Below are 144,179 nucleotides of genomic sequence, written 5' to 3' on the forward strand. Positions count from 1 at the left end.
GAAGAAGAAAGAAAGAAGGAAGGAAAGAAAGAAAGAAAGAAAGAAAGAAAGAAAGAAAGAAAGAAAGAAAGAAAGAAAGAAAGAAAGAAAGAAAGAGGGAGGGAGGGAGGGAGGGAGGGAGGGAGGAAGGAAGGAAGGAAGGAAGGAAGGAAGGAAGGAAGGAAGGAAGGAAGAAAGGGAGAAAGAAAGAGAAAAAGAAAGAGAGAAAGGAAAGGAAGGAAGGAAGGGAGGGAGGAAGGAAGGAGGGAAGGAAGGAAGGAAGGAAGGGAGGGAGGGAGGGAGGGAAGAAAGAAAATCTACATTCTCAGGGTTTAAAACTACTTGTAGTTGGCGTTTGTGTACTCAGAGTTGTAAACATTACTAACAGATATAAACTTTTCTACTCTTTGATCTTTAACCAAGTGCATTTAATATTTTCTTAAAAGTTTAAGTATTAAAGTGAAAAAGTACAAATTCAATAATCTGGAGAATCCCTGCCTGTGGAAAGTTTACAACCTAAAGATGAAGCTCAAAAACCCCTTTTCAGCCCTAAGAGACCATGGAGTATCAGTAGAAAAGCTCCTTGTAAGAATTATAAATGGTTAGTATAAAATATAAAGGTTTTTATTTTTGTATGTCCAGTGATACCAGCTTGAGGAAAGTAATTCCATTTAGTTGTATTCATTGCTAAAGAAAGGACTTATGCTATTTTTTATGAACAACAATGTGAGGGTTTTGCATTTTTCATCAATTTTTTATTTGCTATATTAGAACACTAGCTATAAAAGAACACATAATATCAATAATACACTAATTTGAAAAAAATCTATAATTATATTAGGAGAAACAGAGATAAAAAAGGCAGGGCAGCATTACTGTTATTAAGATCAGTATGTTAGAGGTGAAGAGGTGATTTCTGGGGGGAAAATGAGTTCTGGATAATTTAGTTTTTTTGTCTCTGAATTTCTCATTAAAGAGTAGTTGATAAATTAGCACATAGATATTATTGAATGTCCATGGTTAATATATTCCTCTCCTTGTAAGTATTTCTATGGGACATGTAGAAAATACTTTTAACTGTACTCACTAAAAGTGAAACTTATGACAGTAAAAACTCTAAATCTAATAGATGTTACAATTTCATGTATTTTCCAATTCTTTCAAAAAAATACTAAAGAGATGGGCAAATGCCCCAACCACACATGATAACTGAGTTTCAGGGACAGTAGCAGTAGAAGAAGCTGAAGGAAACTTCAATTCAGGAATTTAAAGACTACTGTAAAGATGGAATATCATTTGAAAAACCCAACCAGTAAAGAACTATTAGCTTCACATTAAATCTGAAATGCTTTTGGACTGGGCAGCCTACTATCATGCATCTTTACTTGAATGCTTTCTCTCAAATTGAATTTTAGACCCTTTTAAAGTGCTGATATCAAGATTCTGGGGGAAAAAAAACAAACCAACAACAATCTGATATATATCAATCCAATAGTGTCCTTCTGACCTTGAAGAAAGTAGTATATTCAGCTCCTTTCTTCTGCTTTTATATTTTTTCCTAAAATAACTTTTATTTTTCCTGTGAATCACTTACTTTTCTACTTGACAAGGTCTAAATGCCTGTTTTCCACTAGGGTTGATATTTGAATTCCCTATTGCACTTCAAACCTGTGAATCATTTCAGAGATTCTTCCTGTGCCCTCTTTTTATCTTCTTTCAGAGGGAATGAGTCATACACAATAGCTGATAACAGTTAATTGCATAATATTTAAAACACTCCTCATCTTGAAGGAGGGCAGAGTGCTTGGCAAAGAGTATTATGCAAATAATTGCCTCATCTCTAAAAAATGTCACCTTCTGCACTCTGGGAAATCACCACACAGCATACCATGACAAAAAGCATAGCCTCTTTTACTTATTGCTGACATAGTTGAAGCACGGAGTTTAACGCAGAAATTTCTGAAAGTAGAAATTTTAAATTTAGATAATTAGCGCCTACCCACACTTCCTTTATTTGCTCATTTTGTGGCTCAAAAATTTAGAATCCTATTTTTGGGTACCTACTGATAATCATCAGCATGTGTGTAAGTACTGATTACATAAAGGGTAAATCAATTACACATTCCAGATTTGTGTAAGGAAGATGGCTGGGTTGTGGGCTTTAACTCAGGAGGATGGCCCCTGCATACCACCTACTGTAGAAGAGAACTGGTCTCAAGCAGGGATCTGGTTTTGTCAGGTCTGCTGTGTGTCATCTCAGACTTTACCCTGCACATCCAAAGCAACCACCATAGTTGTGCAATGTAGAGGCACCACATCTGGTCCCAGGAATGCTACACATTAACTCTCACCTTCAAAGTCACTTCAGCTCTTGGGGCTTCACTATGTTCTTCCCTAAAAGTACAGTTTTGCCTTTGGTGATCTTTAAAGAAACTTCTAACTATATAAATCCACAGTTAAAAAAAAATTCTCAGGTGATTAGTCCCTGAATCAAAATTTACCTATTATAAATCATGTGAATATTTATTTAAAAGCCAGAATGTATAATCAAGAACTTCCAAAAGAAAAAAAAATAATAAGGTGTAGGAAAAGATATTTATTTTTATGAAGAAAAACTCAAAAAGCAAGACATAATGTGGATATAATACCCTAAAATAGAGGATTTAACCAACAATTGCTGCTTGCTCCAAATATTAGGTAAACAAAATTAAAAGTTTCACAACTTTTTAAATTAAAAAATTTGTTCATATTTAATTAGAGTCTGTCCATGAAAGGAAAGTAATTTTTTAAGCCATGAGACCCTGATTGCTTATTCTCCTGTGGATTACCCTTCATTTCTCTCTTGGAAAAAGCAAAATGGGCTCTGACTTTCTGAATATAAGGTGGATTTTTCACCAAATGGGATGAAAACTTGAAAGTTTACTTTTCTCTTCTCATTCATCTGGTTAGAATAGGCTGACATTTTGTCCCTGTGCAGTCAAACTGTCAAATTAGCTACTGGCCTTTTGTCCTTAGCCACTACAAGTCCAGACAAACAAAATGTACCACCCAGATCTATCTAGGTGATTTCAGGCAAATGCCTTTTAATTATGAATTACTTTAGATGGTCTCAATATAGGTTTAATCTCCTCTCCATCTCTTCTGGCATCTCTAGGTCTAATCTATCATTTCTGAGTTATTCTTGGGTGATTTTTTTTTTTTTTTTAAATAAAAACTGATCATGCCGTTGCCACCATCTGCCCCTTTCAATGGCACCCTAGCATTTAGAGTTAGGATCTGTATGGTTTTGCATAATCCAGACCTTGCTTGATGATTATGACTCAATGCTGAGCTCAGTCATACTGGGTTATTTCAGGTCCTCGAGAAAACATGCTCTCTCACCAAAGGGCTGATTCCATAAGTCTGGGATGATATGGCCACTCTTGTTCAATCTTATTGAAAACTACTCCACTTTTTTGCCCCTATTTTATTTATTTATTTATACATTTATTTATAATTAAAGTATAGTTGATGTCCAATATTATATTAGTTTCAGGTGTACATCATAGTGATTCAATATTTTTGTAGATTATATGCCACTTAAAGGTATTATAAAATATTGGCTATATTCCCTGTACAACATAGTCTTGTAGCTTTTTAATTTTGTACATAGTAGTTTGTACCTTTTAATCCTCTACCGCTACCTTGTCCCTCCTCCCTCCCCTCTCCCCACTTGTAACCACTAGTTTGTTCCCTATATCTGTGAATTCGTTCCTGTCTTGTTATATTCATTCATATTGTTTCATTTTTTGTATATTCCACATGTAAGTGATAACATACAGTATTTGTTTTTCTCTGTCTGATTTACTTCACTTAGCATAATACCCTCCAGGTTGATTCATGTTGTTGCAAATGGCAAAATTTCATTCTTTTCAGGGCTGAGTAATTTCCATTTTGTATATGTGTGTGTGTATATCTATATATCTCACATCTTTTTTATCCATTCAGGTGTTAATGGACACTTAGAATGCCACCATATCTTGGCTATTGTAATTAACGTTGCTATGAACATTAGGGCACATGTACCTTTTCAAATTAGAAAAGTACTCTACTTTTAAACATTACCTTTTTTTTTTAATTGGAGTATAATTGCTTTATAATGTTGTGTTAGTTTCTGCTGTAGAACAAAGTGAGTCAGGTATATGTACACATATATCCCCTCCCTCTTGGACCTCCCTCCCATCCCCCCATCCCACCCATCTAGGACATCACAGAGTACAAAGCTGAGCTCCCTGTGCTATACCACAGATGAATTGGGAGATTAGGTTTGACATAAATACACTACCATGTGTAAAATAGCTAGCTAGTGGGAACCTGTGGTATAAACATTACCTTTAACACTACACCATAGCCTCAGGAATGTCGTCCATGACCGTCCACTGTATCTGCCATCTCCAAAAACAATAAAAACATACACTTACCTAATACCAACTGCCTCTCCTGCATAACGCTTACCTTAACTGTAATTTTATATGTAAATTTGATTCTTGCTATCTGTGGTAGTTATGTTCTATAAAGCTGCCATGAACACTAAATTAGCAAATACTGAACCATTGCTCCTAAGGAAAATACAGGGTTAGGTTTTTCATGAGCCTCTAGTGACAACGTTTTCATCATCCGATCAAAATATAACCTTCCTTGTTTTATATGTACTTCTGTTTAAATATACCTTATTTAGTATGGATTGTTGATTCAACAACATTGAACTCACGTCCAACAGTACTATAACTTTTGCCTGAACAAAGTTTATTTAACACATGTATATTCTACTTGAGGCACGTGGGACACTGGACAGCACTTCAACACAACACTTGGGGGCTGTTTTAAACAGCAAGATTACCAAAAAAAAGCATAAAAATGCAAAAAACATGGCACTGCATAGACCACAGAAGGACACCTGTTCACAGTAGAGAACTGAAACGGGAACCAGGGCATTGCCAAGTTCCATCTGAGCCTGGAATGCACGCACCAGGAAACCAACAGTTTTCACTGTTCAACACATGCACGTGTCCACAAGTAACCCCAAAAGTACAGTGAGTATTGATTTGGGGTTACAAAGAAATTTAGCTACTAGGTGAATTTGTAAGTACAGAATCTGCAAGGATTAATTTTATTTATATACGCATGTGGTTAATGTGTATTTCTCCCACTGCACTGTAAACTCCATGAAAACAAGAATCATTTCTCACCACCGTGTCCCCAGCCCCCAAACCACACACACAAACACACGCACCCCACGATACATATTTATAATAATGAATCAGCCCTAGATATTGTGAGCAAGACAGTGTTTCCCATATTGAAAACTTTTCACTTGGTTTTCAAACCCTATCATTGAAAATTCAACCAGTTCATATTTTGTTTCAAATCCTTCAAACAATTTTTGTTCTATGAAAGAATGATACAGCAAAACCTAAAAAGAAAATAGTCACAGGAAAGGTAGTGAGGCCAATACTTAAAAAAGAAAAAGAAATTCAGAAAACTTTATGTTCCACCTAGAGAAATCCTCAGAACACAAGGTTGCTTTTTACCTCAAATTAATGTAAACAACCTTGAATACAACATCTTTCCTCCCAAACCATCCCAGCTGTCCAAATCAGAACGTGCAAGTAAACACTTTTTTTCCTACTTTAATTTTGATCATCAGTTGATCTTAAATGACAGTCTAGATTATTTTAACTTTCTATTGCTAGCATTAATATTTAACCCTGGTTTATCTCTTCCATCTTATCCCCTGGCAAAATCCTCTCACTGTATTCCCAAGGTACACTGTGTTTTCTTGTGTGTCCCTGCTCTTATAAAGCAAGCTGCTTTCCCAAGAGAGATCCTCTGACTTTCTTCACTAGACTAATTTCTTACTTGTCTGTCAAACTGCCCAAGCGTCATCTTTTACCTCCAATCCTACTATCCCTGGGGTTAATTTTGCCTATATATGTTCCTGTGGCACCATGACAATGCTTAAAACCTTTGTTGTTTTAATGATCAATTCTCTGCCTGTCTCTTCTCTAGGGATGGGATTTTGTTTGACTTTTCCTCATATCTCTTATTTCTATCATGAGCTCTGACTTACAGTGAGAGATTTGTTAGTGTTTGTAGAATAAATGCCTCTTCAATGAACTCGTTCAGTGAATGAATGGATGAATGAATGAATGCACACTGGGCTAGAAATGGAGAGGATACTAGGTAAATTTCTACCATAAAGGATATAGGGATGAAGCTAATAAAACCACTAACCTCGGGACTTCCCTGGTGGCTCAGGGGTTAAGACTCCGCGCTCCCAATGCAGGGGGCCTTGGTTCGATCCCTGGTCAGAGAACTAGATCCCCCATGCTGCAACTAAGAGTTTGCATGCCGCAACTAAAAATATCCCACATGTCACTACAAAGATCCCACATTCCACAACTAAGGAGCCCGCCTGCCGCAACTAAGACCCGGCACCAATAAATAAATAAAATAAATATTTTTAAAAAAGAAAAGCTGAACTTTTTACTCTTTATTTGGTGGATCTGTAATGTGTGGACTCTGTAACATCATAATTCTGCTATTCCAGTTTGTAGAGATTTAGATCCTAATTAGGTTTTTTTTTTAATATTTGTTTATTTATTTATTTATTTATTTGGCTGCATGGGGTCTTAGTTGCGACATGTGGGATCTAGTTCCCTGACCAGGGATCGAACCCGGACCTCCTGCATTGGGGGTGTGGAGTCTTAACCACTGGACCACCAGGGAAGAGGCCCTAATTAGGTTATTTAAAAAAATCTTAATTATCACATATTCTACCTATTGTTCGTCTGAGAAAAAAATCGTGAGAAAGACAGTCTTCACAAATATAAGAACATGTATAAGGCAGTTGGCACATTCTGGAAAGGTGTGTTGTACTCTTGCTCCTAAGTCAGAATAATTCTTTGAAAACACACTTTTTTTCTGATAATTATATCAATGCAAGGCAGGTGATGGCAAAAGAAAAGCTTTACTAGAAACAAGGGGTGAATTAAGTGAAGTGACTAAACAAATAAAGATGTCTTTTTGCTTACTAAGACCATAATCCTGGTTTCTGGTATTCAATCTAGCGTAGCATTTGTCCAGATGTTTTAAGTTTTTTTAGAAAAGTATTATTATTAATAGTTGTACTTGAATAAGCCAGGAATAGAGATGGAAGAGATAACCATGAAGGACATAATCAGATGACTGGTGAAATCTGAATATGGACTGTATATTTTACAATTGTAAAATTATTATATATTATAAAAATATTGTATCTATATAAACTTTCCCAATTAGCTATGTATATTACAGCTGTGTAAAACAATTCCTTGTTCTGAGGAGATATGTGTTGAAGTATTTAAAGGTCAAGAGTCATAATGTCAGCAACTTATCCTCAAACATTTCCATAGAAGTAGTATTAATAATATGTTATTTATAGAAAGAGAGATAAATTTTTTTTAATTGTTAACAATCATTGAATATAGATAAAATGTATATGGGTCTTTATTGTGATATTCTTGCAACTTTTTTTTTTTTAAACAAGAAGCTATAAAAATGCATTGTGTGCCCTTCCACAAAATAACCTGAATGAGTTTGACAGCTCTCCACTTTGAACTTACCCAGCTTCAAGTGTGGTTTTGTCTACTTGTGTGTAAGATCCATGTGCAGTGGACAGAATTCTCATTTTAATAAATAACTAATTTGAAAGATGACTTACAAAAGCTAGCCTCTCTCCTTCTTATCCTTTCCCAAATCCTGTATGTAAACTCAGACAAATTCTCTTGATGACTCCTAAATCATGATGCATGAGGCAGACTGCAAGAAAACTGGATTGAAATTAGAGCTGCCATGTACCAAAGTCAAAAATTTCTCAGTTTGAGTCTAGATTAATTGCCTACTAAAAGTCATCAGCATTTTTGTAGCAACATTGGAGAGCACAGAATCTCTAAAACATAGCATTCATAATATTCAGGATTATAATCCATGTTATTCGACATAACAAGAAGAAAGAATATGTAATTCAATCTGAAGGAAAAGACAATCAACAAATGTCAAGCCTAAGATGATGCAGGTATTGAATTTATCAGTCACTGATGTAAAAAGCAGCAATTCTAATTGTATTCAAAGACACAAGAAACATATTCTATAATGATTAAAAAGATAAGAAGTATCACAGGCAATAGTGATACTCAAATCAATCACAAGGCAGCAATAGTCCAGTGCTGAAGGAATTTGTAGTTCGTGGTGCACTAAATTAGGCAATTACAGCAAAAACAAAACCTAAACCCAGATCAACTACTGACTAGTCTGACCCAAAACTGCACATTGAAGACCTTTCAGTAGAAAAGACATGTCCATTTCTAAGCATGAATATTAATATTGTCAATGTTTACTCTTATTGTAGACACAATCGCCAACATCAAATCAAAATGTACGAGACATACAAAACAGTTAACAACAAAGTAGGGAAGCAATCCATTGTCAAGATAAAAATCCAGACCCAGAAATAACACAGATGTTGGAATTTTAAGGCAGGTAGTTTTAAATAATTATGACACTTTTGGTGGACATCCAGTTTTCTAGAGTAATAATTGATAACACTACATTTCACTTTCAATAGTGTTAGAGTTTAGAGAGTAATTTATATGATTGTCCTACTTGAAAAGTCTTCACACATTTTCTTTCTTTGAAACTTGTGAACCAGAAATTATTATCTTTATTTAACAAATGATAAAACTTACCTCAGTAAGCATTAAAACTTGCCCAAATCACATATCTAGAAAAAGACTATGTTGCTATTCCAATATAGTCTTTGACTTAATGTCTCAAGTTTATCCATTTTAAGTATCCCTGAGTCATATAATTCTTAGGTTTGCATACATTTCTCCTATTTTACCATACAGTTTAAATAAATGATTGTTTTAGCTAATCTATGAAATTTACTAAAAATCTCATTTTCAAGGTCTAGCGTGGTTTCCTCTGCAAATTTAGATTCCCTTGGGCAGAGATTAAGTTCTCCTGATCTATTTCCTGTATATTTTCAGACCTAATCATTGATCTTTCTTATCCTTTCTGAGTTTACTATCATATGCAAAGATTTCCTTTTGCGTGTACTGGATGGTAGTCACCATTAAAGTAGAAATACTCTCACCTTCTGAATCAAAGCCAATTCCCGATTAAAGCTTCAGAATTAATTAAATTAAACTCAAAAGCAACAGAAAATTAAATATTCTGTTATAGTGACAACAACATAAAAAGAATATTAAAAATATATCAGTGGAAGCAACTAGGAATAAATAAAATATATCCCTCTTAAGTTTTTAAAATTCACAGTCACAGGAATGAATATTTTTTCACTCTTATTGATATTACACAAGTTACATGTCCAGTTTTTATTCAAAGTTCTAAGGACTTGATATATTGTAAACAGAAATTAGATGGAGATAAAAATATTGTTTAAAAAACACCAGCATATGTCTCTTTGAGGAAGAATTCAATTTATTGTGATGATGGCAATGAATTCTCTGAGCAATAAAATGAAATTCATCAGATGGCTTCTGCTTTTGGACTAAATTAAACTCATATAGGGGACACTAGACTGAGTAGATTGAACAGTAAATCAGCTCTAAGTAGCTTTCTAAAAGTACTGTAATTTCTACTGTCAGTATAATTTTGTGATCTGTATAAAACCGGGGAATGAGAAACTCACATATAATGTGAATTGTCTCTATGGCTAAAGATTAATTATCAGTGATGATTTTTGGCAGGCTAACATCTTTTCTTGCTTGTTTGCATCCCTATTATAACCACATTTTATTGAAAATCATACTGAATTTAGCTATGCCTTTTTGGACCGTGGAACAAAATCCTTTGTTTTCTGCTACCTGTTGAAGTGGAATTGCATTGCTGTTATTATCAGTTATTCTTTCCCTCCCTGTTTCTTCAGTACCACACTGTGAATTGCCAGGCTTTGTCATTGACTGTGTTAATTCCTCGTGCAAAAGATTCCTTAATCTTGATTTAAAAAATAATCCTATTAGTTACTCATCCCCTAATCTCTTATGGTAAGCTGCTTATTTCTTTTTTTTTTTTAATTTATTTATTTATTTATTTATTTATTTATTTATGGCTGCGTTGGGTCTTCGTTTCTGTGCGAGGGCTTTCTCTAGTTGCGGCAAGCGGGGGCCACTCTTCATCGCAGTGCGCGGGGCCTCTCACTGTCGCGGCCTCTCTTGTTGCGGAGCACAGGCTCCAGACGCGCAGGCTCAGTAATTGTGGCTCACGGGCCCAGCTGCTCCGCGGCACGCGGGATCTCCCCAGACCGGGGCTCGAACCCGTGTCCCCTGCACCGGCAGGCAGATCCTCAACCACTGCGCCACCAGGGAAGCCCAAGCTGCTTATTTCTAATCTAAAAATAATCATGCATTTGGTCTTGTATGTGAAAATGAAATACCAAACCCAAGGCCACAAATATTTTCTCATATATTTTCTTTTAGACATTTCATAATTTTACACTTACTTCTAGATCTATAATCCATTTTGAATTAATTTTTGTAAATAACATGAGGTATGTGTCAAGGTTTTGTTTTTGTTTTGCATATGGTTGTCTGTTACAGCACTACTTGAAAAACTATCTTGTTTCCATTGAATTATCTTTGCATATTTGCCAAAAAATCGGTTGACAATATTTTTCTGTCTATTTCTGACCTTTCTCTTCTATTCTACTGATATATATATATATATATATATGTATATATATATATATATATATATACATATATATATATATATATATAAAAACTCCAATTTCTTCAATTCCACACTGTCCCTATTTGTGCAGCTTTATAATAAATTACAATATTACCTGATCTATAATACTTAAATCAGTTAATATCAGTTCTGCTTGAGTGCTAAAATCAGTTCATATGAGTTAACAATTATTTTGGCTATTCATTTCTTATGCCTTTCGAATGTACTTTAGAATTACCTTGTCAATATCTACAACAAGTATTTCTTGGGTTTTGATTGAGATTGATTTGATCTTATAGACCAAATTTGGGATGGGGGCGAGGCAGGAAATGATACCTTAGTAATATATAGCCTTCCAGGCTATAACCCAATATATCTCTCTATTTATTTATACCTTCTTTGATTTCTTTAATCAGTATACTGTATTTTTATGCATACAGGTCCTGCACATAATTTGTTTATAGTTAACTCCTTCATTTTTCATGTTATTGTAGATGTGATTGATTTAAACATTTTAGATTTCAATTGTTCATTGCTAATATATAGGAATATGAATAACTGGTGTTTTAATATTGACTTTGTATTCTGGGATCCTGCTAAACTCACCTGTTAATTCTAGGTTTTTGGTTTTTTTTTTTTTGATAGGTTCCTTTGGATTTTCTACCAATATGTTATCTCTGAATAAAATAGTTTTATTTCTTGCTTTCTAATTTGTGTGCTTTTTATTTGATTTTCTTGCCATATTGCACCAGCGAGGATTTCCAAAGCAATTTTGACTGGGAGGGATGAGAAGTAACACCTTTGCTTTGTTCCACATCTTAGTAGGAAAGCATTCAATATATTATCATTAAGTATGATGTTAGCTATAGATTCTTCATAGATGTCCTCCGTTAGGTTAGGAAAATTCTTAAGGAAGAATGATTATTATCTAGATCAGAAACTTATTTATCTTGGATAAGGATGTTTCAAAGTCTTTGTCCAAAATTGATTTATCTATTCCAACTTCCCTTTGGTAAATGTTTGTATGGTATATCTTTCTCCATTACTTCAAATGTTTCTAAATCTTTATTTTCAAGTGGGCTCTTTCAGACAGCATGCAGTTGGATCTTGTTTTTATAACTGATCTGATAATCTCTGTCTTTTAACTGGTGTGTTTGGACCATTTGCATTTAAAATGATTATAGATAGAGTTGGATTACAATCTACCATCTGGCTGTCACCTTCTTTTTTGTTATTGGTGTTTTGGCTTTCCAGATTTGTAAGGTACATTATAACTCTGTGGTGTTACAGATGTTGAGCTTGTAAATATTTGGTTGTTTGTAAATTTTTGTTTGTTTAACTGCCTTGTTTTTAAATAGAGAATATTTAGGGTGATTACAAACTATGCTGTTGGCTCTGCCATCTTGCTGCCAGCTGAGCCACTATATTTCAATACAAAAAGTGTTCTATTTATGAATCACACTAATAAAAAAATATACATTATGCATCATTATTTAGTTCTTCTAATCTGTTGATATGATTTTATTACCACCTTATCTTTTACAAAATCTAAGGTACTTTTCCTTATATTTCCTATTCAGAATGTAATTTAAGCAGCAAAAGAATATTGTTTCCAATTTTGAAGATTGTACACACATTATAGAGCACAAAGTCAGAGTCTATGGAAAAGTATAGTAATATAAAGCACAGACTCTGGAAACAGATTGCTGCATTCACATTTGGGTTCTGTCAAATTATTAGAAGCACACTATCTTTATGTTTTACCTTTCTCATCTGTTAAATAGGATGATAATATTAGTACCATAGAGTTTTGTGAGTATCAAATTAGTTTTTCTTTATACAACTCTTATAAAAGACCCAATATCTGTTAGTTAAAAAAACAAAAAAGGGACTTCCCTGGTGGTGCAGTGGTTAAAAATCCATCTGCCAATGCAGGGAACACAGGTTTGATCCCTGGTCCAGGAAGATCCCACATGTCATGGAGCAACTAAGCCCGTGTGCCACAACTACTGAACCCATGTGCCACAACTACTGAAGCCCATGCACCCTAGAGCCCATGTGCTGCAACTACTGAGTCCACATGCCACAATGACTGAAGCCTGTGCCTTCTAGGGCCGTCGTGCCACAACTACTGAAGCCCGTGTGCCTAGAGCCTGTGCTCCACAACAAGAGAAGCCACTGCAATGAGAAGCCAGCACACCACAATGAAGAGTAACCCCAGCTCGCCGCAACTAGAGAAAGCCCACATGCAGCAACAAAGGCCCAACGCAACCAAAAAAACAAACAAACAAATATTACTTCTGTCATCATCGTATCAATCTTATGAGACAACTTTGCAATTAATTATATTTTATAAACGAGAATACATAGAGTCAGAGTATACTTAGTATTCCTGAGGTTGAACATCTTTTAATGCCAGAGACATTACGTTAATTCAACCTGCAAAGAAGAAAACTTTAAATGTTTAAATGGAGGGTTTTGGTATTTAAAAAAAAAATGCTGTCACATCATTCGTTATCATTAATACTTTCACTGGAAAATATTTTTTATTTCATAGATAAAAAAATTGAGTGAGCCACTGGAAGATAAGAAGAAAGCTCTGAGTTTCTGGTTTAATTTTAACTTTTATACTTATGTAACACAGAGTCTACCTTTTTTGCCTATAACGGGTTGCTTATGATGAAAGAGAATATCATTAAAATGCATTTAAACCAAATATCCTAATTCTTGTGAATTACAGGCAGGGCTGGAAGATTTATGATCGCTTCATGAATAATAACTATAACAATTACTTTGAATCTCCATTATTCATGTTTTGCAAGAAGAGTCTCATGGAATTTCATTATATAACAGTTTCTTTAAAAAAGGGTAGGGACGATTTGAACTGTACTTACATTAAAACCTAGCAGAGCATTATTTTATTAGAATATTAATTCTAAAGTTTCTATTACAGTTATATCCTTTAATTTTGGAAATTATAATAGAAGCAGAAATCCTTGAAGAGAAATAATTTTTATTTTTCTGTTAAAGTATTATTATTTACACTTAAGGCAATTTAAACTATATGAGAAAATCACAGAAGTGTAATTTGGATTCTTGTTCTCCAACCTCTCACTACAGTTCTAAAAGCTTTGTATATTCATCGGCAGCTTTATTCTTCTGCTGTTCAGAATCTCCTCCTCTGCTCTTCTCAAATTTCTGACCCACCACTGTCCAATGGACTCACAAATATTCATTTCAGAAAAACATTTGGTTTCTACTATATGCCAGATATACTTTCTAGCACTAGAGATGCTATGGGGAAAAGCAAAGATAAAATCCCACGCTCATGAATCTTTATCCTGGCGGGGGGGAAGCGCAGAGAGTAAGTAATTTAAACACTAAACATAATATTGCAGAAGACTTACTCTGCTTCACTGGTTACAGAGAAGGCGACAAAAAGGAACAGCCCCATTTCTGTTTACTTCATCCATCTGTTCCTCTTTCCAGTTCTAAGGAACCTGCTGACCTTCCTCTTGTTTAAGGCTTATCTCATTTTCTGTTTTCTCATGCAACTCCCTCTCTTCATTGTTTGCCCAATCTATGTCCTATCACTTTTAAGCCCTTCTCTCTACTGGCTATTTTCTAGCAGAACACCAATTAACTTAAGACCTCTCCCATCTCATGCCCCTCCCTCTTTTACATAAAAATATATGTGTTTGTGTATAAGAGACATACACACACATACACTCACTCTCTCTACTTCCTCACCTTTTACTAACACCTCAAACTATCATAAATCTGGTTTTTAGTCTTTAAAATGTTCTCACCAAATCAGCAATTACATATAAATTGGAAAATCCAAAGGACACTTAAATTTTTTTATTATTTGTTCCCTTGAGAGCATATGAAATCATTGATTACTCCTTCTTTCTCAAGCCACAATCATCCCTTGGTTTCCCTAACACCACATACTCCTAAATTTATCCTATATCTCCGGTTATTTTTGTGCAGTATCTGTGCTGGCTGTTTCTCTCCACTTGAATATCTTTCAGGCATCTTAACAACAACTACAACAAACTGTATAAAAGTGATTTCTTCTTGTTCCCACCCTCTAGTATTTTCTCTGTCACTTAATGGCATATCTAGCAAATTGCCCAAATCAAAAATTAAGAAATCACCTTTAAACTCTTTTCTCTTGAAAAACATCTACATCCAATCAATTGCAAAGTCCTATCAATTTTTACACTTACTTGTCTATCAATTCCATTCTCTTCAGCCCATTTTCACTACTAGAATCATAGTAAAAGCCAATATGATCTTTGATCTATAGTAGTTTACGTTCACTCAGAAATCTTAGCATCTTCTATTATTCAGACATTGTTCTAGGTGCTGGAGACAAAAAGGGTCACACCAGACCAAATCTCTGCCCTGAGCATGCCTAACTTCAGTGGGAAAGGGACTACTGTAACTTATCTAGTTTCTGTTTCTCTGTTTGCATTATGTCACATAATGGCCAAAACATATTTTGTAAAAACAGGAATATTTTCAAATGACTAATGCACTAATGTCTTTTTAAAGAATTTGCAATTTCCTTAACAAATATTCTAAACTGATTGTCAATCATTTCACTGTTTATCGATGCAACTTCCTCAGGTACCATGGTACTTATACTCTGCATTCTGACTGTACTGAGTATCTTTACATAAGTAAAGGAAAAAAGAAAGTGTTATAAAGATGAGGAAAGAGCAGGCAGAAAACTAAGGTTGAATAGACAAGAACAAGCCTTTAATCTGCCTCCTATACGCAGAAACTAATGAAACAAACAACCATGCAAAAAATTGTAATACAAACCAAAGATTAATTCCATAAAGTAACTCAAAACTACTGTATAAAATTTCAGAGGAGAAAAATATTGCTTCTCCTTAAACTATTCAAGACAATCATGGAAATTAAGAGAAATGGCATATGAGTAAATCTGAGGGAGAATTTCAATATAAGAGCATGCTCAGCAAAGGAAATAGCATGAACTGAAAAATAGGGGAAAAGAGCCTGAGAGTTATTGAGGGATAAGGAATGATGTAGTTTAGGTAAAATAACCATAGGTTGGAATAATGGGAGATCAGGTTTGAAAGAGAAGTCATAATATTAAGTACTTCCAGGACCAGAAAAGGGAATTTAGATTAATTCTATATGAAAGGTGAGCAACTAAAATATTCAAAGTAAGAAAGTAACATACTAAGCTGTATTTAGTAAGATCATTCTATGTTGACCCTGTATTGGACTTCTAGCTCAAGATGCATGATTAAATACAGGTTGAAACCTACATTTCTTTCCCAAATATCCACACGTGCATACACACACACACAACTTTATACATCTTTGCTCAAAACAAGAAAAAGAAAATATCCATGGGGAAGAAACACAAACAAAATCACTAATCACTATAGTAAAGAGGAAGTAAATTGACATGGCAAAAAGAATGTCACACCTGGATATAGATAATCCCTAAAAGAACAGAAAAAAATGTTCAAAATTAGTAGAGAGAAAATAAAAGAAAAAAATCCAACGGAAGAAATAAGAGAAAGTGAAAAGAAGCGAAGAAAAACCACAGAAAGTGGAAAACATAACATGGGACGCCGAAAGAAATCCAGGTTATTAGTGTCCAGAGTAAATTTCAAGTTCCATTAGAATGCAGTCTCCACAAGAGCATTTTTTGTGTTTTCTTCACTGATGTATCACCAGCATGTAGAAGAGTACCTTGTACATACAAGTACTGTGTACTCAATAAATAGTATTTCAATGAAGGACGTTTAACACATATATACAGTTGTTTTATTACTCATCCTTTAAAAAGTCTTCACAGTAATTAAGTGACGCAAGAACTGCTTTATAACCATTCATTATTAATGTAGCACAAGTATTTTATCCCAGTTTAGTTCACAAAATGGTAGGAAACTGGAACCGTCTGTCTCCTGACTCCTCACTTACATCTCTTTCTCCCACATAATAGATGTGGGAACTCAGAACAGAGAAGCCATTCACCCACTCCTGAATATTTAATGTGAGGTTGTGATTTTTATTGCAGTTGATAACCACCTGCACTCTGGTTCACATCTCCAATGAGCATTTTTCAACCTTACGGTTTTGTCAAAAGTTTTCTTGTCAAATACCTAATGCAGATTAGACTAAATTTAACAAGTACAAATTCTAACAACTAAGATAAAATTATGACAAATTAGACATTTTCAAATTATTGTTAACTGACAAAGCAGAGAAAATTGTAAAATATAGGTCGTTAAAAATAAATTCATTTCCATAACTCAAAATGAGATAGTGGATAATAGTCTGAAATACGTAAGGAAAGGTAATGGAATTTAGCACCTTGGAGATTATGCTTTCATTGTCGTGGAGGAAAAATTAAAATATAACACTGCTTGTTTGAATTGAAGACTAGTAACAGAGAAATAACTCTTTCTGAATTTTTTCAGCTATTTGTTTAGTGTCCAACATTGAAATATTTTGTCAATATTGTAGTGTCTTTATTGGCATAAGCTACCTATGATAGAGATGAATTGGGATACTGAATACATTAAATTAAAATTTTTCCTTCTTTAGATTTTCTCATTATACACCAAGGAAAGAAAGAATACAGCATGATCTTTAACTGGATCCCTGAGGTACCTGAAGAAAACCTATCTGAAGAATTTGAAGTACTGAATTACCTGAAGAAAAGATAAATATATTTAAGAGCTAGTTTTTAAAAAGAACCATTGAACTTACTAAACCATTAGCTATACTAGGGTAAAAAGAGGAAAAGCACGTATTTCCAAATTTAGGACTAACAGGGGGAAAACCAGTTATAAACATAAAAAGTAGAAGTGTGAGAGAATACTTTGCACACCCATGTTATACAGTTGAATGCCTGAAAAAACTGAAAAATTATTTAGTAAAAAAATGACTAAAATGGACTTGTAAAGACACATGTAGTATGAATAAGACAGAGACATGGAATCATTGTTCAGCTGCCCTTTAAGGAATTCCCATACTCAGTCTCAAAATGAACTCTAACTTTAAAGAACACGTCATTTGACATTTCTTTTTTTTTAGCATCTTTATTGGAGTATAATTGCTTTCCAATGGTGTGTTAGTTTCTGCTGTATAACAAAGTGAATCAGCTACACTTATACATATATCCCCATATCTCCTCCCTCTTTCATCTCCCTCCCACCCTCCTATCCAACCCCTCTAGGTGGTCAAAAAGCACAGAGCTGATCTCCCTGTGCTATGCAGCTGCTTCCCGCTAGCTATCTATTTTACATTTGGTAATGTATATATGTCCATGTCACTCTCTCACTTCGTGCCAGCTTACCCTTCCCCCTCCCCGTGTCCTCAAGTCCATTCTCTATGTCTGCATCTTTATTCCTGTCCTGCCCCTAGGTTTGTCAGATCTTTTTTTTTTTTTTTTAAGGTTCCATATTTCTGTGTTAGCATATGGTATTTGTTTTTGTCTTTCTGACTTACTTCACTCTGTATGACAGACTCTAGGTCCATCCACCTCACTACAAATAACTCAATTTCGTTTCTTTTTACAGCTGAGTAAGATTCCATTGTATATATGTGCCACACCTTCTTTATCCATTCATCTGTCGATAGACACTTAGGTTGCTTCCATGTCCTGGCAATTGTAAATAGTGCTGCAATGAACATTGTGGTACATGACTCTTTTTGAATTATGGTTTTCTCAGGGTATATGCCCAGTAGTGGGATTGCTGGGTCATCACTAATCATTAGAGAAATGCAAATCAAAACTACAAGGAGGTATCACCTCACACCAGTCAGAATGGCCATCATCAAAAAATCTACAAACAATAAATGCTGGAGAGGGTGTGGAGAAAAGGGAACCCTCTTGCACTGTTGGTGGGAATCTAAATTGATACAGCCACTATGGAAAACAGTATGGAGGTTTCTTAAAAAACTAAAAATAGAACTACCAGACGATCATTTGACATTTCTTAAACTACAAACCCTATACTGCTTCTCTAAACATTGTCTATGAACCACTTGCATTACATTTGTTAGGTTGCTGATCAAAGATGCAGATTGCCATGGCTAACATAAGACCTACTAATATAAACTCTTTGGATGTTGAGCCAGGAAATCCACATTCTTGCCGAGCGTCCCAGGTGAATATGATACACATTAAAATTTGACCAAGAGAACAAATTAAAAATGGGCAATTGTTTTTATATAGCCATCATATTAGTGATACTGAAATCTGAAAAATATAGAGAAAATGAAGAAAATTCCATCACACTCTTATTTATTAATATTGATGCAAAATTTAAAATCATATAATAGTAACTGGAGACAGCAGGATGTTCAATAATTTAATTTATTCCAAATTGAGTTTATCTAGGACTTCATAGATTGATTGACATATGGTATTTATAACTAATACAAATTCAAAGGAGAACAAATATATTATCATATTTGATCAACTTAACACATGCCAAAAGGGTATTTATTAATGTTTAATATTCACCCCAACTAAAAAATTAAATATAAACAAGCAATGTAGAAAGTTACAATAGATTACACAGCTCCATGATAATTCTAACAAATATGTTTATTTCAATTGATATAATCTGAATTTGAGAAATAGCCCTGATAAAACACAAATTTTATAAAGGGCAAATATATACTATCTGGCTACCTTCCTAAACCTAATTGTTTCTACCAGTTAATTCTCTTGAATATTTCAGACAATAATCACATCATCTTCAATAATAATTATATTTCTTCTATCACCTATATCACCTTCTCCTATTATTTAAAAAAGATAACTCTCTTTTGCTTTTCTAATTTTATTGAGTAGCACCTCCAGAAATACATTAATCAGTAATGACCATCAAACATAACCTTGTGTTATTTTTCACTGTAATGGGCAAAACTATAAAAATATCTATTTTTCTGTATTACGTGATAAAATTTAGCTTGCTAGTGAGATATCTATCTACTTAGCTATTGCTCATTTTTACGGTCATGGATTTCTTTGATACAAACTCATGAAGGGTATGGACCCCCATGCCTGAAGCCTCCCAAGTGTGTATTAACATATATATTGAAGTAAAATTAAAGAGTAGTTTAGAGATGCACTTTAGCTCACCCATGGAGCATATAGGAGTCTAAGCACCAGTCTATGAAGCAACCACCTTCAGCCGCCTGCATTCTTCCTTTTCGGCTGCTTGTCTCTTCTGCCCCTAGCAACACTATTCTCTACTAACCACCTCCAGAACTCCCTATGAATCAAACCCCTTGGCTGCACCTCCAAATTCGCCATCTTTATGGTAACGGTGCCTCTTGGTTATTGGCAGTTAAGTACTACCACCACTTGGGTAGTACTTTCTTTGAGACTTCTGCATCCCCATGGATATTGAGCCCAACTCTGTGATGGCCTCATCCGCTGTCATCCTCGACTTGCAGAGAAGAGCCCCCACTGAATTTAGTGCAGCTGGTTCCCTTCTTCCCAGCACACTCCTGATGGCCTTGATGAATAGTATGTCTTTCAGACCTTTCCTTGGAACGTAAACTCTGGCGGGCATCCTGACCCGATACAATATGTCCATTCCAGCATGCCCATTTCCCTCAGCCTCTTTACTTGTCCTCTGCTGTTTGCTGGGGCAACTCAAGCATTTCCACTTCATTCAGAGTTGGCCATCAGTTATGATAGTTATTCCAGACTTCCATAGGAAACTCCAGCAGTCAGTTTGCTCCATCCTCTGGGGTTCTTATCAGAGTGTAAAGTCATGTGCTCTAAGAAAGTGCTTCAAAATCAAAGAATTCTTGCTTATCTGGCCTTGTATTCTGGCCTCTTGATTAAATATGCTCAAACTCCAATCACGGGAGTTTGGCTCCTGTCGGTACGTGCAGGATAATTCTTGCAGCTTTTGAAGTGTACAGTCTCTTTCGTCTTTATCAGGTTCAGAACATTCCTCACTTAGTGATGCTGGGATTTCCCCTTAGTTATTGGTTTGGCAGTGATTGGTCTCCAGGAGAGGCAATAGAGGCCATTCTCCAGGGAGGTACCCGTTGCTTTGAATAGAGGAGGTTTCTGCAGTGTCCTTCTGCACAGCTGAAATTCTATCACTCACTAGGGAAGTATGGGCTGCTTCTGCAAGCCCACAAGTTCAGGGAGCCTGCAGAGTCGATGTCTTCAGAGGCATCTATCCAGATGTCCCCATCCTAAGTTTTCCAAACTAGGTTATGACTTTGCATAACAGGCCTTCCCTGGCTGAGCATTCAAACAAGTCTGAAGCTCTGCCACTCATTCACTCATTTATTCAACAAATATGTCTAACTGTTTTTCAGGTGAGCTGGCCTGGATGGCTGGGTATTTGACGATGAACAAAAATGATAGGATTTCTGCCCTTGTGGTTACACATACAGAACAAATAGATGGTGAATAACACTCTGTATAAATGTGTAAAACTCTGCAATATGCTTCTACAGATTATAATTATTTCCACATATTAAAAATTATTTTAGAATATTAATTAATAAATTATTTTGGTATATTGTATGGAATTATCAAAATTTAATCATTTAACTCTTCTTTCATTGTGACATTTAGGTTTTACTTCTAGTTTTTTAGGACCACAACAAACACTATAATGAGGATTATATCAGCACCCTTTCAGTTTCAGAATTTGCAGTTCTAGAATTTTTTCCTAGTTCTTTATTATCATTTCCGTTTCTCTACTGAGATTATCTCTTTGTGGATAAGGTCTATATTTTAAGTTCTTGAGTATATTCATAATACATTATAATATACAGTATATATGTATCTATTAATATATATATAATATGTTTCAGTCCATGAATATATTTATATTATATAATGTTAATATAATATATATAATTTTGTAATTTCTGTCCCTGATCATTTCAATATGTGGGTCGTGTGGCTTCTATTAACTACTACAGTTGTTAATTATGGGTCATATTTTCACCCTTCTTTAAAGGTCTAGGACTTTTATGATTGCCTGATAGAAATTATAAATCATATATTTTACCAGTTTACGTTCACATTTACTTCATTTTAAAGTTACCCAGAAATTAGTTAAATTACAGATTGATCCACTTGATCTTTTTAAGTCTAGTCTATTTAAGTTTAGTGTTTAGTCCTAGAGTTTGTCCTTTATTCTAGGGCTTGGTTCTAACTCAATGGGGGAGCATTCTACAATCTTCCAGAGTGAGGAGTGAAGACAGAAGCTCACCACTTCCGGGCCCTGAGGACCTCCCCACCTCCACTCAGCCCTCAGCCTCACAGAGCCACTGGCTGCAAGTGTGCAGCACTGCGCTTGGCAAATGCATTGGGGACTTGAATGCAGATTTCCAGACACTGACTCTGTACGGCTGCATTGTTTCTAGCAAATTCCAATCAATTCAGCAACCGGGCATTCTGATCTCTCCTCCATTAGTTCAGTGAGATTGTTCTGTTCTGCTGGTATATTTCCTTCCTATGTTCTGGTCTGAAAAGGGCTCCCTGTCCAGAGAGGTGATCATGTAGCTTACTTTGTGTTTCCTTTGTCTAAATAGTCACTGTGTACATCAAAACAGTTACTTCATATGTTTTGTTTTGTTGTATTCTTCTTTATGCCATAAACTGAAGCCTACCTTCTAGCTAAAGAAAAAAATCAGTCAACCTAATTCATGAAAATTGAAAAATGTAGAATAATACAATAAAACATTTTCAAATCACTGGAGGTGTTTTAAAATACGCAAGGGAAAGATCTGTAGATTTGACATTAAAATTTTTAAATTTTTGAAAAAGGGTAAATGAAAAGTATAAAGTTTTGAAAAAATTCAAAACATATAAAACACTTGCTTGAGCTTTAAAAAGAAAATACTGAGGACTCTGAAAAGTAAACAATAGTAAGGGAATTGGGAACTGAAGTAAAAATCATAATGACACATAAGGGAGATGGCCTCATTTGCAAGGAATTGCGTGAAAATATGGAGGACTTAAACTTTTTAAAAATAAACAAATTGGCATTCTGGCCAGAAGAATGGAGTAAGGACCCTTTAGGAGCCAAAGAATTCAGGGCACATCCAGAGAAGGGAGAGTTAGAAAAAGCGATCTCTTAAATTTAATGGATGAATTGACATACGTCCTGAGCTGACTACTGAGCCATTAATGTACTAAACAAAACCAAAGAAGGCTAACAAAGGCAGCTAGAACTAAACTATGACATAAACCACTGCCCACATTCAAGATTAACCTCTGAGTGGTACATACATCGAGAAGACCCAAACAATACAATAAAAGCTTCGAAAACTGAACTGATCCACAGAAGGGAAACATAACTGCTGTCTGAAACTAACTGGGTTGATTACTGTTAAGCAAAACAAACAAACATACAAACATCAACATTCTTCAGAGAATTTTAACAGAACCCAGAATATTATAACATATTATTCAAAATGTCCTGAATATACAAAATATATAATATACAAAAATTATTTGACATACAGAAAAATAAAGGAAAATTTGACCATTTCTAAAAAGAGTAAACAATTAATAGATGTCAACCCTGAGATAACTCAGAGAGAATGTTCAGACAAAGACTATAAAGCAGTCATTATAACCATTCTCCCTAAGTTAAAGGTGAACACCCTTGAAGTGGATGAGAAACAGGTGGGAAATAGGTGATTAAAAATAGAAATTAAAAAAAAAAAAAAAAAATAGAAATTTTAGGGCTTCCCTGGTGGCGCGGTGGTTGAGAATCTGCCTGCCAACGCAGGGGACTTGGGTTCGGGCCCTGGTCTGGGAGGATCCCACATGCCGTGGAGCAACTAGGCCCGTGAGCCACAATTACTGAGCCTGCGCGTCTGGAGCCCGTGCTCCGCAACAAGAGAGGCCGCGACAGTGAGAGGCCCGTGCACCGTGATGAAGAGTGGCCCCCGCTTGCCGCAACTGGAGAAAGCCCTCGCACAGAAACGAAGACCCAACACAGCCATAAATAAATAAATAAATAAATAAATAAATAAATAAATAAATAAATAAAATTAGCTATTAGTTTAAAAAAAAAATAGAAATTTTAGAAATGAAAAATTATACAATCTGAAATTATAATATTCACTGGATGGACTCAGTAGCAGAATGAAATGATAGAGGAAAGCGTTAGTGAACTTAAAGACAGATCAATAGAAATTATACATTCTGAAGAAAAAAAAGAAAAAATGACAAAAAATATGAGCAGACCTGTTGCGACAATATCAAAATATCTAATACTAGTACAGAATTAAAGGAAAAGATATTGGTACAGAAAAATATGTTTAAATAAATAATGTCTTTTTAATTTTTTAAGTTTGGTGAAAGAAAGTTACAGATTTAAGAAGCATAGTGGATCCCAAACAGGATGAAGTCAAAGAAAACCATACTCAGGCAAGTCATAATCAAACTTCTGAAAACCAAAGATGAATAAGAAATTTTGAAACTGGCCAGAAAAATATGACACATTACATATAAGGGAGCCACATTTGAGATTACTGTTGGAATCATAAATAGTGGAGGCAGGAAGAAAGTGGAACAACAGCTTCAACATGCTAAAAGGAAATAACTATTAACACAGAAGGTTACATTCTGCAAGAAAAATTCTTCAGGAATGAAAGCAAAATGAAGACATTCTTATGTCAATAGAAGACATTTTCTATAAAAATGCTAAAGGAAGTTCTTCAGGCTGAAAGGAAATTTACCACAGTGAAATTTGGAACATCAGGATGAAGAGAATAAGAGAAGAAGTAATAACTGGATAAATGTAATAAAACTATATTTCTTCTCTTAAATACTTTAAAATATGTATGGTAGTTGGAAACAAAAAGTACATGATTTTTTTAAGGAGGTTCAATGTATAAAGATGCAACACACAAAAATATAACATAAGGGTCAAAGGACCTATTTGGTTATAAGACTTCTAGGTTTTTCTTACAGTGGTAAAATATTAAGTCATTAGACTATTGAAAGGTAGGATCATGTATAATAATCCCTAAAGCAACCACTAAATATAGTATAAAGTGATATAAGCAAAAAACTATATATATAAAGTATAATGGCCTACTAGAATATATAAATTATATATACTAGAATAGAAACGGCAAATAGAATAAAAAACAGAGGGGACAAACAGAAAACAAGCAGTAACATGGTAGATATAAATCTGACCAAATCAACAATAACACCAATTAAAATACAGAAATTGTCATATTGGAAAAAAAAGTCAGTTACATGTTGCCTCCAATATGATCATTTTAAATATAATGATTGGATTAGTTAGAAGTAAAGTGATATAAAAAATTATACTATGGGGCTTCCCTGGTGGCGCAGTGGTTGAGAATCTGCCTGCCAATGCAGGGGACACAGGTTCGGGCCCTGGTCTGGGAAGATCCCACATGCCGTGGAGCGACTGGGCCCGTGAGCCACAATTGCTGAGCCTGTGCGTCTGGAGCCTGTGCTCCGCAACGGGAGAGGCCGCGATGGTGAGAGGCCCGCGCACCGCGATGAAGAGTGGCCCCCGCTTGCCGCAACTAGAGAAAGCCCTCGCACAGAAACGAAGACCCAACACAACCATAAATAAATAAATAAATAAAATTTAAAAAAAAAAATTATACTATGGAAACACGAATTATAAGAACACTGCTACAGTGATTTTGATATCAAAGTACATTTTAGAATAAGGAAAATTGTCTGGAGTAAAGAGAGACATTGCAAAATGATCAAAGGGTAAGTTCACCAAAAGAACATAAATATCTTTAATGCACGCCCCTAAAAACAGAAGATAAAAATGTATTTATTAAAATTGATAGAGTAAGAGGAAAAATACTCAAAAGCACAATTATACTTGGAGACTCTTTATTCTCATTAACTGATAGAACAAGACAGAAAATTACTAAGTATTTAGAAACCCTGAACATCATTGACCAATTTGATTGACCTAACTGACTGTGATGGTTAATTTTTGGTATCAACTTGACTAAGTAATCATGTCCAGATGTTTCATCAAAATCCGGATGTTGTTTGATCCAAACAAATCTAGATGTTGCTGTGATGGTAATTTTTAAGATGTGATCAACATTTAAATCAGTAGATTTTGAGTGATGCAGATTACCCTCCATAATGCGGATGGGCCTCATCCAATCCAATCCCCGGAAGGCATTAAGAGCAAAGTCTGAGGATCCCCGAAGAGGAAGGAGTTCTGGCTTCAGTCTCTTGCTGGAGTTTTCAGTCCATTTGCCCTTTAATTTAATTTCTAGGTTTGTCAGTTCACAGTTGTGTGAGTCAACTCCTTGAAATCTCTCTCTTCTCTTCTCCTTTCTCCTCCTCTCTCTCTTTCTTTCTTCCTCTTTCTCTCTTTCTTTCTCTCTTTCTTTTTCTCTTCTCTCTCTCTTCCTCTCTCTTTCTTTCTTCCTCTCTTTCTTTTTCTCTCTTTCTTTCTTCTTTCTTTCTTTCTCTTCTCTCTCTTTCTCTCTCTCTCTCTCTCTCTCTCTCTCTCTCTATATATATATATATATATACGCATGTGTATTGAAAGACAATGATAAATACAACAAGGGAAGGGATTGGTCTTTTATAGAAATGGGTCATGCCTGTCTGTAAAAACAGATGAAAATGAATAGAGAGAAAGGAGGATGTGGAGGTTTGGAAGGTGAGAAAACATAGAGGTTGCTGTTTAATTGTACCTATTTTGTTCAATGAAGTATGAGGCAGAATCATCAAATGATAGTGTGTGTGAAAGGCTGAAGTTTGGGAACGTGAAAATAGTACAACATTGCAAGATGTCTAGGCAATGCTGAGTGCCATTAACAAATGTAGGCAATTTGCGTGATTGTTCATCTATCGTACCAAGTGTCAGGACTCTATCAGGTCTCTCTGGGGGCTGCATAGCAGAGAGATGCTGCCCATCTCCAACCTTCTGACCAGCAGGCTGGTGGGTCTCTCTCTTCTTTCTGTTTTCTGCTAACCTCTTCTCCTGATGTGGGGGCCTGATTCTGGGAATTCTTCAAATCTTCTTCTCCACCCATCGAACCCTGGTTTAAGACCATATGCACTCACCTAATTTTATGAATTGCAGCTCAGTAATCATTTTTGCTAACTCAGCTGCTTAATAAGCATATGAAAATACTTTACCAGTGAAATGATAATTTATTAAAATAATGCACATCAATTTTCTCTGAAACCTATTTTTTTCCAAACTCACACTGCATCACACAGTTCATTTGCATTTTTAAAATGTGTAGTCTAACGATCTAAAAGTCATTTCATGATAACTAAACCATATCAAAACTTTTTTTGTGCAATATGCCAACATACCAATTAACTACTTCTATTTTCTTAGATGCATAAATCAACTATAATTAACTATTAATTAATGAAGTCTTTCAAAAGGAGAAATTAAGTGACTAAAGAAAAATATCAAAAAATTTTTATTGTAGATACTGCATTATTTGGGAGACATAATGGAATGAAAATATATTTATGTACAGCGGTACTGAGGTACTGAGTTCTATTTTCTAACTCAGTGACAAGACAGTAGAAAAAAATAATAAAATCAAGATCCATAGGAAAATACCTCCTGATGGTAGGCACACTACACTAGCTCAGCTTATATTTCTTTGCTGAGACCCTCTCCAAAAAACTCAGCATGATTGAATTGTGTTGTTTTCTTTAAACATTGAGACAAATTTGTAAGTTTAGATAATTTAACAAGAGAATAATGGTTCTGCCTCATTCGTAATTCACCACAGTTGATTCAGCCTTCTGTTCCATGGCCACATTTTATCATATTTCACTGGAGTAACTTTTTGTTAGCAGAAGAATATCATTTATTTATTTTTAATCCCAGGGTACAAGCCTTGTTCAATATTTGAAAATCAATCAATGTATTCACCATATCAAGTCTCAATGTAAAAAAAAACACATATAGTCAAGTAAAGAGATTCAGATTTGATCTTTATAGTCTTGGGTTAAGCAAATATTTCTTAGATAAGACATTAAAATCATGAGCTATAAAATAAAAAGCTGATAAATTTGACTTCATCAAAATTAAAAACCTCTGCTCTTGGAAATATACTGTTAAGAGATACAGAATGGTAGAAATATTTGCAAATCACATATCTGGAAAAATGTCATATCCTATATATGTAAAGAATTATGAAAACTCTATAACAAGAAAACAAAACAAAACAAACATACCCAATTAAAAATGGGCAAAACTTTGAATAGACACTTGACCTAAGAAAATGTACATTTGGCAAATAAGGACATGAAAAAATAATGTTCAACATAATCAATTGTTGGAGAAATGCATATTAAAACTACAATAAGATATCACCACACACATCAGAGTGTCTAAAATTAAGAAGACTGACCATACTACATGTTAGAAAGAATATGGAGTAACTGAGACTCACATAACAGAAGACAGAAATGTGAAATGGTGCAACCACTTCAGGAAATAGTGTTTCTTATGAAGTTAAGCATACACTTCCATGTGACCCAGAAATCTCACTCTTAGTTGTTTAACCAAGAAAAGACATCTGTCTATGAACCAGGAAATGAGCTCTCTCCAAATGCTGAATCTTCCAGCACCTTGATGTTCCCAGCCTCCAGAACTGTGAGAAAATAAATCTTTGTTGTTTAAGTCACTCAGATTGTGGTATTTTGTTATGACAGCCCTAGCAAACTAATAAAACCTTCTAAGACAGGATAAGATCTCACTATTAAAACAGTAAAGAGACTGAAATGTTAAATAAGGGTGTTAAAAATGACCACTGAGGGCTTCCCTGGTGGCGCAGTGGTTAAGAATCCGCCTGCCAATGCAGGCGACACGGGTTCAAGCCCTGGTCCAGGAAGATCCCACATGCCACGGAGCAACTAAGCCCGTGCTCCACAACTACTGAGCCTGCTCTCTAGAGCCCGTGAGCCACAACTACTGAGCCCACGTGCCACAACTACTGAAGCCCGAATGCCTAGAGCCCGAGTTCAGCAACAAGAGAAGCCACCGCAATGAGAAGCCCGCGCACCGCAACAGAGAGTAGCCCCTGCTTGCCGCAACTAGAGAAAGCCCGCGCGCAGCAACAAAGACCCAATGCAGCCAAAACATAAATAATAAATGAATAAATAAATTTATGAAAAGAAAATGACCACTGAACCAATCTCAGAGAAATATGTGTCATGTTCCACCAATAAGTTTATCATTGGGTTATTTATTAGCTTATTTCTTAAGAGGATAGGGTTACACAATTCTGATCAAATGGAATCTCAGAATTCTAGAACTGGAAGTTCCTGTGTCCTTTTTGTAGATTTAGACACTGAGATACAGAGGTTTCAAAGAACTTGTTAAGACTCACAGTTACTTGAGCAAAAATATATCTAAATCAGCATCCAATTTTAGTTGAAAATAGTCAATAAGTCCTTAGACTACCTTTGTTGTTCCCTTAAGAAAAAAAGCAATCTGTCTTTGACATTTCTTCCAGCCAACAAGATTTCACTCCTTACACATTCTCCTCATTTTTCATCTTATTTTTCAGTTGCCCTTTCTTAGCGCATTATCAGGAGTGTGAATCACTTTTTACATTTCCAGTTTCTGTCTCCATGGCAATAGAAAGATCAATTTCATTGTAATTTTTTTTTTCTTAGCAGTTCAAATATCCTTTGGCTTTTATGTAAAAATCTTCTTCCTTAATGTTTGTAGCTTTTTCTCCTGATTCATCGAGGCTAATGGTTTACTAATTTTGAAAAAGACAATGCTTCTCTTTAACATTCACAATTTTTCATTTGCTTTTAGCAACAATGTTTAGCTCAAATTTGTGTGTCCTTAGACTTTTGCCAAGTGAGCTTGTCCTTTGACCCTTAAATATTAAAGAGAAAAAGGTTTGAATTCTTCAGTGATTGACCTATATTTCAACTTCAGATCATATTTGGTACTTCTCACAATGTAGTTTCACTTATACTATTTTTTAAAGAAATTCCTGAGTAGCTTTAGTGACCTCTTCATAAATAAAGCATGTGAAATGTGCCTGAATATCTCATAGTACAATTCTCAATTTAACTTCGCATGATGAAAATACTTGATTCAATGGTTTTGTCTGTGCGAAATAACAACTAAAACACAGTTTAATGCCATAAAAACTGGGCAAAAGCTTAATAAGTGTACTGTAATAATAATCATATTTCTTAAATATTATAGCTTGCTAATATTATTATCTCCCAGGGTAGAATTTGAGTCATTGCTGACAATTTAAATTTTTTTCCTTCATTTTTGAATTAGAAAGATTCCTTCTCTCCAAATTATTCAATTTCTCCAAATTAATTTTCAATAAGCACAATATTTCACATGTCAAATTCTCATGCACTGAGGGAAAATTTGAATAAATGCAATAGGTTTTTTTTTCAATTTCACCATCTTTATTTCCTCATCTGAATCACAAAATTAAAATTGTGATTAGAAACCTGTGTTATATGACAGAAGACTGGTGTTAAAGTCCCATAAATTCCACTTGATAGCTGTAACAAAATATATTTCATTCCTCCTATTTCACAGGCTTATTGGGTCTTAGATAATGTATATAGAAGCCCTTTGAACACTAAAAGCTAATACAGTAACAAATGAAAAGAATAATCCTTGAGCAGGCTTCCCCTGCTTCACCATTTTCTCCTGTAATGACTCAACATTCATTATTCCAGAATCAAAGGTCTCCCTCCATCATTTAATTTATTTCTCAAAGGATAGTCATTAGATCATCTCTATCAGTATCATTGAGAAGTGAGATGATTTTATTTAACTAAAGATTTCTGCGCCACATCCTAGACCCAGAAGCATAATATCAGGGGATTTGGCCCAGGGATTTGCATTTTAATGAATATCCAAGACAGTTCTTTTTCACATTAAAATTTGAGAAACACTAATCAATGTGTTTTTCATCTCTTTCTCACTTTTTTTCTTTGGTAGGTTAACTGTGAAAATGGCCAAATTTTTCATCCCTGTTAATATCCGTGCTCTTTGAAATGTGACTTTGCAGCTCCTCTCATCAGTAGGTAGAATCTATTTCCCCATCTCTTGAATTTGACTTGCTTTTGCTGATCAAATGTCATGGAAGTGGCAGTGTGCCAGTTTCAAGCCTAGGTATTAAAAGAATCTGGGCAATTCCACTCACTCTCCTGGAACCCTGCCACTACCACCATGAGGACAAATTCAGGCCAGCCTGCTGGAGAATAAAGACGGCATGAAGAGATGAATGGCTCCAGCTATCCCAAGTGAGAACCCCCAAGACCAGCCACCCATCCGCCACCTGATTAACCACCTGCAGACACATGAGTGAAAGCAATCAAGACAGAAGTACCCAGCTAACCAATAGACTCATAAGCAATAATATATGCTTACTGCTTAAGCCACTGAATTGTGGGTGGTTTGTCAGGTAGCAATAGCTAACTAAAGACTGCATGTATCTAGAAACTAAGGCTTAGGTAATTTGGGCAGTTTTCCAAAGTCTTCATGATCAAAGTCTACCCTTTTGCCTTTAACTTAAATACACACAGCATGTAAACACTTTTACAATTTGAAATTCTCCTCTGACTCTTTCTCAGCTTGCAACTTTTTTTGGTCGTATCATCATGCTATTATCTAAATTTCGTATATTAAATACGATTTTTTTTAAAACTCATCTGAAATTATACCTCAATTATGATTTTTCTAAATAAATAAAAAATGGGCATTTTAATTTACCTTCACAGAGTAAAAACATAGAACCATGTAAATGTATTTAGTCCACATAACTGTCTAACTTAGAATTGCCTTCAGGGTTGAAATGTTTGTAGACCTTTGTATGACTATATAATCTACATAATTTTACACAGTTTGTTTGCATTAATTCTAAACTTCATTTGAAGAAACAGAATAATAGCTACCTGAATAACTGAATATGTTTAAATATCTAAGATAATGTAACTATGTAATATCTGGAGAGGGAGAAATAACAATGGAAATTTTCTCTTTGGTCATTGACTTTCCTCTGCTTCTACTTTTGGCTTTCACATATTCAGTCACTTGTTTACTCAGTTATTAATTCTATGCAGATCACTCCAAAATCTCTGTGTCCAACCATGGCCTCCTTTTGAAGCATCAGGTACACTGTACCAACCACATGTTAGATAATTAGACTTGCCATCCTTCAGGCACCTGTCAAAACATACAATTCAAAGGTTATGCCTGGCCTAATAAACTTTTAGCTTTACTTTTTCAAGGTTTTCATTGCACTTTTACAAAAATCACATGTTATGGCTTAATACATTTTTTTCCTAAACAAAGCAAACATAGCTTTGGAAATATTATGATTCTAAAGGTGAAACTTGGATGTTAGCAATAAAGTAATTTGGCAGCAAGTGGATGCTTAGAGATTTTTTTTAAACCTTGCACTTCCAATATAAACAACTTATTATTTAACCTATCAGAGTTAAATTTAACTTAACAGACTACTTTAACCCTTTTATTTAATAGACCTACCCTAACAACATGAACTTTAATCTATGTTTGTTTGTTAGTTTTAATATAAGTAATGTACAATGTAATGTCTGAAAAAAAACAAAAATATTTTAGGGTTATGAGATTCTTTTCAAATTTTCCTGTTAATGAAATCTGTTTTCTCTACTTAAAAATTAACATTTATGATTTCGTATATTCCCTTTTCAAAGAAGGATTTACTCAGTCATTTCCACACTCCAAATACAGATGTGTTTAAAACTTAATTCCTCATTTTCTTCACAAAGCCTTGGATAAAATTCTTTTGCTGCTGTTTTTATTAGTGTCTAAATTGTCTCTTTTAATGACTATTAAACTTTCAGGTTTTTCCTCCCATATCATATATTTGTAAATATTTGTCAAATGAAGAAATAAATATTTCTCTTTACAAATAAACACATTCTATTTTCAAAATATTCATATGTGACCATTAAATACAAATAAATAGCAATGTCAGGAAGAGAGGTAATGAATAACTTTTAAGTTTCCAGCCACTAATTCCAAGTTGGGAATTTGATAATGCAACAAAGAATAAACTTTATAAAGATGGAGCTGGGAATCATGCTAAGACTGACATAGACACAAGATCTCCAAAATGTAAAGAAAAGTATCACAAAAAAACAAAATGAAATAAATTAATCTGAAGTAATGTTTATATTTTCCAAGGAGAAGAATAATGGGATAGGAAGCCAAAAACTGAATATCTTCTGAGGTGTTATTAGCCATGGAACATGCCTTTAACTTACACTTAAAAATTAGCTTGGCTTTTTGCCTAGATGCAAGTAAAGCCCTTTTTATGCATGTTCACTTCATGCTCTATGACAAGAGGTAGCTTCAGAGTCACTGTGTCTTTGATATACGTTCACTTAGAAGGTCGGAGTCATATAAGCTCTTTCTATAACCTCCTTAAACCTATGTACGCACAAAAGCTGCTTGAAATATCAACTCATAAAGTAACTCTATCATATACTATAAAAACATAAAATATATAAAACTCACGCTTGAGGTTCTATAGTTCTGCACCTTGATGTGACCTACAATGATTTGCCATTAAATGTTAATAATAGTTCATAGACCAGGATTTTTTTTAAAGCATGAAAAGCTTACTTTGATATGTGATTTCTTTGAAGAGCTATGATTTGTAGCCATATATGACATTAACGATTTTCTGTGCTCTGTGACCCTTTAATTTGGATTAGAAACTAAAGCTACATATTTGCCACTTTCTGTCTGCCATACTCTCAAAGGTCATCGTGAATTTTTTATTTGCCCTTTTATATTTCAGTGTCAATTAGAGCATAATTGAGTACTCTTCAATTTCCAAGATGAGAATAGCAAATATCAAGACTTCTTACTTTTTCCCCAGACCTTATAAGACTCTATACTCAGTCCTAGAGCTCTAAAATAACAGAAATCCTAGAAGTACAAGCTAGTACAACAAACTAAAAAAATACACTTCAAGAAAAAAAAAAAAAAAAACAAAACCACAGCATAAAGCCAAGTTTCTTAGGAGCCAAAGAAAACAGAAAAGTATCATCACAAACAGAAGATTGTAATGCAACATTTCAACCTGAATTTAAAAGAAAACTCTAATAGAACAGTTGCATTGACAAAGAAATATCACAAATCAAAAATAAGAAATCAAATAGAACTATGGTCCAAACACTTGGAGTTTTAACTGAACAATGGGTAAGACAAACGGAATTCACAGAACTCAGGAAAGAACTAAAGAAAAAGATAAAAATGTTTTCAGAAATGAAAGCTAAATTACAGGTGTGCTTCTCGTGTAGTCACCACAGGAAAGCATAGGAAGGGACAAAAAGAATAAAAATAAAGCAAATGAAGCAAACAAAAAGACAAAAAGGACTAGAGAGAAAGTGATTTTGGCTGGAATGACTGGCTTCATATTGCATAGCACAGGGCGATCAGCTCAAGACACAAGAGGGAGGGTATACGGGGATATATGTATATGTATAGCTGATTCACTTTGTTATCCAGCAGAAACTAACACAACATTGTAAAGCAATTATACTCCAATAAAGATGTTAAAAAATAAATAAATAAAGCATTAAAATGAATAGATAGATAGATAGATAATCACTCAGTCCCAATAAACTTTTGCTGTTGTATTAGTAACCCAGATCTGGGCTATTATACTATATTTTAGCACATAATTCAACAAATTATGAATGGTATTATAATTTTCTCATATTTCAGATTCTTAGAGTACATTTTAAAACAAGTAATTGAAAAAAGTATCATATCCTATTGAGATTTTTTTGATTGTCAGAAGCAGTCTCACAATATTTACCACACAGCCATTAAATGAAGCCCAGGTAAAAAGCACAAAACATATTTTTAGAGGGAAAATGTCACCTTTTGATACAAAAGCCTAATGTGTTTATATCCACACTCTACTTGGATTTCATACATTTTCATGCCAATGGAACCACAGAAATTGAAGGCTAAATTATCCTATGTGAGAAGAACCACGAGCTAAGCATCTTTAGAAAACAAATACAGTTTTTTTGGGGTGGGGGGAATGTTGTATGTTGATTACTTGCATTTTATTTTAAAACATTCCTACTTAGTCAAAAGGAAACTTAAATTCAACAGAATGCAACAAATTTTCTTAAGTCCTAAAGTATAATATACGATGAAGAAAGGCTTTAATGCATTTAAATTCCATTTCCATGACACTGATGCATACAAACTACCTTATAATCTCATCAGCTTCCACTAAAAGGCAAACTGCCAGCTCTTTCTTCTTTTTGATATTTCTTTCTTTATTTTTAAATATGAAAATCTGAAATAAGATGAATACTTGAGATCCATTAAAGTTTTATTTGTCTACGTATCATTGTTTTTAATTCCTTACCCACCTAGAAAGCAAGTAACAAAAATGAATGATTGAAATTTTTACATCTTCTTAGTCCCAAGGTAGAGAATCAAAAGTGTAGACAGAGAGAAAGAGTTAGAGACTCTATAAACCATTAACAGAATAATTAGCACTAGCAAAACAAGTGGTCCTTAGGTAACATCTTACACATTGAGAATTTAGAGATTAGCCTGTTTCATGTTTTCTAAAAGGCAGTAGAAACATCTATATAAATGCCACTTAATCAGGTGCTATCATGCCTACAATTCTCTAATTATAAAACTAGTTCATTGTTTAAATAAAATTTTTCTCCTCCTGACCCATACTTGTTGCTATCTTTTTTTCAAGATTACCATTATTAACTTTCCTCTAGAAAGTTCTGCCCCTTACCCGTTTGCTTTCCTATCCTTTCTCTTCCATTTTATTTTTCCCATAAGGATAATTTTTATAAAAGAAAAGACAAGTCATGTCATTACTTGCCTAAAGCACTTCAGTAGCTTCACAATGCACCTGAGTAAATCTAATTCTTATCTTGCTCTACTAGGCCCTACATTATTGAAACCATGTCAACAGGACCCTCAACATATGTCACTGTTCCTTTTTCTCTCCAGGCACCAGCCACACTCCCTCTTCCTAGAATGTGACACTTTCCACTATGTCATTTGTGTTTGCTTGTTTTATAAGCCCTACATGCTATCTTCTCCAGATCTTCTCCTGATTGTTTTCTAATCCTTCATCTCCAGGTTTAAATGTTGTCTCCCCTGAAACTGCATTCCCTTTTCACTCTAAATCAAGTGGGCCTTCTCTATAATTCTTTACTACCAAACATTTTTTTTCTCATGGTTCTAGTCACAATAGATATGTATTTATGTGTACAGATTTTCATTGTTTAACTCCCCTAACTGAACAGAAACTTCATGAGGGCAGGGATTGTGTGTGTGTTTTACTCACATACCCATCACCTTGCATAATATATATCACATAGTGGACAATAAATACCTTTTGAATGAATGACTGAAAGAAGGGTTGAATAGTTTTAATTATATATATAAACATATAAACACAGAATCCAAAATTTCAATGGGAGAGTACATTCTCATAGCTTTATTTCTATTGTCCATTTCATTTTTCATCCCTTTACCGAACAGATTCCTAAAATCTAGGCAAAGACATTAAGTATCTATGATCCATACAAAGCAATGTGTTTTCTCTCTAAAAGTATGTATTTTGAGTGGTAATAAAGCCATTGCCAAAATAAAAATTCACTCTTTTATCTAGTTGTGAAATAGACGTTTTTAGTAGAAATATGAAAATACTAAACTCATGGAGTTTGCAGTTTAGACATGAAGAAAGAAATGAATCAAATAATTAATATCAATTGTATTGTAAAACAGTTATTAATTGCAATAAATGCTGTTGAATAAAAGGGTTCTAAAAGTCACATGCAACATACAGGACAATGAACTTGTAGTAGGGGGACCTGCACTGGAGTAAAGCGCTGAAAGAGGGGAGTTGCGTGTTTCATTACTAACGGACAGTGTAGGGATAAAAACAGGAGCTAATGAGACAAAATATGCATAGAAGTCTTAAAAGATCATGATAGACTAGATGGGCCGTCATGTTAGTAATGGAAAGAACAAGGCCCTCACTTCAACACTTCTGGAAACTTACAGTGGGCAGGTCAGTGTAACAGACATTGCAAGAAAAAAAATTACTAAGAAAAGATTGGAGTGATACAAGAACCATGACTAGAAAGTGATCAATCATCCAATCTTACATAACAAGCAAACAATCAGAAAATAATCTCTTAATTGTCATTGGAAAGGAACCAATTCTAGGGACCACGATACTCCCAGTTCTGTCACTAAACAGTTGTTTGAATGAGTACACAACTTAACCTCCAATGGTTTCAGTTTACTCACCTAAAAATCCTTACCAGTGAAATACCCAATTTACTACAAAAGTTAACTATCTCTATTGTAAAATAAAAGATATTGACATTTTGTAACACTTTATTTTTGAGTGATAATTTTCATCATTATTTGTTCCTTCCCTTCAGAGAAGAAATTAAGTAGCTTCATTCCTCAATAAACTCCAAGTATGTGTAGTTAATAGAGTGTCCCTTCATTTCTGGGTGACAAACAGTCCCAGGGAGAATTATCCCTGCTGAATTTGTCAGCTATAGAGAAGTGGGCCAGACGACACTGGAAACTGGATAAGAGCTCTCATCTGAGATGAAGTTACACAGCATCTGAAGACTATTAGTATAAGAGCTGCATTTTTAACAAAATGATACACTGCAGCCTAAAATTTACATGGAAGTTTCACATAATAGGCTTCAGGCAAAGCTCTAAAATATGTAGCTCATAACTGTATTACATCAGAGATAAATTAGAAATGGTAAGCACCTGCTTTCTAAAATATTAGTGTGGTGATTCCTTGGGCTTTCTTATTTTTAAATTGAGTATGGATATAATAAATATTTCCCCAGTCTATCAGAATAGGTGTACAGTCAGAACACAATTAAATAGCATAAGAGTGTTTTTCTGCGTCTGTCACTCCAAATTTTTTTTTATTGAAGTATAGTTGATTTACAACATTGTGCCAATCTCTGCTGTACAGCAAAGTGACTCAGTCATACACATATATACATTTTTTTTTATATTCTTTTCCATTATGGTTTATCACCGGATATTGAATATATTTCCCTGTGCTCTGCATTAGGACCTTGTTGTTTATCCATCCTCTATGTAATAGTTTGCATCTCCTAACCCCAAACTCCCAGTGCCTCCCTCTTCCTCCCCCTCTCCCTTGGCAACCACAAGTCTGATCTCTATGTCTGTGAGTAGATCCAAATTTATTCCTCCGCCTCAAAAGTGTGTGTGTTGCAGACAAATGATTGTTTTTCAATATGGGAGCATTTTCCCAGAATGCAGGATTTAGCACTCCTGCAAGCACCCTGGGAAATGGTGCATCAAGCTACTAGTATGGATCCAAGAATCATGCAAAGGGATTGCCCACATATAGTGACGTGAAAATGCCAGAATTACTCTGGCAGAGAGTAGCAACATGTGATGAAATTATTCTATATTCTGATAACTGTATATCAAAATATTAATTTTATAGTATGTCATTTAATACTTTGTGATACCTAATATATAGTTAGTTCACAGGAGAGAAAACTTAGGGGTCAAAAAGTATATGACAAAATGCAGTCTTACAGTCTTAAGATTTATTGAGGATAATGGACATACAGAACATATGTCTATAAAGATTATATTTATCAATATTTAATGTATTTGAAGTTAAAACAAAAAATTCAATATTTATTGTCTAATTTCAAAACAAAAATAATAAACCAATTATACATTAATATACATAACATATTCTTCATAAAACAACTGCATTTTTCAAAACAAGAAAACAGTGAAAAAGAGACATCGTTATACATTTTTGCAAATCTTTTTACTGCCTGTCTTAATAGAAAACACCTGGAGCTCTCATAACTACTTCCACATTCAATTTGCTGAGAAAACACATTCCGTGTTACCGCTGGAAAACTCCACTCTGCGCTTGTTAGACAATGAGAGTGAAAAAAGCAAATAGTAACTTCTTATTTTATAAAGGTAACTTTGTCCTCACAGACCCCAAACCACATTCTAAGAACTGTTGCCCTAGAGAAACTCCATACTTGTTTATAAAGAGTCATTCAAACATATTTGAATCAAATGATTCAAAGAGTCATTCAACATTTTCTAATGGAAGAAAAATGGAAACAACACAAATATCCATTCATTTGGAATTCAATACACTATTAGTGATAAATTCATACAGTAAATTTCATTTAACAATAAAAATGAATACCTAGAGGTACATGTATCTGTATGGATAAATCTAACAAATAAATTTGAGACCAAAAAAAGAGTTACAGAAGGATGCACACAGTATGATAAAATTAATATAAAATGTTGAAACAGGCAAAGAAAAACATATATTTTATGAGCATACATATAGATTTGCCTTAAAAGATAAAAACAAGTATGAGATGGATAAATAATGAATCCATAGGAGTTGCCTGTTTTCTCTGGGTGTAGTAGAAGGAAACACAGGTAAAGAGGGGTACAAGTGATTTTGATTAAATTTGTTTAATTTTTTAAACTTGGTGACTATTTTATGGGTTAACTTAATTTTATTCACTTATACATTTTTGCATGTTTAAAGTAGTTTATACTTTTACTAATAATTATTATTAGTTATTAATAATTACCTGATAATTATGATAACTGCTCTGATAATGATTAAAAATAAATGGCACAGTGATACAGTATGAAAAGGTACAGACTTCCAGTGATGAAATAAATAAGCCTGGGGATGTAATAACTATAGTTAATAATACTGTACTGTACATTTGAAAGTTGCTGAGAGAATAGATCTTAAAAGTCCTCATCACAAGAAAAACATTTTTGTAACTACGTATGGTGACAGATGTTAACTAGACTTATTGCAGTGATCATGTTGCAGTACATAAAAATGTTGAATCATGTTGTACACCTGAAACTAATATAATGTTATATGTCAATTATACCTCAATAAGAAAATATGAATGAAAAGGTGAAATAATGAGTGAAGATTCTTTTGAGACACTTAACCACTAAAGGATACAAAAGAATATTATGTAGGAATTTTTTTTATAAAAGAAATATAGGATTGAAGGAGATTTTATTTTCCTTTCCATGGGAGTGACCTGAGCAAGAGAGGGACTTGAAGAGAAGGGAGGACAAAGATACAGGAAAAATATGGAATAATGGGTGGAGCAGGGTTCGTGTATTGTTGAAAGGAGGGGGAATCCACAGCATAGGTAGAAATGGATCTCAGAAGGAAAGACAACCTTTTAGTTGAGACTCTCTCAGGGGGGACAGAAAGATTAATATTATTGCAGCTAAGTTTAGTAAGAGATAAAAAGTTAAGGAGAGTTCACATCCGATGGATTCTCCTTTATATTTTTTAATAAAGAATGAAGAATGTACTGTGCCAGAGTATGGAGGGCAGGTGGATGGAACATTTCAAAGAAAAGAAGTTGACTTAAAAAATTCCACTTGGAGAGTAAGATATACAAGATTTCTGGTCAGGACTGAAGATTGTGCCCACTAACTTTTTCTTCCCTATTGTTACAATGAATGAATTGTCCATGTTCCTTTGTAAAGCTTGGGCTTCTGCTGTCTGGTAGATCCCCTCCCTTTTCACCTTCTCAAGACTATCATTCCTTTAGTTATATTCCATATCCCCTACAATATCAATTTTCACATTATCAATTTTCTGCTTTTACTGTGGCATTTCCATAACTTCACTAACACAATATATTATTTCCTATCACTGAAGAAAAACTCTAACCTGACCTCAAGTCCCCTTTTAGTAGTTGTTCCTTTCCTGCTATCCCTTATAGCAAAATTTATATGTGGAATCTAAAAAAGTCAAACCATAGAACCAGTGAATTAACTAGTAGTTTCCAGGGGTTTTCAGGGGTGAGAGAAATGGGGAGAGGTTGGTCATAGGGTACAAACTTTCAGTTATAAGATGAATAAGTTCTGGAGATCCAGTGTACAGCATGGTGATTTCAGTTAATAATACTCTATTGGATACTTGAAATTTGCTAAGAGAGTAGATCTTAAATGTTCTCACCACACATACACAACAATATGGTAACTAGTGAGCTGATGGATGTATTAACTTGATAATTATTTTGCAATATATATATATATAATCATCACATTGTACAGCTTTAAAAAAATTCATATCATACAACCTAAAAAAATAAAAACAATACTTTTCAAAAGTATTATTCAGACCTCTCTCCTGTGTTCTCTATTTCATTCAGTCCAATCAAGATTTTGTCCCCAGTCCTCAAATGAAACCGTTCCAGTCAAGGTCATTGATGATCTCTCCTTTTATTTTTAATCTAAACAGTATTTCTCAGACTATCCACTCAACCTTTCTGCATCTTAGACACAGTTAAACACTCTCTCTTTCTTGGACCTTCACCTGGCATTCGGATAATTTTCACCCATTTTTGATAAATAATTAATTTCATTTTGATAATTAATGCCATTAATATTTATCAATGATCTAACACATGTAAATACATGATTATTTTAAAAATTATTGAAGACCATTTTCAGTAGGAAAAATATTATTTTTAAAAGGTTATAAATCCTTCTGATTCTGAAAGATGAATTGGTTTTTGTAATTCTGTTTTATTCAAATTTTAATAATAGCAATAGTGTTCTGATTGTAAATATCTCCCTTCCTCATGTCAACCATGAGAGTAATTTCATACTACATTAATACATAAAATTGACTTGTTTAAAAGGAAATGAAACTAAGCAATATTATCAGACTCAATCCCTGCATGCCACATCTCTTCCTGTGTTATTTTTCTTGCAATGTTATCATCTGAGTTGCCAGGCAGAGGTTAGAGAACACCTGATGATTGACTGAGCCTGCCCAGAATGGATTCACTGTGTAATTACTCTTCCCTATATGAGTGTCATGGGGAAAATAAGATAAATCAATAGTTCTTTCATCTGAGGATATATTTCTTAGACCCAAAACGCTGTGTGTGGGTAAGCAAGTATGGTTTTTATTTTGATAATAAGAGCAGCGTTTTGTTGAACCAATTATATTTAGTAATTGTCTAAAGATTTGTTTCTCCTTCAAAGGATATCTGGTCTCAGAGTATCTAGCAGACATCTTTATCTTCCCTTTGTCTATTCATTCATTTACATTCTCAAGTTTTTGTGCCCCCCATCCCTCAAAACTCTACCAATGGTTTCCATTTTACATTATTTTTCTCTCTCTTTCTTTTTCATTTATGCCCATTGATGATTTTTGGCAACTCAAGTTCCTACCAAAGTACCCAGTTGTCAATTTTATCATCTGACAGCATTACAAATTCCCTCAAGTCCTTAGTGAAACTACAAAATTCTTCCCCATGGGTCAGTATCCAACAAAATAGTAATCTCTTTCTATTTGTATTTTCAACATCTCTATGTCATTCAGGAAAACCTGTGCCTTTGGGTAAACAAAAGGTAGCTTAAAATTTTGCAGACTTACCCTTTGTCCAAGTGAAGTTATAATAAAAATATCCAGAATATTTTTAATGTAAACATGTTTGTCATAATACTGGTAGCACCCAAATGAGTGCCTCAAGGCCTTCCTGATGATGTTATAACCTATTGATGATGATAAAATTTTGACTATTGATGATATTATAACATATTGACATAACCATTTCTGACCTGAGCTTCTTGCATTTCACCAAAAAGTTAACTTCTTAAATAGATTTTCTATTTCAGTCTATTTCTGGCTCCTTAGGCCCTGAAATACCATCTGAAACCTCTAAATAATATTCTCTCAAGTTGCAGGAACAATTCATTCAGGAATTCAATGACTTTAACAAATATGCCAGTTACCACGTAAGAACTAGGAATAGAAGAACAACAGAATAATAAGCATTAATTTTATGCAAGGCTTCATAATGTAGCAGGAGATAGAGACATTAAAGCCTGAACATACGATTACAACTTAAAGGTAAAAGAACTCAAATGAACACCAAGCAACATTAGTGACAAGATATCCATGTCAACATACAATGTGCATTTTGTTTTGTTTTTGAAAGATTGGAATTAAGAAAAATTTCTACAATTATCCATGTGGTACCAAACAACTTATAGACACAGAAAAGTAAAAAATTGGATTGGCTCCGGATGATTCACCCACTATAACAATGCTAGAACACATTTCAAGTGGACAATATTTATTTAAAAAATTCAATTTTAAATCAAGCTATTATTCATGTGTGAGGACATTCTTAGACATAGTCAATGATGTAAAAGTTTCCCATGTATTCTCATAAATAAAAATCTGTCAAAAAATATTTCAGAGAAACCAGAAATTAATAAAAACAATGATCTGAAAAACACTGAAATGTGAAATTTTTAAAAAAGTGGTCAGTGAAATCAATAAAAGTGATCTAAAGTCTAATATATTTTAAACTATTATAAAGCTCAATTCAAATATTAATATAAACCTTAGAGGAAATATACACTATACAAAAAGGAAATTAATAATAATATTGAGCTCATAACTATCTCACAGGTTTGTTTGTAAGGATTAAATTATTTAGTACTTATAAGTGCTTAGAGCTATGAATAGTGCATAGTAAACACCTAATAAGGTTAACCATGATCATTGAATAATAATGCCAAGATGATATTACTATTCTTTAATAGCTCAGATTATTGATACCAAGCATGATCCTGGGGTGCTCCTGGGCACAAAAGCCTTTCTGTGTCCCCCATTTCTTGATTACAGGAAATAGGCTTCATTCAGCCATGACCTTCCCTGATTTCCAACAAGCAGGTTCAAACAGTTGCTAATTAGGGAAGGGAAGTGAGGAAACAAGGGAGGAACAGTTGACAGAAACAATAGTGCAATCTTGAGGCAAGGTGCTGGTTCCCCATCAAGGGATATACATAACAATATCCTTGAACTGTTCTGCAGATACTGAAAGCCCCACCAGGTGGGAGAAGTTAACTGTATGCTGCCACAAGCAAGGAAACCCCAGACCTTTGGAACCACCTGAGTCTCACTTACCTCACCACCAACCAATCAGAAGAATGTCCACAAATTGATGACTCCCTCTTTGAACCATTACCATAAAACTTCTCACTACCCCCTCTGGATTTGGCTTCATTATCTCACTAAATCCAGGGTATAAAATAAAGGGAAGGTGGAGCATTTTACAATCTTACAGAAGAAGAGATCCATAGTGTCCGGTCTCAATTGAGCCTTAATATTATCCATTTTTTTCCTATCCTTAGACAACTCTCTTTCTGAATTCTCACTGGGCTGATTCCAAATATTTAGCTTTAATCCAACAATCATCGCAGCCCTCATAACTCTGAAATAATATTGTTTCCTTCTCTATAGGGAAAATCATGCAGAAACCACCATACTGAAAATTGCTTAATTTTTACACAAGTAATTGTTTGTGTCCTCAACCATTTCTTCTTCTTATTCAGAAGAGGTAATTCCGCTCCTATGCAAATAATTAAAATAACCTTAAGGTATCACTTTACCAATTGTACTTTCAATACCTCTATTATAATATCTGAATCTTTTCAATCAGCATTTAAAATGCTTAAGTCTTGCCTATTTAAAGTAATAATAATAATTTAAAATCTAGATGACTATCACTCTGTCTTCCCCTCTTCCTCTTTTCACAGTGAAAGTTCTTGGGCTGATGTTAGGAGAGACCAATAGATATCATTCCTTATACTCCAAAGTCCAGAAAAATGTCAGGTAACAAGACTTAGCAGACTGAGAACCAAAATGTCATCTGCACTTGTAACCACTACTGCCCTACTATTGCTAATAAACATTCACTTTGTATATGTTTATTTTATTAATGCATCACAATATTTAAAATAAATAAATAATAAATTCCCTGCTATTTTGAAAATGTATTTAGTGGCTTGCAGAACTAGACTATCTTCTCATAATTATTCTCACAGTTTTTCTTAAAGACATAGAATGTAATTCTATCTACTGAAAATATTCTTTCTCTCTCTGGTGGAAACTAAATACATGCATAAGGCAGAATTACTTTTACTCTCTGCAAAGAAGCTAATGAACATTTCTGGACCCAAGGAATTGGACACAATCTCCAACCAAGCATATGTTTAAACATCACAGAAACATAAAAGAAAAAAAAAATATTTGGCATATACAAACCAAAGCTTTTTGATACAATTATAAAGGAATATTTTCATAATTAAAAATTTGCATAAAGTCTTAGATAGATATATATATATATATATATATATATATATATATATATATATATATATATTAGTATTATCTAAGAAAGCCACAAACACAGATATTTCCCATTTGGAGTTTGCTTATTAACAGTCATGCTAATGAAGCCGAATCCACCCTCTGTACCCTGACATCAAATTAAATCTCGGAGACAGAGTTCTGGGTAGAGTAGAAGAGAATAGCTTTATTGCTTTGCCAGGCAAAGGGGGCCACAGCACCCTAATGCCCTCAAAACTGTGTGTCCTGACCTGGAGGGGGTAGTGAGGAGTTTTATAGGAATGGTTCAAAAAGGGAATGATCAGCTTGTGCACATTCTTCTGCTTGGTTGGTGGTGAGGTAACTGGAAGTCACCATCATCAATCTTCTGGTTCCAACCAGTCTGAGGTCTACGTGTTTCTGGGCACCACACAGTTAACTTCTCCCACCTGGTGAAGGTTTCAGTATCCACAAAACAGCTCAAAGATATTGTTATGTATATCCCTTGATGGGGAACAAGGACCCAGCCCCAAGGCTGCATTTTTTTTATTTTGACTGTTCCTCCCTTGTCTCTACATCCCCTGCCTTCCCTAATTAGCAACTGTTTGAACCTGCTTGTTGGAAATCAGGGAAGGTCATGGAGGCTGAATGAAGCCTATTTCCTGTAATCAAGAAATGGGGGGCACTGAAAGACTTTTGTGCCCAGGAGCCCCACAGCGTCCTGTTCGGTATCACTAATAGGTTTCTGAGAGATTTATATCCAACTAACATAAATAGAATTTAAAGCACAAACATATAATTAGCTGGGATAATGTCCAGAAGGACAATTTTGGTGTACATTTTCAATGAGAAGCTTAAGTGGAGCCTTTGTTTCCCATTAAAACCCACATATAATTCTTAGGACATTAGTAACAGCCTCTGGTTGGCCACACAGAATAAAGAAGTCAGGCAGAGGGAAAGAAAGAAGATCCATTGGCCAGTCTACCACAAGCCAGACATGCTAACTAGGTGTGATAAACACAGCATAGTATACTGATCCTTCTGTACTGGCCTCTCAATTCGCAGGGACCCTAAACACTAGAATGTGCAACACAGGCAAGCTTGTGACATTCTGTGTCAAAGACTAGAATTTCTTTGAATGAGAGGACAGGAGAGTCAACAATAAAGTAGTTGGCACTAGTGGCAAGCAGAGACACTGTCACCCCAGAGAAAAACTGCATAATACAAAATTGTCCAGGAAAATAATTATTGCTATCCTCCTTTGTCCCACTTCTTCCATTCCATTAACACTTAGGCTCAGTCTGTTATCACTGCAAAGACTCCTCAGTTTATACTCTTAACCAAGGCTTTATCAATATAATTAAGCCTGTATTAATATTGCTACTTTTTTTTCTTATAAATACCTATAATTAAAAAAGTTCCTGACTTGTGTTCAAAGATTTCTTTCATCCCTTGCCTCTTCCTCCCACTAAAGGTCAAAAACATTTTTTTTTTTTCTTCTCCATTAACCAACCAACAGTGAGTTAAATCCCAGATTCAAGAGAGAATAATGAGTAGGGAAAGGAAGTATCACCAAGGTGGTCTTTGAGGCAGGAATATGTGGGGAATAACTCAGTGAGTAACAGTTCGGGAAGTTTTGTTTCCAAAGGCAAATGGGAAGGGCTTATTGAAAAGCAGAGAGGAGGCAGAAACAGAAGGAGAATAAGGGCAGAGCTTTTCCAAAGGTTGTTTTTCCTCTGATTATTTTCAAATGTTTATGAGTGCAGATGTCTGGAACGGTTGGTTTATCACCCCTGAATTTTGCTTCAACAAAACCTCATAAAAAGGGAGTGGAGATGGATGGGCTAAGTAGCCATTTTATTTATATGAGGAGCTAAAGAAAACTAAGTGAAATATAATCCAAATAAAACACATATTTTAGACAGCAAAAGAGCAACAAAGAAACCAACACGGTATTCAGAAAACCAGAAACCCTAAACAAAAGCTTCAGATAAACCAAAATTAAAAGGATGTCAGAGCTTCAATTGACATTAAATACTGCAAAAAAGGACGTCATCCTCAAATCAAAGGGCTGTCCCCAATGGTAGTCTTTTCCATATGAAATTAAAAGGCAAAATTACTAGTTCAACTATATTCTCCTATATAAATGACATCTTCAGAGATTTACAAACCAAATACAATAATAGATACATGCTATATATTATACTCAAAGTAGCACTTCAAAAATTCTAACAAGTGAAACAAAAAAATTAGAATTATTAAAGTCACCGAGTAAAACAGTATCTTTAAAAATAAGTCTTGAAATCTGGACCTGATTCTAAATCCAACCTAACAGAAGCATTGAGTCATATTTAGAACTTGTTTAAATCATGAGCTATTAAACATAGGCCATATTAGTTCTGTTGTGCTATTTTATAGTAAACTTTAAACAACAAAGAATATCTTAACTGCTTAATATAACATCAACCTGAGGGAATCTTATTAGAAAACATATTACTTAAATGTGCTTAACTATCTAAAATAATTGGAATGGTGCAGTTTACAAGTATATAGATTTAAGAGCTAATTTTCAACAAGTGTGTTAGAAATATTATTTTTTTCTATATCACAGAATAAGTAAAACCAAATGAGATTTCTTCGAAATTTACCGTCACTAATTTTAAATCACTCCCTTTAATTTACAACAAAATTGAACAGATATTTAAATATCTTTTAAAACTGATAGTTGAATATTTGTCTATTTACCTCAGTCTGGTAGCAATCTTAAAGAAGATAGCAATACGCTACCCTCACAGAGTGATTACTATGTTCTAAGCATTGTTCTCATAAATTTAATCAACAGCTACCCTACAAAGTATATGCTATTGTTATCCCCCTTTCACAGACAAAGAAACTGAGATTCTGAGAAGTTAAGTGATTTACCTAAAAGGACACACCTGAGATCCAAATGTAGGAACTGCCCTCTTAATCATCTCATTATATGAAGAACCTTTCCAATGATGTTAAATGAAGAATAAAGATTAGGTGAGTTGTAGGGGACCATCCTTTCTAGAGACACCAAATTTTTCTTTTATTGCCTAGTTTTGGACTGGATATAAAGTTTGTAATAGTTACCATTATTCTGTGTATTCTTTGTACCCAAATGACTACTTCTAAATTATCCAACAATCCAGAGCCTGCAAGCTCTACACAAATGCCTCTCTCTCTCTCTATTCTTCCTCCCTCTCTTCCTCCCTCCGTCCTCCCACTTTCTTTTTTAAAAACCACTGATGGACTCAAGTGTATCTAGTGAAGAATGTCTTAGGGCACGTGTAACACCTGCACTGCTATTGACTGTAAAATGGCTATGTAAGAAGGACCTCAAATAGAACAACCAGGGGAGGATGTTTAATAGAAATACATAGAGAATTCTGAATTATTGTTTCTGCCCTTTGGGAAGCTGTTTTTAATTGGAACTCCAATAAGGAAGCCTCCTTTTCCATCAAAACCAGTCAAAAATGACTCCAATATTATAACATAAAGAGCACAGTCCTTTGAAGAAGAGTATTGTCCTTAGAGAAGAATATTGGTTCAAGACCCAGCAGAGGGGACTTCCCTGGTGGTCCAGTGGTTAAGAATCCTCCTGCCAACGCAGGGGACATGGTTTCGGTCTCTGGTCCAGGAAGATCCCACATGCCGCAGGGCAACTAAGCCCCTGCACCACAACTACTGAGCCTGTGCTCTAGAGCCCACGAGCCACAACTACTGAGCCCATGTGCCACAACTCCTGAAGCCCACGTGCTCTCGGGCCCACGTGCTGCAACTACTGAAGGCCGTGTGCCTAGAACCCACGCTCCGCAACAAGAGAAGCCACCGCAATGAGAAGCCCACGCACCTCAACGAACAGCAGTTCCCACTCACCGCAACCAAAGAAAGCCTGCACGCAGCAATGAAGACCCAGCACAGCCAAAAAAAAAGACCCAGCAGAAAGAGAGAGAGCAAAATCAAGTGAGCTCTAAAGTTAAATAAGCAAAAAAAAAGAACAAAAACAAACACATAAACCCTTTTTCTCTGGGGTAATTAAATATGTGTAGTGCAGCCAAGACACTACCAAACGATATATGCAAGGGAGTCACAGAAGAGAACACACAAATGACCTATAAGAATATAAAAATTTGCTCAATCTCAGTGGTAATCACAGCAAATGCTGATTAAAACACAGGTGACAGATCAAGAATACCAGTTAGAAAATTTAGCCTCCTCTTGCCCAATTAGCTCTCTTTCCTCATGGAATAATTATTCTGTTTATTTATCTTGGTCTTTTTGTGCTGTTGCTCGCCTTCAAAATTCTGGTAGTCTTTGCCTATCAATCACGTTTATGAATGAAGTCCTTGGTTGCTACATATAGGTGGTTGGGGCCAGTTTTGTTCTGTTATGTAAGCCTGCTTCCCATTGCCTCAGTAGTCCCAAACTAGAAGGCTGAGACCAACTTTTAAAAATCATTTAATTTTAATAAGAGACTTCAACCAAAAGATTGGTTAAGAACACATCTAGTGTTGGATAGATTTGCAGAATTGGCACAATTCACAAAGCCTCTAGTTGGTGAATAAAATGAGTATCGTACTGCACCACATTGACTCTTGAAAGACCGTTACATAGAAGAAAAGTTAAATATTTGTATGATTACCTACATCCAGATCTACCTAAAGAAAGCAACCTTTATAAATCACTAATATTGTAAAATAAACAATAGCTAGATAAGCAAATGTTAAGGAAAATAAGTGAGGAATGGAAAATTTCCTTTTTTTTTTTTTTTTTTTTGTATCTCAAATATGCCCTGGAGGTCTAGAGCTGGCCAGCTTCAAGAAGGATATCATTCAATAAAACAGACATATATAAAAGAAAAACCAGGAGAGGATTCTTATTCAGGATTAGGAGGGATTTTTCCATAATCTTAAAATGTCAAAAAATTTCCTATGGTCAGCTTACTGTCATGTCCCTGCCCTATGCAGTGAGTTTCTTAGGCACTTTTATTTAGGTAATGGCAGCTCCTAACATCATTGGCAGGTGCTCAACATGTGGTAGGAATTAAAACAACTATTGTGGAATACATAGATTTATATCACTAGTTTTGAAATTGAATCAGTATGCTTTTGGAAAGTATAAAAGAATAAGAATATATATTTTAGAATTTATTGACTGGGATAAACATATTACTTTAAAATACATGGGTTATTCCTCCTTTCTCCATTTTCCTTTCCTAATGTTTATTGCTTTATGAGACACATATCTTCAAATAGCATCTGAATGTATTTCCACCAGTCTATTTACAAGTAAGATCTGGACGAGAGATAAACATCCAACTGCATATTTCCCAATGTCCAAGTATACCCATCTCATTAACTTGATCTTTAAACTGCAAAATATAGTAGCAACTGTTTGGCATTTAATGTTACTGTAACATAGCTTTGGCAACAGCAAGAAGTTATTTTTCCAGGAATTAATGGAGAACTAAATTTATAATATGCTGGCTTTTGTGAGATAACACAGATCTTCAGAGCTATAATTTGTTATTTAAGAGGCTAAAAATAAAGGTATTATTATCTGTCAGAAATTAAGGTATGCAATTTAATTATCTGCACGTATTTTTGTTGTTGAGTTTTATTGTTAACCAACCAGCCATCTCTGTGTTTGAGGTAATCTTTTAATACCGCATTTAAGTAGAGGAAAGAGGACTGGGCACTGAGTCAAGAAATGTAAACGTGTCCTTAGGCAATTTTCATCAGTAAAATGAAAAATTTAGGACACCTCTTGGATTAGGACATCTCTTATCTTCACGCATAAAAATTTTAAGTTACATGATATAATTTACATAATACAATATAGGGCCTAATGTATCAGTTGGCTAACTGTGGCAAATAAGGAAGAGAATGTAGATGTAGAAGAAGGATAACTGATTGAGAGTCCTTGATCCAGATCCATCACATGTTCATAATATTACCCGTGAAAGTCATATAAGGTGTCTGGACTTCAGTCTTGTCACGTGCAAGATGCTGAATAGTTTCATTCAGATCATCTCCAAAGTTCCGTCCAGCTCTCAAAACCACATTCATGTAATTCATTTTGAAACACTGGGTTTCTTGTCTCAGATTGAATCTCCTTGTTAATTTGGACTCGGTTAAATCTTTGAGTAGTTTTGAAATCAGGAATGATTTAAGAAAGCAAATTGTCAATACAATTATACAACTTCTTGAAGCTTCATTTTGAATAGATCACATCTTGAGCCAGAATTGGCATCCAGCAGATGGCACTATGCCATCATCATGGGACCAGCCAGCCCTTAAGAGCGGCACTCATCTCGCAATCAGCAATCTTACTCATTGGCAATAATTAACACTGTCGTACTTTATTTCTTTATGATTATAAGATGAACTTGATACTCTCTAATTTGAATAATTATACTCTATTTTATTCTTCTCTTGGCAGTCAGGTAGATATAGGCTGAAAAGGGAGTTTGCTAATTCTAAAACTTGAGTAAATAGCAGGGGCAGAGGTACTGGAATTATCTGTTCTCTGACAGAAAGAGGATTGAATCCCACTTTCTCGGAAGAAAGCTGGACCAAGCAATGAGACTGTGAACTCTGTGAAGACAAGAACCGTGTCTGCTTATGTTTGTATCCCCAAGCCCTCACTTATTAGGAGGTGCTTAATAAATTTGCTGAATGGATTAAAAACAGAATATAGGATCAATGAACATGGGATGCAGAAGGATGTACTGATGATAATCTGTAGAAAATCTCTACTTATTGCTTCAATTTTCTAAGTAAAGGAGGATGCAAAGGGATCATCTGAGAGTGAAGATGAAGGAGGAGGTGTTAGATGTTTAGAGGGCAGAGAGTTTGTGAAATGTTTTCTAGTACAGTGAGAGAGAGACTGAACCATACTAGAGTAATATGATATGATTACTGCTCAATTTTGGGTTGAGCTGAAGGTTTGGGTTCTGATTTAAAATGAGAAAAATTAAGTTGTGAATTTATCTCTAGCTACATTTGTAAGTCCAGGCATGGTATAGGCCGAAAGTCTGATACAGCTGTGGTTGAGATGTATCAGGCAAGAGCAGAATGGGGACAGGGGAGTAAGCTTATATGCAAGGGAATAATTGTAATGAATGACCATGTAACTTAAGGTGAATAAAGATTGTCAAGGGAGTATCAATGCATTGGAAGTCCTGGCCAGGTTGAAGCGTTGTTGGAGTCCTAGATGAAATCAAATGAAATGATATGATGGTGGTGGTCAGTGAGAGGTGTAGGCAAATATGGAAGGGATGGCATTATTGGCAAGAACAAGTTCTAGGGTATAACCACTAGAGTTAGAGTAGGACGAAGACAAGATTATTAAAGGAGAGAAGTCCTAGAAAGTAAGAGGCAAAGCTACTGGAAATACTATCTAGGTATATTTTGAAATCAACAGGACAAAGTTGGGAGTTATGTTAGAATGACAGTGAACAAAAATATAAATTATTAAGAAATAAAGAAGGGTGAGACAAAGGCTTCTTAGATGATAGCAACAAAGTTGATGATATGATCTAATGAGATGATATTCAAAGATAGAGGATTTTAGGGAGGTGGGAAGAAGAATATCTGAAAACAACCCTGAGGAACAGTAAGAACATTTTTTCATCATTTACTCACAGGTAGGATACAAAGTCAGCACCTGAGGGGGGCTGCAAGGAAGGCAGGCTAATCAGAGGCGATCTAGATTTGTGTTAGAGCAAGAAGTTGAGAAAAACTCATATAGGGAGAACACGTAGCATAGAGTATTCAAGGGAGAATGTATATGAGATTTTTGCCAATGATGGACCATGAGAGCCAGAGGGCAGAGTGGAAAAGGTGTCAGAATTTGTGAAGGGATGGGGAAAAGGAGCAGGACTTTGTTCTAATTAGTGTAAGAGATGAGGGATGACTTACAGGTGATGAACATTTAAATATAGAATGTAATAGTATTTATAAATATTTATGAGTTCAAAGCAGATAATAGCAGGGAGGCCCTGGATTCAGGGGCAAAGGGAAGAGTGAGTTCTGGGGTTCTTCTTGACTCCTGTTGATGGAGGCAAGGAGATCTATGGAAGCTGGGTTTGGTCCCACTGTATGAAACCCTGTTGACCCATGCTGACAGGATTAGAAGCTGCCTCCCTTATTCTGGGGTTTGCTCTTGACACCTGTTAGAAGAGTGAACCAAAACACCAGTGCTATCTTGAGGCCTGATGATGGAGGTGAAGCATTTCAGGAGGTCACATGTCCCTCTCTGCACGTTAGGGGCCCTCTCAGCAATGATGATGTGTATAGTAGGTGTGGATGAGGCCCTCCTCAGAAAGATCCTGTTTTCTCCTTCTGGAATTCCTATTATTTGGATGTTGGGTCCTCCTGGAATGATCTTCTTATTTTCTTGACTTTTTTCTGCATGTCTTTGCTTGTTCTGCCTGTTCTTTCTGAAAGATTTCTTCATGTTTATTTTTTCTACATTTGTATGGGTAATGCGGGTGATATTTAAGAACTCTTTTTCTCTTAAGAAAACAGCATCTAGTGGTTGTTTTATGAATGAAAGATTTTCTTTTTTATCTCCCAGAGAATATTATCATTTCCTTAATGCTTTCTTTGCCATGAATTATTTCTGTTTTTTTCAAGTTCTTTTCTTTTTTTATTTAGGCACTAAAATGCCAGTTATAATTTCTGTGTTCTGGGGAAAGAGCTTGTCGATTGATGGACTTAACCAAAGTAGACTGAGTAAGGACCCAGATGTTTCACTGGACTTCTGCCAAAAAGCAATCTTTGTAGGTATTTTCTTTAGGTCATTTAATTTTTCCAAAGGAAAATATACTTCAATATCCTTAGAAAGTGAAATAGTGAAAGGTATCTAAAGTATATACACTTCAATGTAATTTCTATTTTTAATAAGATAGGTAACTCTCCTTCACTGTGTCCTTTTTCTGTCTAGTTCTAATTATGCAGAGAATAAATGTCCTGCCATTATGACCGAGGGGGTAGTTATCTATAAGAACAAGGGAGAAAAAACAAAAAAAATTCTAAGAAGTCTGTGGCTTTCTTAAGGAATTGTGTAACAATTGTCTTAGTTTTCGCCCCACTCTTTGCCACATCCTGAGGTTTATAGAGTTTCTAATTCCTTAACCTTTAAGGGCTCTGCCGTGTAAATTTTCTTGTTTCTAAATTACATTGCCTGGCTTCCCTGGTGGCGCAGTGGTTGAGAATCTGCCTGCCAGTGCAGGGGACACGGGTTCGAGCCCTGGTCTGGGAAGATCCCACATGCCGCGGAGCAACTAGGCCCGTGAGCCACGACTACTGAGCCTGCGCGTCTGGAGCCTGTGCTCCGCAACAAGAGAGGCCGCGATAGTGAGAGTCCCGCGCACCGCGACGAAGAGTGGCCCCCGCTTGCCGCAACTAGAAAGAAAAGCCCTCGCACAGAAGTGAAGACCCAACACAGCCAAAAATAAATAAATAATTAATTAATTAAATTACATTGCCTTCTGCTGGCCCTGGATTTGGGCTTTCTCAGCTCTGTGAAGCCTCTTACTGCTAATACATCTGCTTCCCAACTTCTAAAAATGTACTGATGCTTCTCATGGGCTGCAGTCTCCTCTCTTGTGTTCTTTGATTTGTAGTGCATTCTTTTTTATTCCTGTGCTATTATTTTAGTAGGGCATTTGAATAAGGCAAAGATCTGCACATGTGTGTAAGTTGTCCATTTTCTCATATTCCCTTTCCCCAGTAATAACTAGGACCTGGGTTGTAACATGAAGACCTTTGCTAGGGCTCCTGTGAGACTGAATGAGGCCTGGACTTAATGCTCATATGGTCATATCATCAGCAATGATTTACTCGTCACTGCTCTAGAGACCATAGATAAAATGAGGAAGATGATTCTGTGGATTTTGCCATTCTTTCAAGGAAAAGGTGATTTATAGCCCTGTCCTATTTAATCCTATGTATAAATGTCATTAACATTTTGGACATTTTACAGCATTGCCCGCTGAACTTCACATAGGACAATTTAACAAGGTTGCTAATGGAGAAACACACATTTGTCCCAGGTCTCTTTGAATCCAGAGACCATCTTCTTGACAACCTCAAATACCCTTAATTACCTAATTAGGAGAAATTGTCTGGAATATGTTATAATTGAGTGAATTTGCATGAAATTATAATTACTGTAATTTTGTGTCCCAAGTTTGCTGCATTATGTTTAGCATAAAATACTATAAAATTATGCAATATCAATATGAAATATTGTGAAATATTAAAGTATTGTGGGAAATCACACTAATGATTTCGAAACCTCCCAGGTACCTTTACCATAACAACCCCTAGATCAGTAATTTGTGGACTGTTTCCTGAGATGTCCTTCGGGCATTTGGTGGTGGTGATAGTCAGGAATGGGCAGAGGGAAGAAAGAAACATGAAGAAATGGACTACGTGCTTATTTTATGCCTGTCCATCATGTCCCAGGACAACTTCCTCAATTCACTTCAGGGTGAGATACCAAAAACTAATACAATAAAATATAACATTCCCCAGCCTCAAAAAAAATGGACTACCTTAAAACCAATGTAAGTATTTGAAATATTTGCAAGTGAATTTCATGACAGAGACAAGACAAATGTGGTGCCATAATTCAGCAGATGAGAGGTAAGAATCCTTGGAGAAATGGTCATTACTCCTTCTACAAATTGGATTTACATGCTTGTATATTCCATCAGTGCTTCCCCATCAAATCTATCACATCCTAAATGGCATTACAAAAACAAACGCTCTTTTTCTAATGAGTTTTTCATGGTTTTTTCCTCTGTTTCCCTGCCAACACGCTTTTCTCATCAGGGAAGGCAACACATTTGTTCTTTAAAATAAATCTGAATTGAAATTCCAGAAGAAAAGTGGGTGGCAAATGCCTGGCAAGGTAAATAATTTGATGAGACATAAAAATAATGAAATTTCCGCAACCTTCACTGGAGCTTGAATGTTTAATTCTACCAAGAAGCACCAAGATTAATCTTTAATGAAAGCAGAAAGTAGGATGACTTACTGACGGAAGCTCTCATGGGTGAGCCAGTGATAGCAATATTCTTTTAATATAATACCTAGAATCTGGATTGTTATCTGTTTTTACCATTTCTGCGCAGCTTTTGTTTTCAACGTTTAAAAAATGTACAGAGGGAACTCACTTCAAATATGATCAGGTTCATGATAGAACTTTATCTCCACCTCCCCTGCCTATTATCCCTTAGCCTGATGGTAATAAAGACCACAGAGCTGCTTGAAAAGAACCAGTCGCCATGTTTCTATAATGTTCATTTTTGTCTTTGCTTCTTTCTTATTTTCATTGTAAGACTTATCTCAGAGAATTACCCAAAAAATGTTTTAAGTGCACTAAGGTAAAGATACTTTTTCATCATCATCAAATAATATACTGAGTACATATTTTGGCACTGTGCAAAGCATGTTACATTATTTGACTTGGTTTATTACTCAAAATTACCATTCTAGGAATGCTATTATTTTTACCAACTTGCTTTTGAGAAATACAAGGTTTAAATGGTTAAACAAAATGCTCAAGGTCACACAAGTGAGAAGTGAGTTAGGCAATTCTCTCCAAGTATTCATCATTAATAACTATTTAAATTAAATCAGTAACGACATACTTTTTAGTAGAGTCTGTTAACTTAAAATCAAGTAATAGTGAACTTTAAAAAATGTCAGCTCAAGTATCTATTAAACTTTCTTGAAATGTAAGTAATTTTATGATCTTAATTAGAAATGATTTAGTCACACTTGGAATACATTATTCCTTTTGGAAATGTCTAACATAATGGCCTGAAGGAAGTTAATGATACCTCAAACTTGGGCCACAATTGAGCCAACACATTTGTCTTATAGAAAATATGCCCTGCCCAGTTCACACTGGAAGAGTCTAAAGAATCCTGGACAAAAAGATCAAAATGTGTCTTCTAACCCAAACTTATAGTTCTCTTTGCTTAATAAATACCTCAGCAGCATATCATTAAGTTGGTGTTAAATATATTGCCAAAGGTACAGATAAACATGCTTTACAGTCAATAAACAGTGGATTTATTCACAAACTTTATTACATAGGAAAATAGTTTTTTAAGTTCAGTCAGGAAACAATGCATGTCTTCATAAGCTTTTTCTTTCTGAATTGATCTCATCTTGTGGAAGACTAGACTTCAACGAGGCAGAGGCTCGCCAAAAACGAAATCCCTCAATATGGTTATAGCTAATGAAACAAAGAAAAGAAACAAAACAAACAAAAAACCCATATTCCTCAATCACACAGGCCTAAGGAGAAGGCAATAAATAGTTCAATTCCCTGTAATTTTCCCCTTTCTGCACCTTTGAAACTGATTATATTTGAATTCTTTGTGAGTGGCAACCAAATGTTAGATTGCTTGTTTTGCAAGAATAACAAATGTGTTGTTTGCCATTGAAATATTCAGAACATCTCAAAAATAATAGGAGCTGTCATTTGCGGGGGCACTTCCTATATGCCATCCACTGGGAGTGTTTTATTTATATACTTTCACTATATTTTCACCCTCTTGAAAACTGCTACAAACATTTATCTCTAAGATTACTATACTATTCAGTGATGTAGTTGGCACTCCCACCTGTACTATAGAAATAGAATACAAACAGGAGAAATATCAAGTTTTAAAGAAAGCATGCTACGTCTCTGTAAAATAAAATGTGCCAATTTAAAGGAAAATCTGACATAAAGATGCCAAGACTGATGGCAGAGTGAGGTTCCTAAAGTCTGAACTGTGAAGTTCAATGGGTCAGCCTCATGGGTGACTGTCACTGCCATCAGCATTTCCGTGCAGGCCCAAACAGCTCTTTCTAATTTGTAAGGATAATGAAATATATCAGATTGATCCTATTCACTGTTAGAAACTGTTGCACTAACAGACAGAGTATTATGGTCTTATTCTTGCCGGACTCGTTCTATTAAAGGCAAATCAGAGCAAAATGTGTCTAGGCAAAACCTCAAATGTTTTTTGCCCGCAATTTTCTTAATTTCGAATGAGACATGTGTCGTTTCCAGTAAGTAGCTTCTAGGCTCATGCAGTGCAGAGATAAATTTATGCACCTTGTGATTAACTGACTAAGCATAATTAACTTAATTAGGAATATTATTTTGCCTGTCTCTATTGCTCCTATTCTAGAACAGGAACAAAAATAATACCTAAAAGACAAGAGCCTTGATTAGAGTCATGTCGTGACTCCAAAAAGATGCCGTACATAAGAAAAACAATCAAGAAATACTGAACACCATTAGCACTTATAAACATTTCTTATCTTCATTGTTTGTAATGTGATTTGGAGGTGAGGAAATTCTCAACTCTTGCAAGTAAGTGAAAGCTCATGAAACATTAGATTGCTTCTTTTGTAAGGATACTAAACACGTTGCATTGTTTGTCACTTAAATATAAAAAATATCTAAAAAGAATAGGGGCTGTCATTTGGAGGCACTTGCTGTGTGCCATACACTATGAGACCTTTAATTATATAATTTCACTTACTTTCACCATTACCTAATAAGGTAATAGTTCACACCCAGTGAATAAATGAAGAAAATGAGAGCTTGAGAGGGTGAACATTTTGCCCAAGGTCAAACGACTAGTAAATGATGGTCCCTGATCCTGAATTATAGTTGTCTGACCCCCAAACCTGTTTTCTTGATAACTCTGCTACCCTCTTCTTATCAAGTATTTGACTCGCAGTAAATCTATTGATTAAATTATAAAGCGTAACCCTCTGGATTTACAAATGCCCTTTTAAGTTTTTAAAGCCTGTTTTAGGCTACGTACCTCCATAGAACAGGCTGTGCACATACTAAGGTGGGTGTCTGAATTTCTAGATGCTACAGATTGAAGACCCTCCCACTCTTGCTGGAAAAGCAGTGAGAAAGTTCAATTCATCCTCTTGACTCAGCAAATGCCCATTTGTTCACTTAACTAGACTGATCTTTCCAGAAATATACAGCACCCCTTAGTTTCATAAAGTGTTTAACGTAGGAATAACAGGTTCTGTAACAATAAGGAAATAGTAATCATAAATCAAATATATTATCAAGTTGCACTTCTTGGTTTAATTCTCAATCCTTGGAATCTGTTTTTGCATCAGATAGCCAGGTAATGGTCCATTAGGATACCTTCCAATTAGGTAGTGTTGCTTGATCAAGAAATAATTTTTCCCTGATTTAAATGCTAAAAATTTTGGAACAGGATATGTTGCTATGACTTTGTTTATTGTCCTTGTTAAATATAATTTCAATGATAAATATTTTTCAGTGGTGTTCTTGTGACTCCACATCAAGTAATGAAAGGGCTTGAATTCAACTTGTCTTTGGTTGCTGCATTTTATCCTAGTCAATATTTAGTGTGTAACTACTATAGCATCATTTAAAGCTATTTATCAACAGCTTATGAAGCATATTGAGAAAAAGCAATATAAAAAACATTGGAAACAAATATTAAGGGGTTCTTTCTGCTCAGATTTATAGATAGTAACAAATGATTCAAAAAATGGGATGGATTGTAAAAAAAAAAAAAAAAAAAGGGAGAATTTTTAAAAAGTAGAACAGTGAAATAATGGTATGTTCCAAGTTATAATATCATGGATTAATTTGAGGGGAAGAGAGGGATTAAACAGTTTTAAAAGTCAGTATATTACAATATATTAGAAATAAACATTGATAAATAGCCATAACAACAGAAATAACAAATACATGTCCTTTAAATGCTTATTTGCTACTTTCTATTATGTATTGTGATATACGATTATTATGAATATTTTTTTACAAAATTTAGTCTCAGAACTTAATTAATTTCTCTTAAACTCCACAACCAATATTACTGGAGCCAAATTTAAAGCACTATATTTAACTCATTTTTTTATCTTGTTTCATGCTATTTATTTTAAAGCTTCTACATTGTACATTTGATATGTGTTTGCTATATAAATATTTTTAAATGTTTTACATGCATTTTGTTTGCAACACAGTCTTCTAGTACTTCTATTAATGTCAACATTTGTTTTTATAAGTAGTTTATACTGTCTTTAGTTATCAACATTAGAAATAAAATTATATTTTTAAATTCTGCTTATGATAAAAAAGGAGTTTATGATGCATTTACCTTCTTTCTCTCACTTCAATTTTTTTTTGATAAAACAATTTGGAAATTTCAAAACAAGAGTATTGAACTAAGTTGTATTTTTAAATTATTAATTTTCACTAAAATGCGTTTTGTATTTACAATCCATCTTATAAGAATACTGGTAGTATATATCAAAAATACATCCATAATAATTATCCAGTAATTTATATATTACATATATTTAGTTTGATCATAAACAATATTTTATTCCAAATCTTTTGAATCATTATTTTTTAATTTATTTCGTTTTTTATTCAAATGTATGTAATTCTTTCAAGAGTGAAAGGTTTTAAACCCAAATATACTCTTTTCCCCATGGCTCACTTCTCAATATATTTTACAAACATTGTGCAACTAATGTACACAAAATGATGTGTGAACGTTTCTGATGTTCATATTAGAAAAAAATTTTAGAAGTTGGTAAATTTGGAAAAAATGCACAAAATCAATGTAAATGATAAATAAACGTAATTAAAAATGATCAACATAACCAGCACACAAATCTACAAAATATCCATTTTTGCCTTTCAAATTGGTAAATATGTTTTAAATGTTAATACTGAGCATTTACGTGCATATAATGAAATGGGCCTTCTTATACACTACTAAGGGGCATCCAGCTGTTAAGTGTTTTTGGAGGGTCTTTGGGCATCATATTTCTAAAGATTTAAATATACTTAATTCCTTGATTCTGTAATTCCCTTCAAGAAAATTCCCCTAAAAAGCTGTCTTAGATTGTGGTATTTGAATGCTCAACAGCTGTTTTGTATAATGTCAAAAACAGGACACCGCACAAGGGCCCAACAATTTGGAAAAGGTTAATTAAATCATAATCCACACAAGAAATCCAACATTATGCATTATTAAAATGTTAGTTTAAAGAATATATCATGACACGGGTGAGAATAAACAAACTAATGTTAAGTGAAAATTCGGAATAGAAGTTCAGTATATAATTTGAGCCTATGATGAAAAAAATATGATTAAGGATCAACAATTTGGTCAGATTTAAAGCACAGGTTGAGAGTAAGCACACTTTCTTTAAGATATGGTTAAATTCACGTTCATACTTTCCTTTTAAATAAAAGTGAAGGAGGTATCAACCTTTTTTTATGAATTCATTTTCACATTTCTTTTGAGATACACCTCCATTTGTGCATATTACAGAAAATCTATGTTTCTTTTCCCCATTTCCTTCAGAAGCAACGATTATTCCTGAATAGTTAAGACATTTTTATATTTCCAAAATTTCTCCAGTGGCTTGATTCCTTTTTTTTTCTTTCTTTCTTTCTTTCTTTCTTTCTTTCTTTCTTTCTTTCTTTCTTTCTTTCTTTCTTTCTTTCTAGGGTCAGGATTCTTAGCGTTACAATTCTGTTAACCTTTTGCGATATAGTTTTAATTGAATTCTGGTTCTACTTCTTCCACTTATAACTCTATACTTCCCTTTCTTTAATCTCTACTTTCCCTATAACTTCAGAAACCATAGTATTCTCATTTTCTTTTGTCCTTTTTTAAATTATTAATCTCCAAATGCCTATCTCTGACCTTTTTCAAATAGTTCCTCACAATTTTTTATACTTCTATAAGCTTCAGATAGAGCTGTATCTTCTGCAGCATTTTTTTCCTCTTCTAACACCAGTCTATTTTCTGCTTTGTTGCTACAGTTTCCTAAAATATTCTAAATTTTGATCATTTTACTACTTCGGATATATTTGTTGATTCTCCTCCATCCCACACTTTTAGTTTGGTCTACAGGAGTCCTTTTCAAGATAGCCCTAACAAATCATTATGGAATCAACTCTCTCATTTTCTCTCCCCTCCTCACCACCATCAGCCCATCTCCCAGACCATCACCATTTATTATGTACCAGAAAATGTTTCTCAATTTTACTTTACTCTCTTTCCAACACATTTCTGAACCTTTCTGGCCCCCATGATGTTGAACCTGCTGATCTTCATAGGTAGAATATTACCATCCATGCCTTAATTAGTAGCAAGGAAAGGCCAACTAATTCTCCAAGTTCCAATTAACGTTATCTCTTTGGTAGACTCTTCACAATCTACCATAGGCAAGAGTTAAATTATCTTTGTTCTCGTGGTATTTTGCATACTTCTTACAATGCTGTATTAAATATTATCTGTTTATCTATTCCTAAGTGCAAAATGGACTCAGATGATTTTTTTCCAATGCTCTATTTCTGTTGGTATTTTCCAGTTCCAGTTCCAAACAAATTTGACTATTTTGCATGGATTTTTTGTACCACAAAAATGTCTTGCTAACTAAGTCCCTCTGCCTCCTCTACTCACTGCTTTATTCCTGTTGAGTGTAAATTGAATCTTCAACCTTAGCCCTCTGGGTGGAATTACCAAAATAAATTCTCCCAGCAGTCTTTTTCTTTGTTTTTTTAAATACTTTCTCCATCATAAATGCATGTTCCTGCTGATTAAGTTGCATTGAAATTCTCTACACAAGATTTTTTAATTAAGCTCAGCAAGAAAAAAATTAAATAAATATCAGTGCAAAATAAAATGAACCTACTGATCTGTAGTTACTCATTTCCTTTTAAATAAATATTTATATAATTTCATTCCTGCATTAGAGATGGAAAATATTTTCTACATAGAACACCTTCCTTTCTGCCAAAATGGATGGATGATGACGTCATATGTTAGCGAATGCCAATACCTGTAGTCAGAACTGCAAACAAATGGTTAATTATTCGGAACTCTATGGATTATTTACATGTTGCTTCCAGAAATTCTAGGTTGTTTTTTTATGTGAGGTTTGATCACTCATACCCTAACTGTGAGAGTCCTGGAGGTATCCTTTCATCAAGCCTTTGAAAAATACACTCAGCATCTGTGAAGAGCTCCATGCTGGTTCTTCTCTGCAGACCAAAAAAAGCTATAGGAACTTTTACCATCAATGTGGGCTCTCTGGATCCAGTGAGGATAGTGAGATCCATAAGTGATAGGGACCAGGTAGAAGCAGAGACCAGCCAGAGACCAGCAACCACAATGGGTAGCAGATCCAGGGCAGTTATCAGAAAGAATCAGAATGGTTTGACTTGCAGGAAACTTTGATGTGATATAACTGAGCATGTGTCCCTAGGACTGAAACTGATGGCAGGCCACTAAAATCTTACTTGATTTGTATAACTGGAAAAGCTGCAGATATTGTGAAGTCTAACCTTAATCAGCACAAAGAGGGTGTACCATATCAACCATTTTCTAGAATTGTGCCAGTTTGTGAATAGAGCTCTTAGAATGAAAACTGAGCTCATTTTATGCCAAATGAAGAGTAGAAGTGAGGCCATGGAATTCATTATTCTCCCCATATTCCCCATCTCGATGAATCAATTGGCCTTTTAGAGTAAAATGGCATTTTGAAGAGCCAATTATGTCACAAACTGAGTAATAACTCCTGTGTGTCTATGCCCACAAGACCTATACAGGACATGCTCCTATGAAGTGGTCAAAATACAGTGGTGTTTCTTCCATAGCAAGGACACTAGAAGTTCTAATCAGACAAATCGGTGGGGAAAAGGAAGTAAAAGGCATGCAGATAAAAAAGGAAGAAATAAACACCTGATGCTATTTGATGCTAGATGACATAATAATCTACGTGGAAAATAGCCAGAACTCCAAAAATTCCAACTTACCGCTTAACCTCCACAAATTCCTGTGATTTCCACTGAAATCAGTTAAAAGGTTAGTACCTACAACCTTCAATCACTACAAAGATTTCTGCAGAGCTAAAGTTCTCTGGACTGAGCTGTATGTAGGAACCTCAACCTTTTGTAGACGGAACTACTGTTTCCTGGATGCTGGTTTGTAAACCTAAGTTAGATGAGCCAGTTCCATTCAGGCAACATGAACCTGCTTAGTATTCAAATGATCTTTGACCCTTACAGTATAATGAAGAGAAACCTGACAAAAATCAATTAAATACAGGAGAGATGCCTAGGGTTAATAGGATTAGCTTTAGCTTCAGTTAACAGAGTTTGAATTTTCTAGGCTCTGTACTTCTTACCTCTAATTTAGACAAGGTTTTGGGCAAGCTCTCAGTTTCATTATATAGAAAATGAGCATAATTTCAGGGTTGAGGTAAGAATTAAACGTATTATGTAAAGAGCTTTGTTTAATGTCTAGTAGATTAAGCAAAAATAACTTGGTGGTTCCTTTCATTAATATCAGTATAGTCGTGTTTTTATAATAAACTAGAAACATAGTAAAAGATACAGTAGAAACAAAATAATTTCTGTCTGATTTTATTTCATATCCTTGAATGTTTTTCTGTCATCGTATCTTTCTTATATTTTTCTGATGTATGTTGTCTTGCTCTTTTGTATCCAGTATTATAAGCTACTTCTAATTGTTTTGTAACAATGTGGACTTTATATAAAAACAGAGATCAATATATAGGTATATAAATATATAAATAATCTTGGGCTACAGAGGAATAAAATGTCACAGAATCTTAAAAATTTTGCATTTGCATAACAAAAAAGATGAAGTAGAAGACATGATCTCAAGGAATTACACAAATGAACTACACTTTAAAATGTATCTACCACCTCTTATCAAATCTAAATACAAAAACTACTAAAAACTAAATAGGTTAAAACATTAAAATATTTTGAAAGAGAGAGTGATTGGAGCAGTTGTTTTATGAATGTGTTCAGTTTCCAACCACACTAAGGAACATATATCTCCAAATCTCCATACTCCTCATTAGCTGGTTTACTCAAGTTACCTCTCTTTATACACCCTGATCCAAAAAGAAAGTTAATTCTATGCTGTTTTGTATTTTTCTAGTATAGCTACAGCTTATAAAATTTACATGTTGCTAGAAATAAACAAAGTGAGGCAGGATCCTGAGAGAACTCACCCCTTTTTTCATGTACACTTCTTATTTTTGATTGAATCATTCAGTTTAATTACATACTGAGAAAAATACCTAGGTTTTATTTTTTTTTAAACATGAAATGGTAATGTTTTTTTCTTTTTTTCTTTAAACTTTTGGGTTTATTTATTTATTCATTTATTTATGGCTGTGTTGGGTCTTCGTGTCTGCGCGAGGGCTTTCTCCAGTTGCGGCAAGTGGGGGCCACTCTTCATCGCAGTGCGCGGGCCTCTCACTATCGCGGCCTCTCTTGTTGCGGAGCACAGGCTCCAGACGCGCAGGCTCAGTAATTGTGGCTCACGGGCCTAGTTGCTCCGTGGCATGTGGGATCTTCCCAGACCAGGGCTCGAACCCGTGTCCCCCGCATCGGCAGGCAGACTCTCAACCACTGCACCACCAGGGAAGCCCCCTAGGTATTTTTAACTAACATATACTGTGAATACTAGAAATATCCATCTGCATTAGAAAAACATTTTCTTTCAAAACTAAAGACTTGTGGTAATTTTCAAATATAGTAGAAAGAATTTGTATTGAAAATGTTATAACAACAATGTAGTATTTACTCTTTGGTCAGCATATGCTTTCAAGTGATAATTTATTAATGCAGGTGTTTGGATAAACACTACCATATGGTAAGAAACATAAAATCAAAAATGGGAGGTGAGGCATAAAGGGTTAACAAATAGCATTCAATGTTGTGTTGCCCATAATTCAGGTTGTTTAGTAATTTCAGAAATTTCTGTTAAAACATCATCATGCAGAATTGAAATTTGCCTATATTATATGTAATATTAATATGACATTCTGGATTTTTAAAAACTAATTATAAAGCTGAATAGTTAATTAATGTGACTTTTGGGTATATCAATAATCATTACTGACATTACTTAAAAAATTTAAAGTTGGATTTTTGAATAAACATGATCTTGGACTTTTTAAATGCTTATTTTGAAAATTTATGCATAAATTATTTCCTTTAAACATGTCTATTTTAACATGTTTTGCAATTGTGTAGAAGATGTCTGAGGATAGCTAAGATGCAAAAGCACATTTCTCATCTTTGAATATGCTTTTTTCTTGATAAAAAAATCTCTGGAGACTGCAGTGCTGTGCAGACTAGACTATTAAGAACTAGGCTTACTCTCACTAGGATGTTAGAATGTATTCAAATTGACCTTAAAAATCTCACATCTGAAACACATATTTTGTTCTATAAGTATATTATTTATCGCTGTTATTTTCAGTAGAGATTTGAGTTATTAGATTTGCCAAATAATATTCTACTTTTGAAGGGAGTACTTTTATTCTAAAACTAGAAAAGCAGAACAATCAATAAACAAAAGACATAATTTACAAACAGACTTTTATTGCTATTCTTTTGCACAGTCTTAAAATACAATTGCTTTGCTGTTTTCTTATTAAAGGGTTACATTATGGAATGCTTACCAGAAAATTATATCTTACACATATTTTCTGAATTTATGAGGTTCAACTTCCTAATGTTACTTTTACTGAATCAATTCAGTCACATTTTTATGAAAAGTAAACCATGTATTTACTGGACAACACGCATAGATAAATAAAATAAATGTTGTAAATGGAATGCACTTTGATATAAACTTAAATTGTTCACAACCACATATGTTACTAATTGTGCGGTTACACAGGGGTAAACAAAGCAGTCATCTATTTATATGCATGACCTTATGGTACGACGACAAATATGTGTTTCCCATTTATTTAAGAATTTAAGGAGTTCATTTTGAAAGACGTATTTATTCAGATCTTGAAAGAACTTTTATCTGTTAAGAATTTTGGGTAAAAATATAAATCCAAATAAATGGAGGTTGTATCATATGGCTGACATTGATAACTCACTAATTCATTATCAAACAATACTTTTCAAGCACAATTTGCCTGTTCTCTGTGCATTGGGTATTCCAGGCAAAGAACCCACTGTCAAGTAGTTTTAGGAATTAAGGGAGTTGTCCAGTGACAAAGCAAACACATGGGTAATTTCAAATTGCACTGATATAAAGTTTTATGTCCCAGAAAGTAATGTGATAAGGAAGTTTTGCCTTCATTGACCAAGATAGGCCTTGTCTTGTTTTTAGGAGTTTGTGGCTATGAAAAGATGAGGAAGAATCACTATTTTTCTCCCTCCTTTTTTCCCTATTAAAAAAAAAAAAAAAATGCCCCGCTTGTAGAGAATCAAACTGGGAACAAAGAGACTTCTACAGGAGTCCAGGCAAGATTAAATGGGTGACTCAGACCAGGGTGGTTGCAGTGGGAGCTGAGAGAAGTCAATTCATTCAGGATATATTTTGGAGATAGAACTGACAGGTTTGAATGTTGCATTTATTTCTAAAACGAGAAAATAGAAGGAGCTAAGAATGACTCTCAAACTTAGTGATAAGGTAAGGAAAGAACTTAATTGTTTTTTAATTTAAATTTTTTATAGGTATGTGCATCAATGTAAGGGATCAAGACATATGTTTTAGTCATGCTAGTTTTAAGATAACTCTTTGATACTTGGAGACATCAATTAGGCCATTTGATGTGTGTTTGAGAGTTCATGGGAGAAATAAATTTTTGAGGCATCAGCATTAGGTACCGTTTAGACTATATGAGCAAAATGGATTGTCTAGGGAGAAAGAATGTAGATAAATACAAAAAAAAAACACAGTCCCAGGACAAAGTCCTGGGGTTTTACAAGATATTGATGTCTAGCAGAGGAGAAGGAAAAACTCAAGAAGACTGAGAAGGAGCCAAGGAGAGGATGGTATCACAGAAGCTAAGAGGGGAAAGTACCTTAATAAGGGGAAGGCAGTTAACATGCTGAATGCTATTAAGAGGTCAATTGAAGAAGACAGGGAAGTTGCCTTTGGATTTGACAATATGGATGTGGTTAGAGACATAATCCTGAGAAGTATCAGCGGGTCAGAAGCTAGAATCTACTGGGTGAAGGGCCTATGGAACTTTCCAGTTCAACATGGTGGATAGAACACATGCTTCTACCTTCACTTGCTCCCAAAACTACACTAAAATGACAGCAAAGAAATTTAAAGGATAAAAGGTCAATATATAGCACTCTTTGACTTAAGTAAAAACTGTGATCTGGCTATAGTGGTAAAATAGAGAGATGGGTGATGTGTGTTTTATCTGACAAGGTAAAAGAGCTAACGCATTATGAATATGAGGTAATCTATAGTTACTGTCTTAATACTAAAAATCAAGACCTATTAGTGTAAACTTTTCATTTGGAATTGTGCAATTAATAGTAATAACAAAAACAACTACAGTAATATTTATACACTATATATACAGTGTGCTAAACATTGTTCCAAACATTTTATCCTCACAATAACCCTTTTGCTAGGTAATATGGTTATACCTATTACGAAGAAAAGGCAACTAAAATACAGGCAGTTAGTTAAGTGGCTTGACCAAAGTCACACGGCCAGCAAAGAGCAGAGCTTTGAAGCAAATCTTGCAGCCTGACTTCCATTTCTGCTCTGAAGAGGTTAAAGTGTTGTCTCCAGAGAACCAGCATCAGGGCTGAGTAAGTAGGGAGGAACAAGTTTTCTCACACTAGTGTCTTTGTTCCTTAAAAAATATATACATGTATTACTTGATATAATTTCAAATTAAACTGTTTAAAAAGGAAGAAAATACATCCAGTTTTAAGCTTGATTTTCTCTAGGTGAAGGAATTATTGATAGTTTTAAATTTGTTTCTTTTCCTTGTCTGTATTCTGGTTTTCTTACAATTGAGTCCTATCAGTTGTATAATTAAAAGAATGCTTTTTTATAAAAAAAAATTTTTAAGTGTGAATAGGAGTTGAAAAAGTAAAACATAGACATGTCTTTCTAGAAATAATTCTCTGAAAGGGGAAATAGAAATGAAGTGTTGAAGATGTGAGACCAAGATAGGAAATTCCAGAGCACATTGGTATGGTGATACGAATAATCCAGCAGTGAGGGGAAAAGAGATGAAGGAGAGAGGAGGTAATTGCTGGATGAAGTCTTTGAAGAGTTGAGAGGGAACAGGATATAAAAAGTAGGTCTTCTTGGGAGCATGAATATTTCATCTGATCCGTTTCTATAGGAGTGAAGGCAGAAAGTATAAAATTCAGATTAGGAATTTCAATTCTGATATTCTGCATTTTCCAAATGACATTTGAGGCCAGTTCATCAGTTAATGGGCAGTGGGGGAAGGACGGAATATGGAGATTTTGAGGAAAAATTAGAAGTTATGAAAGGGTCTGCAATTGACTCATTAGTAAAACAGATTTCTTGACCATATTATTTGCCTAATTGAGATTTGTGGCCACTAATTGAAAGTGAGAATAGACAAATTGATTATAATAAAAGTAAGTAATAGTCTGAAAGATTGCAGGTTATCACATAGTGTTGCATATTATTTAATCATCACACACATCCCTAAGCAGAAATCTCAGAGTTCAGAACCTCTGTCCCTGGCTTCACCCCTCTCAGATAGGCTGAGACTTGTTTCCAAATCATCGCCTAGATACCCACAGATCTCCCTGCACCATACAGATCTGTAATACAGCATTCTCCATCCACTTTCCACAATATACAAGCAAGAAAAGCAGGCCAAACGCTTTCTCCATTTAATATCCTCATAGTTTCTCTGGGGATGAGAGAATAATTGGAAGGGGTTAAGCCAGGCTGTTACATGGGAATGGTTCTCTAAAACTCATTTTTCAATTGCTTCTTGCCAAGCCAAATATCTTGCACACTCATATTTGTTTTAGTCTCTGGGAGAAAAATCCCATAAGATCTCCCCTTTAAAATACGAATTTCCAGAATTTCTTGTTCCTTGTATCTGTTGATTACTCTAGACTATTGACTGTTGACTCAGAATCTGCTTTCCTGAATCCATTCAGCTGTTCCCAGAAATTAGTGTTTAATCTTCATGATCTTAGGTGTACATGTTGAATTCCACCTTACTAATCATTTGCGTGGGTGTTGAGACAATCAATATAACAATATTGTTCATAGTTTTCAATAAGGTAGCAGAAATACAGTTGGGCTGAGTGACCTGTCCAAGGTAATATGGCTAAAACCCAGCAGAATAGGATTTAGGTTTAGTTCAATTACCTTCTTTGTAACTGCAGTTCCCAGATTTCATAATGCATCATAATCACCTGGAGTGTTTGTTAAAACATATTTCTAGCTTCCAATTCCAAAGACGCTGATTAAATAGGTCTGTGGTGATGACTGAAAATCTAAACTTCTAGCAAGTTCCCAGGGGATGTTGATGTTGCTAGTCCTCTGTTATAGAACAAAATTAAGCTTTTTGAAGTTCTGCCTTTCCAAATCTCATCTTCTGGCACCAAGTCCAAGAAAATTACTAATTCTTTCTATCTCCCAGTATGTAGATGATCTCTTTAGATGTGCATGCCCTAGTTTTGGGCTCAATCGGTGCTATTTCTGCAGTTTAGACAGAATACTGGTAATGTCTCCTTGCAATATTGTTTTTAAACTTCTAGAAGTTACTCTTGGAAGGGCCCCCTGTTAATACTTCTACATAAATATCTATATGATTTGTAGAATCTCAGTTAATGAACAGTTCCTCTATAAGAAATGGACTTGTAACATCTCCATGTATCAAGAGTGTAACATCCTTGGCTCTCTCCTCTACGCTCTACTATGTGGGTTCCATTTTCCCCAACTGTCTTCTCAAGGCATTGATATTTTAAAGCCAATCATTTATTTCAAGTAGTGCTGAGATTCATGTATGCATAAAAATTCAAATTATTTTTTCACAGGCTACAAGGTACATGCAATTAAGTTGATCCCAAGAGAAGCTTCTAGTTCCTCAAGAAAAATATATAGCCAAATTAAACACTACTATGCCATTTTATATAAGGGACTTGAACACTCTTGGAATTTGGTGTCTGCGGGGGTCCTAGAACCAATCTCCCACAGATACTGAGGAACGACTGTATCTAAAACCCCAGCTGAATCTCATCTTCATGTTTTAAATGTGAAACATGATTCTTTAAGTGTAAAATGTCCCTTTAAATTTAGTTATCTATATCTTAAAACTTAAGTACTGACAAGATTTTAGACACCAGTATAATCAATCGTCAGGAATATAGCTGTTTTTTGTTTTGTTTTATTTCCCTTTGCCAATTGAAAAAAAAGTGCTGTGGGAAGATACCTTTAGACAAATGAAACAACCTCCAAATAAAACTGACTTTTTGCCGAAGTTTTATTTGAATGTGAGTTACGACAATCCTAGAAGAGATTTTCTCACTTTAAAAACAGTGGATTTGAAAGTATACTTTGACATGGAACACTGTGTACAAAAAAAAATCTAAAAAGCATTAAAAGAACCTAAGATAGTAAGGATTTTTCATTAAATTGTCAAGAAAGATTTCTAAACAATAAAACAAAGTCATATCATAAAAATGTTAGACGACATATCAACTCAGATAAGTATTTTGTGATAGGAGACATGAAGACTAAATGGCACCAAAAAGACATTATTATGTCATTGAAGATATTTATTTGGTTTGATAACAAGTATAAATTTCTAAAATGAACAACCTTAATTAAGAATAATAATGTCAAGAAAATCTCTATATCTGTGCTTATTGTTCTATATCTCAATTTTGAATATATGTCTCTAAACCTGTAATAAGAATCGTTATGTACCTTTGGAAAATAATAAGGCAAAAATACATCCAAAAAATGAAAGTTAGCAATTCATTTGTAAGGTCTCTATCCCTGGGAAAACAGTACAGCTTCTCATCTAAAGACTAAGCTGTAAAACCTTGCTTCATGTTTTTTTCTGGGCTTACAGGGCTATCAGCTTCAGTTGAGGTCAGCCCATCCTCAATATCTCCATCTCCGACTCAGCAAGGGCTTCTGTGCATCTTCCTGAATACTTCCTGCCTTTTAAAATTCCTTTCTTACTTTATTTAATGTTATTAATAGTGACTTGTTCATTCACAATTCTCATTCAGCGATTATTGTCTTCCTCTTCACCCTCTTCCCAGTCTCTCAAAAAAAAAACAAAAAACATATTTTGTTTTCACCAGTAATTCCATGTTGGAGTGTACAATACATATCCAATTCTTTCCTAGAAGAAATGCCCCAGCATACAGCCCAAGCACACAGCACCATTTAGCATAGACCATCTCGAGTCTGACTCTGTTTACTTAACAATCACCTTTAAATGAAAAGCTACAAGAAATTTTTGGAGAAGTGTTTTGTTTTATTTTGTTTTGTTTTGTTTTAATTACCTAAAATTCATGAAGTTATCACTATAATGTGCCTAAATAACATTGATGTAAAGAATCCCTAACTTCAGAAGAACTCAAGAGTTCTCTAATCAGTTATAAATACTACTTGGTATAAAGAAGGTAATGCATCTACATTTTGAAAATATGAAAACAAATGAGTGAAAGTGATAAGCACAATCATGGTGAGAAGGTTGCAAATAAAGCTCACCTCTTTTGATTTTCTGTGATGATATTATTTCAAAATAGTTCAAAGCTAATAGTACTATATATAGCATACTTTGACCTCAATCTGCATTAGCACTCATGAATATTAACTTCCTCACGAGTTCCAAAAGAACTGCATCTTTGCCAATTTGGTAAAAAAAAAAATAATACCACTTGTCTTTTATTTCTTATTCCAATCATATACCCACTTTTCCCTCAGCAAGAAATGTCTTTATCCCTTTGCTGTGATTAGTTCAAGAACTCCAGCTTAGTCATTTCAAGAGTTCAGTCCTGATTATGAAGAGGTAGCCAGAATCACTTATTTGTCTGTTCCAAAGGTCTCTTTTTCCTGCTGATATGGCTCCTCTCAGCACCCTACAGTATCCCTGCAAAACACTGGGGCTACAGACTTCAGGGAAGAAGCCTGTTGCTACCAAGTATCTATTACTCTTGACGGCTTGGTTTTGTTGATTGTGGTTTCAGGGAGATAGTGTGAGAAAAAAATCCTCTCTCTAAGAAGTGGGTCTCATTCTCTTCCATCTGGTCAACTTCAAATAATTTCTCAACCAATGTCAATGAAAGTTAAAACAAAAATCAGAAGTTTTCCTTGCCTCTAGTCCTGCTCTACATAGCCAGGAGCAGCACACTGCCACCTATGAAATGCTTTTTTAGAATGATCTTGCAACAGCTGGGCAAGAAAGACTAGATTGTCCCTTTTTTTTCAGTTTTTAAACCTACCTCTATGCCCCTGTATTAACCACATTCCAATATTATTAACAGAAGTTCATTTCTTTCATTCTTATTGCAAAAGAGGCTTTGTAACAAGTAATATTCAATACTGACATGCTAATTATCCATTCTAAAACAATAATACATGGCTGAGCCAAATTGGAGACACTGAGAAAATATTCTGGGTTGAAAAAATGAAGTCCTATTCTTATGGCTCCTTGAAGACATACTGAAAAAAATTAAGGATAAATAAAGATGTTTTTCCATGTAAATATTACTATTTGCTGAAACTATTACACTCATTGGTTTGCCTCTTGGAACTCAAAGCATTCTAGAATGGAAAAGTCTCTGGGTCAAAAGCCAAGAGGCCTGGCCTCTGCTCCCTGCTTTCTACTGGTTAACTATGTCATCTTAACCAAGTCATGAGGTTTCCTGAACTTCATCTCTAAAATTAGGGCATTAAAATGTATAAAACCTAAAATTCTCCAGTTACTGAATTTCCATATAAGAGAACAAAAGTTTAGCAAATATTCAGATCACAAAATCTTTGTCTATCATTCTTTAAATAAAAAAAATACTTGCATACATATTAGCATTTCATCTCCATAAATATTCACTGCACATCTGCTTTCAAGGTATTGTCAAGTCTAAGTATTATTTGAGATGTAAAATAAAAAAATCTCCAAATTTTGGTACAGCAATGGAAATTAGAAATATTATATGCTAATATCTGAAACTATGATGTGGAACTTAAGGTCACAGGTAAACCATGGCACAAGAACCTGATATTTTGACTTTTATTCTAGTGACCCTTTTTGTAGTATGCCTCATTGAACAATGTGTCCTATATCCCTTTCCTCTGAAAACCAGTATCATCTGTGAGAGGGCAGAGTGAGTTGGTATGACATGTACAGTTATTACAGCATGTACAAAAATTTCTTTAGTAAAAACACATCACACTAGATTCCCCATTCATTAATTCATGTCAACATTTATGCAAAGCACTATGTTAGTGACTGTGAGAATCCAAAAGTAAGTCAATTTTAGTTGTTCACCTGCAAGAACTAAATCTAATAATATAGAGATATGAAGATAAGTAACTATAATTAAGGCCTAATGTGATTGTTACACTTACAGGTATAGAAAACAAGTTCAGACAAAGAACTGAGGTGGTTTCCTGATGTGAAGTTAGTTGGGTTCAGTTTGAAAAAGGGAGAAAGATTAACAGAGTTAGATAGGAGGGTAAAGAAACATTTTACTTTTTAAAAAAAATGTAAAATATCAGAGAGTTCAGATAAAGAAGGTGGAAAGGGGAGGAGAGAAGATGGCGGAAGAGTAAGACGCGGAGATCACCTTCCTTCCCACAGATACAGTAGAAATACATCTACACGTGGACCTGCTCCTACAGAACACCCACTGAACGCTGGCAGAAAACGTCCGACCTCCAAAAAGGCAAGAAACTCCCCCCGTACTTGGGTAGGGCAAAAGAGAAAAAAGAAATAACAGAGACAAAAGAATAGGGACGGCACCTGCACCAGTGGGAGGGAGCTGTGAAGGAGGAAAGATTTCCACGCACTAGGAAGCCCCTTCGCGGGCAGAGACTGCGGGTGGCAGAGGGGGGAAGCTTCGGAGCCACGGAGGAGAGCGCAGCCACAGGGGTGCGGAGGGCAAAGCGGAGAGGCTCCCGCACGGAGGAGCGGTGCCGACCAGCACTCACCAGCCCGAGAGGCTTGTCTGCTCCCCCGCCGAGGCGGGCGGAGGCTGGGAGCTGAGGCTCGGGCTGCGGTCGGATCGCAGGGAGAGGACTGGGGTTGGCGGCGTGAACACAGCCTGAAGGGGTTAGCGCACCACAGCTAGCCGGGAGGGAGTCCGAGAAAAAGTCTGCAGCTGCCTAAGAGGCAAGAGACTTTTTCTTCCCTCTTTGTTTCCTGGTGCGCGAGGAGAGGGGATTCAGAGCGCCGCCTAAACGAACTTCAGAGACGGGTGCGAGCCGCAGCTAACAGCGCGGATCCCACAGCAACAGGGGCGCAGAGGAAAAAGTGGAGAGACTCCCGCACAGAGGCTCGGCGCCAAGCAGCGCTCACCAGCCCGAGAGGCTTGTCTGCTCCCCCGCCGGGGCAGGCGGGGTTGGGAGCTGAGGCTCGGGCTTCGGTCGGATCGCAGGGAGAGGACTGGGGCTGGCGGCGTGAACACAGCCTGAAGGGGTTAGCGCACCACAGCTGGCTGGGAGGGAGACCGGGAAAAGGTCTGCAGCTGCCGAAGAGGCAAGAGACTTTTTCTTGCCTCTTTGTTTCGCTGCGCGCAAGGAGAGGGGATTCAGAGCGCCGCCTAAACGAACTCCAGAGAAGGGCGCGAGCCGCGGCGATCAGCGCGGACCCCAGAGACGGGCGTGAGACGCTGGGGCTGCTGCTGCCGCCTCCAAAAAGCCTGTGTGTGAGCACAGGTCACTCTCCACACCGCCCCTCCCGGGAGCCGGTGCAGCCCGCCACTGCCAGGGTCCCGTGATCCCCGGACAAATTCCCTGGGAGAACGCACTGCGCGCCGCAGGCTGGTGCAACATCACGCCGGCCTCTGACGCCGCAGGCTCGCCCCGCCTCCTCTGTACCCCTCCCTCCCCGTGGCCTGAGTGAGCCAGCGCCCCCGAAGCAGCGGCTCCTTTAACCCCGTTCTGTCTGGGCGGGGAATAGACGCCCTCAGGCGACCTACACGCAGAGGCGGGTCCAAATCCAAAGCTGAACCCCAGGAGCTGTGTGAACAGGGAAGAGAAGGGGAAATCTCTCCCAGCAGCCTCAGAAGCAGCGGATTAAAACTCCACAAACAACTTGATGTGCCTGCATCTGTTGAATACCTGAATAGACAACGAATCATCCCAAATTCAGGAGGTGGACTTTGGGAGCAGGATATATTAATTTTTCCCCTGTTCCTTTTTTTTTTGTGAGTGTATATGTATATGCTTCTGGGTGAGATTTTGTCTGTATAGCTTTGCTTTACAATAGCTTTATTTTACTTCACTATATTATAGCCTCTTTCTTTCTTTCTTTCTTTCTTTCTATTTTTTCTCCCTTTTACCCTGAGCCGTGTGGACGAAAGGCTCTTGGTGCTCCAGCCAGGCATCAGGGCCGTGCCTCTGAGGTGGGAGAGCCAACTTCAGGACACTGGTCCACAAGAGACCTCCCAGCTCCACGTAATACCAAACGGTAAAAATCTCTCAGAGATCTCCATCTCAACATCAAGACCCAGCATCACTCAATGACCAGCAAGCTACAGTGCTGAACACCCTATGCCAAACAACTAGCAAGACAGGAACACAGCCCCGTCCATTAGCAGAGAGGCTGCCTAAAATCATAATAAGGCCACAGACACCCCAAAATACACCACCAGACGTGGATGTGCCCACCAGAAAGACAAGATCCAGCCTCATCCACCAGCGCTCAGGCACTAGTTCCCTACACCAGGAAGCCTACACAACTCACTGAACAAACCTTAGCCACTGGGGACAATTACCAAAAACAACGGGGACTACAAACCTGCAGTCTGTGAAAAGGAGACCCCAAACACAGTAAGATAAGCAAAATGAGACGACAGAAAAACACACAGCAGATGAAGGAACAGGGTCAAAACACACCAGACTTAACAAATGAAGAGGAAATAGGTAGTCTACCTGAAAAAGAATTCAGAATAATGATAGTAAGGATGATCCAAAATCTTGGAAATAGAATAGACAAAATGCAAGAAACATTTAACAAGGACATAGAAGAACTAAAGAGGAACCAAGCAATGATGAAAAACACAATAAATGAAATTAAAAATACTCTAGATGGGATCAATAGCAGAATAACTGAGGCAGAAGAAAGGATAAGTGACCTGGAAGATAAAATGGTGGAAATAACTACTACAGAGCAGGATAAAGAAAAAAGAATGAAAAGAACTGAGGACAGTCTCAGAGACCTCTGGGACAACATTAAATGCACCAACATTCGAATTATAGGGGTCCCAGAAGAAGAAGAGAAAAAGAAAGGGACTGAGAAAATATTTGAAGAGATTAGAGTTGAAAACTTCCCTAATATGGGAAAGGAAATAGTTAATCAAGTCCTGAAAGCACAGAGAGTCCCATACAGGATAAACCCAAGGAGAAACACGCCAAGACACATATTAATCAAACTGTCAAAAATTAAATATAAGGAAAACATATTAAAGGCAGCAAGGGAAAAAAAACAAACAACACACAAGGGAATCCCCATAAGGTTAACATCTGATCTTTCAGCAGAAACTCTGCAAGCCAGAAGGGACTGGCAGGATATACTTAAAGTGATGAAGGAGAAAAACCTACAACCAAGATTACTCTACCCAGCAAGGATCTCATTCAGATTCGATGGAGAAATTAAAACCTTTACAGACAAGCAAAAGCTGAGAGAGTTCAGCACCACCAAACCAGCTTTACAACAAATGCTAAAGGAACTTCTCTAGGCAAGAAACACAAGAGAAGGAAAACACCTACAATAACAAACCCAAAACATTTAAGAAAATGGGAATAGGAACATACATATCGATAATTACCTTGAATGTAAATGGATTAAATGCTCCCACCAAAAGACACAGGCTGGCTGAATGGATACAAAAACAAGACCCATATATATGCTGTCTACAAGAGACCCACTTCAGACCTAGAGACACATACAGACTGAAAGTGAGGGGATGGAAATAGATATCCCATGCAAATGGAAATCAAAAGAAAGCTGGAGTAGCAATTCTCATATCAGACAAAATAGACTTTAAAATAAAGACTATTACAAGAGACAAAGAAGGACACTATATAATGATCAAGGGATCGATCCACGAGGAAGCTATAACAATTGTAAATATTTATGCACCCAACATAGGAGCACCTCAATACATAAGGCAAATACTAACAGCCATAAAAGGGGAAATCGACAGCAACACAATCATAGTAGGGGACTTTAACACCCCACTTTCACCAATGGACAGATCATCCAAAATGAAAATAAATAAGGAAACACAAGCTTTAAATGATACATTAAACAAGATGGATTTAATTGATATTTATAGGACATTCCACCCAAAAACAACAGAATACACATTTTTCTCAAGTGCTCATGGAACATTCTCCAGGATAGATCATATCTTGGGTCATAAATCAAGCCTTGGTAAATTTAAGAAAATTGAAATCGTATCAAGTATCTTTTCCGACCACAACGCTATGAGACTAGATATCAATTACAGGAAAAGATCTGTAAAAAATACAAACACATGGAGGCTACACAATACACTACTTAAAAACGAAGTGATTACTGAAGAAATCAAAGGGGAAATCAAAAAATACCTAGAAACAAATGACAATGGAGATACGACGACCCAAAACCTATGGGACGCAGCAAAAGCAGTGCTAAGAGGGAAGTTTATAGCAATACAAGCCTACCTCAAGAAACAGGAAACATCTCGAATAAACAACCTAACCTTGCACCTGAAGCAATTAGAGAAAGAAGAACAAAAAAACCCCAAAGCCAGCAGAAGGAAAGAAATTATAAAGATCAGGTCAGAAATAAATGAAAAAGAAATGAAGGAAACAATAGCAAAAATCAATGAAAGTAAAAGCTGGTTCTTTGAGAAGATAAACAAAATTGATAAACCATTAGCCAGACTCATCAAGAGAAAAAGGGAGAAGACTCAGATCAATAGAATTAGAAATGAAAAAGGAGAAGTAACCACTGACACTGCAGAAATACAAAAGATCATGAGAGATTACTACAAGCAACTCTATGCCAATAAAATGGACAACCTGGAAGAAATGGACAGATTCTTAGAAATGCACAAACTGCCAAGACTGAACCAGGAAGAAATAGAAAATATGAACAGACCAATCACAAGCACTGAAATTGAAACTGTGATTAAAAACCTTCCAACAAACAAAAGCCCAGGACCAGATGGCTTCACAGGTGAATTCTATCAAACATTTAGAGAAGAGCTAACACCTATCCTTCTCAAACTCTTCCAAAATATTGCAGAGGGAGGAACACTCCCAAACTCATTCTACGAGGCCACCATCACCCTGATACCAAAACCAGACAAAGATGTCACAAAGAAAGAAAACTACAGGCCAATATCACTGATGAATATAGATGCAAAAATCCTCAACAAAATACTAGCAAACAGAATCCAACAGCACATTAAAAGGATCATACACCATGATCAAGTGGGGTTTATCCCAGGAATGCAAGGATTCTTCAATATACGCAAATCAATCAATGTGATACACCATATTAACAAATTGAAGGAGAAAAACCATATGATCATCTCAATAGATGCAGAGAAAGCTTTCGACAAAATTCAACACCCATTTATGATAAAAGCCCTGCAGAAAGTAGGCATAGAGGGAACTTTCCTCAACATAATAAAGGCCATATATGACAAACCCACAGCCAACATTGTCCTCAATGGTGAAAAACTGAAACCATTTCCACTAAGATCAGGAACAAGACAAGGTTGCCCACTCTCACCACTATTATTCAACATAGTTTTGGAAGTGTTAGCCACAGCAATCAGAGAAGACAAAGAAATAAAAGGAATCCAAATCGGAAAAGAAGAACTAAAGCTGTCACTATTTGCAGATGACATGATACTATACATAGAGAATCCTAAAGATGCTACCAGAAAACTCCTAGAGCTAATCAATGACTTTGGTAAAGTAGCAGGATACAAAATTAATGCACAGAAATCTCTTGCATTTCTATACACTAATGACGAAAAATCTGAAAGTGAAATTAAGAAAACACTCCCATTTACCATTGCAACAAAAAGAATAAAATATCTAGGAAGAAACCTACCTAAGGAGACAAAAGACCTGTATGCAGAAAATTATAAGACACTGATGAAAGAAATTAAAGATGATACAAATAGATGGAGAGATATACCATGTTCCTGGATTGGAAGAATCAACATTGTGAAAATGACTCTACTACCCAAAGCAATCTACAGATTCAATGCAACCCCTATCAAACTACCACTGGCATTTTTCACAGAACTAGAACAAAAAATTTCACAATTTGTATGGAAACACAAAAGACCCCGAATAGCCAAAGCAATCTTGAGAACGAAAAATGGAGCTGGGGGAATCAGGCTTCCTGACTTCAGACTATATTACAAAGCTTCAGTAATCAAGACAGTTTGGTACTGGCACAAAAACAGAAATATAGATCAATGGAACAGGATAGAAAGCCCAGAGATAAACCCACACACATATGGTCACCTTATCTTTGATAAAGGAGGCAAGAATATACAGTGGAGAAAAGACAGCCTCTTCAGTAAGTGGTGCTGGGAAAATTGGACAGCTACATGTAAAAGTATGAAATTAGAACACTGCCTGACACCATGCACAAAAATAAACTCAAAATGGATTAAAGACCTAAGTGTAAGGGCAGACACTATCAAACTCTTAGAGGAAAACATAGGCAGAACACTCTATGACATACATCACAGCAAGATTCTTTTTGACCCAGCTCCCAGAGAAATGGAAATAAGAACACAAATAAACAAATGGGACCTAATGAAACTTAAAAGCTTTTGCACAGCAAAGGAAACCATAAACAAGACCAAAAGACAACCCTCAGAATGGGAGAAAATATTTGCAAATGAAGCAACTGACAAAGGATTAATCTCCAAGATTTACAAGCAGCTCATGCAGCTCAATAACAAAAAAACCAACAACCCAATCCAAAAATGGGCAGAAGACCTAAATAGACATGTCTCCAAAGAAGATATACAGATGGCCTACAGACACATGAAAGAATGCTCAACATCATTAATCATTAGAGAAATGCAAATCGAAACTACAATGAGATATCATCTCACACCGGTCAGAATGGCCATCATCAAAAAATCTAGAAACAATAAATGCTGGAGAGGGTGTGGAGGAAAGGGAACACTCTTGCACTGTTGGTGGGAATGTCAATTGATACAGCCACTATGGAGAACAGTATGGAGGTTCCTGAAAAAACTACAAATAGAACTACCATACGACCCAGCAATCCCAATACTGGGCATATACCCTGAGAAAACCATAGGTCAAAAAGAGTCATGTACCAAAATGTTCATTGCAGCTCTATTTACAATAGCCAGGACATGGAAGCAACCTAAATGTCCATCGACTGATGAATGGATAAAGAAGATGTGGCACATATATACAATGGAATATTACTCAGCCATAAAAAGAAATGAAATGGAGGTATTTGTAATGCGGTGGATGGAGTTAGAGTCTGTCATACAGAGTGAAGTAAGTCAGAAAGAGAAAAACAAATACAGTATGCTAACACATATATACGGAATCTAAGGAAAAAAAAAAAAAAAAAAAGGCCATGAAGAACCTAGTGGCAAGACGGGAATAAAGACACAGACCTACTAGAGAATGGACTTGAGGATATGGGGAGGGGGTGGGGTGAGAAGTGACAGGGTAAGAGAGTGTCATGGACATATATACACTACCAAATGTAAAATAGATAACTAGTGGGAAGCAGCCGCATAGCACAGGGAGATCAGCTCGGTGCTTTGTGACCACCTAGAGGGGTGGGATGGGGAGGGTGGGAGGGAGGGAGATGCAAGGGGGAAGAGAAATGGGAACATATTGTATATGTATAACTGATTCACTTTGTTATAAAGCAGAAGCTAACACACCATTGTAAGGCAATTATACTTCAATAAAGATGTTTAAAAAAAAAAAAAAAAAAAAGAAGGTGGAAAAAGAAGAGAGAATAATGTTCACATTGTTCAGGAGATCCATTTTAATTGTATAAAGGTCATCCAACATACAATATCTGGGCAAATCAATCTACAATGGTAAATAAAGTATGGATTTTAGAGGCAAGAGTTGGGATGAAGAGTGCCACTTGTGCTGTTACCAAATGTATGTGTAGGCAATGAATGTCAGAAATGAGGACCTTAAAAAAGAATAATTGCAGTGAGAGTATACAATAATATTTATTCAGAAGAATAATTTATAGAACATACAGAACACTTTAATTACTCTACCAAAAAGAACTCATAATATTTTTCAATTTGTACCATTCTCTGCATTTTACAGATGAAAAAAATAGAATTAGAGAAGTTAAATGACTTTGTCTAAGATCACACAGTTTATAAATAGTGATACCAGGATTAAAGTTCAGATTAATCTGATTCCAGAGTCAGTGTTCTTTCCACTTTATTACCCTCTCTCTGAATGTATTTATAAATCAAAAGAATGAATAAATGGAAAGTATAATAAATGTAGACAGAAAGTAATAGGTAAGAAGCAAACAAACACCTCCCCCCCAAAAAAGCCCCTTATGATTATAATTATCCAGTGGAAGAAATAAAGCTAGAAGGGAGGAAATAGTCAAACATATAATACTTAAAAATCTGAGCTGAGAAAAAAACAACTCCACAAATCAAAAAGGGGCTATGATTTCTAGGCAAAATTTGTGATGAAATTCATCTAAAGTCAATCAAATTTTGGAACTTGTTCATATTTAAAGGGTTGGAAATAATCCCATGAGTTACAATGTAGAAAAATATACAGTACTTATAAAGGAAGAAAAAGATTAATACTCAGTCATATTTCCTTGGCAAGCTGAATGACAAAAAAATGATGAAAATCTTAATTGTTGGAGGGAAAAAATGCTGTGAACCAAATATTCCATATCTAGTACATATTAAACATTTAGAGTTATGTGTCATACTAATGGTAAATACTGAATAAATGATAATTATTATCACTCCCAATTCACAGATTAAAAAAAAAAACAGAACATAGAGAGATGGAAAACCTTGCTCAACTCACACACCTAATAAACGGTGGAACCAAAGTTTAAAGGTAAACACCCAGACTCCAGAGCTCGGCCACCACAAAACACGATTCTTAGCCATGACACCAAGGCTACCTTCCTGAGAACAGAAAGATACACTGAGATATGCAGGAAAACCATAGTCATGCTATTCATCTACTGAAAAAGCAGACAGAAAGGAAAATCAAGGACTCAGTAAAATGAGTTAGTCAAAAGTAAGTTTTGTATGCATATATATCAGTTAATTAGATGAGGTGAGTTTAAACAGATGTTATAAAATTAAATGCAAGCATTTTAAAATTATCTTTAAAAATAATGTTTGCCTTTACCAAACTTGGTTTCAAAAGGCTTTGAGAAAACTTAAGTTAGTTACCAAATCATTAGGAAAACAACTTTTTTATTAAGAATCTTAAAAGAATAGGAAATGTTAAAAAAGATACAAAAAAAAGAGGTTATCAGGTTTATTCTATAAGCCATTATACCAAAATAAGACTACTGTCCAATCCTAAAGCAAACTGAAAAATCTAAGTACAATGGACATATGGGTGGGGAGAATAAAAGAAATATGTCAAAATGTTAACAGTTTTGAAAACTATATGTAAATTAATTTTCTTCTTTTTTCCTCAATTATATTTATAAAAGCCATGTTAATTTTATAGTTTATTTTAAATTATTTTAAAGTGATAAGTTGTTATTTAATACAGTTATAAATGTGATGTGGATGGATTTACTTCAAACCAATAGGATTTATCATTAAGAATTAAACTTTACCTGGAAAATAGTCCAAAAAATTCCAGCAATTTCAAAATGTTCCACATTACAATATATTTCAAATCAATTGTTTTAGGAAAAATAAAATTCATGGTATCATTTAGCATATAGTAATTAGCATTGTCATTCTGTTCACACAGTGTTATTCATTTAAGTCAAGCTATGGCATTTATAAGACTAAGTTGTTATTTCTTGGTTATTAATAGTAGATATCAAACTGTCTTCATTATGCTATTCCAAAAGCTATAAAAGTTTTGTACCACTTATTCCTGTAAATGACCATTCATGACACTTTATGTTCAATCAACAGAATTTTTTCTGCACATAGTCATGTCATAAAGTAACTCTGGCCAAAAATTAGTTCTGCAAATTAAATTTTCTTTTAAAAATTGTTAAAGAGAGATAAACAATCAATGTTTCTAGCATTACTGAAAAATAAACTCTTCTTAATTTATAGTAAAAATATAATTTTATAAAATGTATTAGCACAGAATACAGACTTATTTAAAGGATTATTTTCACATGTAGACATCAGTGTTCCTGGATGCTTAGCTTTCTTTTCCCATTCTTCTGGTAAGAACACCCAAATTCTCATAGGGAAAACTGTCCTGCTTATTCTGTGATTCTGATAGTGCTGTCAATCACATTCTGGGCACATGTCCATTGATGATGGATTTGAGGATATACCACTATCCACAACACCTGCTGGTTGATTCAAGCACAGGCATGTATTCTAATCCAAATTTGATGTATGAATACTAGGAAATAAAATTCCCTTTTTACCTTTTCGGTCCAACCAAGATTTAGACTTAGAACAGCCAATATCACTATTCCTGTGGAAAAACTCTGCTTGAGAGGGAAATCAGTACATATAGGAACAAAGTGGAGAAATACAAAAAGAGAATGAGGGTAAGAAAGAGTGGGAGTGCCTTAAGGGTGCTCTTTGGATACTGAAACAAATACCCCAAACCAGATACACCTTTCCTAGTTACATGACCCAAAACATTCCATTTTTAATAAATCTAGTCTGAGACTGATTTCTATCATCAGCTACCAAAAAGGCTGGGGGTGTGTATAAACTTCAACTTAATTTAAAATCACTAATACTTTCCTGCTCAGAGTTTGCCTATCAGAAAGCCATATCCATTAGATGTTGTAAAATAAAGAGTTCCAGAAATGTTTGGTTAAACACTTTGATATTTTCCATGCACATTAAACTAAAGGTTTTTAGAATAAGTTCAATAAGAAAATGTCAAACTGGCTTAATTCAGATTATCTCACAGCTATTGGCACTGAACACCACTTTTCTTCTTTTTTTTCCCTCCTAGGAAAACTGCTAATATAGACATATTTGGGGAAACATTATATTAGGTTAAAAGGAAAAATGGAAAAAGCAAAAAAGAAATTTTTAATGCAATTTTAAATATGCTTGAGATATTTCAACTTAATGCTTTTGGAGACAGTCTACATATGGACATCAGCAAGAATATTTTGCAGTTTATAAATGTTAACCTGTTAATAAAAGGTAAAAACACTGACAGCTCATGAGTGATTCAGACACCCTATGATCCAGGAATTACATTTTGTTCATTGGTTTGCTCACAGTCTCTAATTTTGGGTTATACTCTTCTCTTTTTCCAATCACAGGAATTGGATAAGAATTTCTAAAAGTCATAAAATTGAAATGGAAAAACAAGACATGCAGACAAAAATTATAGTTCCTACAGAGTATACATAAGATTTATTAAATTTGCTCTCAGCTCTACAGAAACAAATAGCTATGAGTAAGTGATAAATTGCTGAGAAGTTTTGCATGGTTCTTCAGAACATACCGATATACTACAACACACAAAATGATTCTGCCATCAGACTAGGAAACCTGAAAATAGTAAATGATACTGTACTGTAAACTGCTAGAGATTCAGAGAAAAACACAATATATATTTATATGACACTAAAAGTCCAGTCTTGACTTTATTTCAACGGAGTGAAATTCCACAGAGAAGAAAAAATGATTTCCACATTAGCATATTGGGCCAAAGATATATTATTATCCATATCTTCTATGACTTAACAACTTGTCATAAATACAGTTAGACAGAGAGCTCTAAAGTTTGCAAACTTGGAAAAATGGATCAGTAAAATTGGGGCCATATTTGGCATATGTTACATAATGGTTTGAAAACAAAATACAACATATATGTACAGTTCTATAATACATTCCTTAAAGTGAAAATATAAAATAAAACAACAAAGCTATACATTCAACTGTACATTAATGATTGGAAAAGAACAACTCCAGAAAGAAGTAAAGATGTTATGGATTTTATACCACCAAGTAAAAAAAAATAGTTAAAGGTTGAATTATGTATGTCATTTAAATTTAGACCTTAATAAGTACAAAAGTAGTAAGTTTTATTTCTCTCACTCTCTCTCCTTCTCAATCTCTCACTCACAAAAACACATGCACTCTAAATTTTTTCATCTCACTTCTGCTCTGCCTCATCTAAGAAAGAGGAATAAAAGTCATTCAGTATGGAAGAGCTTGAGAAGCATTTGTATTAATTCTTGTTTGAATGTTTGGTAGAATTCACCAGTAAAGCTGTCTTATCATGGACTTTTGTTTGTTGAAAGGTTTTTTAATTACTGATTCAGTCTCCTTTCTAGTAATCAATCTGTTCAGATTTTCCATTTCATCATGATTTGGTCTTGGTAGGTTGTATGTTTCTAGGAATATACCCATTTCTTCCAGACTGTCCAATTTTTAGTGTATAATTATTCATATAGTCTCTTATGATGTTTTTATTTCTGTGATATCAATTGTAAGATCTCTTTCATGTCCAATTTTATGTTTTTGAGTCCTCTCTCTTTTTTCTTGATGTTTCTAACTAAAAATTTGTTAATTTTGTTTATCTTTTCAAAGAACCAACCCTTTGTTTTATTGATTTATTCTACTGTCTTTGTAGTCTCTATTTCATTTATTTCTGCTCTAATATTTCTTATATTTTTCTTTTACTAACTTTGGGCTTCAATTGTTCTTTTTCTAGTTCCTTGAGGTGTAAACTTAGATTGAGACTTTCCTTGTTTCTTGAGGTAGGCATTTGTCACTATGAGTGTTCCTCTTAGAACTGTTTTTGCTGCATCTCATACATTTTGGTATGTTACATTTCCATTTTTATTTGTCTTAAAGTATTTTTGATTTCTCTTTTTATTTCTTCTTTGACCCCTTGATTGTTCAATAGCATATTGTTTAATCTTCACATATTTGTAAATTTTCCAATTTTTTTCATGTAATTAATTTTAGTTTTATGCCATTGGTGTTGAAAAAGATGTGTGATATGATTTCAGTCCTCTTAAATTTATTAAGACTTGTTTTGTGGCCTAACATATGATCTATCTTAGAAAATGTTCCATGTGCCCCTGAGAAGAATGTGTATTCTGTTGTTTTTAAATGGAATGTTCTATAAATATCTGTTAAGTTTATCTGGTCTAAAGTGTCATTTAAAGCCAATGTTTCCATATTAATTTCCTGTCTGGAAAATCTATCCATTGACATAAGTGGGGCATTAAAGTCCCCAACTATTATTATATTCTTGAACTCTTCCAAAAATTAGAAGAGGAGGGAACTCTTCCAAACTTGTTTTATAAGGCTAACATTACTCTGATATCAAAACCAGACAAGAATGCCAAAAGAAAAGAACATTACAGGCCAATATCTCTGATAAACATATTTGTAAAAGTCCTCAACAAAATATTAGCAAATTCAATAATACACTAAAAGGATCAAACACCATGATCAAGTGGGGGTTATTCCAATGATACAAATCAATCAATATGATACACCACATTAACAAAATGAAGGGTAAAAAAATCATATGATTATACAACAGGGGCAGAAAAAGCACTTGAAAAAATTCAACATCAATTTGTAATGAAAACTCTCAACAAAATTGGTATAGAGGAAACGTACCTCAACATAATAAAGGCCATGTATAACAAGCCCACAGCTAACATCATACTCAATGGTGAAAAGCTAAAAGCTTTTTCTCTGAGATCAGGAACAAGACAAGGATACTCAGTCTCACCATTTTTATTCAACATAGTATTGGAAGTCCTAGCCAAAGCAATTAAGCAAAAAAAAAAGGCATCTAAATTGGAAAGGAAGAAGCAAAACTGTCACTCTTTGCAGATGACAATATTATTTATGGAAAAACTTAAAGACTCCATCAAAAAACTGTTAGAACTAATAAATTTACTAACATTGCAGGATAAAAATCAATACACAAAATGCATAACATTTCTATACACTAATAGTTTAATACTAAACTATCAGAAAGAGAAATTCAGAAAACAATCCCATTTACAATTGCATCAAAAAGAATAAAATACCTAGGAAAACATACCGAACCAAGGAGAGGAAAGATCTGTGTATTGAAAATGACAAGACATTAATGAATGAAATTGAAAAAGACACAAATAAATAAAAACATATTCCATGTTCATAGATTGGAAGAATCAATATTATTAAAATATCCATACTACCTAAGGCAATCTATGTAATCCCTATCAAAATTCCAACAGCATTTTTAAAAGAAATAGAACAAATAATGCCAAAATTTGTATGAAACCACAAAAAAATTTTGAATAGTCAAAGAAATCTTGAGAAAGTAGAGCAAACCTGGAGGCATCGTGTTCCCTGATTTCAAACTTTACTACAAAGTTATAATTAGGACAGTATGGTATTGGCATAGAAACAGACACACAGATCAATGGAACAAAATAGACCAGAAATAAACCCACACATATATGGTCAATTAATTTATGACAAAGGAGCCAAGGCTATACAGTGGAGAAAGAACAGTCTCTTCAAAAAATGATGTTGCCAAAACTGGACAGCCATATGCAAAAGAATGTACACCATACAGAAAAATCAACTCCAAATTGATTAAAGACTTGAACATTAGACCTGAAACCATAAACTCCTAGAAGAAAACATGGGCAGTAAACTCCTTGATGTCGGCCTCAGCTACGATTTTTAAATCTGACACCAAAAGCAAAAGCAACAAAAGCAAAAATAAACAAGTGGGACTACATCAAACTAAAAAGTTTCTGCACAGCAAAAGTAACCATCAACAAAATGAAAAGGCAACTTATTGAATGAGATAAAATATTTTCAAATCATATATCTGATAAGGGGTTAATGTCCGAAATATTAATGTACAAAGAAATCAATAGCAAAACAAACAATATAATTGAAAATGGCAGATCTTAATAGACATTTTTTCAAAGAAGACATACAGATGCCCAACAGACATATGAAATGATGCTCTACATCATTAATCATCAGGAGAATGCAAATCACAACCACAATGAGATATAACCTCACACGTATTAGGAGGCTATTGTCAAAAAATTAGAAATCACTAGTATTGGTGAGGATGTGGAGAAAAGGGAACCCTTGTGCACTATTGTGGGAATGTAAATTGGCGATTCCTCAAAAAGTTAAAAATAAACTACTGACTAGAGAGAACTTCATGGATCAGCTCATTAGTGAGTTAGAGAAAGGAATGACTCCCTGTGGAACTTAAAAATGACAGTGTCCAATAATCAGTTGCTTAACAGTCTCAATCAGGAAAGAGAATTTGAAGTATAGATTTGAGACTAATAAGGGTGAGTATAGATGGTAATTAAAGCCATGAGAATAGATGGGATGGTGTAGAAAGAAGGAAGGGACTAGAAGATATCCAACAGCAAGTTCATCCAGCAGAGCAAATTGATTTCCTTTGACCTGCAGTTTACCTTCTTCTTTAGTTTTTACCTATTGAATTTTAATGCCTATAATCAAGTCATGTATTCTCTATTTGGTTAAAAGTTACATTATTTTCACTATTTTACCAGTCCATTTCACGCATATATATTATTTGCTTGGGTCTCATTTGTTATATGTAGTGTGGTAAGAAGTGCACAGCTTTAAATAGAATCCTGCGAACATCAACATCTAAGAGAGGTAAAACAAAGAGAAATCTGAAATAAAGATAGTAAAGGAGCAGTCAGAAAAAGAGTAGGAGAACCAGAAATGTACGGTATCATGACAGAAGTCAACCATGCCAAATGCTAATGAAGTTAGGTAAGATGAGGACTGAAATATTGTTTATGGTTTTTGCGACAAGGAGGTCATTGGTGACCCTGGAAAGAGCAGTTTCAATACAGTATTAGGTGCAAAGTCATATTACTGTGGGCTAATAAATAAGTGACTTGAGGAAATAGGAGCATAGAGCAGCAGGAATAGACAATTGTTTCAGTAAGCTCGCCTATGTAGGATGGAAAGAAAATCCGGCTAGAAGGAAGAATTGAGTCATAGAGTAGTCTTAAAATGACTATTATTATAGTATTTATGAATCCTAAGATGAACGTTTTTGTTAGTCTTATAAAACAAATGCAACTTATAATCATGGTCAGGCAGATGCAGATGACTATGGTGGCACATTTGTCTGCCTGGAATCATTTCAACTGAGTTACGTGCAACACTGATACCACATGTTGTTTTGTTTAATGTCTTAAAAAAGTATTATGGGGCTTCCCTGGTGGTGCAGTGGTTGAGAATCTGTCCGCCAATGCAGGGCACACGGGTTCGAGCCCTGGTCTGGGAAGATCCCACATGCCGCGGAGCAACTGGGCCCGTGAGCCACAATTACTGAGCCTGCGCGTCTGGAGCCTGTGCTCCGCAACAAGAGAGGCCGCGATAGTGAGAGGCCTGCGCACTGCGACGAAGAGTGGCCCCCGCTTGCCACAACTAGAGAAAGCCGTCGCACAGAAACGAAGACCCAACACAGCCATAAATAAATAAATAAATTTTAAAAAAAAAAGTCTCTAAAAAAAAAAAAAGTATTATGTTACAATTATGTATTAAAATGAAATGATTGTTCATAGAAAAACATACGAGCAGTAGTATGAAGTAAAAATGCAGTGTGATGTAAAAATCTTTGTCCAAAGATTCTTTTAAAACTCATTTATAAAACATAAAATGAAAGGTAAAAATGAAGCATTGTATCATGGTTTAACTGGCATCATCTGTTTCCTAATAACATGTAAAATATAGGTCAGCTGATGGTCAATGTGATTTTAGATTAGAAATACTTTTTAGTACTACAAGTAATGCATGAATATACTTTTCTTGAAAAATATAAATGAGTACAGATAAACACCTATTCTCAGTCCCCTTTCCCAGTTCTAATAATAGTTATCTTATTTAGTCCTGGTAATCAAAACAATTTCTTCTTTTAGAGATTTTCTATGCATTGAAATACAGACACAAATACTAGAATAAAATATGTAGTTGGTTTATTGTTTCTTTTCTCCATTAAATACTATCATTCTGTATTTCTACAGCTACCTATTTTAATAGTATAATGCCATGTTTTATTGAAGAGATTGGAAAAGGTATACTGCCAGAGAGTTAAAATTGATGCAAACTTTTCAAAGCAATCTGGCAATGCATATTAAAGTTTAAAATATGCATATCATATAACCTGAAATATTATATTTATTTCTACCCTAATGCAAAATCTCCCACCAATGAACAACAAGGCACACTGTTCTTTTTATAATAGGGCAATAATGAAACATCATAGGTGTTTCAGTAGAGAAATTGATAAAAAGAAAATAAACTCTGATATACACACACTATGGAACACTACACAGTAGTTTAAAAGAAGGAAGTAGACCCATATGTACACATATGGATAGTTTCTCAAGATATCTTATTAAGATTTTCTTCTTGTTTGTGTTTTAGATGAAACTGACCCAGATATGTTTAAATGCTAACAGGAAAGAGACTGTAAAGAGGATAAAGATAAAGGACACAGAGGGAGAATAATAGTAACTTGAAGTCTCTAAGAAGAGATAGGACTGGAGATCTGGCTGAGGACGGACACTTCTTCAGTAACAGGAGAAAAGGAGAAAGGGTGAGCGCAAATGCTGAGGGGCAGAACAGTTTTCATTCTACTGTTCTCAATTTTTCTTTATCTTAAGATTTTTTTTAAATTTTTATTGGAGTATAGTTGGTTTACAATGTTGTGTTAGTTTCTGCTGTACAGCAAAGTGAATGAGTTATACATGTACATATATCCACTCTTTTTTAGATTTTTTTCCATATTGATCATTATACAATATTGAGAAGAGTTCCCTGTGCTATACAGTTATATATAGTAGTGTGTATATGTCAATCCCAGTCTCCCAATTTATCTCTCCCCTTTCCCCCGCTGGAAACCATAAGGTTGTTTTCTACCTCTGTGACTCTATTTCTGTTTTGTAAATAAGTTCATTTGTACCATTTTTTTTGTTTTTAAATTCGACATATAAGCAATATCATATGATATTTGTCTTTCTCTGTCTGACTTTTTATGTTGAATCTCTACCCACAAGCCTGCTCAATCTAACTAACCCTTTGTATGTCCTTCTAAATTTTGGGAATGCCCTCTGTATTACTTTCCCAGGGTTATTGTAACAAATCACCACGAACTGAGTGGTGTACAACTACAGAAACTCATTCTTACAGTTCTAGAGACCACATGTCAAAACTCAAGATGTCAGTAGAGCCGTGCTCTCTCCTAAATTTCTGGGCAAGTACCCTTTCTTGTCTCTTCCAACTTCTGGTGGATTCCTGGTTTTCCTTGGCTATGGCTTCACAAGGCTGTCTCTGTCTTCACATGACATTCTCCTCTGGTTCTTTCCTCTTCTGTCCCTGTCTTCCATGAGGACATTTATAATTAAATTCATGGCTCATATTTCAGAATGTCTCACCTCAAGATCTTTAACTTAATTACATCTGCAAAGACCCTTTTTCTATATAAGGTCACATTTATTGGTTCCGGGAGTTGAGATGTAGACAAATCTTTTGGGGGAACACATTCAATCCACTACACACTCTTATTTTTCCCCCCTTTGATGAGGACCTAGGTTTCTCTACTTCTGTGTCTGAAGTCCCTATAACTTTAGATCTTAAGGGAAACGTATATGAAATTAAGGTATCATAACATGTACCAAATGGTGCAGAAAGGTTGGAGAAGTCTAGTATTTAAAAAGCTCAATATCCAATGCTAGGCACCAGTGAAAAGAATGGGAAGAGAGGAGGAATTATTGTATAAACAAACTCTCTTATCAATAAATCTTTCATTATAGGAAGAGGCTGTTACTGTGATTGGAACAGGAAACCAATTAGGAGATTGCAGAAGATACGTATAGGAAGGGCCTCATCTATAAAAGAAATCTTTACATAATTTACTTTTCTTTGGCACATTTAAACAGGGTTGGCTGGGTCTGATTATTCTGATAACAACTTGAAATTTTCAAAAAAAACAAAAAACAGTGCTACTGTCTTGTGAATTAAACTTTCCTCTGTCTCCTCTATGTAATCCAGGGAGTCAAAGAGAAAACTGTTACAGCCTTGCTGTGGGTAATTTTACTGATAACAGCGACCTGTCTAGTGTCATTAGCCTATTACGTCATGTGTCTCATTTTCCTTGAGAGATTACAAACTCCAGGAGCATAAGAACAAGGAATCGAATACTTTTTATCTCCCATTAACATTGCTGAGCATATCCTCAAGGAGCAAATATTTCCCAACTTAAAAAACATAGAGATGAAAAGCTAACATTATAACACTGGTTCTGTAACATCAGGAAGAGGAAACCATGTCTCTTGATTCACAGAGCTGTTAATTCCAAGGAGACTCAGAACAGACTCTCCTGAACCAAACAGTAGAGCTATGTATGGAGAGAGTGGCATGAATCCCCATGACATCAGGACAGCGGGGACCAAGGAAGACAACAGCTTCTAAAAGTCTCTAAACCTGCAATGTCTTCTTAGCAGGTTTGCTCCCACTGTGAAGCTCAGAACTTTCTGAGTTTCATTTTTCTCATAGGTCAAAATAATGTAAGAATCCAACAAAATAATATGAGCAAGGAAAGGAGTAAAGGATAGTGTCTGTGTGGTGTGGAGGATTATTTTGTTAGAAACTCTAGGTAGAGTAATCTATGCCAAACCCATTGTATCAAATAAGCAGAGATGATCTTAGAAGCGGTTGTGTAAGGAATGACTGACTGTACTTAAGCAACAAGGTTACTAGTTACATGAATCAGTGGAGTCTCTAAAGGATTCCATTGCCTAGTTTTCTTTTGTTGTATTCTTCATTTAAAAAATAAACCATGGAGGGTTCCAGAAGCAGGCTGTAGCTACACCCACATTTTACCTCATGAGCCCCTAATTTCAGAAGTATCTGGTGGGCTTCTGTGTGTTTCTCTAGTTCCCAGGTCAGTTAGCCAACCTCAGGGAAAGAAAGACTAGGGCAAGTGGAAAAGCTGCCTCTTTGCAAGATAGGGCATGTACCCAAGTCGGGACCCAGGACTATGAAGGACTCTTTCCACAGAAAACTTCTCCAAGGTGGAAGCGCTTCAATGCAGTCAGTGTTCTACCAGTTGGACAAACCGGTCTTCAAGGAATGTGTGCAGTGAGAATCAGCATTGATTTTTGTTGCTGCTGTGTGGCTGACAGGGTCTTTGTGCTCTGCCCTGGTGTCAGGACCCTGAGCCTCTGAAGTGGGAGAGCCAAGTTCAGGACATTGGACCACCAGAGACCGCCTGGCCCCATGTAATTTCAATTGGTGAGAGCTCTCCCAGAGATCTCTGTCTCAAGGCTAAGACCCAGCTCCACCCAACGGCCAGCAAGCTCCAGTGCTGGACACCCCATGCCAAACAACTAGCAAGACAGGAACACAACCCCACCTATTAGCAGAGAGGCTGCCTAAAATCATACTAAGTTCACAGACACCCCAAAACACACCACTGGATGCGGCCCTGCCCACCAGAGAGACAAGATCCAGCTCCACCCACGAGAACACAGGCACCAGTCCCCTCCGCCAGGAACGTTACACAAGCCAGTGAACCAACCTTACCCACTTGGGGCAGACGCCAAAAAAATAGGAACTACGAACCTGCAGCCTGCAAAAAGGAGACCCCAAACACAGTAAGTTAAACAAAATGAGAAGACAGAGAAATATGCAGCAGATGAAGGAGCAAGGTAAAAACCCACCAGACCAAACAAATGAACAAGAAATAGGCAGTCTACCTGAAAAGGAATTCAGAGTAATGATAGTAAAGATGATCCCAAATCTTGGAAACAGAAAGGAAAAAATACAAGAAATATTTAACAAAGACCTAGAAGAACTAAAGGGCAAACAAACAATGATGAACAACACAATAAAGGAAATTAAAAATTATCTAGAAGGAATCAATAGCAGAATAACTGAGGCAGAAGAACAGATGAGTGACCTGGATGATAAAAATGTGGAAATAACTACTGCAGAGCAGAATAAAGAAAAAAGAATGAAAAGAATTGAGGACAGTCTCAGAGACCTTTGGGACAACATTAAATGCACCAACATTCGAATTATAGGGGTCCCAGAAGAAGAGAAAAAGAAAGGGTCTGAGAAATTATTTGAAGATATTATAGTTGAAAACTTCCTTAACATGGGAAAGGAAATAGTCAGTCAAGACCAAGAAGTGCAGAGAGCCCTATACAGGATAAATCCAAGGAGAAACATGCCAAGACACATATTAATCAAACTATCAAAAATTAAGTACAAAGACAAAGTATTAAAAGCAGCAAGGGAAAAGCAGCAAATAACATACAAGGGAATGCCCATAAAGTTAACAGCTGATCTTTCAGCAGAAACTCTGCAAGCCAGAAAGGAGTGGCAGGACATATTTAAAGTGATGAAAGGGAAAAATCTACAGCCAAGATTACTCTACTGAGCAAGGATCTCATTCAGATTCGACAGAGAAATTAAAATCTTAACAGACAAGCAAAAGCTAAGAGAATTCAGCACCACCAAACCAGCTTTACAACAAATGCTAAAGGAACTTCTCTAGGCAGGAAACACAAGAGAAGGAAAACACCTGCAAAAACAAACCCAAAACAATTAAGAAAACAGTAACAGGAACATATGTATCAATAACTACATTAAATGTAAATGGATGAAATGCTCCAACCAAAAGACATAGCCAGGCTGAATGGATACAAAAACAAGACCCGTATATATGCTGTCTACAAGAGACCCACTTCAGACCTAGGGACAGCTACAGACTGAAAGTGAGGGGATGGGAAAAGATATTCCATGCAAATGGAAATCAAAAGAAATCTGCAGTAGCAATTCTCATATCAGACAAAATAGACTTTAAAATAGACTATTACAAGAGACAGAGAACAACACCAAAAAAATGATCAAGGGATCAATCCAAGAAGAAGATATTACAATTGTAAATATTTATGCACCCAACATAGGAGCACCTCAATACATAAGGCAAATGCTAACAGCCATAAAAGAGGAAATTGACAGTAACACAATAATGGTAGGGGACTTCAGCACCCCACTTTCACCAATGGACAGATCATCAAAATGAAAATAAATAAGGAAACACAAGCTTTAAATGACACATTAAACAGGATGGACTTAATTGATATTTATAGGACATTCCATCCAAAAACAACAGAATACACTTTCTTCTCAAGTGCTCATGGAACATTCTCCAGGATAGATCATATCTTGGGTCACAAATCGAGCCTTGGTAAATTTAGGCAAATTGAAATCATATCAAATATCTTTTCTGACCACAACGCTATAAGACTAGATATCAATTACAGGAAAAAAACCTGTAAAAAATACAAACACATGGAGGCTACACAATACACTACTAAATAACCAAGAGACACTGAAGAAATCAAAGAGGAAATCAAAAAATACCTAGAAACAAATGGAAATAAACACATGATGATCCAAAACCTATGGGATGCAGCAAAAGCAGTTCTAAGAGGGAAGTTTGTAACAATACAATCCTACCTCAAGAAACAAGAAATATCTCAAATAAACAATCTAACCATACCCCTAAAGCAATTAGAGAAAGAACAACAACAACAAAAAAAAAAACAAAGTTACCTGAAGGAAAGAAATCATAAAGATCAGATCAAAAATAAATGAAAAAGAAATGAAGGAAACAATAGCAAAGATCAATAAAACTAAAAGCTGCTTCTTTGAGAAGATAAACAAAATTGATAAACCATTAGCCTGACTCATCAAGAAAAAAAGGGAGAAGACTCAACTCAACAGAATTAGAAATGAAAAAGGGGAAGTAACAACTGACACTGCAGAAATACAAAGGATCATGAGAGATTACTATAAGCAACTATACACCAGTAAAATGGACAACCTGGAACAAATGGACACATTCTTAGAAGAGCACAACCTTCCAAGACTGAACCAGGAAGAAATAGAAAATATAAACAGACCTATCACAAGCACTGAAATTGAGACTGATGAAAAATCTTCCAACAAACCAAACCCTGCGACCAGATGGCTTCTCAGGGGAATTCTATCAAACATTTAGAGAAGAGTTAACACCTATCTTTCTCAAACTCTTCCAAAATATAGCAGATGGAAGAACACTCCCAAACTCATTCTATGAGGCCACCATCACCCTGGTACCAAAACCAGACAAAGATGTCACAAAAAAAGAAAACTACAGGCCAATATCACGATGAACATGGATGTGAAAATCCTCAACAAAATACTAACAAACAGAATCCAACAGCACATTAAAAGGATCATACACCATGATCTAGTGGGGTTTATCCCAGGAATGCAAGCGTTCTTCAATATATGCAAATCAATCAAGGTGATACACCATATTACAAACTGAAGGATAAAAACCATATGATAATCTCATTAGATGCAGAAAAAGCTTTTGACAAAATTCAAAACCCATTTATGATAAAAACTCTCCAGAAAGTAAGCATAGAGGGAACCTACCTCAACATAATAAAGGCCATATATGAGAAACCCACAGCTAACATTGTTCTCAATGGTGGAAAACTGAAACCATTTCCTCTAAGATCAGGAACAAGATCAAGGTTGCCCACTCTCACCATTATTATTCAACATAGTTTTGGAAGTTTAGCCATGGCCATCAGAGAAGAAAAAGAAATAAAAGGAATCCAAATTGGAAAAGAAGAAGTAAAACTGTCACTGTTTGCAGATGACATGATACTACACATAGAGAATCCTAAAGATGATACCAGAAAACTAGTAGAGCTAATCAATGAATTTGGTAAAGTAGCAGAATACAAAATTAATGCACAGAAATCTCTTGCATTCCTATACACTAATGATGAAAAATCTGAAAGAGAAATTAAGGAAACACTCCCATTTACCATTGCAACGAAAAGAATAAAATACCTAGTGATACACCTACCTAAGGAGACAAAAGACCTGTATGCAGAAAACTATAAGACACTGATGAAAGAAATTAGACAATACAAACAGTTGGAGAGATATACCATGTTCTTGGATTGGAAGAATCAACATTGTGAAAATGACTATACTATCCAAAGCAATCTACAGATTCAGTGTAATCCCTATCAAACTACCAATGGCATTTTTCACAGAATTAGAACAAAAAAATTCACAATTTGTATGGAAACACAAAAGACCCTGAATAGCCAAAGCAATCTTGAGAAAGAAAAACGGAGCTGGAGGAATCAGGTTCCCTGACTTCAGACTATACTACAAAGCTACAGTTATCAAGACAGTATAGTACTGGCAGAAAAACAGAAATATAGATCAATGGAACAGGATAGAAAGCCCAGAGATAAACCCACGCACATATGGTCACCTTATCTTTGATAAAGGAGGCAAGAATGTACAGTGGAGAAAAAGACCACCTCTTCAATAAGTGGTGCTGTGAAAACTGGAAACTACATGTAAAAGAATGAAATTAGAGCACTCCCTAATACCATATACAAAAATAAACTCAAAATGGATTGAAGACCTAAATGTAAGGCCAGACACTATAAAACTCTTAGAGGAAAACATAGGCAGAACACTCTATGACATAAATCACAGCAAGATGCTTTTTGACCCACCTCCTAGAGAAATGGAGACAAAAACAAAAATAAACAAATGGGACCTCATGAAACTTAAAAGCTTTTGCACAGCAAAGGAAACCATAGACAAGACGAAAAGATAGCCCTCAGAATGGGACAAAATATTTGTAAATGAAGCAACTGACAAAGGATTAATTTCCAAAATTTACAAGCAGCTCATGCAGCTCAATATCAAAAAAACAAACAACCCAATCCAAAAATGGGCAGAAGACCTAAACAGACATTTCTCCAAAGAAGATATACAGATTGCCAACAAACACATGAAAGGATGATCAACATCACTAATCATTAGAGAAATGCAAATCAAAACTACAATGAGGTATCACTTCACACTAGTCAGAATGGCCATCATTTAAAAATCTACAAACAAATGCTGGAGAGGGTGTGGAGAGAAGGGAACCCTCTTGCACTGTTGGTGGGAATGTAAATTGATACAGCCACTATGGAGAACAGTTTGGAGGCTCCTTAAAAAATAAAACTAGAACTACCATATGACCCAGCAATCCCACTACTGGGCATATACCCTGAGAAAACCATAATTCAAAAAGAGTCATGTACCACAATGTTCATTGCAGCACTATTTACAATAGCCAGGACATGGAAGCAACCTAAGTGTCCATCGACAGATGAATGGATAAAGAAGGTGTGGCACATATATACAATGGAATATTACTCAGCCTTAAAAAGAAATGAGATTGAGTTATTTGTTGTGAGGTGGATGGACCTAGAGTCTGTCATACAGAGTGAAGTAAGTCAGATGGGAAAAACAAACACCATATGCTAACACATATATATGGAATCTAAAAAAAAAAAAAAAAAGGTTCTGAAGAACCTAGGGGCAGGACAGGAATAAAGATGCAGACGTAGAGAATGGACTTGAGGACACAGGGAGGTGAAGGGTAAGCTGGGATGAAGTGAGAGAGTAGCATTGATATATATACACTGCCAAATGTAAAATAGCTAGTGGGAAGCAGCTGCATCGCACAGGGAGATCAGCTCGGTGCTTTGTGACCACCTAGAGGGGTGGGATAGAGAGGGTGGGAGAGAGACGCAATAGGGAGGGGATATGGGGATTTATGTATACATATAGTTGATTCGCTTTGTTATACAGCAGAAACTAACACAATATTGTAAAGCAATTATATTCCAATAAAGATGTTAAATAAATTAAATAAATAAATTAATTAAATAAATAAATAAATAAATAAATAAACCATGAGTCTATTATAAGACACTCCTTGGCTAAATTCGCCTATCAGAAGGGTTAGTAAAGAGAGGGGGAGTAAACTTTGGTAGCTGAGAACTGTGTCACAGGAATTATAGATCAAAACTGTTGCTCCAGGTGGTACAGGCAACTGATCAATAACAAAATGCTTTCTGAAAGAGGCAGCAGGGAAGAGGAAAATCTATTTTATCTTTTTTGTACAATCTGGCTTTACAAACAAGACACCAAAAAGCAGAAAGAATTCAATACACACTTTCACTCAATTTTTTTTTTTTTTTTTTTTTTTGAGGATATGCTCACTAATCCTACAAGGTGTTTTATGTCACAAAATGACACAGTAGGAAAAACAGCTTCACAAACCATCTGGCTAGTTTCCCAAAGAAAGTGCAGAAGTAAGAAGAAAACTATTCTACCTTAGCACCTTCCCAGTTTCACAGTACATAGCTGAAGAGTCCCCGGGGGAATTACTGTGTGTGAAAATGCTAGACACAGAGAGATGGACGAAGTATAATGAGCTCTATAATGCATTTGGTACAAGCAGCAGTGTGATAAAATTCATAAAAAAATGATCTAATGTGTTGGAATATTTTGTAGCTAAAATAAAAGTAAGAATATTAAATAACTATGTTATGAGCTATTAGAAATGCTTTTGGGGGTAGGAGGGGTGATGAGGGAAGGATGGACCTCCAGGCTACATTTAATGAAGCATAATAACATTAAATAAGTGTAAATAAACAATAAAATAAGTGTCTTATTTTTCTGATGTCTCCTCATGACTAGATTTATACATGAATTTTTTACAGGAATATCACAGAAGTGATGTTTCATCCTTCTCAGTACAACATATCAGGAAGCACATCATATCAATTTGTCCCATTATTGGTGATGTTAACTTTGATTGCTTGGTTAAGGTAGGGCTCTCCAGATTTCTCCACTCTAACATTATTATTGTAATTAATAAGTTTGTTGTGGGAACTCACTTTGAGACTGTGCAAATATAGTTCTTTGCATATCACTACCCTCTCATTTTAATATTTTAATATTGATTATTATTACTGTAACTCTAGAAAAACAGTGATTTCCTAATACCATCATTTCTTCTACATTTTTAGTTGGAAACTTTCTATAGAGAAGAACTTTCCCTTTAATGTATTTACTCATTTATTTGTTCACTTCAGTATAAATGCATTGGATTTTTAAAATATTCAGTGGATTATAATTTTTTACTCTCATTAATTTTTTGTTGTAGTTCAGATTGTTCCATATTCAAGATGATCTCTGTGTCTTTTTGACATATCCTCATTTTTAAGATTTCCTTATTTTCTGTAGTCAAAGATATTCCAGGCTCATTTTACACTTTCTCTGTCTGTATTATTTTGCTAGGGATGCTGTAACAAAGAACCACAGGCTAGGTAGCTTAAATAACAGACGTTGCACAATCAAGGTGTCAGCAGGGCAGGTTCTGTCTGAGTGTTGTGAGAGAAGGATCTGTTCCAGGCCTCTCTCCTTGGCTTATATAAATCCACCTTATCCCCATGTCTCTTCACATTATCTTTCTTCTATGCATGTCTCCGTATCTTCAAATTATGTTCTCCCTTTATATAATAACACCAGTCATATTGATTTTGGACCCATATGTAATTACTACTGCAATGACATTATTTCCAACAAGGAAATATTCCAAGAGTCTAGGGATTAGGACTTCAACATATGAGTTTGGGGAGGACACAATTCAACCAAGAGCACTGTCTCAGCATTGAAATCAGTCATTTCTCCAAGGAGTTCTAACTTCTTTTGTTGGAAATTTGTATGTAGAGACCAGTATCTAGGTGCTAAATGGGCTCTCTAATGTTGGGATGTTATAAGTACTAGGCCCTCTCAAAGGACACAGCTTGGAAATATGTGTATATATGCCAACACATCTACTTCTGGTTCCTTATCTAGATCTAGATATATGTATTTGTGTGTACATATACATACTAAATTCATGGTGAGACTTATTGTACAATTCTAATCCAACACCACAGGATTTATTCTAACCTTTCCCTTTCCTTATTTTAAGCTTCTCTCCAACAGTTAAAAACCTAAATTTCATTTTCCATAGAATGTTGATTTGTTGGTTCAAGCCAAGAATATAAATATAGTAGTTTTGGAATTGATAAGTCATACCATTGTGAAAAGTAAGCATTCTGAGTTCTTGTTCCAACATATGAAGAGCTTAGAAATTAACATTCCATCTGAAGACAAGTAAAAAGCTGAACAAACTGAAGAACCAATAACTTTTCTTAGATCCATGAGAGAAGTGAGGTCAGAGAGCAAAGAGTTACCTTAAAATTGAACAGAGATAGTTGAATACAAAGATTCCCAATGTATAAGAGCAAACCCCCCAAGCAGAAACCTTTGACGAAACCAACACAAAAACCTCTGTACGAACCAGTATAGGGTAGGGAAACCTGAACTATGATTGACAAATTGCTGAAGGTTTACAGTCAACAAGTCTGAGAGTTAAAAACTCCAGGGAGGCCTAGATGCAGGGCGAGGAGGGAACCACACTTCTGTGAGTTTTACCTCCAGGAGCTTACCCAGGTTCTCACTGAATATTGGAGAAAAATTCCCTCATGCTTCTGGCAGGGGGACAGCAGAAGGAAGCATTTTGAGTTCCAGAGCATTCTGTGCTTTTCCACAAGACCTGCCCTCCGGGGAAACTATTTTACCTGAGGCTAAGTTATTGGGGATTTATCAGCACTGAACTGACCTGGAGGAAGGAAAATACCCAACTTCAGTGTCCTCTAGCCATTCTGTTCCACCTAAGTGAGAAAAGGACTTGTGAAGTTCCATAGTTCTGAGGCACAGGCTCAATAAAAGACCGAGACCTCATCATAGGACTATAGAATGAAGACTTCCTTTTCCCCAGCACCTTACCACCACATTACTAAAGGCCTACTTATTGAAGTTTGACTATTAAGAAAAAATTAAAGGTATATTAAAAGGCAGAAAATACAGTTTAAAAAGACAGAACAGGGAATTCCCTGGTGGCCCAGTGGTTAGGACTCAGCACTTTCACTTCCAGGGGCCCAGGTTCAATCCCTGGTCAAGGAACTAAGATCCCACAAGTGGAGGCATGGCCAAAAAACAAAAAACAAAACAAAACAAAAAAGACAGAACAAATATCAGAACCAGATTCAGATATTGTAGGATGCTGGAATTTTCAGTCCATGAATTAATTTTTTAAAATATATGATTAACATGTAAGGGCTCTAATGGATAATGTAGACAGCATGCAAAATCAGATGGACAATGTAAGCAGACAGATGGAAATTCTAAGAAAGAATCAAAAAGAAATTCTAGAAATCAGAAACACTCTAACTGAAATGAAGAATGCCTTTAATGAGCTCATTAGTAGACTGGACATGGCTGAGGAAAGAATCTCCGGTCTTGTGGATATGTTTTCCAAATTGGAAAAGTAGAGAAGAAAGCCAAAAAAAAAAAAGAAAAGAAAAACCCACAGTATCCAAGAACTGTGGTACAACTACAAACCGTGTGATATATGCGTAATGTGAATACCAGAGGGAGAAGTGAGAAAGGAAGAGAAGAAATATTTGAAGAAATAATGACTCAGAATTCTTCAAATTAATGTCAGACACCAAACCATAGATCAGGAAGTTCACAGGACACCAAGAAGGGTAAATGCCAAACACAAAAACATAAACAAAACAAAACAAAAAACTATACCTAGGCATATCATTTTCAAAATACAGAAAACTAAAAATGAAAAGAATTTTTTAAAAAAATGCAGAGGGAAAAAAATAGAGTCTGTAAAATGGATGATAAAGAGTTTCCCACATTTTAAAGTATTGGAAGGCACTGCCTTCATTTTTTAAATTGACTGTAATTGCTAGGGCAGAAAAAGTCTACAAAGCCAGCCTGCTAACAGTGATCAGTAAATAGAGAATGCAGTAGACATCCATTAATCCATGGCACTGATGTACTATAAATAAATATATGGTGTGCTAGGCACACAGCTTATGGGCAGGGGTTCCAGGAATCACTAGCATGAGTTCAAATCTCTACCTCTTTTACTTACTATTGATCTAGGTCAAATTATTCAAATTAATTCCAGCTTTCTCACTATAAAAAGCACAGAATATTACCAATATCTTAAGGTTATTGTGAGAAGTTAATTATGAAAAGTTTACAGCACAATTAGCATATTATCTGGCACTTTGTAATAAGAGCAAAATTACAACTGCCATTTATTGAAGACTTACCAAGTGTCCAAATTTGTCCTTAGATGTGAAAACTCAATTCAAGAAATCCCTGGTCTTTGGAGATAAGGTTCTTTTGTCTACACAAAGTTGTGAATGTCAGTGTAGGGTGCCAGAACTTTAATCATTATATAGAGAGTAGAGGGGTACTGAATCAAAGAAATAACTACTTACCGGGAAAAAATTAATCTGGGACATATAGGAAAGGAATTATACCACCTAGTTCAGGAGCTATTCACCATGCTATGCATAAATGCACTAATGTCATTGACAGATAATTTTGAAACTACAGATGGTAAGGGATCCAGAATAAAATCTGTAGGATAATCATGCATTTTTGTGAGCAAAGAAATGAAAAGCAGTTATTCCTGTAAAACTTAGCTGTTTTTAGTTGTTACAGGTTTCAGTGCTACTGAAGAAACTACCATAGGAAAATCTGCTTATTTCAGACACTGTTATTCCAAAGGGTGGTCATTCTATCAATTAGCAGCTGTATTATTTCTCTAATATTTGTACAATGTTTCAAACATTTTAGAATCTATCCAAATAATATAAATATACAGTTAGTCTATGAGCCCTAAGAAGAGATAAGGAAGGCCCTATTTTTTCTGGCATAGAGAACAATGCTCACCGAAAAGCTTCCTCCTGCAAAGCAGTATTCTCTCTTTATGCAAAACCACAGGCTTTGCATTTTTTGTTGCTTTGTTTGCATTCTGTGGAATATAAAAATAAACACATTTAGTCAGTCTTTTAACTCATATTTTGTGAACCTCCACTCTGACCATCAGATATTTATCAACACAATAAAACAAATGGACAAAATTCCTGCATTTATATGGTTTGTATTTAGTAGGGAAAAACAAAGGATAAAAATGGTAATATAGAAAATTTACATCAAAGATGTGAAGTGGGCTGTGGGATATACCAGTCCAAACCTTCAAAGAGAGGGTCAGGATGGAGATGTAAACTTGGGAATCAACTGCACAAATATTTAAAGGTTTTAAGATTTAAAGTATTTAAAGCCATGAAACTGGATGACATCACCTTGGGAATCCATGTCCTTAGAAAAGATGTGAGACCCAAACTGCGCCCAAGGGCATTCTAACATGTTGAGGCTGAGGAGATGGTGGAGAGTCTAAGTGAAGGAATCAGTGAGATCAGGTGGAAAAAAGAGAACTAGTTTTTTCAAGGAAGTAGCAGTGATCAAATGTGCCAAAGCGTTCAAATCTATAATATAGATTTAGTGCAAAAACTCTCCGAAAGGACCATGTAGTGACTACTGTCTACTAAAATTGACCAGTTAATATATTGGTCACTGACTCCACTGTCTTTTTATATTGTAATGTTTTAAGTTATTCTATCTCCAATGCTCCTAATTAATCCCTCATATTTTTCTTGGTGGGAATGATTCCCCAACCTGACTATTTAAATAGGTCAATTATTACAACAGTATTTAAGCAATATGTGTTTAAAATAGAGTTGATTTATTTAACACACTAATAATTCATGGATAATAATAGCATCCATACAACAAGCAATTTAGATTGAGAGATAGAAATGGCCGTGTTTATGATCTAAAATTAAATGTCTGTTGATGCTCAATCATATTTTTTATCTTGGATAAGTACCAACTGCATTCAGCTGGGAATATTTCTTTATGCTTTCTAAGTAATCTATTGAGACATCCATTACACTGAGTTGAGAAAAACAGTACTTTAAAATCAACTAAGTCAGTAAAACAATGTCACAATTTTTTGAACTCTGCATTTTCTTAATATCTTGGTTTTTTTAACTCATAGTGAAATCAATAAAGAGTTTGGTAATTTGATTATTTTAAATTCTCTTTGTTCTGCCAACTCGGCAAAAGTGTTTTTCGGTTTTTTTTTTCTTTTTTTTTTAAATGAACTTCATTGATTTTAATATGTGGAACAAGTTTTACATTCTGTGTTTTGGCTGTCTGTCTGCTGATTTAAAGAATGGATGATTCATTTTAAGTGGGCCAGTGTATCCACTTGGCAATAAAAAAATATTAATCTTCTGTGTGCTTACTGACCTTACAACTTATTATTAGGCTATTTATATGCTCTATCTGGACATTAATCAATTATGTGAAACATTTACTTATTTATTAGAATAAGCGTTAAGCATTCCATAATTTAGACAGTGATGGAAAATAAGTCATTAAAATACAATTTCAACTGTAAACTAATGCTCAAGGTCTTAGTACCTCCCTCAATCCGTTATTGATTCTTACTAGGATAGTTATTTGCTACCATACTTACCTAGATGGCAAAAACAAAAATATTTTGCTGGTTAACATTTTTTTCATCTGGGTTTAAAAGGAGTTAGCGTATATAAATCATATACATTGCAAATTGTTGGATATTGTAGGTATTGTGCATTTATATGTTTCAGTGAACAAGATGCATGTATAGGGGTGTTACACATCTACACAGATCAATTAATGAAAGTTACTTAACATTTAAATAAATAGATTTATCTCTTTGAATAATAAATTTTGAACACTCAACCTTTGTATTCTAGCATGGCTCACTCAACCAGTGGCTTTATTAGAAAGAAAACCTACATGGCATCTCCCTAAATTCAGAATATTTTAGGCTGCATAGAACTTCATCACCTCCTTCAAACAATAGCCAAGCAAAATTATTACAACATTGTAGAGGTGAAAATCACAAGAGAAAAGGAAGAAAAGAGTAGAAAGACAGCTAATATTTGTGGACCTCCTATTACATATAATTGAAATTCAGACGTTAGATGAGTATTTTCATCATGATACCTTTTGAAAGCTCCTTGGTTAATATTAATATATTTTTTCTTTCAATATACTCTCCAGTCACCTTAACCTAGATTAAGTATCAAATGCTGCTTTTATAATAATTTACAGGGGTGGCCAAGATGGCAGAGTAGGAAGACACTGAGCTCACCTCTTCCCATAGGTTGGGGACACCAAAATTATAACTATTTACAGAGCAACTATCAATGAGAACAACCTGAAGATTAGCAGAAAAAAAAAATTCCACAACTAAAGACATAAAGAAGGAATCACAAAGAGATGGATAGGAGGGTTGGAGATGCAGTATAGTCAAGACCTACACACCAGGGTAGGCAAACCACATATAAGAGGATAATCACAACTGCAGAGGTCTTCCCCCAAGAGTGAGGGGTCTGAGCTACACATTGGGCCCTCCAGCCCGGGGTTCCTGCACTGGGATGATAAGCCCCCAGGATGTCTGACTTTGGAGGCCAGCAGGCTTGCGTATGGGAGAACTGGAGGGCTGTAGGAAACAGAGACTCCACTCTAAAAGGGCACACACAGAATCTCACACTCTGAGACCCAGTACAGAGGCAGTAATTTGAAAGGAGGCTGGGTCAGATGCACTTGCTGATCTTGGAGAGCCTGTGAGAGAAGCAGGAGGCAACTGGGACTCTTCGTGGGGACATAGACACGGGCTGCAGCCATTCATCAGAGCTTGTTGTACCCTGAGAACAGTGGTGCAGACAAGCTCCCTCTGGCCTATGATTGCACAGGACTTACCCACCCACCAGAAAATCTACACCAGTTCTGGGATCTCCAGGCCAGCACCCAGCTGCGTGGGAACCTGGCCCTGCCTACTGGCAGACTGGCACCAATCCTAGGATTCCCCAGACCATGCAGCCAGCTGTCCAAGGACCCAGGCCAGCCCTTCAGTGGGCTGGCACCAGCTCCAGGACCCACCAAGCCCCACAGCCAGATGCACCAGGACCCAGCCCTGTGCACCAACAGCCGTCAAACTCTGCACAAGGCAGAGCCTGGCAGCCAACTGGTCAAGGGGCCAGACAGCCTACTAGTATTCCCACAGTAGTCAGCCCCACCACTACAGAAGGGCCCCTGCTGCCCACATAGTGGGCACCTCACATAGTTCGGGTGATCAGAGGGGAGAAATGAAAACAGAGAATTCAACAAAATGAGGTGACAGGAATACGCTCAAGGAACAAGACGGAAGCCCAGGAAAAGAAATAAGAGAAGTAGAAATAAGAAATTCTTCCCAATAAAAATTTCAAGTAATGATTATAAAGATGCTCAATGACCTTGGGAGAAGAATGGATGAATACATGAGAAGTTTAACAGGGAGTTAGAAAGTATAAAGAAGAATGAAACATAGCTAAAGAATAAAATAAATGAAATAAAAAATACACTAGCACAATCAAGAGTAGATTAAATAACACAGAGGAACAGATCAGTGAATTGAAAGACAGAGTAGTGGAAATCATCCCAGCTGAACAAAAAAAAAAAAGAATTTTAAAAAATGAGGACAATTTAAGAGACTTCTGGGACAGCATCAAACTAACATTTACATTATAGTTGTCCCAGAAGGAGAAGAGAGAGAAAGGGGCAGAGAACTTATTTGGAGAAATAATAGCTGAAATAATATCAGCCAAAGAAAAAGAAAAAAGTGCTTCATAATATAAAATAGTTTAAAAATAAACAAAATAAAATTATGAAACAAAATATACTTTTGAGATTCATAGTAAAGAAAAAATAAACATCAAAGCAATATCATTACATAAATGAATAATATAATAGAAATATTGTGAGCACATGGGTGGATCTTGAAGGCATTATGCTAAGTGCAAAAATTTAGAAAAAGATAAATACTGTATGATCTCAGTTTTATGTGGAATGTAAAAAGAAAAAACAAATGGAAACAAAGAAAACCCTAAATTCATAGATACAGAGAAGAGTTTAGTGTTTGCCTGAGGTGGGGGAATGGAGGGTAGACAAAATTGGTGAATGGGGTCAAAAGATACAAATTTCCAGTTATAAAATAAATAAATCATAGGGATGTGATGTACATCATGGTGGCTATAGAAAATAGTACTGTATTGCATATTTTTTATTTACTTATAGTTGATATGCAATATTGGTTTCAGGTGTACAACACAATGGGTCAACATTTATATACACTACAAAATAATCTCCATGATAAACTAGTAACCATTTGTCACCATCCAAAGTTATTACAATATTGTTGACTGCATTGCCTATGCTGTACATTACATCCCTGTGACTTATTTCTTGTATGACTGGAAGTTTGGACTTCTTAATCCCCTTCAACTACTTCATCCATTTCCCCACTCTCCCTCCCCTCTGGCAACCACTAGTTTGTTCTCTGTATATGTGTGTCTGTTTCTGCTTTGCTTCATTTGTTCATTTGTTTTGTTTTTTAGATTCCACATATAAGTGAAATCATACAGTATTTGTTTTTCTTTGTCTGACTTATTTCACTTAGCATAATACACTCTATATCCATCCATTCTGTTGCAAATGGCAGTATTTCATTCCTTTTTATGGCTGAGTAGTATTCCATTTATATATATATACACACATTTATGTATTATATATTACCACATCTTCTTTATCCATTTATCCATTGATAAACACTTGGATTGCTTCCATATCTTGACTATTGCAAACAAACTTTCAGTGAATACAGGGGTGCATATATCTCTTCAGATCAGTGTTTTTATTTTCTTAAGACAGATACCCAGGAGTGGAATTACTGGATCATATGGTAGTTCTATTTTTAATTGTTTGAGAAACCTCCATATTGTTTTCTGTAGTGATGGTTCCAATTTACATTCCCACCAACAGTGCGCAAGGGTTCTTTTTTCTCCACAACCTTACCAACACTTGTAATTTGTTTTCTTTTGATAATATTCATTCTGACAAGTGTGAAGTGTTATGTATTGTGGTTTTGATTTGCATTTCCCTGATGACTAGTGATATTGAACATCTTTTCATGTGTCCATTGGCCATCTGTATGTTTTCTTTGGAAAACTGTCTATTCAGGTCCTCTGCTCATTTTTTAAACAGATTGCTTGCCTTTTTTGTTGTTGTTATTGTTGAGTTGTATGAGCTCTTTGTCTATTTTGGATATTAACCCCTTATCAAATATATCATTTGCAAGTATCTTTTCACATTCAGCAGGTTGCATTTTTGTTTTGTTGATGGTTTCCTTCATTGTGCAAAAGCTTTTAAATTTGCTGTAGTCTCATTTGTTTATTTTTGTTGTTTTTGGCCTTTCCTGAGAAGATAGATGCAAAAATACATTGATAAGACTTTCAGTGAAAGTACTGCCTATGTTTTCTTCTAGGATTTTAGAGTTTTGTGTCTTATATTTAAGTCTCTAATCCACTTTTAGTTTATTTTTATATGGTATAAAAAAGTGGTCTAATTTTATTATTTTGCATGTATCTGTCTCCTGTTCTAACAGGTTTTTTTTTGGTGGAGTCATTAGGATTTTCAATGTATAGTATCACGTTTTCTACAAATAGTGACAGTTTTTTCTTCCTTTCCAAACTGGATGCCTTTTACTTCTTTTACTTGTCTGATTGCTGTGGCTAGCATTTCCAATACCATGTTGAATAAAAGTGGTGAGAGTGGGCATCCTTTTCTTATTCCTGATCTTAGAGGAAAAGTTTTCAGCTTTTCACCATTGAGTACAATATTAGCTGTGAGTTTGTCATAAATGACCTTTATTATGTTGAGGTATGTCCCCACTATACCAACTTTATTGAGAGTTTTTATCATAAATAGAAGTTAGATTTTGTCAAATGCTTCTGGTGTATCTATTGAGATGATTGTATGATTTTATCTTTCATCTTGTTAAAGTGGTGTATCATGTTGATTAATTTGTAGATATTGAACCATCTTTATATCCCTGCACTAATTCCCACTTAATTATGGTGTGTAATCGTTTTAATGTATTGCTTTTTTTTTTAATGTATTGCATATTTTAAAGTAGCTGAGAGAGTGGATCTGTTTTTCTTATCACAAGAAAAAAGTTTTTGTAATTGTGTGTGGTGATGGATGTTGGCTTTATTGTAGTGATCATTTTGCAATATATACGAATATCAAGTCATTATTTTGTACACCTGAAACTAATATAATCTTATATCAATTATACCTCAATTTTTTTTAAAGAAAGAAATAACAAGAAACAAAGCTGAAAATAAAACATTGAATACCAGTAGTGTATGAAGTAATTACAGAGAATATAGATGAAAAAGAAACAATTAAAGCAATTATTAAGAACTTTGTAGTGTAAGGAAGCAAAATTTGTCACCACAAAATGTGGTGCATTTTAATCTTCTTTAGCATGAGGGTTATTTTAGACAAATTATTTTATAGAAACAGATGACCCAGGAAGAACCTTGACCTTCCCCTAACTTCCTAAAAGAATTTAGAAGACCTGTTCTAGGAAGGGAAGTACCATCACAGAAAACTATAGTATAATATGTACTAGGTATGGTAGACAGGGAGGAACCTAGCAAAATCTGTTAAAATTCTTCTCTATGTCCCATTGTTCTCTATGGCCCAGTAAATATTTGTTTACCAAACATTTGTCCTTTCATCTTACTGTGAATTGTCATTCTTCTCTTTGAAGTCCCAAATCACTACTCCTAATATCTTCTTCTGTCTTTAGCTAAAGATGGTATTTAAGGTGAAGTTTTCAGCCATTTTGGGAGTGACTCAGTTTTTCTGGGTCTCTCCAATGTATGCAGGAAGTATGCATGTTATTAAACTTTTATTTGTTTTTCTTCTCTTAATCTGTCTCTCTTCAATTTAATGCTTAGACCAGCCAGAAAAACCAAGGAGAGTAGTAAAGAGTTTATTTTTTCTACCCCACAATAGATATGAAGGTCAGATAAAAATTAAAGCACTCAGTAAATTATATTTTATAAAATTTTATAACTATATTTTATAAAATATGTGACCCTAAAGAACCGGGAAAAAAAGAACAGAAAATATATTTCAAAATATAAAAAGAAATTTATTTTAAATTAAATAGAACTGAATCTGCAGATTAAAAGATGCTTCAAGTTTGAGAAAATAATGACACAGTGGACTGACACCAAGATATCTCCTGATTGTTACTAAATTTAAAGGAAAAGGAAATAATTCTTCAAACATCTTGGGAGAGGGGGAAGATTTCTTACATGGAAGAGGAAATCAGACAGACTTATGATTTCTTCATAGAAACATCCAGAATCAAGAGAAAATGAAACAATATCCACTGAGTATTGACATAAAGTTTGACTCAAGATCATATAACTAGTCATTTAATAATGAAAAGCTGGCAGGCAAACATTCTCTAATATGAAAGATCTCAGGAAATATAGCAAACACAATTAAAAGCTTAATAAATCTATACTGGAATTGAGGAAACTAAAAATATAAAAGAAGAAACCATGATAAAATGGCCAGTGGGAAACACTGAAGTTTTATGTTTTTTAAAGCACTATACCTAAAAATCTGTGTCAGATATGAATTAACAAGCTAAGAGAAAACTTGAAAATATAAAAATAAATAATAATATTTTGATGGTGAAAAAATAAAAATGGAATAATTTGAAAGTGCTTTAATTTCTTCATCTTCCTTTTGAGGGAGTCAATAGGCAGCATTAAAGTTGGGTAATCAAGAAACAGAGCATGACATACATTATTTAGAGCTATAAATGGGATGACATTATGGAATAAACCTGAAAAAATACAACTAACATAAAATGAATGAAAAATGAAAAGAGAAACTGAAGGAAAGACATGGTTTAATTTTTTTTTCCATTTTCCCAGCAGGGAGGCAGTAGAGTCCATCTACAGTACTTAAAGCAATAAAGGCACTTAGGTATATTCCATATGACATAAAGGCAACCACTAGATGAATGAAAAGCAAATTATAAACCTTCCAAATTATCACAGGGTAAACATTCAGGCAACTACAGTACCTCAAATTAAACAATTAAAGGCAAGTTTCAGAAGAGTACATAGAGTTTTTTAAAGCAATTAAGAAGTTATTTACAGCTGGGACCTTCAAGAAGGCGGAGGAGTAAGACGTGGAGATCACCTTCCTGCCCACAGATACATCAGAAATACATCTACATGAGGAACAACTCCTACAGAACACCTACTGAATGCAGGCAGAGGACCTCAGACTTCCCAAAAGGCAAGAAACTCCCCACGCACCTGGGTAGGGCAAAAGAAAAAAGAGAGACAAAAGAATAGGGATGGGACCTGCACCTCTGGGAGGGAGCAGTGAAGGAGAAAAAGTTTTCACACACTAGGAAGCCCCTTCACTGGAGGAGACGGGGGGTGGCAGGGGGGAAACTTTGGAGCCACGGAAGAGACCGCAGCAACAGGGGTGCGGAGGGCAAGGCAGAGAGACTCCCGCACAGAAGATCAGTGCCGATCAGCACTCACCAGCCTGAGAGGCTTGTCTGCTCACCCATCGGGCTGGGTGGGGGCTGGGAGCTGGGGCTCAGGCTTCAGAGGTCAGATCCCAGGGAGAGGACTGGGGTTGGCTGCGTGAACACAGCCTGAGGGGACTAGTGAGCCACAGCTAGCCGGGAGGGAGTCCAGGAAAAAGTCTGGAACTGCCTAAGAGGCAAGAGACTGTTGTTTCGGGGTGCGCAAGGAGAGGGGATTAAGAGCACCATCTAAATGAGCTCCAGAGACGGACACGAGCCATGGCTACCAGTGTGAACCCCAAAGACGGGCATGAGACGCTAAGGCTGCTGCTGCAGCCACCAAGAAGTCTGTGTGCAAGCACATGTCACTATCCACATCTCCCCTCCCGGGAACCTGTGCAGCCTGCCACTGCCAGGGTCCCGTGATCCAGGAACAACTTCCCCAGGAGAACACACAGCACACCTCAGGCTTTTGCAATGTCACACTGGCCTCTGCCACCGCAGGCTCACCCCGCATTCCTTACTCCTCCCTCCCCCACAGCCTGAGTGAGCCAGAGCCCCCTAATCAGCTGCTCCTTTAACCCTGTCCCGTCTGGGTTGGAACAGACGCCCTCAGGTGACCTACACACAGAGGCGGGGCCAAATCCAAAGCTGAACCCCAGGAGCTGTGCGAACAAAGAAGAGAAAGGGAAATTTGCCCCAGCAGCCTCAGGAGCAGCAGATTAAATCTCCACAATCAACTTGATGTGCCCTGCGTCTGTGGAATACCTGAATACACAACGAATCTTCCCAAAATTGAGGTGGTGGACTTTGGGAGCAACTGTAGACTTGGGGTTTGCTTTCTGCATCTAATTTGTTTCTGGCTTTATGTTTATCTTAGTTTAGTATTTAGAGTTTATTATCATTGGTACAGTTGTTTATTGATTTGGTTGCTCTCTTCCTCCTTTTTTTTTTTATATATAGACTTTTTTTTTTTCCTTTTTCTCTTTTTGTGAGAGTGTATGTGTATGCTTCTTTGTGTGATTTTGTCTGTATAGCTTTGCTTTTACCATTTGTCCTAGGGTTCTGTCTGTCCGATTTTTGTTTTTGTTTTTTTAGTATAGTTTTTAGTGCTTGTTATCATTGGTGGATTGTTGATTTCCTTTTTGGTTTGGTTGCTCTCCTCTTTCATTCTTTCTTTTTTTTTCTTTTTTTATTACCTTTTAATTTTTTATTTTTAATAATTATTTTAATTTTTATTTTAATAACTTTTAAATTTAATTTAATTTAATTTATTTATTTACCTTTTTTCTCTCTTTTCTTCTGAGCTGTGTGGCTGACAGAGTCTTGGTGCTCCGGCCAGGTGTCTGGCCTGTGCCTCTGAGGTGGGAGAGCCGAGTTCAGGACATTAGTCCACCAGAGACCTCCTGGCACTGTGTAATATCAAATGGTGAAAGCTCTCCCAGAGATCTCCATCTCAACGCTAAGACCCAGCTCCACTCAACGATGAGCAAGTCACACTGCTGGACACCCTATGCCAAACAACTAGCAAGACACGAGCACAAGCCCACCCATTAGCAGAGAGGCTGCCTAATATCAAAATAAGGTCACAGACACCCTAAAACACACCACCGGACGCAGCCCTGCTCACCAGAAAGACAAGATCCAGCCTCATCCACCAGAACACAGGCACCAGTCCCCTAAACCAGGAAGCCTATGCAACCCACTGAACCAACCTTAGCCACTGGGGGCAGAAATTAAAAACAATGGGAACTATGAACCTGCAGCCTACGAAAAAGAGACCCCAAACACAGTAAGTTAAGCAAAATGAGAACACAGAGAAACACACAGCAGATGAAGGAGCAAGGTAAAAACCCACCAGGCCAAACAAATGAAGAGGAAATAAGCAGTCTACCTGAAAATGAATTCAGAGTAATGATAGCAAAAAAATCTTAGAAATCTTAGAAATAGAATGGAGAAAATACAAGAAATGTTTAACAAGGACCTAGAAAAACTAAAGAACAAGCAAACAATGATGAACAACACAATAAATGAAATTAAATATTCTCTAGAAAAAAATCAATAACAGAGTAACTGATGCAGAAGAGCAGGTAAGCCACCTGGAAGATAAAATAGTGGAAATAACTACCACAGAGCAGAATAAAGAAAAAAGAATGTAAAGAATTGAGGACAGTCTCAGAGACCTCTGGGACAACACTAAACACACTAACATTTTGAATTATAGTGGTCCCAAAAGAAGAAATGAAACAGAAAGGGACTGAGAAAATATTTGAAGAGATTATAGTTGAAAACTTCCTTAATATGGGAAAGGAAATAGTCAATCAAGTCCAGGAAGCACAGAGAGTCCCAAGCAGGATAAATCCAAGGAGAAACATGCCAAGACACATATTAATCAAACTATCAAAAAGTAAATACAAAGAAAAAATATTAAAAGCAGCAAGGGAAAAGCAACAAATAACATATAAGGGAATCCCCATAAGGTTAAGAGGTGATCTTTCAGCAGAAACTCTACAAGCCAGCAGGGAGTAGCAGGATATATTTAAAGTGATGAAAGGGAAAAACCTACAACCAAGATTACTCTACTCAGCAAGGATCTCATTCAGATTCAACAGAGAAATTAAAACCTTTACAGACAAGGAAAAGCTAAGAGAGTTCAGCACCACCAAACCAGCTTTACAACAAATGCTACAGGAACTTCTCTAGGCAGGAAACACAAGAGAAGGAAAAGACCTACAATAACAAACCCAAAACAATTAAGAAAATGGTAATAGGAACATAGATATCGATAATTACTTTAAACGTGACTGGTTTAAATGTTCCAACCAAAAGACATAGACTGGCTGAATGGACACAAAAACAAGACCTGTATATATGCTGTCTACAAGAGACCCACTTCAGACCTAGGGACACATACAGACTGAAAGTGAGGGGATGGAAAAAGATATTCCATGCAAATGGAAATCAAAAGAAAGCTGGATTGGCAATTCTCATATCAGACAAAATAGACTTTAAAATAAAGACTATTACAAGAGACAGAGAAGGACACTACATAATGTTCAAGGGATCAATCCAAGAAGATATAACAATGGTAAATATTTATGCACCCAGCATAGAAGCACCTCAATACATAAGGCAAATGCTAACAGCCATAAAAGGGGAAATGACAGTAACACAATCACAGTAGGGGACTTTATCACCCCACTTTCACTAAGGGACAGATCATCCAAAATGAAAATAAATAAGTAAACACAAACTTTAAATGATACATTGAACAAGATGGACATAATTGATATTTATAGGAATTCCATACAAAAGCAACAGAATACATTTTCTTCTCAAGTGCTTATGGAACAGTCTCTAGGGTAGATCATATCTTGGGTCAGAAATCAAGCATCAGTAAATTTAAGAAAATTGAAATTGTGTCAAGTATCTTTTCCGACCACAACTCTATGAGACTAGATATCAATTACAGGAAAAAAAATCTGTAAAAAATACAAACACATGGAGGCCAAACAATACACTACTTAATAACCAAGACATTACTGCAGAAATCAAAGAGGAAATCAAAAAATACCTACAAAAAATGAAAATGAAAGCACGATGACCCAAAACCTATGGGATGTAGCAAAAGCAGTTCTAAGAGGGAAGTTTATAACAATACAATCCTACCTCAAGAAACAAGAAACATCTCAAATAAACAACCTAATCTTACACCTAAAGCAACTAGAGAAAGAAGAACAAAAAAAAACCCAAAGTTAGCAGAAGGAAAGAAATCATAAAAATCAGATCAGAAATAAATGAAAAAGAAATGAAGGAAACAATAGCAAAGATCAATAAAAGTAAAAGCTGGTTCTTTGAGAAGATAAACAAAATTGATAAACCATTAGCTAGACTCATTGAGAAAAAAGGGAGAAGACTCAAATCAATAGAATTAGAAATGAAAAAGGAAAAGTAAAAATTGACACTGCAGAAATACAAAGGATCATGCGAGATTACTACAAGCAGCTATATGCCAATAAAATGGACAACCTGGAAGAAATGGACAAATTCTTAGAAAAGCACAACCTTCCAAGACTGAACCAGGAAGAAATAGAAAATATAAACAGACCAATCACAAGCACTGAAATTGAGACTGTGATTAAAAATCTTCCAACAAACAAAAGCCCAGGACCAGATGGCTTCACAGGTGAATTCTATCAAACATTTAGAGAAGAGCTAACACCTAACCTTCTCAAACTCTTCCAAAATATAGCAGAGAGAGGAACACTCCCAAAAGAATTCTACGAGGCCACCATCACCCTGATACCAAAACCAGACAAAGACGTCACAAAGAAAAAAAACTAGAGGCCAATATCACTGATGAACATAGATGCAAAAATCCTCAACAAAATACTAGCAAACAGAATCCAACAGCACATTAAAAGGGTCATACACCATGATCAAGTGAGGTTTATCCCAGGGATGCAAGGATTCTTCAATATACACAGATCAATGTGATAAACCGTATTAAAAAAATTGAAGGAGAAAAACCATATGATCATCTCAATAGATGCAGAAAAAGCTTCTGAAAAAATTCAATATCCATTTATGATTAAAACCCTCCAGAAAGTAGACATAGAGGTAACTTACCTCAAAATAATAAAGGCCATATATGAGAAACCCACAGCTAACATCGTTCTTAATTGTGAAAAACTGAAACCATTTCCTCTAAAATCAGGAACAAGACAAGGTTGTCCACTCTAACCACAATTATTCAACATAGTTTTGGAAGTTTTAGCCACAGCAATCAGAGAAGAAAAAGAAATAAAAGGAATCCAAATCAGAAAAGAAGAAGTAAAGACGTCACTGTTTGCAGATGACATGATACTATACATAGAGAATCCTAAACACGCTACCAGAACACTACTAGAGCTAATCAACGAATATGGTAAAGTAGAAGGATACAAAATTAATGCACAGAAATCCCTTGCATTCCTATACAATAATGAAGAAAAATCTGAAAGAGAAATTAAGGAAACACTCCCATTTACCATTGCAACAAAAAGAATAAAATACCTAGGAATAAATCCACCTAAGGAGACAAAAGACCTGTATGCAGAAAACTATAAGACACGGATGAAAGAAGTTAAAGGTGATACAAACAGATGGAGAGATATACCATGTTCTTGGATAGGAAGAATCAACATTGTGAAAATGACTATACTCCCCAAAGCAATCTACAGATTCAATGCAATCCCTATCAAACTACCAATGGCATTTTTCACAGAACTAGAACAAAAAATTTCACAATTTGTATGGAAATACAAGAGACCCTGAATAGCCAAAGCAATCTTGAGACAGAAAAACGGAGCTGGAGGAATCAGGCTCCTGGACTTCAGACTATACTACAAAGCTACAGTAGTCAAGACAGTATGGTACTGGCACAAAACATGAACATAGATAATGGAACAGGATAGAAAGCCCAGAGATAAACCCACGCACTTATGGTCACCTTATATTTGATAAAGGAGGCAAGAATATACAACGGAGAAAAGACAGCCTCTTCAGTAAGTGGTGCTGGGTAAAGTGTAGAGCTACATGTAAAGAATGAAATTAGAACACTCCCTAACACCACACACAAAAATAATCTCAAAAAGGATTAATGACATAAATGCAAGGGCAGACACTATAAAACTCTTAGAGGAAAACATAGGCAGAACACTCCATGACATAAATCATAGCAAGATTCTTTTTGACCTGCCTCCTAGAGAAATGGAAATTAAAACAAGAATAAGCATATGGGACCTAATGAAACTTAAAAGATTTTGCACAGCCAAGGAAACCATAAACAAGATGAAAAGACAACCCTCAGAATGGGAGAAAATAACAGTTTATTACTGAACTTGTGTATTTTTGGAAACCTGACTTGTTACTTTATGATAATAATACATAATAATTTTATGATTTTAACTTACTTGTGGAAATATCTGAAAGAAAGCATGATGGTTTGAAATGACCTTGTGTAGTATCTATCATGACCCCATGCTGTCATAGATTTTGATGAAACTTCTTCACAGAAACAGGAAGCTAGAATTGAAAATATAAGCATCCTACCTCAGCTGTAAACTTCATTCTGACCCTGCTCTTGGGTTTGTGCTTCTGTGATGTTGAAAATCATGAGGGGTTTCAATTTGTGGTTTTTACTTGTGGTTTCTAATATATTTTTTAAATTTTGTGGTCAAGCTTTCACTAAAGGGCATTCACAAATAATAGTTACTAAATTTGGATTAAAAAGAATGCAATTATATCATCTTTTATAAGAGATTATTGAAGATATGGTAATATGTTTAGCATTATTGTTTTGTTAGCTTGTCATCAATATGTATATTTGCTTCACATGTGTTACAGCAGAGTTAGCAAAAATGGATCTCAGATTGAACAATTCCAGCCCATCTGGGAGGCCTGGTGCATTAAGATTCCATCATAAATCTCAGCTTGTTTTTCAAATTTTCATTGTGTGTTATTCCTCTTTTCTGAAGAATCTTTTTCTATTAACATCCATCCTTATAGCTCACATGCTATTCTTAAATTACTCAAATTAAGAAGAGTCTTAAAATACAGATACTTAAACCCGCTGGGATTAGATTGTTTTAGCCTTTCATTTAAGTGTTACGGTTTCAATTTCCCTCTTTAAAATTCCACATGTATAACTTTCATTGTCTAGTTTTCTCACAACTCACAACCTTCTAGAGGTTTTTACAACCAAACAATCTCAGATACTTGTCAATGTCTTCCTTGTCTGAGTACCAAACTTTAAGGATGAATATATATAAAGTTCATGTTACTCTATGTTCTGATAAAGGTATAATATATCAAGATATTTTAAATCATGAAACCATTATATGTAACAATAATGAAGAAAAATAAAATATAATAAATGTTTAACTTTGGTACTTTTTACTAGGCCTCAAAGTCCTTTCTTGACTTATGAAAATAGAACATATTTTCCATAATTTATACACTCATAAAACTAATAAAACTCTTAAATGTATATAAAACTATTAAACCTATGTATGATATAAAAGAATAAATTGATTCAAACAAAAACTGCAATTGTGCAATTTAACTTGATTGTTAAAGCTCATTACTTTCACATTTTTATTTGTATTTGCAAGAATAACTACAAGTTAATGAGCTTGAAGCCTTTTCAAAAGTCTTGGTCTTTTCAAAGCCTTGTCAGGACTTCCCTGGTGGTCCAGTGGTTAAGACTTAGCCTTCCAAGGCAGTGGGTGCAGTTTCCATCCCTGGTCAGGGAGTTAAGATCCCGCATGCCTCAGGGCCAAGAGACTAAAACATAAAACAGAAGCAATATTGTAACAAATTCAATAAAGACTTTAAAAATGGTCCACATCAAAAAAAATCTTTCAAAAAAAAAGCCTTGTCATTAGAAATTGACCAAAAAAAAAAAAAAAAGACTAAAACAATATTAATAATGCTTTTTTCTCTTTATCAGTGGTATACTAAATCAAGGTTTTATTGAATTTTATCTCCTGAAAATTGACAAATTGTTAAGTGGTTATACAAAGTTTTCATTTCCAGAAAAAAGAAAGAAAGAAATTTGAATCTCTCTTCACCATCAACTAGTGATCTAGTTGTTTTAATCTTAACAAATGTAATTGCAGCGTTGTCATCGAATTACCTTCTCAAGAAAGTTTGCAGAGCATGTATTGCCTAACCATAACAATATTTCCTATTCTTAATTAAATAGTTTGCTTTATTTTTTCTGTTATTATTTGTAGGAATACAGAGAGAGACTCCAAAATGTTAAGTGTTATTTCTCAGGTCATTGGAGATAAATGTGAATAAATTCATATGCAATAAATTTAGAAGTGATATTAGAATCTTCTTCAAAGGAAATTCAAAATATATTATCTGTTATATATAGTTTTCTTTCAAGGTTCTCAACTATCATATTTCTTAAAGAATAAATCTCTTCATTAAATCTATTGATTTAATTTTGATGTCAAAATTTGTTTTTGCATTTTCTCTTACTTAATGAACAGGAAATATAATAGTAAATTCATTTTTGAACTTTTGTAATTTATTTTGTTCTTTAACAAACTTTTTCTGAGAATGTCGAATACAATATGGTCATTAAGAAACAAATTTACTTACAGGTTTTCACATCTTAACACAATTAAATGAATCAGTATTCCTGATTACATCTCCAATAGTGCTATCAAATGATTTTCTTTGTCATAGAATTATATGATCACAGAATTCTAGAAAACCGCAAAGAACAGAGCTCAACTCTACCCACAACCTCAGTATAGCCTGCCAACATCAGTGATCTGTTGTCACTGATCTCTTTGGAAAAATCTCCAATGATAGGGCATCGTTTAATATCAGAAGCAAAATAACAGATACTGCTTATGGCTGGATAGAGATTTTCACATAGTTTCAAACAGAAATACTCTGCTAAGTGTTTTTTGCCCTAAAATAAATACAATTCTCATCCTTTATAAATTATCCTTGAGCTTTCTGTCACTTTCCCTTTCCCTCCTGTCACTCTGCTAATGTTCATTACCACTGGTAAATTTAAACAGATACGGCCAGTTAAGTCTTTCCTTTCCTCACAGGCACCGGAACGCTATTTTTTGCCGTCAAGAATGAAAGAGACAAAGGGGAATGAAATGTATTCTTGAGCACTCATGTACAGAAAGAAAACAGAAAATACCCTGTATTTAAACATTGCCTAAAATCCCACGTAGTTACAATGTACCCCTCACTGTCAATACTTCAGTTTATCACTATGTGCAGAACATGCTGTGAATACCACCTCGACTGGCAGGCAGACCACTAACTGCAGTGTTTTAGTGCCTTCTGGTGTTGGTGCCTAGAAACGCAGTTGGCATAATTTACACCATTTTTAACATGCTACATGTACTGATCTTTCTCATATTTGTAAGGAATTTTCTACTGTAATTGACAAATACACCTCAATGTAAAAGCATGTTTATCAATTGTTGAAAGAAAATAAAATCTCAACAATAGCCTTTTAAATTCTGTGTTATTTTATTTCTCTTAAATGTCATTATTTCTCTGGAGAAAAGATTTTGAACAGTATATAGCATACTCTCTCTAAAAATACACTAGTTAAGTAAATATAGAGAAAACCTCAATTTACCTGAGTTTCTTTTACATTTCAGATTTTCTAAGAAAAATATTAACCAAAAATAATAAAGAGATGAAGGTGGCCAGAACTACTTCACTTAAATTTTTTTTTCCCCCATGGAGTAACTCCTATTTCACAGATAATAAAAAAGACTCTCAGAAGATCAGCTTTGAAAATTAAATACTAAAATAAAAATAACTTGAAAGTACTTTGACTTGTCTTTTTGCAGAATCCTGAATGAATATTTTTATGCTATGAAAAGAGAGATTAGGAGAAATGACCAAAATCAGCTTAATACCGGAACTAAACAGACAAAGCTTACATAAAAGAGCAAAGTCAACATCTCCTAGTACAGTGAGGGTACGTTTAGCAAATAAGTCTTTCCATTTGCTAAGTAGGAGTCTTATAAACTCCCAAAAGAGAGTCACTTATCCATACTTCTCTTGTATCATTAGGACCATCCATTCCCCTGTAAAAATTTAATGTCCTACACAGAGAGAAAGATACAAATGACAAGGAAACCAACTTCTCCTGAAAGATATTTTAAAACATTTAAAACTCTCCATAATATAAAAATTATCCAAGCTAACATGCTTCAGAAAGAAAATAATTCAAGGCAGCAATACAGTCTATAATCCAGCTGTTAACAAATTTGAGAAACATGAAAAAGTTTAATATCCCTAGACATTATATTCTCTTTACCAAGTACAATAATTTGTCTTTACCATGTAAAATAGGCATAATAACGATAGCATAGCCATTATCGTGCTAGGGAGATCACTTCTTAGCTTTCTCTAATGAGCTGTTTGGATTTAAATTGAACATTATTTTTTATTTAAAGTCTAGAAAATAATACGTCTTGAATTGGATTCTAAAATGTGAAATTTGTTTAGTTCTTAATCAAGTAAAACTCAAAGTAATCATTAACAAATCCTTAGTTAAAATAACGTAAGACATCATTATTCTTAAGATGTAAATATTTTCTTAAAGTAATTAAGCTTTAAATTAGGTTCCAATTCAAGATGGCATCTAGATATACAGGAATGCTTGTAAATAATCATGGCAGAAGGGAGCATGGCCCTTGGATTCAAGTGTAGGATACTGTCCTGTGCTCTGGGGTACTGAAATGGTGCAAACTGAAGTCCACAGGCAGGATTATTGAGGGAGCACAATGGCTTGCTCCATCAGCACAGTCATCTTTGGTTACCCCACATCAAGACGCACATGTTAGCACCTGTTTGCCTCCTCCCCCTTGTGGATAGCCTCGTTAGAGGCTGCCATCCCTTCCAAAGGTGTGTCTTCCTGTCCCAATAAACTGGCTTGTAACCAAAGTTAACCAAATTGGTGCTTTTTCCTGGACTTTGCACCTTTAGTAAGTGACCTGGCTTCACTCATTATAACAAGGATATCAGTAGTGGAGATGGCGCTAGAGCAAGACAGCTTCTGCCCAGAGGGTTGTTCTCCTCCCTGCTCATGGCTTCCCTGCCTGTTCTCAAGCCTAGTGGCCCAGCCTCTGGCCATTTCCTTCCAGTAAATTCTCTCTTTTTTTAAGTTAGCCAAAAATCGGTTTGGGGTTTGCAACCAAACAATTGATAACAAACTAAACAATGAAGAAAATGGTCATCAGTACCAGAGACCTCAACTAAATCTACATGGTCATGGATAAGAGGTTGCTTTTAGCCTCACGTGTGGCTGAACCTGTAACTATCAGCATCCCTGACATCAAGGAACTGCTTTTCAATAAGGAAGCGAGGGTGCCTTGGGAACCATGCTGGGGTAGCTTGACTAAGCAATTTTTAAAATTTGTTGCATATTTATTACAAGTTAGGAAGCTTAATTTGAAAGCCAACAGTATAATAAAAAGATCTTTGACCTCTGGTCATGGCAGAACAGGTTTCAAAAAAACCTGTTCTTTTAAATATATTCTTTTAAATATGTTCTTTAAAATATATTCAGTTAATACAGTCTATATATGTATACAAATATATATTAAGTATATATATATTTGGCCATATCTTTTTACATTTATAATTATAAGATTTATATAGTTCTCCATCAAAAAAAAAATAGAACCTCTTAGAAATACCTACAAGTATATTTAGAGTGCTCTGATAAAGATGGACCTGATTTAAGGGTCCATTTATTGATGTAGCAAAATATATATAAATCTATAAAGCTTTTCTTTGTCCACAAAATATCCCAAAACATTAGCAAGACATTCGTCATGAAACTGAGCTTTACTAAATCATCATATTTTAGAAAGGAGTTTGATAGATGTATTCCCCAAAATACTTCTTTGTCAAAGAGATCTGTCGGAACCCACACTCATGCCTGCAGTTAAAGAGAGGCAACATCCAGGGCTCTCATCCACAGCTGATCGCAATGCTGTGCAAGGCATTCTCTTTCTAACTTTTTTTTACCTCTTTCTAAGCCTCAGAAAATAAAGCAAGATAGTCAGCTGGACACGGCACTGGGTTGCAGGCAGCCGCATATTTCCTACAGCAGGACGATTGGCACAGTAACAAAAACAAGACAGCAGAACCCAGATAGCTGTTCATGATTCTAAAGACTTTTTCCTCAGGAATCTTATTTGTCCATCAAAGTAAATCCCTATTGTTCTGAAATCAAGGAGTGGTGGGAAAAGGCACTGAGGGGATACTGACCTTCCTCTACTGTGAGCAAAACTGCATTATTCCCAAACTTGAGAAAAAGAATTCATACCTGCTAGAATTATTGAATATTTCACTTTTGCCTCCTGCCAAAAAAAAGTACTTGAGTAATGCTCTGTCCTTTATTATTATCTTAATATTTTACTCTCCTAGTTTTTTGTGTCTGTGATAGTTTTTGACATTTGTGCTATTGAATTTAAAACAAATATATACATTTGGGATTAATTTGTTTTAGTTCATAGTACTTCTTTGTTTGAAACATGGGCAAAAATAACCTAGAAATTTCAAAAAAAAAAGTAAGTGAATTCTATAATAATAAAGGCCAAGTGTATATGCCTAACCAGTTATAGTTTCTATTTATAAAATCATTAAAACATGTTCTAAATATATCTAGATAAATCCAGCACTTTAAAGTAGCTGGGAAGAATATTAATTTTTGCTTGCATTTTTGTTAATATCTTTATCCCATAAATTTCTATTACTAAAATCAACACTAAAAGAATGAAAGTCAAATGTTCATATATTTTTCTGCTACATATTTGGCTTTGGAATCCCAAAACTCAAATAAAATCACATTTATTGAATTATTTTCCCTCCAATTTATGATCATTCACATATTAACAGCACTGAAAATTACTTTTATATAAGTTCTAAAAATTCATTCTCTAAATAACCTAGAGTGTAAATAAAATGTCACAGAAAATCTTTACACACTGGGAAACTGGGTCAAAACCTTAGAAGCAATTGGCATGTGGAATTCTCTCAGCAAAGCATGGAAAATAGATTTTAATAAACATTTAATTAGATAAAATATTTGCATTAATTGTATTAGTATTTATTATCTGGAAAAGCAGGGTTTTGGTTACAGATTTTTATTTTTTAATGTATTTTAAATTTTTTCATCTTTTTTTAAAACTAATTTATTCTTTAAATTGATTTGAAATCATATGTACAAATGATTGTGCTTTCAATACTGGTTTTCTGTATATTTGTATAATGATCTCCCCTACTGCTTAGTAATTTTGATTTGTCTCATGTTTAAGTACATCTCCTGCTAGTATTTTGTAGTAACTCCTTTCATTTAAACAACAATAGCAGACATTCAAGAACTAATAAAATATGTATGATGAGCATATCCTCACAAAAAGATTTGAAGATGAATAAAATTAGTTTGGTTATATATATATATAAACTTCTTAAGCCAGCTGGAGTTTACTTTCGTGGGGAGAATCTGAGACAAGGTAATTTGTATTATTTTTATAATAAACGGTTTTGGTTTCTTCTTTTTTCTTTCCTGCTCCAATGCCTTTCTTTTTTTTTTTTTATTTTTATTTTTTTTATTTTTACAAGAGATAAATAGACTGACACCAAGCATTGTACATGGATGACCACAACAAAAGCAACAATGATTGGAATTACCAAACATGAAACACACTCATACTATGTCATAATATTGACATTCAGTCCAGTAATCCTCCACTGTAACAGCTCCTTTACTTTGCAGTGAAAATTGATTTGTATCAATTGATTGATTTGAGGTTCTCAAACTTTCTTGGTTTATGGCACCCTTAAATAACTTAATGTTATTAATAACATTAATAAGTTATTAAGTAACTAAACAACTTAATGTTACTTAATAACCCCCTTAAATAATTTCCTTTTGATCATAGAACACCTTCTCAAACCTTGGAATCAGATTGCACACCTGCAGCCCCATTTCTCGTTCCACATTGACTTTCGCATGGCATGTGTTTTCGTCAAAGCACCCACCAAAAAATCCAGTTTCACCTAGATGTGACATCATAAAAAGGATATGTTGTGCAATCTAATATTGAAATTATGAACTTCCTTAAGCTAGTAATATACACAGCATCTGAAAGACATCTAGTCTGCCTGTGTTTCCCCCCAAAATGTAAAATATCTGGTTGTGAGCTTATGGTCATGCCCCAATGCATCTCGGCAAAAAGTTTGTGAACTCTGAGTTTAAAGGATTCTTTCTTTAATCTTGAAATTGTCCAATATTATGATACTAAACAAAAATGCTGGTCTCTTTTAATTAAATTTTTTTTTTAATGAGGAGCAATTTTTTTTTAATCAGTAAATGTTACAGTTTAGATGTACCCCCCAAATATTTTTAAATTCCTTCCTGGCTTGCAGACAGCTGCCTTCTCACTATGTCTTCATGTGGCCTTTCCTCTGTGCACACACAGTCCTGCTATCTTTTCCTCTTCTTATAAGGACACCAGTCCTATTGGATCAGGGCCCCATGCTTATGACCTCACTTAGCCTTAATTACCTCCTTAAAGTCCCCATCTCCAAATACAGTCACTTTGGAGGTTAGGGCTTCAACATAATAATTTTGAAAGGACATAATTTAGTTCATAACAAGGTGCATATGTAAACCCTGTGACTATGCTAGATTAAATAGAAATATTTTTTCACCTCACTCAAGTTTTCTCTTTTTAAATTTATATATGCTTCTTAGCTCTGTCTTTATCTGTTGTTTCATCATCTTGTCTTTTATTCCTTATTTCATACAGTTTATGTTTTTCTGGAACAGGGGAAAAAGGCACCTTTTAAATTGTACCACTAATATTTTTTCATAAAAATATCCTTTTTCTGCTATGATCTTTATCTCCTGTTTTACAGAATCTCTCCATCAGACCTTCTTGGTTGGTTTTACTGCTGCCTTTTTTCCAGTTTATTGGCTTATCTTTTATTACATGGAAAACTACTAAGTATCAATTTCTACTGTTCATTCACAAAATAAAAGTTCTACGAATTATCCCTGGTTCCTTCACTGTACATCTCGTTGCTTCCAGAGCCCTACTCTCATCCCCTAGGCTGGAAGTCTGGGTGAGGCACACTGACTCTAACGAAAACTTTCAGCACTTTACAATCTTTCATTGAGTGTGAAACCACAGGAGTGACAAGGGATCTGACGATTTCTAGTATTTGATCATCTGATTATGATCATTGGAGTTTTTTCCTGAAGTCAGAAATAGTTCAGTCATTTTTCTTTTCAAAAAAGTATACAAGGAAAAGAAAAAAAACAGATGGCACTTCCTCCATGAACTTTCCTGGCCTATCCCTTTTTATCTACTGATTTTATATCTGATGTAAAGTACTTTGTTCTAACCATTTCTGTCAACACCTACATTGTGTCAGTGGAAAGTGAGGTTTCAGAATCTATTCATCAAACAGGCATTAAAGGAAGAACATGGGCAATAAATATTTATAGCTGTATAGCTATAGCCTTGACTCTAGCTTCTCTGTAATAGAAATGTGGTTTTCTCCTGTGGTATATAGAAGCACAGTGTCTGTAATATAGGTAAATAATGGTCATAGATGGTTAGATAATCGAGGAATCTGCTAGTGCCTTCAAATCTGCAGAATTCAAGGCTGATTGGATAAATATACTCTCAATCTAACATGAGAAAGATGAACATTCAACTGGTTCTAGGTCAAGATAAACGGATAAGACCTATAAGTGTTCCCAGCCTTCTTTTCCCCTAACTTCAAAAAAGAATCCTCTGTCCCATTTTGGTCCTTTTCTACCCTCTCTGTTCTATGGAGGAGGTTTCTTATTTGTCCAGGTATTTTGGCTTCTGTTGGGAGAACTGGAGGGAAGCAAGAGGGTCTGAGGAAACTAGAAGATGCACAAAGGTGACACCTGCAGAAAAATTTTGCTCTAGGGTATGCTTGGCATCAGAGCAGCTTTGATAAATGAGAAAAGAAACAAAGCAGATTTCAAGTATTGTTGGGACTGATTGTTCCTTTTGTGCATCATTTTGGAATTACTCTTTCTTTCCAGGACATTTTTCGTCCAATAGTGGGGTTGAGTCTCCTAGGTCAATGTTTTAAAGTGTTATATTTGATGGAGGTAATGTGAGTAAAATTGGAGTTTCGGAGCCAAGGTGTACCAGCTGAATTTCAGACTTAAATTGTTACCTTCAATCTGAGCCACATGTGTATTCTTGTTATCTGCCTAGATTCCAAAGAGAGGGGGAGAGAGAAAATCTTGACTCAGCATGAGTAGAGGTGGTTTTTGGACCACCACCAGAAAGTAAAAGGGATCTTATGGAGACCACACTGAGATTGGAATTTCATTCTGGGGGAATGCATAGTTTGGTACTGGATGTTCCAGGCAGAAAACCAGATTTGTACAATGTTATGCGAATTGACTAAATTGAGAAGATGTTTGAAACTTCCTAGTGAATATAACCAGGAACTGAACTCTTAAGTGCACACCAAGTTTCTTACAAAGATGCCAGACTTACTGGGACTGGTACAAATTTTCTGCCTGGCTCCACGCAGTATATCCTTGTGGACGTGGCCTTGACTAGGGCCTCCCAGTCTGGACTCCCCCAGTATAAGCTACTTACAACCAGAGAATTAAAACTTTCTTGGGAAATAATTGGCAGAGCATAGAAAGAAGGACTTTGAGTTCTTCAAGGTAAATCCTATCACAGAGACAGTAAAGAGATGAAAAAATCTCATAGAAAAAAGTTTACAAAGTTTTGCATTAAAAAAAAGGTTCTTTTTGCAAGCCGTATAGTTGGCTGTTTCTGCTAAGATCTGCCCTAGGAAAAGCGAGCTGCAACAGGGACAATACTGCCATGGAGACGCTAAACTCAGAAGTGAATGCCAGTGGCTCAGGGGACAATGTTCTGGCTTCGTCTTCCACTGGGAAAAACCACTACGTGCTGTCTGCCGTGTATGTATTAGGATAAGGTTTGATTACACGTAATAAAATTTTTTTAAGAATGTAATATTGGCTTACGCAAGATACAATTTCATTTTTAACTGATGTAAAAAGGTCTAAAATTAGGCAGTACTAGTGTTGGCTGTTCTACAATGGCTTTAGAAATATTGCCTCAGGCTTTTCATTGTTCAAAGCAACAGAATGAAGGAAAGAGGGGCAATGTTTTCTCTGTGATACTTTTACTTATCTCTCATTTACCGAGAACTTAGTTAAAAGGTTATTATCTAGCTGTAAGGAAAAGCAAACAAAATATATTATTCGCTGGTACATTTTCACACCATTATTGAAGTTATGTTAGCAAAGAAGAGGTAAGAAAAAATTGGGGGATAAAAAAATACTAGTGGTTTCTTCTTCAGAGCTGTAAAAATAGTATTGCAGGCTCAGAAGAATATAAGCTTGGAGATAAATCAGACATTCATGTGCAATTCTGGTCTTTATTCACGTGCTGAGGAGGAAAGGAAGGCAACTCCAATGATTAAATATGAGAAGAATCAGCTAGGAGTTCCCTCAAGTCTCAGCCCCTTCAGCTAACCAAAGATAACAAATGGTATACATCATTCCATGTTCAAATGCACACACGTACACATACACATAAGTGTAAAGATTTAAACAATAATTCAGGGAATTCCCTGATGGCACAGTGCTTAAGAAACCACTTGCCAATGCAGGGGACACGGGTTCGAGCCCTGGTCCAGGAAGATCCCACATGCCGCGGAACAACAAAGCCTGTGCACCACAACTACTGAGCCTGCGCTCTAGAGCCCACTAGCCACAACTACTGAGCCAGCGAGCCACAACTACTGAAGCCCGCATGCCTAGAGCCTCTGCTCCACAACAAGAGAAGCCACCACAATGAAAATCCCAGTGCACCCCAACAAAGAGTAGCCCTCACTCGCCATAACTAGAGACAGCTTGCGTGCAGCAATGAAGACCCAACACAGCCAAAAATAAATAAAATAAAATAAATTTATTTTAAAAAAATTTTTAAATAAACAATAATTTAGTTTCTTTAATGATATAAAACAATTCAGCTTTCTTTTTCCTCCTGATTCAGTTTTGGTAGTAATTTTTCCAAATATATGTCCACCTACCTTAAGTTTTCAGATTTCAGCAATAAAGTTATTATGACATTCTATGTTATCTTTTAATATGTACTGCATCTAAACTATGGCCCTTTTATCATTCTTTGAAAAAATATTTCTTACTTTTCTCTTGTTATCTTGATCAATCTTCCCAAAAGTTTGTCAAATGTATTTTTCTTTAAGATTATTTTCCTTTTTTTGAGTCTCTCCATTATAACTTTATCAACATTATTCCTTTTGCATTTCATCTGTTCTTAAGAAGACTTTTCTAAAACAAATATTTAAGACTATAAATTTCCCTGTAAGTATTGCTTTAGCTGCATCCATAAGTTTTGATACATAATATTTTGCTATCATTTAGTTCAAATATTTTCTAAATTTTGAAATTATTTTTGATGCATGATTGGTTTTATTTTTTCAACTTCCAAATGCCAGGTGGTTACAAGTAATTTGGGTTAAGGATTTACGACTGAACTTCAGGCTTTGTAGACCTCTCCAAGAATGTCTCTGTCCTGCACAGTTCCCGGATATGAAGTGCTTGTGGCTTGCTCCCATGTTCAAGGCTCTGGCAATCCATCCCACATCATCTTAGGGCTAGGGGGTCCTCTTATCAGGCTGCCTTTTTGCAGAGTCTCAAAGATCATTACCTTCCATGCCACCCACCTGCCCTCTTGGCTAAAGCAACCTGCTTCACCAGAGTAAGGAGGGAGGACAGCAGCAGAGCAGGCCGCCCCTCTCCCATCATTTTGCATGCCATGCGTGTTTGAGCTCTAAACATGCTTATGTTGTGGCTGAAGAAAGCAGTAAATAGGATAACATTAGAACTGTGATGTTATAAGAATTAAGTAATTATTAAACTAGGGGAAAAAAACTCATCCTAAAATGACAGGAAAACCCATGAGACCTCCCGCCCTAGCTTTTATCCATGATCTAGAAAAGAAATAACTCACAAATCAGGTTTGAAAAAGGAGAAGAATAAAGCTGATATCTGTTTAAACTCTGGAAAACCCAGGAACACAATTACATAACAAGATATAGAATGAGACTTTTCTTGTTCTTAGAATTTTGGCTAAAACCTCAAAGCAGAGGACAACAGATAAGAACTATGCATTCTAAAGAAAACAGCCAAGAAGCTGCCAGACCTCGCTCTCTAGGGACTGCCCGGAGATGGCAAATGGTTGTCACCCTGTCCGGCCCATATCAACAAAAGATTGGGGTTTATTTAGAAGAACGAATCCTCAGCGATAGTAGTTTGTGGGCCTCTGCATGAAGATAAGAGGATAAATATTGCCCACTCCTCCCAGTGAGTTGTGAGAGCGTGACATGCCACGAGATGCACTCACAAAGACTAAAGTTTTCTGCAAGAATGGTGGATTGGCACCTCGCTCCCTGGCTTTGAAGCTTGCTGAGTTCCTGAAAAGTTTAGTCTCATGCCAGTGCACCAAAATCAAATTGGTAAAAGTTCTTAAGAAAGCTCAACTTACATGCCTTGGATTTTGGGAACTGATGTTAACCAAGAAAGCAAGGAAAACTCAGAAGCATCACACTGATGAGAAAGCAGAATGGAAGAGAAAGAGTGGAAGAACAAACCAGCTTCCTGCCCATCCTTCTCCCACGCAGGCCCGCAAATGATAAGTGGGGTGTGAGCTGGAGAGAAAGGGGAAGTTTTACACTGGATGTGAGATTGAACTTTTACATTCAAACTTGATTGGAATCCTTAATACCTGAAAGAGGATGGATCTGCCTGAGTTATTAAAGGATGAGGAAGGAAGATGTAATAGAACATGTTTGCTTGAAGGCCAAGAGAGAAACGCATTTCCTATTTATATTTCTTTGAGTTTAGTCCATTCAGTAAACTACAAAACAAATAAAAATTTAGATAGATGATAGATAGATACATATAGACATACATATATAAAATTTAAAATAAAGCATGAATAATCATGTTAATAAGTATTTGTTCCTATATTAATAAATTTTAACTTATATATCTCTGGTTTTCCTATCTATTAGAGATTGCTTCTCTAATAGATATTTCCATATCTATTAATATGAAATTTTTAATTGATTTTTTGATATTGTACCCACTTATCAGTTCTATAATAGACATATTCTTGTTATAATATTCTTTTAATATTTTGATACATTGTTTGCAAATACTTAGGGTTTTTACATTAATATTTATAAGAAAACTGGACTATAGTTTTGTTTGTGTCACCTTTTTGTTATGCTTTGGTATCAATGTTTTCTAATTTTAAAGAAAGATTTTAAAATGTTCATTATTTTTTCCATTTCCAGAATAATTTTAAAAGCATTGCAATCATCAGCTTTGCTGCTCCTTTGTAAAAATAATTTTTCTATAATAATTTTCTTTGTACTTTCTGTAACTTCTGTGGCCAGTTTGGTCATTTGTATTGCAAAAATGCAATGCTAAATCCACATAGTTTAACATACTTCTTACCAACAGATAAACAGTCAAGTTTAAAAGATAAACATTTGAACATCAAAATTATCAATGTCTCGATGTTTACAACATAAAGCCTACAGATGCCTAGATTATGACAGCACTGGTGGGTGAAAAGACACTTGCCCTCTCTCCTTATCCTCTTACCTGTATCTCAACATCCCCATGAAAAGCAGAAAAGGGTGGTGCCTGCCTATGGCCTGAAAGAAGGAAATATCAGACAAATGATCCACCTAGTGCTTTTATATAAACTTGCAAGAATATCCCAGGAAAGAGTGACCTGAGAGGTCACCAACCCCTAAATACACAATTCTACAAACTCTACAAGACTGTACCGTTTTGCCCTGACACCCCAGTTTTCCTAGTGTAAACAGTAGAACCATCGAGCTGAGGTTGAGGAGATGAAAATAAACCTGGAACAAAGAAGCAGAAAGCCTCCACTGCAGACACATCATCTTGATGAGGGAATGTCTCACCTCTGACTGGCAACTCATGAGTGCCTCCTCAGGGGCTGGGATCTGGCGACCACCGCATCTTATGATCACATCGCCAAGGAGCACTGTTCGGTGAGATCCCTTTCAGGATAACCTCCCGATATCTCCTTTTCACAGGGTCCGCATCTGGTCGCCAGATCCCATATCTCTGCACTGCTATCTACAGAAATCAAATGGCTCCGGACACAGACCTCTTTACTTCACTATCAAGCAAAGGCAGCTCTGGCCACAGTCTCTCATTTTTACTTTTCTCCTAACAAGAGTCAGTTTCAAGTCCTTAAGCTGCCTCTTCTCCAGAGAGAATAAACATCTAAGGTTGTCTATAAAGCAAAAACGATTTCGAAAATAACATTTTTGCAACTTGGAATGTGTTCTTGGAACTAGAGAAGAAAATAAGAAAAATAGGGAAAAAAATCTAAAAACAGAATAATAAGGCAAGACCCACTGTAGCATTTATTAAAATATAAAGCTACAATAACAAAATTCCTCATCTTACCTATCAATGGTGTCAAGAGAAGGTCTGGGGCAATGGCTGGGAGCATCACCAAGTGTGAGTGGGAACCCACAGGAGAGGGCGCAGGTGTCTAGAATCTCTCCCGTGGAGACTCAGGCTGGGGCCAGGAATGGGTAGCTTTATCATGGTCAAGTTCTCCAGTGGCGGGACTCTGTCACCCCACTGCTATCCACTATTAGGGATCAACACAGAAGCCATCTGCCCCCCAGAGCTTAACAACAACACTGGAAGTACCTGAAGAATGCATGGGAGGTGATCCCACGTTGGCCCTTCTCATTGAGGAGGAAAAGAGGCCATGGGTCCTCACTAGGGTGTTATGAGGCCGTGTGGAGAAAGCTACCAGGGACAACAGGGGATAGCCCTCTCTGAAACAATGGGCAGGAGAAAAAGGTCATGGAAAGATCCAAATAGTATGGAAAGTCAGTCCATGATAAAGACAGAATCTCAAATGATGGAGGAAAGACCAATTACTCAAAAAACAGTATTGAGACAATGAGATGACAAGCTGGAAATAAATTCCATATGTGTCAAAGATTTAAATAATTTTAGATGAGAAATCCGTGGCAAAATAATTTTTATATATAAACATAATATATACATATATGTGCATTACATTTTTCAAATACAAATAGAAGCATACCATGCACACTGCCCTGCATTCCACTTATTTTCACTTAATTATACTCATACACATGCACATACATACATATATACACAGACATACACATGCACACACATACATACACACATGCATACATATATACACACACACACATGCATACATATATACACACATACATATATGCACATAAATACATAAAATATCTCTCTGGGAACATAATCAATTGATAACTCTGACTGCTTAGGGGGATGAGTAATGATTGCTTGTGAAAGAGGGAAACGAGATAATTTGTGCCTTTTAAAATTTTTTACCATTTACTTATTGGGCTGGCCAAAAAGTGCCTTCAGTTTTTGAGTAAAAATAAAAGACATTTTTCATTTTCCCCAAGGACTTTATTGAACAATGTATTCACCCTTTTGTTCCACTACCTTCTGCCAATTTTCAGGCAACTTCATAATTCCATCTTCCCACAACTTTTTATTTTTTTGAGCAAAGAACTGTTCCAGGTGCCTTTTACAGTCTTCCAGGAATTGACATTTTTTCCATTAAGAGAATTTTGTAAAGGCCGAAATAAATGGAAATCTGAAGGTGCAATGTCTGGTGAATGTGGCAGATGAATCAGAACTTCCCAGCCAAGCTGTAACAGTTTTTGTCTGGTCATCAAAGAAACATGTGGTCTTGCGTTATCCTGATGGAAGATTATGCGTTTTCTGTTGACTAATTCTGGACGCTTTTTGTCAAGTGCTGCTTTCAGTTGGTCTAACTGGGAGCAGTACTTTTTGGAATTAATCGTTTGGTTTTCCGGAATGAGCTCATAATAGAGAACTCCCTTCCAATCCCACCATATACACAACATTACCTTCTTTGGATGAAGACCGGCCTTTGGTGTGGTTGGTGGTGGTTCATTTCACTTGCCCCACAATCTCTTCCGTTCCACATTGTTGTACAGTATCTACTTTTCATCGCCCATCACAATTTTTTAAAAAATGAAACGTTTTCATTACGGTTAAGTAGAGAATCGAATGCGGAAATATGGTCAAGAAGGTTTTTTTCACTTAACTTATGTGGAACCCAAACATCAAAGAGATTAACATAACCAAGCTGGTGCAAATGATTTTCAACACTTCATTTGGATATTTTGAGTATGTCAGCTATCTCCCACGTGGTATAACATTGATTGTTCTCAATGTCTCGATTTGATTGCTATCAACTTCAACTGGTCTACATGACCGTAGAGTATCATCCAGCGGGAAATCTCCAGCACGAAACTTTGCAAATCACTTTTGACACGTTCGATCGGTCACAGCACCTTCTCCATACACAGCACAAATCTTTTTTTGCGTTTCAGATGCGTTTTTACCTTTCTTGAAATAAAAAAGCATAATATGCCAAAAATGTTGCCTTTTTTTCCATCTTCAACATTAAAATGGCTACACAAAGATTCACCAATTTTGATAAGTCTTTTTTTAAATGCACGTTCATATGACAGCTGTCGTATGCAATCTAACAAAATTGTTTCAAATGAAGTTAAAGACAATTAAGTGCTACTAGAGCCATCTTACGGGGGGAAAAAAACAAATGAACTTTTGGTCAACCTAGTATATTGCTCATTATGAAAGAATAAGTAAATTCTTAAGGAAGTGAAAAAATCAAGCTAAGTGAATTTTAAAGAAGTATGTGCTATGGGTTGAATTAGCCCCCAAAATTCATATGTTGGAGTCTTAAGTCCTAGTACTTCAGAATGTGACTATATTTGGAGTTAAGGTTTAAAGAGATAATTTAGTTAAAATAAGGTCATTAGTTTGAACCCCAGTCTGGTACTACTGATCTTTCTTATACTTCTTATAAGAAAAGGAGATTAGGACAGAGATACGCACAGAGGGAAGACCATGTGAAGACCCAGAGAGAAGATGGCCATCTACGATATATACACAGGTATGTAATATGTACATGTGTATATACATGCAGTAACTCAAAATTGAAAGCTGGGTTTAATTGGATTTTGTGGGTTTTCTCTAAAGTAATAATTGGAAATGAACATTTTCTTTACTACAGTTTATGTTAATTCACTTGATTCCTGGAGTTTTTTACTTTTTAAATAAAACTCAGGGTATTGTCATTGTTTTTTCCATGTACAAATGCTGAATTACTCTTCATTACCTGGACAAAACAGATCAAAGAATAATACGACAGCCTCTTCAGGTCTTTCACAAAATTAACTGGTGATCTCATTGTATGTCTTATTGAAAAGACTTTTATTAATCATCTTCAGAATCCATAAATGGAGTAGCAATAACATTCTTTTCACTTCTTTTATTAATCTTAAAGTAGGAATCAACAGCTAATTTCCAAAGCTTGGGCACACGGACATCTGAGGAAGATTCCTCCAAATCTCAGGATGGTTAATAGGAAAAAATAGAGTGATTTACTAAATAGAAAAATGTGGATATGAGTTATTTTGAAACCATTTTAGCTCTGTTTTTGTTTTTCACCCCTGGATCATATTCACAATTTGAAAAAAGCAGCACATGATATCAATTTTATAATATACAGTGAAAATGAAACCAGCAGGAATACACCATGGTAAACCAATGAGCTCAGATTAAGAATATTAGAGTTTTGGATTGCTTAACAGGAAAATAATTTCAAAGGGAATAAAGGCAGGAGCCACACGTTCTGCTATTCACCTCTCCCCGTAGAGCTCTACCCTTTTCCAGGCTCAGCGTGTTTGCAGAAACAGCTGCACTCATTACTAAACACCAGATTCCTTCCTTTATTTCCCTCACTCTGAATCTGCAAAATTTTTAAACTTTTTCCTGGTAATGTTGGACATGATCATTTAATGGATGTCAATTTTAGAAGAAGAAATGTTCCTTCTACTGGTGCTTGGAGCGCCACTCTCTCATCCAGCAGCAGCAGGAAAAAGTGATTTTCTTTTTCTTTTTTTTAGTGTTTAAATTTTTGTGATGTCCAGGTTGACATTGAATTTAAATGATTAGGTAGGCACAATCTGCGATAGACCATCACGTTTCATTCGTAAAGAACAACAGAATAAGAACGTGATACCAGAAGAGCAATTACTCATTAACATCTAGCCAGTTTTTAGTGACATGGAGAACAATTCATGATCAGATGGAGATCTAGAGAGAGACTAGGGGCTGAGGACTATGGGACAAGTGGAGTCGACACAATCACCACTCGCTGCCTGGATGGCCAACAGATTTGGGCAGATTCTGCAAGAGAGTGAAATTTCAGAAGTTCTTGAAGTGATGGGCTAGAGCCAAGTTTTCCTAGAGCATGTGACCTCCCATATTGTCTAGCACCTACCTCTGTACTACACTGGACTCAAGAGCAAGGCTTAGACTATGTGCTTAGCCTGTATCTGTTCTTTTTCTGAGAATTACAGTCTTCTTATATAAGCACAAAAAGAGCTTTATGTAGTTTGCCATCACTCATTGCTATAACTACCTTGTACTTTGTAAAAATTATTTTGAAAGGAACAAAATTGTTTTTTAGCAGAAAAGTCGACCAAACAAGAGAGGCCAAAACTCCAGCAGGCGTGTTGGAGATGGTAGGGGAGGCGGTGAGCTACTGGAATCAGCTGTGAAGCCAAGAGGAAAACGAGAAAGTAGAACAGAGGAAAAGATGGTTTTCATAGAATTCTATGTGACGAAGCCCAAGATAAAGCTACCTTCCTATAGAAGTAGCTAAATTCTAGCCGTGGGCATACTTTGAAGATTTCCTCCCATTCATTCAGAGAGGCACTTAGAGTATTCAGCAATAGTGATACATTCATTTTGACTTCTTTTAGTAAACGACATAACAGAGGCAAAAGAAGGTTAAAAAACAAAATGTCCATTTGACATTTCTGGCTGAGGAAAATGAATTAACATTATTGCTTAATTAAGTTTTTCCATCCACAGAAAACTTAAATGCACCCGTTTATAGCCATCACTTTAAACAAGTTTGCCATCGTCACCCAGGTACCTTTAGAGAGGAAAGGAGGAGCAATAACCTCCTTTTAAAAAGCACCAGATTTGCCACTTATCTTAGATAATTTGTTTTTATGTTATTTTACATCATCATAGTTTTTCTTTCCACTCTAACGTTGGCACTGTGGCTTTTCTTTACCTAGCAGTTAAAAGTCCTTCGGTGAAGCCAAATTATAAGCAAAGCAGCTGTTCGGAGCTGAAATCGAGGCAGGAAACTGTGATGTGGTTTCCTTAGCAATGGGAATGATGTGAATGCTTTCAGAAGCTTTCAGAAGTTCCTGGCCTCTCCCATCTCTTCCTTTGCCATCCCTCACAAGCTCATCCACAAATCTATTCTTCCTCTGGCCGTATACACATTTTCACTATTTCTCTTCAGACACATTTTAAATGTATTCCTTTTTTCATGTCTACCGTTTTTTTTAAAAATTGTGAGTGTTGTATTTAGCAATGCTACTTAAAAATTGTGAGTGGGCTTCCCTGGTGGCGCAGTGGTTGAGAGTCTGCCTGCCAGTGCAGGGGACACGGGTTCGAGCCCTGGTCTGGGAGGATCCCACATGCTGCGGAGCAACTAGGCCCGTGAGCCACAATTACTGAGCCTGCGCGTCTGGAGTCTGTGCTCTGCAACAAGAGAGGCCGCGATGGTGAGAGGCCCGTGCACCGCGATGAAGAGTGGCCCCACTTGCCGCAACTGGAGAAAGCCCTCGCACAGAAACGAAAGACCCAACACAGCCATAAATAAATAAATAAAATTAAAAAAAAAATTGTGAGTGTTGTATTTAACAATGCTACTTGCCAAGTGTTGTGGGCTGAACAGAAGCCCCAAAGATATCAGGTCCTAACCTCTGGAATCTGTAAATAACGGTACCATATGGAAAAAGGGACTTTGAAGATGTAATTAAATTCAGGATGTTGAGATACGAAGTTATCCTGGATTATCTGGGTGTGTCCTAAATGCCATCATATGTGTCCTTATAAAAGAGGCATAAAGAGATTACACACACACACACACACACAAAGACCATATGAAGATGGAAACAGATTTGGAGTGATGCAGCCACAAGCTAAGGAGTGCCAGCTACCACTGGAAGCTGGAAGAGACAAGGAAGTGTCCTCCCCTAGAGCCTCTGGAAGGAACATGACCCTGCTGACACCTTGATTTCAGACTCCTGGCTTCCAAATAGAAAGAATAAAGTTCTGTTGTTTTAAGACCAAGTTTACGGTAATGTGTTATAAAAGCCACAGGAAATTAATACACCAAGAATAATCAAAAGTAAAAATATTCTTATTTTTCAAACAGGTATGTAATATACATTTTATCATAGGCTGGAAGTCCAAAGATAAGAACATGAGCACACTGTAACTAACTGAAATCTCTTTGGATTAGAACTTGTAGACATTGTTAGAAAGGTAGATTGTTAATTCTTAAAACTAGAAGCCATCCCACATCTCTGCTCTAAAAAGGCAGTGACAGTCCCAACATTATCATTAAGATATCCCTCTAGAGTAACTTCTGGAACTATTAACTACTTCCAAAGCAGGAATGGAAGAATACTGGCTGTCCTGGTTATCTTTGTAAAATCCCTTCTTTGTCCAAGATGGAGTGAAGCCACTTTACCGTTCATCTCTGGCTTGCAGACAGGCAATCATGTCTAGGGCAAGCAAATAAGAGAGACAGCCCCATGTCTGCACTTGGCGGAGAACAGGGCTATGTTGTCCAGGGGCCGCCTGGGTTGGCTGTGGCAGAGGGAGCAGCTGTGCAGGAGAGGCTCTCCCAGCTGCCGACTGATAACATGCACGGACCGCATGCAGGTGTCTCTCTAGGCTTGCAAGTTGTCAAGTGTTTACTAAGTCTATGGGATTTGGGATAAATGAGCCCGTCTGAAGGGAAAGAAAAGAAAATTTGGATTTCCTAGAAATGTACTCTGTGCTGATTTGGATATAGAACATTCTGCAAATAATGTCACGACAGAGTCCCCTTGAGAAAAATGCAAATTAGAGCTTCTTCCCTTAGTGGAATCTTGAAGACTGTACTACTCAAGTGCCATAAAGAGATTCCCCTAGTGCTGGCTGGGGTGTCAAACGTATTGGGTTGGCCAAAAAGTTCATTTGTGCTTTTCTGTAAGATGTTATGGAAAAACCCGAATGAACTTTTTGCCCAACCCAGTATTTCCTCCCCCACCAGCTTAAAGACTGGGATAAAGTTGTAGACTTTCTGTGCACAATGCAAAAGTTTGGCTCCTCTAAGACATCATTTGCCTGTATCACTTGTGAGGAGAGACATGAAAATCAAAGGGGACTATAAAAACGAGAAAAAGCTAGGAGACTTTTGATTTCTCTGAATGAGGTCTTACCATAATCCTATAGGAGTCCAAAACTTGTATCTTCAGATACACAGCAGGAGAAAAGTGAAATAAGTTTATATGGTATTTATATGACGAGCACAGTGCTAGGTGTTTTGTATTCATTTCATGTAATCCATTTTAAAAACCCTATAAAGTATAATTTTCCCACAATCTACCAGATTTATCAATTTCTACAAAAACAGACAAAGATTAAATAACTTTACTCAAAACACTATAGACAGTAAGCGGAGAAATCAAATCTTGAACCCAGTTCTGCATGACTCCAAAAGCTACGTTCCATCATTACACCTCACTGAGATCCCTAGGAGAACTACATGAACCCTGGAAAGTCCATCAGATAGATGGTTCTTCTATTTCATTGCCATCAATGAGAACAGAGAAGCCAGCAATGGGTATGGTCTTCAAAACAGATGAGATAAACAATATTTATGAACTGTGAAAGCAGCTTGAATGCTTCAGGAATAGACAGATTTACTCCTACTATTAGGACAAAATAAGCTGAAAATCTCCCAACTCTTTTTCTTCACCCAGCCCCATAAATACATATACCTCCTCTTCCATTAGGAAAGAAATATGTATCCCATGTACTTTATTTCATGGCAATAATGTCATCATTGATTAAGGTAATAGGCCTTTCTAATGAAAATCAAGACAGGAAAAAAAATGTATTTACATAATAAGTTCAGCTTTATCATTTTTGCAAGAAAGTTATATTAGCAGAAAGAAGATGCATCCCTCACATAAACCAGATCCAGCAGTCTTTGAAAGAGAATTAATTCTTGTGTTGGCAAAGTCGGTTGCCTTTATGTATTTTAGGAAGAAACATTGGTACAGAATAACTGAAATTGGAAACCAAATAAGAGAGAAAGCCTCTATGGGTTTAGAGAACTTTCCCTTTTCCAAGAAAATAGACCTCAAACTACCCCAGGCCCCAGAATAAGCAAAAAGCTAAGCATGGGAAGGCTCCGTTGTTATCTAGCCCATGATGGTAGAGAAAGGAGGGACCTACCAGGTTGATTTCACTTCAAAGAAGATAATTCACATAAGGAATAATAGGACACTGGAGGTCATGCATCTCAGTTTCCGTGGAGCTCAACTCCAGCCCACCCAGAGCCAGGTGAGTTTCAGTCTGGAGTTTAATTTTCTTTATTTCCCGTGAAATACCCGTGAAACAGACAAAAATGGGAGAGTCTTCAACCACCCACCCCTTTGGAGGTCAAACTATGGATATTTAATCCTCTTCAATGAGAAGAGCCCTAAAGAATGTCTATGTTGTTAGTTTAAGGACTCCTGAGATGCCTGAGACTAAGTGGAACGCCTATTGACTTTGTTAAGAGAGGACTGAAGGATAACAACACTGCTATTGGTCATCGTCGACTGATTACCTGCATTCATTTCATGCCATTTTCATTGGCAGCCAGCATGTAGTTTGAGAAAGTCTTAGATCCCAGTCCAGGCTTCGAGAATCTGAAGACCGAATACAATGTTTTGCTAAGGGAGTCTAGGATTAAAGGAGGGTTTTTAATTTAGGAGAAACATAACATGCTATGTTTAACATAGTAGCCTATCCTGTTGGGAGTCACCCGATATAAAGGAAGAACTAATGATGAAGGAGAGAGACAATTGCAGGGGCAAATCTGTATATTCTCTAGAGGGATGACTTTCAGCTTTGGAGAGATGGGCAATCACTGATTGTGACAAGAAGGAAGGCAGGTACAGTGGCAGGTAGTTTGGCTGATTTGATGGAGAAAGAATGTGGAACATCTCTTCTGGTTGTCTCTGTTTTCTCAGTAAAATATTAGCTGAAAATGAGGAAGTAGATAGTGAAGAGTTAAGGAAAGAGGAGTATATGTTGCATAGTTTCTGAGAAAGCTGACTGCATAACAATTAGCCATATATATGCACCTAAAAACACAGTTAACACTAACAGAATTTCATTGAGAGTTTGACACACCATAATCATTATTGGGAGATATTGGAATACCACTCTCAAAAACTGATAAAAGTAGTGACAGTAAGGAAGATTTGAGCAACACAACTAATAAGCTTGATCCCAAAGATATTAATAAGCTTGATCCCATAGATATAGACAATCTCTTATGCCATCACTCCCCAAAAAATAAAGTACTTCAAATCATCTACATGCAAGGCTACTAATAATATCTCAATGAGATCCAATAATTATTATCATATACATTGTTCTCTGAGCCATTCTAAGAAAATTGTAAGTCAACAATAAGCCAGGATTGGATGAAGACGGCAGAGTAGAAGGACGTGTGCTCACTCTGTCTTGCAAGAACACCAGAATCACAACTAACTGCTGAACAATCATCGACAGGAAGACACT

Source organism: Eschrichtius robustus, chromosome 9, assembly GCF_028021215.1.
Source record: "Eschrichtius robustus isolate mEscRob2 chromosome 9, mEscRob2.pri, whole genome shotgun sequence".
Classification (NCBI taxonomy): Eukaryota; Metazoa; Chordata; class Mammalia; order Artiodactyla; family Eschrichtiidae; genus Eschrichtius; species Eschrichtius robustus.